The 121,896-nt window shown below is 42.7% G+C and overlaps 4 protein-coding genes, 1 long non-coding RNA gene and 1 other non-coding gene across 12 annotated transcripts; 5 read left to right on the top strand and 1 right to left on the bottom strand.

The window, feature by feature from the left end:
- Positions 1–2,680: 2,680 nt before the first annotated feature.
- LOC146560266 (pannexin-1-like) lies at positions 2,681–17,758 on the top strand. Of its 3 annotated transcripts, none has more exons than XM_085244231.1 (8): positions 2,681–2,836; positions 9,745–9,944; positions 11,066–11,181; positions 12,774–12,961; positions 13,147–13,425; positions 13,800–14,022; positions 15,010–15,208; positions 15,672–17,758. In XM_085244231.1, exons 2-8 carry the CDS (start codon positions 9,764–9,766, stop codon positions 15,749–15,751), a joined length of 1,266 nt encoding a protein of 421 aa, XP_085100357.1. In that variant the 5' UTR covers positions 2,681–2,836; positions 9,745–9,763; the 3' UTR covers positions 15,752–17,758. The 3 variants fall into 3 exon arrangements, with proteins under 3 accessions (XP_085100357.1, XP_085100359.1, XP_085100358.1); XM_085244233.1 differs by lacking the exon at positions 2,681–2,836 and adding an exon at positions 6,285–6,445; XM_085244232.1 differs by lacking the exon at positions 2,681–2,836 and adding an exon at positions 6,582–6,903.
- Positions 17,759–20,732: 2,974 nt separating this feature from the next.
- On the top strand, positions 20,733–20,897 carry LOC146560265 (U1 spliceosomal RNA). Its single transcript, XR_014888389.1, has one exon. It is a non-coding gene; the product is annotated as a U1 spliceosomal RNA (small nuclear RNA).
- A 1,897-nt stretch (positions 20,898–22,794) lies between these two features.
- Positions 22,795–74,318, top strand: map4k1 (mitogen-activated protein kinase kinase kinase kinase 1). Of its 4 annotated transcripts, XM_085244226.1 has the most exons (33): positions 22,795–22,903; positions 25,341–25,459; positions 47,062–47,119; positions 50,025–50,115; positions 50,201–50,265; positions 51,958–52,013; positions 53,276–53,323; positions 53,818–53,860; positions 54,190–54,262; positions 57,041–57,172; positions 60,835–60,897; positions 61,073–61,154; positions 61,477–61,593; positions 61,679–61,760; positions 62,374–62,426; positions 62,722–62,768; positions 62,857–62,901; positions 63,341–63,361; positions 63,450–63,495; positions 64,385–64,538; positions 64,739–64,839; positions 65,161–65,202; positions 66,432–66,510; positions 66,603–66,679; positions 67,454–67,514; positions 69,136–69,238; positions 69,339–69,397; positions 70,586–70,689; positions 71,551–71,728; positions 71,834–71,902; positions 72,794–72,886; positions 72,970–73,096; positions 73,672–74,318. In XM_085244226.1, the coding sequence occupies exons 1-33, from the start codon at positions 22,822–22,824 to the stop codon at positions 73,766–73,768; spliced, it is 2,667 nt and encodes an 888-aa protein (XP_085100352.1). In that variant the 5' UTR covers positions 22,795–22,821; the 3' UTR covers positions 73,769–74,318. The 4 variants fall into 4 exon arrangements, with proteins under 4 accessions (XP_085100352.1, XP_085100353.1, XP_085100356.1 ...); XM_085244227.1 differs by lacking the exons at positions 22,795–22,903; positions 25,341–25,459 and adding an exon at positions 31,597–31,895; XM_085244230.1 differs by lacking the exons at positions 22,795–22,903; positions 25,341–25,459 and adding an exon at positions 45,940–46,000.
- Positions 74,319–76,965: 2,647 nt separating this feature from the next.
- LOC146560263 (WD repeat-containing protein 20) lies at positions 76,966–92,584 on the top strand. The gene is made up of 4 exons (XM_085244223.1): positions 76,966–77,750; positions 81,481–81,663; positions 82,998–84,407; positions 87,661–92,584. The coding sequence occupies exons 1-4, from the start codon at positions 77,349–77,351 to the stop codon at positions 87,706–87,708; spliced, it is 2,043 nt and encodes a 680-aa protein (XP_085100349.1). The 5' UTR covers positions 76,966–77,348; the 3' UTR covers positions 87,709–92,584.
- A 6,793-nt stretch (positions 92,585–99,377) lies between these two features.
- Positions 99,378–121,135, top strand: hif1al (hypoxia inducible factor 1 subunit alpha, like). 2 transcript variants are annotated; one of them, XM_085244225.1, is made up of 15 exons: positions 99,378–99,524; positions 108,916–109,106; positions 110,677–110,867; positions 113,803–113,887; positions 114,193–114,308; positions 115,785–115,969; positions 116,117–116,223; positions 116,895–117,042; positions 117,149–117,411; positions 117,556–117,740; positions 117,823–117,912; positions 118,019–118,149; positions 118,451–118,559; positions 118,813–118,936; positions 119,496–121,135. In XM_085244225.1, exons 1-15 carry the CDS (start codon positions 99,490–99,492, stop codon positions 119,561–119,563), a joined length of 2,028 nt encoding a protein of 675 aa, XP_085100351.1. In that variant the 5' UTR covers positions 99,378–99,489; the 3' UTR covers positions 119,564–121,135. The 2 variants fall into 2 exon arrangements, with proteins under 2 accessions (XP_085100351.1, XP_085100350.1); XM_085244224.1 differs by having other exon boundaries at positions 118,016–118,149.
- LOC146560262 (uncharacterized) lies at positions 116,295–118,896 on the bottom strand. Its single transcript, XR_014888226.1, has 3 exons — positions 118,785–118,896; positions 118,002–118,675; positions 116,295–116,422 (listed from the first exon to the last, which is right to left on the bottom strand). It is a non-coding gene; the product is annotated as an uncharacterized LOC146560262 (long non-coding RNA).
- Positions 121,136–121,896: the final 761 nt, after the last annotated feature.

Below are 121,896 nucleotides of genomic sequence, written 5' to 3'. Positions count from 1 at the left end.
ATATCGTGACCAAAATAATTAACTTTGCTGACGTTACTGGATACCTAATATAGAAAATTTGTCGAGGAAAAGAAAAAGAAAGGACGACAGGTGGCGGTATAGGTGATACTCAGTCACCTGTGTGTCTCTTTTGTTGGCAAATTAATCGCTCTGAAAGCTGAAGAGAGAGTTTGTGGCCACAGCGCTACAACAGATAGACAAAAAGAGCAATTACACGATTTTTAACACGATATTATAATTTTAACTAGTAAAATAGCAACAAGCCAGCATTTAAACTGTGCCACAGCCTTCATCCGAAGGCTCCCTGAGTGCAAACATTAGGGACCAGTCACCCTGTTTGAACACTAATTTTTAAAGTTATGTTCAAGCTACACATGAACCCATCACAAACACACTGAATACCTCCATTCAAAGCACAGACACAGATGAAGGCAATCATGCCAGACTTTTTAAATAGAAAATGGGAAACAAGAGGGAAGTCGAACTCTTTTATTAATATCTTTATATTCAAGAATCAAAGGGATTAAAATAAAACACCAAATTTACTAAATCAAAACACAAGCTGCAAAGATTCAAGCAGAGAAAGTGTGTTTTAATTAAATTCTATTCAATTTTATTTATACAGCTCCAAATCACAACAGCAGTCACCTTAAAGTGCTTTATATTGAAAGGTAGACCCTACAATAATACATACAGAGAAAAACCCAACAATCATATGACCCTCTATGAGCAAGCACTTTGGCGACAGTGGGAAGGAAAAACTCCCTTTTAACAGGAAGAAACCTCCAGCAGAACCAGGCTCAGGGAGGGGCGGGGCCATCTGCTGCGACCGGTTGGGTGAGAAAAGGAAGACGGGATAAAGACATGCTGTGTTTTAATGACCGGCTGCTCTGTGGTTAGCTCCTGTGAGGGACCCAAGCAGTGAGGCTCAAGGACAAAGTGTGGAAGCTAATTAGATTTTAATCAGATAGAAGAGTTATGAGAAAAATTCCCCAAACTATGAAGAAAAGTAGTTGTTAAGTGAACAGGTTTAAAAATGAGGTCAACCAAACACAAAGGAGGGGAAGCTTACACAGCAACTGTATATAAACCTGAACAAATGGACATATTAAATTAACAGATAATAAAACATGTGTTCCTTTATATCATATTTATTACAACCAGAACATTTTTATTACAACTCGTTAACTGCAGATCCTCTGCAGTTAACGAGTTCTTTGGAGCTCGGAGAAAACATACAAAGTAAATATGATTGTTTTAATTAAATGTGTGCACTCCTCCTAGAAAACTGAATATATTATATAAAAACCAACAAATGCCTTTAGTTATATCAGTGTTCAAATAAAAAGTCATAATGGATTCTAAACTGTGTGCAGCAGTAAGTATAGTTTCCTAACATCACGTGCATATAAAGATGTGTGTATATGATTGTGTGTAACAGCAGCAGGAATAAGTTTGGTGCTGAAGTGTCTTCACTGTGCCGAGACTCTGCGCTGCCGTCCTGATGTCAGAGGAGAGGTGTTAGTCGCTGTTCTGAGAGCAGCATCGTCTCCCAGGTTTCCAGCGGTTTGTGAATGTCTCCTGTAAAGCTTTGTTTCTGGTTTATGCGCAGAGATGGTTGTGAGCATTCACACTTATGGAAAAAAGCTTAATTTTCCATCTGATATCAGCTACTTTAAAGCTTTTACTGAAGATATTTTTGTGCCCTAAATTTTTGTAGCTGAGGTGCTCTGATTTATGTACTCATACATTCTACGTGTAATTATTGATGACGGGGTGGGAAAAAATGAATAAACTCGGTGAGGGCTCATCAAACTTTGTACATTTGTGTCATGTACATCAGTCCTGCTGGGTGTCCGTGTCTTAATCAGCAGCAGCAGGCCTGCAATTTAAAATGTAGTCTTTCACACTTCTTACTGAAGCAAACTGAAGCTCATTCTGCTCTCTTTTTATTAAAAACAACTTGACCTCTGACCTGGACCTTTGTAACAGCACTGGTCTGTATGCCTGCTGAGCATGCAGGGACTGTCTACAAAGTCCAGCACTGAAATACATCACAGATGGCTGCCCCAGCCTACTTCTTGCTCAGTGCTTGCTCATAAGGGGTCATTTGATTGTAGCGTGTTCTCTGTATTATTGTAGGGTCTTTACCTTCATTATAAAGCACCTTGAGGCGACTGTTGAATGAATATCTTAAGAATCAACCAATAAACACAGTTTTAGTCATTTGCATGACTTCTGGAAACAGAAGTTTCACGATCCCTCGGAGAGTGTATAAAAGTTAGTGCTGCATCCTCTGGATGAGCACCTAACTCTGATGTGTGTAGCCTGCAATAAATTTAAGATCAGTGACTATTTATATATCAGATAAAATACTTCTACTACTATATATCAGATAAAATACTACTAAGAGAAAGAAAGAAAGAAAGAAAGAAAGAAAGAAAGAAAGAAAGAAAGAAAGAAAGAAAGAAAGAAAGAAAGAAAGAAAGAAAGAAAGAAAGAAAGAAAGAAAGAAAGAAAGAAAGATTTTTCAGCAGAGTTTGCTCGCCGATTGACTCCCGAGCTACAAGTTACAAAATCCCGCGCTGCACTTGAAGGCAGCAAGAGATCGGAAAATTCTGAGCCAATGTGAAGGCATCACGAAGATGAACGGAAGGAGTTTTGAGTCTTACAGGAAGAGGATTGATTTCGAAAGTTGTTTTGTTCTATCTGTTGAATGCCTGGCGGCCACACCGCCGAGCAGCTGCGCTGGAAAGCACCTGAAGTGATTCCCGCTGCACACAGCCTCCACCGCGGCCATGACGCTTTGATACACACCTGACGGAAGCAGCAGCAGGTAAGCGCGGGTTTATGATGTGTGCCAGCTTTGAGTAAATCACAGCTTCGTTAAAAGTCACTCTACCGTCTGTTTATGCCGCTTCATCGCTGTTAGCCACCCCAGCCGTCGGGGGTGTCAAACTTGCGACCCGCCGGCCAGAACCGGTCGTTTTCGGTCCACCGGCGGTTTTTAAAGTGTGAAAGTGAAAGTACAATTATTAATAAGTCCATATTTTTCATTATGGTGATGCATTACAGAGGAGGGAACGTGTCTGGAAGGTTGGAATTATTGTTAGATGGAGACAAACAGGTCAAAAATCATTAAGAGATTTAAAAAAACAACAGCAACCTTGTTTAGATACAAAAACTCTACATTTAAAGGTTTTCTGTCCTTCCTCTGTGACATTAAATTCTATCTATAGCTTTATAAGGTACACTTTTCCATTTGTTTATTAATAGAAATGTCAGCCAATCACATGGCAGCAGCTCAGTGCATTTAGACATGTAGGACCAGCTGATTTTCAAACAGCATCAGAATGGGGACTTAAAAGTGACTTAAGTGACTTTGAACGTGGCATGGTTGTTGCTACCAGACAGGTGGGTCAGAGTGTTTCAGAGAGTGGTCAGAAAATGAGAAAATATCCAGTGAGCGGCAGTTTTTGGAGTAAAGTGGTGTCGCTGATGGCAGAGGAGAATGGTTGGATTGCTTTGAGCTGATATGGAGGTAACAGTAACTCAAACAACAGACACGTGCTACAGCCAAGATAACACAGAAGCACATCTCTGAATCCACAGCGCGTCGGAGCGCGCGGCAGATGGGCTGCAGGGCCAGACCACAACCTCTCGGTATTTTTGGTGCATCGCTGTTGCTTCAGTTTCCTGTTCTCAGCTAAGACGACAGTTCACACGGGGCACCGACGTTAAACAACAGAAGGTTGGAAGGAGTGAGTGTCAGTTTCTGCTGTGGGTTTCAGATGGTCGGGTCAGAATTTGGCATAAAGAACAGTATGGATCCTGCCTTGTGTCAGCTGTTCAGGCTGCTGCTGGTGTGATGGTGTGGGGGATATTTTCTTGGCACCAACTGATCATCACCTAAACACTACAGCATACCTGAGTGTTGCTGCTGACCACACCCACCCCTTCATAACCACAGTGTTACCTTCTTTTTTCAAGCTCTTAAGACACGCGGCAGGAAACAAACTCCAACCCTGATTTGTATTTTTTAAAAAGTGCCATGGAGATTGACATGAGGTTTTGTAACACTGTCATTAGCATCAGGTATATTTAGCCTGATAAAACTTACTTCCCAAGTACAACAATTCATGACAAATTGAAGTACTCTTCTTGTATTTTCTAATTCTGCTTCTTTAAGCTTTAAAACCTTTGGAGGGACGTGTGTTGTTATGCAGTCGTCTTTCCCACTTCAGATCAGGTCGGGTCTCCTGAACTAAAACATGTTTGACGCTCCGGAGTTACGTAGTCAGCCCATCTTTGAGAATAATGAAGACTTTGCATTAAAAATGAAGAAAACAAACAAGTAAAGCAAACAAAGCAGGCCGATGATGTCGTGGGAAGATGATCACGAGGGGTTTTGAAATCCTTCTTTATTAAAATCAGGCTTCGCTTTACTCCACGAGTCTGAGGTTGCACAGCTGAGGAGCAGCGGCGCTGGTGGCTGAAGTGGCCTGTACCTCATGACTCATAGTGACTAATCTTAATCTTTGTTCATGGCATGACGCTGTGGATAATAACCGTGAGGCTCCAGGCTTTAACAGAAGGTGATTTTAAAGAGCTCTGTGCTGTTATGTTAATGACTACAGTTCTCAGCTTAACCAGACTTCCAAGAAATGCTCATGATAAATATTTAGATCAGGAGGGAAACTGTGGATGTAAGAAGGACTGGCACACACGGTGAAGACAAAGAGGCTGTGTTGCTTTACTTAACAGAGGTCTGTGTGTTTTCCTGCTATTTTTGACCCTTTGACAAGTGAAACTGTGTGCGAGCTTCAGTTTATTAAGAGGAAATTGTTGGAATATTTGTTCAGTAGAGCAAAATGAAACCAATATCCCTGTAGAGCAGTTTGCTTTGCAGACAGAACCCGTACCAAACACACTACAAGATCCAGAAAACGTCTGCTGTCACCGTGAATCATGGAGGAAAACATCGACATGACTGTCGGTGTCTCTGAGTGCCGGCTTTAAGAGCTGAGCATGAAAACACTGCTGAGGGTCTGAAGTGATGCTCACAGCTGAGCCTCGTTCCATAAACATGTTGAATTTACGCCGAAGGTCACTCGGAGTGGCACAGCCTGACTGTTCCAGCCTGTTTAATGCTTTTCTACAGTTGATAAAATAAAAAATAAAGGTGCCCAAAGATGGAAGATTGAGTTCAGAGGGTCGGCCTCAATAAAACCCTGTCCAGCAGTTTCTCGCCCTGCACTGGATCCCCTCAGGGATCGATCGTCAGAGCTGTCGTGGACCAAGAGTTGTCTTAAAGTATGTTGACAGCTCGCTGATTATGAGTTTTCTGCTGGAAGTGGAGCAGGAACGTGGCCTGACCTTCACTAAGTGGTGTGAGCGGTTTTTCCTCCAAAGACCAAAGAAATGTCCAGTGAGCAATGGCGTGTCCAGCGGGGTGGCCTGGGGGGGCACAGGCCACCCCCCCCAACCAGACTGGCCACCCCAGGTGCCACCCCAAAGGCAAAACAATAAAATTCAATCAAATATCAAATGTACGATTATGTTTTCACGGTGAAGCTCAGATATCCGAGTGTAAGTGAATGCAGCATCGGCTTCTGCGCTATGTGCATCACGTTAGCAAAGGTAGGAGAGCCAAGCGCGAAAGACGCACTGCAGGAAACAATTTTTCGGTGAAAGAAAATGAGGACAGAATAAATGTCCCGGTAAGTAATATTAAGTTTGTTGAGTTTAGTAAACTTCGGTGAAATTAGAATACCAAGGAAAAAAATAACACTTAAAGAATTATTGCAGCCGTGGAATATTTCAGACAGTATGCTACTGAGGGCAGCTAACATAAGAGTTATGAGTTATAAGATATCATCTAAGTCGTAACATTGCTGTATGGAGCTGCAGATTTGGTTGCAGGTTAACATAGCTGGACTGGCCATCGGGCATACCGGGCGTATCCCCAGTGACTTATTTTTTATTTTTATTTTGTAATGGCATGAACAATGAGAGGTGGTGGATTGGCCAGATGCAGGTCGATGTGTAAAAATGACTCAGTTGTTTGGTGGTGGCTATGGCGGGGCTTCCACAGAGGCCAGCAGGTGGATGAGGGAAGGGGAGGCAGGAGGAGAGCCCCGAAGCAGCCACCAGTCCGACAATGGCGTGTCCAGCGGGGTGGCCTGGGGGGGCACAGGCCACCCCCCCCAACCAGACTGGCCACCCCAGGTGCCACCCCAAAGGCAAAACAATAAAATTCAATCAAATATCAAATGTACGATTATGTTTTCACGGTGAAGCTCAGATATCCGAGTGTAAGTGAATGCAGCATCGGCTTCTGCGCTATGTGCATCACGTTAGCAAAGGTAGGAGAGCCAAGCGCGAAAGACGCACTGCAGGAAACAATTTTTCGGTGAAAGAAAATGAGGACAGAATAAATGTCCCGGTAAGTAATATTAAGTTTGAGTTTAGTAAACTTCGGTGAAATTAGAATACCAAGGAAAAAAATAACACTTAAAGAATTATTGCAGCCGTGGAATATTTCAGACAGTATGCTACTGAGGGCAGCTAACATAAGAGTTATGAGTTATAAGATATAATCTAAGTCGTAACATTGCTGTATGGCGCTGCAGATTTGGTTGCAGGTTAACATAGCTGGACTGGCCATCGGGCATACCGGGCATATCCCCAGTGACTTATTTTTTATTTTTATTTTGTAATGGCATGAACAATGAGAGGTGGTGGATTGGCCAGATGCAGGTCGATGTGTAAAAATGACTCATTTGTTTGGTGGTGGCTATGGCGGGGCTTCCACAGAGGCCAGCAGGTGGATGAGGGAAGGGGAGGCAGGAGGAGAGACCCGAGGCAGCCGCCAGTCCGAGTGTCAGGTGAACTGAACTTCAGGTAAGAAGTTATGACCTGCAGTCTATCTGGGTCAGATATAAACCAAGTTTAGGTGGAGTTTATTTTTGTTGTGCTGACTTTTTACCCTCAGTTGCAATAACTCGTACTGCGTTCTAGCCAGCTTGATGGAGTTTTTAGGTGGGTGGGTGCTATGATGTTACTGATAGTGAACTTTATTTTATTCATAAGGTTAGTTAGTAGAGTTGCCAACGGCTCCTTAAAAAAATGGAATGGTCCCTCATTCAGAGAAAATATTATGCGTTTCGTATTGAGCTGAGAAGAGACGCAGTTTGTCCCGAACTTTAGCTAGAATGGAAAAAGACACAATGCTGGAGTTATTCTGTGTGTTTATGCTGCACAGCTGCCTCTTCTCTCATTCTCTCCCCCTCTCTCTCCTGTTGCTACTTCAATCATGAAACTGATCAATGATCAGCTGATCGTCTCTCTTGTTTATTTATCGCCCACTTTGTGCCAGAAAGAGGAAACCAGCGGATGTTGCGCTAAACAACAGCAGCACGTTTAAGCTTGATCAGCTGTTGTTAGAATTTATTTAATATTAATTTCTAGTATCAGCTGATGTTTGCTGGAGCCACAGCTGTAAAGCTGCTGGTCATGATATCGGTTTGGATATGTGGTGAGAGGGAAACATGAAGATGAAACCAGGAGATGTCCTTACTGAACCATCAGAGCTGTGATGGAGAAACAGGTTTACCTTTTAGGTGACATGAATGAGTTGAAGTTATCAACTGTTTCTGAGAGACAAATAACACCAGGATCCTTTTCTAAGCAGCTGACAGCTGGTAACTGTGCAGGGGCGGGTCTAGCAAAGTGTTGCCAGGGGGCCAGGTAGGGCATTAACAGGGAAAGGTGGGGCACAAAGAAATACTTTTCTTTCTTATTCTCATTTAAAATATCTAGCTTTTATTAAATAATTATCTAAATCTTACAACCCAAGTTTTTATCTGACGTAAAATGTATAGAAATCATACATATACCAACAAGACTGTACATCACTGTCACAACAGCATTTGTTTTCAGTCAAAGGCTTTATGGCTTTAATACCTGGGGGGCCGGTCTGTAGTCAAAATGCCCGATTTTCTGTCCCAGTCCAGCCCTGCAGGTTAATACTGGCAGTGTCACCATGCCAGCTGACTGTATTTTATCATCAGCCAGTGTTGTTCTTTATCAATATTACCAAAGTTTACCATAAGGCAGCATAGAAAGTATTTACTTGCTTTCAGGTTTTATTCAAATGTTAGTCTTTTCAGTTGTTTCCCCACTTTTTTCCTGTTTCAAAATCAAACACCAGTTTGTGAGAAGATTATCTTCTTTTTTTAACAGGCAGATAAAGTTTTGCATTGGCTAATTTGTCAATTGTTTGCTACAAATGTTCGTATTTTAATATTCAAAAATGTTTTTGCCCAAAACATATGTGTACTATATGTCAGTAAAAATACTATGCAAATATTGATGTCCTTGAATGCTGAGTAAACACTGACAAAGCACTGATTGTATCTCTTGTCCTTTAGCAACGCAGTATCTAAAAACTTTGCACAGTAGTGGTTAAAATCTCATTCTAATAAGAGTTAAAAGCGCATTCGGTTATTAGGTTTACAGGGTTATTGAATTATGGTTAATAGAATTGTTTTTAACATTATCTGCCAATTACATCTGCCACCCTTCTCCAAATCTGTGCCCCTACCTGGCCCCCCCAACAAAAATTTTCTAGACACGCCACTGCCAGTGAGGAGGCTCCTTCATCCTCCCCCTGCGCCCATTTCGGTTCATGTGAACCAGCAGCTCTAAATAATCGAGACAAGAAGTCAAAGTTTGATTTAAATACAGACACTTTAGATAAAACGGTAGATCGGCTGTGGTTTGCCTTTCATTTTTAGCAGATATTCTCAGTACTGCAGATGGAGCGTGTCCTTTCTGTCTGTGATGATTTTCTTTTCCCGTAGATTATCCCAACTTTAATCTCTGTGACTCTGAGTAATAATAGAGTTTACACAAATTATCTGAATCTGCCACATGACTGGCTAATTTGCACGAATGCACATGGAGCCGTGATCCTAATAAAGTGCTCACGGAGTGAACACTGACAAACAGGAGAAAGTGGAGTTAAATAAAGCTGCTGTTGGCGAACAAAATGAGCAAAACCTCATTATGGAATCTGGAATGTCTAATTAAAGACTAATACAGGTTATTATGTTAGTGCATTATTTAATTATGGCTGCGTTAAAGCGATATTAGGCAGCGAGCTGGGAAATTAAGTAGCTGCTGTAACAGGACACGTTCACCTCGTGTGCTGCTTTGCATCGCTCACATTAAATTTGCCTGGCAAAAAGGCGACGGGAACTCGGGGAACATGTCAGAGCCGTGCAAACTCAATTTAATATAATATATAAAGGCCGTTTTCACAGTTACAGGCCCTCGAGGTGCACGGGTGTGGGTCGAAATTTGACAGTTTTTAATTCGTAGTTTCGAAGCATGTTTCACACCCTCGTAACTTCAGAAGTACAACAGATAGCCAGATGAAAACAAGCCCACACTCAGCGTCTCAGTGTAAAGCCAAAAATATTTTGTTTCGAGCTAATTTTTCTGTAACCAACTTTGATCATTAATATCACAGGATATGTCAAAGTTTCTGAATATCTGCTATTTCTAAAGACATCAGTACCCAAAAATACTGCAAAACATTTGTGAAAATGCATCAGATTTAAGCCAAACGTTTTCATAGTATGAAGGTAAAACAACCAAAGTCATGGCACAGAGCGAGCTGATTCCGCATTACCTCTGTGAGACGTGCTAACGGAGATGCTTGTTGATTTGTGTCAACAGGTAAGAGCAGAGCATAGACATGGCCATTGCACACGTGGCTACGGAGTACGTGTTCAGCGACTTTCTGCTGAAGGACCCGAACCAGGCTCGATACCGCAACGTTCGAACGGAGCTCGCCGTGGACAAGATCGTGACCTGCGTGGCCGTGGGCCTTCCCCTCCTCCTCATCTCTCTGGCCTTCGCTCAGGAGGTCTCAGTCGGTGAGTGAAGCCGGGGGAACGAGCAAAGTTGGCTCCATGACGCAGGTGACTGTGTGATAGTTAAATGTTAGGTGGTAATCTCATGAAGAAGAGTTCATCAGAAGTCACAGAATCCAGCCTGAATAGCCTTTAAGAGACTCCAGCTGCACATCTGTACGCGCCACTGTCATATTTCTAATCATAGAAACGTTTTTGTCAGTTTTCTTCTCCTAAAGCTTTTCATTTATTCATTTTCTGTAGTTTTCCGCTTCTAATCACTGCCCCGTGATGTTTTTCAGTGCGTGTCGGCTAACAGACGGTTCTACCCTTTTCATAAATATCTTCTCCTTAAAACACTTCCATTTCCTCTGACGCTGCTTCTGCTTACATGTGGCCGTTTTTCTGTCCTCGCTTCTTGTTTTTACCTGCAGTTTTTCTTCCATGCTGCTCTTAAATTGTGTCCGTACTTTGGTGGCAGATGCAGAAATTATGTTCATAGATAAAGGAAACGGCACAGGTGTGATAAACACATACACATTGGTTTATAAAAAGATTTCCTGTATAAAATATGAGGTCAGTTGGGCTTTTTAGCCTCTCGGGTAGCTTAGTTCCTCGGATCTTGTCTGTGTGGGTCTAAAGTGGTCTAAAGATCTGAACTTGGAACCAGTCCACATGTCTAGGTGTCCATCGGGAAGATGCTAAACTCCAGGTGTGTTTGAATTTGTCTTACAGCAGCATGAAAACACAAGTTTCAGACAAACAACAAATGAATGTTTAAAAGAGATGAAAGAACCTACAGAAGGCCTTTTATTCATCGCCTGGCATTTCTGACAGAACGTCTCCTGAACCAACCAGCTGGCGTCTCTAACGCCGTGTGACTGATGTTTTCTTCAATTTTATTCACAGTCATGTTTAAAAAGCCTTACAGTCTTAACTCGAACCTGTACGAGTCCTGTCTGGGTCACTTCATTCATGTGAGAAATCTTTCTAAGAAATCCACTCAACCACAGACAGATCTGGTCTTGCAAGAATCCTGATCTGTTTCCAGGAAGTAGACTGTGGACTTAAGGTTATGCCGTGTCACTCGTGTTGATTCTGACCCTGCTGCTGGGGCTTATTTCATGTCTCCATGTTTCTCTCAGGTACTCAGATCAGCTGCTTTGCTCCGACTAACTTCTCATGGAGGCAGGCAGCTTATGTGGACTCCTTCTGCTGGGCGGCCGTGCACACACAGACTCTACCTCTGTGGCTGCACAAGGTACACACACAGTGCTACAGTTACTGAAAAGGTGTAAGCCATCTTAATCTCACTGTGTTTGATTCAGAGTGAAAGGAAAGCTTTCTGACGTTCACAGGCAGCCTCGGGTTTGAGATTTCAGGGTGTGGTTCGGATATTTTTAGTAGGGTGCATTCTGAGGACTGTAATGGGCGTGCATGTTTCCTTACATACCTACAACGATCTTTCTATAATGACACCGGATAAACCTGCACAAGAAACTGACGATCAAACAGCTGATCGTGCACAAAAGCACAGTTAACCCTCAGAGCTTTGCTTTCTGCCTTTCAGCTAATTCTGTCGGGTTTGAAACGTGAGTCTGCTCTACCAGTCCTCTTCATGGTTCAGGTTTTTGTCGTTAATGAGAAAGGGCATACCCATATCTTTCTTTTGTTATGATTCACCACTTTTTTGGGGGGGGTTTGTGGTTCTTATGTCACTCAGTCTGTAGTTGGTTTCATTTCTAAGTAAAATCCACTGGAGTCTGGAGCCTAATCACAGAGAGAAGCTTAGATTCAAATCAAACTATCGGTTCGCCTTCACACTTTCACTCTTGGCTCATTCCCTCTCTAAATCTGCTGATTTCTTTTTGTTTTTCATTTAAAAATGTTTGTTTGTTTGTTAAAATAAAGAGTTGATATTAAGTGAGTGTGATCGCCATGGGAAACTTTGTTTCCACCCTTTTTAATTCACTTTATTTTTGGAGACTACGTGGAGGCATCCACATAAAACTGTCACTTCTTAAAAAGGCCACATTTTACACCCAGTCCAAGTGATCTGTCTGTGATCTGTCTGTCATAGTTTCAATAGCAAAATGGAACCGTATTAATATCTGTCACCTAAAGAACAGAAACAAGCTGACACTCAATATAAGAGCATCAATAAACAAAAAGGCGAGTTTTGAGAAGTCTCTTAAATGTTTCATAAAAAGGTCGATGTGAAGCTCAGAGCCTTCAGCCCACAGTGAAGGCTCTGAGCCCAGAGGCGTGGAGGTTGGGCGAGGGATAGAAAGCAGACGCGTGGTTGGGTGCAGCAGGTCAGAGGGGTGCTGAGGGGTCAGTGGAGATTTATGAGGGTGGGGGTGATATGTGCCCAGAGCTAAGAGCCTGTTAGAAGGTGAAGGTTTGGACAGAGTGGAGATCTTTCAGGGCTTTGCTGGAAATCCCACTGCAGTAATCGGGCCGGCTGGCTGAGGGTCTCTGCTACAGAGCCAGAGAGAAGATTAAACATTTAGTGAATAAACATTTCAGTTTATTCACATCTGTTTAATTTCTTAAAGCACTTGTAAACTTTATGGTTTATGATGTGAGATACTACTCCACAGTAAGACCAGAGAACTGAACACACACTCTCTCTCATTTCTCTATGAAAGTGAAACTGTTATCTCTGTCTGTTTCATCAGGCATTAGTTTATCAACGCAAACACCAGCATAACAGCAGCCTCGGTGTCAGTGTGTCAGCTGTCCACACCTTTCTTTTATCAGCAGTCGTATTTGTGGAAACGTCACCGCTAATGTGATTGTTTATGTCTTATTTAAAGCTCTGCTGCCTCCTCTCCTGTGTCCTCTCTCCAGTTCTTTCCTTACATCCTGCTGCTGGTGGCCGTGCTCATGTACGCCCCGGCGTTGTTCTGGAGATTTTGCGCTGCGCCGCTCCTGCAGTCTGACCTCGCCTTCATCATGGAGGAGCTGGACCGCTGTTATAACCGCGCCGTCACTCTGGCCAAACGGATGGCGACAGCGGAGCAGCCGTCCGCTGACAGGTACAGCACTTTACAGCCAACAGGGTGGGAAGGATGCACTTCATTGTTTGGGAGCATGGCAAAAAGCTTCCAATCAGTGGAATAACTGTTGCATCCACTGGTCTGACTGTGTGTTTACCAGCAAATCCATAAAGAACCAGCACGACCTCACTTTAATCTGCTCTTTCTACCCTTTCTTCCCACAGCGATCCCACCGAGGGCTGCTTCAATTACCCAATGGTGGAGAAGTTCTTGATGACCAAGCGCTGCTCGCGGAAGCTGATCATTTACTACTTCCTGTGCCGCGTTCTGACTCTGCTCACCCTGCTCTGCGCCTGCGTCTGCCTGGGCTACTACCTCCGCCTGGCCTCCACTACAGACGACTTCGGCTGCAAGCTGCGTGTCGGCCTGCTCGAGTCAGACACCGGCGTCCCCGACAGGGTGCAGTGTAAGCTCATCGCCGTGGGAGTCTTCTCCTTGCTGAGGTATTTTCCTGAGCTTTGCATTGAAGAGTTTATGCATCAAAAATCAGAATAAGCTTTGATTTGTGCTTTACAAACAAGTTTACCTGTGGTGCAATGATTAGATCTGAACTCTTGCTTTCAAGAATAGTAAAAACTGAAATTCATTAAACTGGGAATGGCAGACTGCAGGTACCAGGCAGGGGGTTAAAAAAAGTGGCATAAATTGCAGTTCCTCTAACGCCCACTAGAGGCTGGCTCCAAAAGGGGAGTCAGTCTCCAAAAGACACATTTTTGACACATTTCATTGGATAAAAAGAGTTTTTTGTTGCCATTATGCCAGTAGGTTGGTCTTTTGGGATACTTAAGGCCTCCATCTCTCTGATTACTCTTCTCAGCTTCGTAAACTTGATCGTCTTCGCCACGTTGATTCCAGTTGTGATCTACGCCAGTCTGCGTCCCCTCTACTGCTATGACCACGCCCACTTCCTTGAAACCTACCAATCACTGCCCACTGTGAGCGTCCTGCCCAAACCCGGTGGCCAATGTGACGATCTCTCGCTCTACCTGCTCCTACTGGAGGAGAACATCAGTGAACTGAAATCCTACAAATATATGAAGGTGTGTATTTTAAAGCATCAGAAATGACAAACGGCCGAACTTTGTCTGTGTTTAAGTGAAGTTGTTTGACCATAAAATCAAATCATTCGTACATGAGAAACCAGATCCTTCTGTTGTGTTTGGAATAGTTACGTTGACCCGATTTCCCTCTTTATGTCCCATTCTCCCATTTCATGTGTTGTGATAAAATCCCACATTCTGATTGGCTTAAATAGATGTTGCACAAGAAACTCGGGGCTAAAAAAAAAGGCATCGTGGCTCTCTGACTATGTGAGCATATGAATGAGAGCATGAAACCAAACATCATCCTTTTATGCCTGTTAGAAGAAAACAAAGTGCATATGACTCCTTCACATGTTAAATGCCAAACCTCTCCCAGTTTACCCTTCATTGTCAGAAACTGTCCCACATAAGCATGCTCTTTGTCCTACATGTGGTTTGGTAACTCTAATACTGGGAAAAAATATCTCAGAAAGTTGTTTCAGTTCATCTGGATGGAACATTTTCATTGTGAGAAGCGTTTTGATCACTAAGTCTCAGCAGACCTTATAAACAGTATTATAAGAGTGTGACTTTTATCATCCACAGTGCCGTGATCCATTCCCTGTGAATAGCCCACATGACCACTGACCATTTATGATGACGCTCTCGTGGTTCATTGTTATGTAATCGCACTGGTTTCTATGGTTACGCAACGTTAGCGTTTATAAGGTTGTGGAAACGTGCGGCCAGTTGAGGCGCGGATGAGTGAGGACACATTTCTCCCACTGAAAGCGTTGTGCAGGTCCAGAGAATCAACTTTGTGGTTATTGGACATGCATGAACACATAAAAAGTACTGCAAACTGAATTGGAGGCACATTTTTAGCTTTCTTCATATATGCACTTGTGTTTTGTTGTGGTGTTCCTGCAGCCCTGCCGGGTTTAAATAAAGCATGTTTTAGTATCCTACATGGTGCGTTTCTTCCCTGACGATTTCTGGCCGTAGGTGTTGGAGATGTTGAGGAGACGAGGCGAGCACGCCGGAGAAAGCTTCGACCCCATGGGCCTGCTGCAGAATCTCTGCCTGGTGAAGATGGACAACGTAGACGGGTTGAAACCCACCAGTGCTTCAGCGATGCCTGATAACGACGAGGGTCCAAACTCGTCCAAAGAAAACGGCAGCAAGACGGAAACGGAGATGAAAGGTGAGAAAAGAAACAGCTTTGAAATCTCACTGGAAGGAGTGGGTGCTCTCGTAAGGATGTGGATGAAAAAGTATAATCTGACATCACAGTGGTGTTTATTTACGGGAGGGACAGAGAAGCGACAGACTGCAGGTTTCTGAGGAGATGATGGTTCAACCAGCAGAACCAGTTCCCTGCTATTCCAGAATATGAATAACAGCTGCAGTTTCAAGGCTTCAGCCTCAGGTTTAATATTAAAGTTGTTACAAATCTGGAAGAATAAGTTCCCACTCGAGCTCTTTGGAATCTGGCAGAGAAATCTGATATTCTTCAATGACCCAGTCGGTACTTGATCTTTTATTAAATACTAAATTGTAAGTTGTGAACAGTTGACGCAGCACTGTGAACTCTGTTTTTACAAACCTCTACAGACAGGTTTTCAGGTCCATTTCAGTAACAGACGGGCTTATTTGTGTGTTTTTAGAGCTCAGACCTCTGCTGCAAGAGAACAGCGATGCAGCAGGAAGCGGCGACGGAGGCGTTCTCCGACAGAGACCGATGTGATGATTCAGCGTGGGATTAACAAACTCAGACTTTAAATCGTTTTCTTCAGAGGAGAGAGGATGGAGAGTGTGTTTTTTGTCTGTCCGGTAGATCGTGGAAAAATGGCAGGACGCTGGAGGATGATTGGCTAAAACTCCCGATGGTACTGATTTCGACTTCCTCTGAATTTTTTTTTTAAGGACAATTTCAAACACTACAATCCTGAAAGCTTAACTTGGATTTTTACATTTTCTGACACACAATCACTGAATATGGAGCTCCTGAAAGGTCGCACTGGGAACATCTTTCCTCCTGACGATGCTTTTATGTTCCCGCTGACGTGTTTTGGTCCAGCCTTCGTGTATTATGTAATGTATGCATTGCTCATTTACACAGCCACTTCGCGAATGCAGAACTTTATAAAAACATCTGTTTATAAAAACACTGTGACCCGGTTCCACCTCTGCTGCCTCGGTCGCCCTTATCTGCTCCCTGTGAGAATCTAGCTTCCTGCAGGGTCGTTCGTTAGGATTTTTATGCATAAACAAAGCAGGGAATCAGAGCAATGCAAGGTTGTTTTCTTTCTGTTGTACATTCACGGTTCTCGCTCTATCTGCTGAAAAATCTCCCAGGACTTCATCAATAAGCCAAAAAATAAGCCTGAACAACCTCAATGACAGATTCAGACTTAAAAAAATATATGTGTGTGTGTGTGTTCTTTTTTTTTTTGGCCTTTGCTGTGTCTCAGGGTGTTTAACAGGCTTAATGCATGGGACATCTTCATGGACATAGTGTCAGAGTCTGATAAACCTGCGCTTTGGGCCACAAAAACACTTCTAGTTGTCTGTGTGAAAACAGCCTTCAGTGACCTCGGTAAACACTCTCCCGATGGCCTTGTGAGCTCAGCTGCAAGGTTCAGGCTATATTTAATAAAACGTGAAATTCTTTTTGTAAATTATGATCGTTTATCCTGTTGACTTGTCAGTCTCAAGTCGTGACACAGTCAGTTCTGGTCCTAACTGATCACGTCGTGTTTCAAAAACAGTCATTTCAGGAGCTCCGTATGGTTCCATGATTATCAGACAAAAGTTTACCTTCCAGTCAGGGTCTCGTTCACGAGTGAGAGAAGAAGGGAGCGTCTGTGGAGACCTGAGCGTGGAATCTTTTCCACCCTCATCGTGACCGAAGTGATGAGCTTTCTCTTCCTTTAGAGACCAGACGAGGCGCTCAGAGGAGAGCCGCTCCTCCTCCTGCCACTAAAACTGCTTTTAAAGTCAATATTGTCAGACTGATTGTTCCTGCGAGCTGCCTTAGTGGGAGAACGAGTTTTTCATGCGATTGTCAATCACATTTCAAGTCAACGTTAGCGCTTTAAAGGAAAATGAAAATGAAACTGGAATCATTAAAAGGTAGCTAACTCATGAACATGCAGTCCCAGTATTTGTTCAGGGTTTGGCTCCCCAGACTGATTTCCTGCTTAAGAACTGAACGTTTTTCTCATGTGTGGATGTGATTAAACTGTCCTTTGCATGTCAAGCTACAAGAAAAAGAGGTACAACTGCATGAAGCTTGGTTTTGTGTACATATTTTTTAGGTTACGAGGTTTTCTTTGTTTAACATAGACGTAAATAATCCAAAGTCAGGTTTTAGGTTTTATCGCTGTGAGAGAACTCGTGTAAATCTCTCAGATGTTCAAAAGTCTTGATCTGGAAATCAACTCGTCGTGTCTGCTGGGGGATCTCAGGGATAAAATCCTCTCACTGGACTCTGTGTGATCGTCGGTTTTTGTGTTTTTAAAGTGCCTGTGGAACTTTTTTGCATGCATTGATGAAACTTGTTCTCTTCACTCCACACCAGTGACTGTTTTCTGAACTTGTTTGTGTTTTGAATGTCATGGCTGAGTATTATTGGGATTCAGATTTGTGCAATGTGTAAAGAGAGACTTGATGTTGTTAACGTTTCCTGTGTTTCTGGATTTGAAGTGAAAGTTTGTTCATTCGTAAACACGACTGCAGTGGTTAAAACTGACCTCACCATAAACTGTGTGTGTGTTGTGTGGGTGGGTCGGGGGCTTGAGCAGATCTATACAATGCTCAAACACATGGTGCTATTTACATCCTTAAACTCGTGCTGTTTGGTGGCCCAATCTGACCTCAGGGGCCAGACCAGTTGTTTTTTTGTTTTTTTTTTTCTTCTTCTTCTTCTTCAATCTGAGCTGCAGGCAAGATTGTTAAAAAGCTGCGCAGAAAAAGGGAATATTTACTGAGAGAAAGCACGCATAAACAAATAATTTGTAATTATACAAAGACTCCTGACAAAAAAGAAAACTGAGGGGAAAGAAGACAAAAAGGAGCTCAGAGCAGGAGAAAAGACAAAGTACAGGGGAGAGCATCATAGAAGCCGTCAGCATCTTAGACCTGTTGCAGCATAACTATGGGAGGTTTCAGGGTCACCTGATCCGAACTGGGAAGTGGTTCCACAGAAAGCTGAAGGTTCTGCCTCCTGAAACCACGAGTAAGGCCTGCAATCTGAGAGCAAAGTGCTCCGTTGGTTAATATAATACTACAAAGTCTTTAACATATGTCTGTCATGGCTGTGTGCAGGGAGAGAGGATCCAAAATGCAGGACTCACAAACGCAGAGACAAAAAGTTGAACTTAAACAGCTTTATTTCTGTGCACAAACTGAACTGGGAATACAAAAAAACTAGCAAACAGAACAAACGGGGGTGGTATGAAGGTACGATGCAGACACTAAATACAAGAGGTTTACAGAGCTAAGCGGAAACAGCTGTAACAAGAAATATTGCTAAGCTGAGTCCTATTGCGTCACGTTCTGAACTTGAAATGATTATACATGCTTTTTCATGTTTCGTGTTGTTTAGACCATTGTAACTCGTTGTGTATCTGTCTAAGTAATGCTTACTTGGAACGTCTGCAGGGTGTTTAAAATGCTGCTGCAAGGCTTTTGACCAAGGCTTCCAGGTACACCCATGTCACTCCCCTGCTGATCCAGCTGCATTGGCTCCCCATTAAATTCAGGGTCCATTTTGAGATTATAATTCTGACCTTCAGGGCTCAGCACGGACTACCTCCAATTTACATCAGTGATCTTCTTCATCCTTAAATTCCCAGCAGGTCCCTGAGGTCTTGTGACCAGGGCTTGCTGGTTGTCCAGCACACCACATTAAAAGAAAAGGTGACAGAGCTTACTTTACTTTAACCATTTTATAGATTTTTGTACATAAATAATTTCCAGCCTAAATGATGCAGAAAAAAAGTACATATTCACATCTGAGCTTAATTTCAGATTGATCTGCTGAAATGTTCATTTTACATTTCTTTTAAAAAAAATGTTCACACTATGAAATTATATTTATAACAGGAAAAATTCTAAAATAATAGTTTTGATTCAAATAAAATTGCAAACTTTTATTCAACGAATTCAAACCATTTTTTTCATTAATTGAGTTGCTTTTACTCAAATGGTACTGCGCTCTCTGATTGGCTTACTGGTGACCGCGTGTGGCGCTTCGAAGAATGGCACTTTTCCTCCGGAGTTTTGCAGAGGTTTTCTTTGGGAATATGTAGCACGTTTTAACCTTGAAGTGCCCCACCCCTTCCGTCCCTTGTGTATCTTATCTTATCTGTGCTGTTTGCCACGTTTATTACCTGCCTATAAAGCTGACCTGCTTTGACTTTTACATTTTAAGGTAAGTGGTTTAGAAGCTCATTTACACAACTCACATGTTTTTCTTCCGAGCGTGACGGGAAAATGCGCAGTGACATAAATTATTCAACAGGGGGCGCTGATATTTGGTTACATTAGAATGACCATTATGTATATATTTTTTAATGCGTTTGGAGTTTATGTGTTGAGGAATTGAGGAAAAATATGTATATTGATAAAATAATAACTTTTAAAAAACTACAAAAAGTTCTTGTGTCCAGATTAATGAGTAATTTTGGTTCATTTGCATTTTCCTCTTGTGGTCATTAGATGAGGGGGGTGATTGTAATTTTCAAATGGTGTGTATTTGTGTAGCGCTTTACTAGTCCCTAAGGACCCCAAAGCGCTTTACACATCCAGTCATCCACACATTCACACACTGTTGGTGGCAAGCTACATTGTAGCCACAGCCGCCCTGGGGCGCTCTGACAGAGGCGAGGCTGCCGGACTCTGACCACCACCAGTAGGGTGAAGTGTCTTGCCCAAGGACACAACGACCGAGACTGTCTGAGCCGGAGCTCGAACTGGCAACCTTCCGATTACAAGACGACCTGCCAACTCTTATATAAAAATATTCTGGTTTATTAAACTAAGCTATAATTTATAGTATATTTATACTCTATAGCACGTGTACTAACACGTGCATGTGCGCCGGACCCGCGTGATTTTGCTGTCTTTAGCAGGTAATAAACTCCCGCCAAAGCAAAAATTCGCTCTGAGTGAATTCAGTCGTTGTTAATGAGTAAACTTTTAGAGTGTTTTTATTTGGATTGTTTTCTGGTTGTTTGTTGCACTCGGACATGTTCACAGACGTGTTTTCGTGAGCAGCGCTGTTCATACTCCGAGACCGTAGCGGGAAACTTGGTTGCCTAGCAGCAGTTAACGAAAAGACCGGAAGTCACTGTGCTTCAACTCGAAAACTTTTGCATTTATCCTCTTTTCCCCGAGTATCAGATAAACTCGTTTAGCAGCGTGCTTGACCTTTGAGTTAGCTGAACTGGTGGATTTAAGGAGGTTAAATGGATGAAAAAAGTTATCTTTCAGCTAGCTCTTGTTGCGCAGATGCAGCAATGCATGATGGGAAATTCTCCCGGTATTTGTAAAGCTAAATAACCTTATGGGGCTCTGTTGGAAACTGCTTCATGTGTATATATAAATAGTGTGTAGTCCCAGCTTCCTACAGACTGTGTTTGTGTTGATTGTGAGATTGTGAGCACCGTGAGTGTGCACGGTTTGTGTGTGAAACACTTCCCTATGCGTGAGCTGGAGAACTCATACTTACCTGGTAGAAGAGATACCATGATCAAGAAGGTGGTTCTCTCAGGTCGAGGCTCAGCCATTGCACTCTGGCTTTGCTGAAAGCTTGCGAATTCCCCAAATGTGGGAATCTCGACTGCATAATTTCTGGTAGTGGGGGACTGCGTTCGCGCTCTCCCCTAATCATATGTTGAAAGGAAATTGTGGCGACATTTACGCTTATTATGAAGAACCAGGTCATTTAACATGTGTATATGAAGATGATATGACTGATGTGGAGTAGCATGCAGTTTCCTCGTTTCTCCGCTAGAGGCCGGTAGAGCTCTGTAAATGTTCAGAGACGTCACAGATAAGATAAGAAGAACTTTATCCCGAGGGAAATTACTTTGTCATACACATGCTCAACGCAGCAAGAGAGACAGAGGAACAATATATACAATAAGAATACTAGTATACAGTAATCTAAGGAGCTTGGAAAGAAAAGCGTCTGGACTTCTTTGAGTTGCTTGAAGATGTTTCACCTCTCATCCGAGAAGCTTCTTCAATTCTAAGGGCCAAATGGTGGAGAGTCCCAGATTTAAACCCAGTGGGAGTTTTCCCCCCCAAAGAGGGACAAAGGACCCCTGATCCTCTACCTAAATATGATTAGGTAGAGGATTATGATTAGGACTCTCCACCATTTGACCCTTAGAACTGAAGAAGCTTCTCGGATGAGAGGTGAAACATCTTCAAGCAACTCAAAGAAGTCCAGACGCTTTTCTTTCCAAGCTCCTTAGACTACGATGACCTGGATGACTGAGAACCTTCACAGACAGTATACAGTAATATACAGTAGGAAGAATTGGATTAACTAACTGTTAGTAACATATAACTAAATGGTAAGGATTTACAGCTTCATCATCTAGACGAGTGTCACTTTTAACTTTGCAGATATTGTTCTCAGATATTGGACTCCAGGTGGCCTGTCTGGTGGATTTAAATCAGGGTCGCGTGTGTTTGTTATCTTTTAAATGCAGTGCCTGGCCACATTCAGTATTTAAAGTTAGTATTTCTGTAGGAGTGCTCACTGGATTCAGATTCTTATTGTTCAAAGTGCTCTTTGGAAGTGAAACGTGTATATAAGTTTAAAAACAAAGAGCTCTGAGGCAGTCACCTCAAAGTTGAGGTGGATGTGACAAAGCTGCAGATTTCCTGTTTCGTAGCTATGCTGTTATTTGCTGCTCTGTGTTGTTTTTTACTGTTAAAAATAAATGTTATCTATTGAGGTTTTGCTGTCATGTGACTCATCATGACACGTCACTTTGGGTGTGTGAAGTTGTAGGGTCAAAAATTAAGACCTTAGTCACACAGGTCTGGAGACGACCCTCCAGTCTGAGTGGTCGCTGAAAGACCTACGATTGGGTAAATGTGTATTCCCTGGTTGGCAGGGAATCCTTGTGTTAGCTTTGGTTGCACATTGTTGCGGTTCTGAGTAGTTTGCATGCAGGACGCCAACTTGTCTGCAAACACTCGCCAACTTCTCCGTGAGCAGTAGTGAAACTGAAAAGTGAGTGTTTGCCTTCACAGTAAAACCTTTTTAACGTGCAAGTGTTTGCAGACAAGTTGTTCGGGTCGAGAAAATGTTGCATACCTTTGTTTAGCGTCCTTACATGATTTGCTGATTGCTAAAATCAGTATTTTTTGACATGTCAGGGTGATGATATGACGACACTCCCTCCTGCAGCCAGCTGAAACGTAGCCACGCCACCTTTATCTGGAGCGCTGATGATGTATCCGATGATGTCATTTGCAAATGGCTGTCTATGTTAGCAGATGAGCTACAGGTGTTTGTTATTTGGTACATGCAGTTCACCCATGTTAGCAGGGACCATAGAAATGTAGCAGGCATGCTGTATAAAGCGTATAAAGAACCAGCCCATGTACCATAATAGTTATTTGTTGTGTTGTTAAAGAAGTTCAGACATTCAGTGGTGTGTTGTGCTGTCAGCCTTCTTTATCTAATCATTGGATCTCTGGCATATGCCTTTCACGCCACCTCTGTCACCCTAAGCTGTTAAAAACTCAAATGTCCCCTGTGCACTTTACGCTGCCTGACATTTGACCACAATGAAAAACAGTCGATTTGTCCTCTGTATATCTCAGCATGGAGGTCAGAAGCCAGAACCTGCTGGAGGAGGCAAAGCTCCAGGTGGGTGAATCGCAGCTGGGGAAAAGTGGCTAAAATGCATGTGAATACAGTAGGGCTGCCACAAACGATTATTTTGATAGTCGACTAGTCACCGATTATTTTTGCGATTAGTCGACTAATCACATCATCATCCATTGGACATACAGCGTACAGCTTATTGCACCAGCAGCATCTGCTCTTATATAACTATCATTAGCTTACAGCTTTAAGTGTTTAAGTTAAGTGCTAATTAAAAATAAAGACAAGATGATAGTTTATTAAAGTTTAATGAAGTTTGCAGATTGTTTCGGTGAAGTTTAATAAACTCCTTGCTATCTAAAATATAACAGGACACCGGAGTATATTCTCCAGCATCTCACACTTCTGATAATCAGCTGTCTGCTTGATGTTTATTCAGCTGTGTAAAAACTATAACTTTAATCTCAGCCAAACCGATTTACTCAGGAACAAATAAAATACTAAAAAAAAGCCAAACAATAACATTTTAAGCTAAGTGACGGCAGTGGGTTTGAAAACGATTTGCCGGGAGTCCGGTGTTCTCACGGCTCTAGTTAGCCTAGCCCCCGGCTAGCTATCGAGCTAGTGGGTAACAGACGTCTCCGAAAACGTCGGAGCGCTTTTGAAAATATGTGGTGTCCTGATAAACTGAGCAGATATTTGAGGTTTACACAGCTACATTCTCGCCTGAAAATATGTTAAACGTTTATTTTGTGACCCGGAAAGAATAATAAGAGTAATATAAAAACTAACTAGCTGCCGCCATTGTTGACAACAGAGCTGGGCTGTGCTGGGACGGAGCTACTTCTTCTTCTTCGGGGTTTAACGGCAGCTGGCATCCTTGTACATGCAGTGCTGCCATCTTCTGTTTCAGTCCGTTATTACACTCTTAAATCCTGCTACTTATTCCTGCGTCTTTTGTGATCTTACAAAGCTTCAAACGACACGTCGACTATTAAATCAGTCGTCGACGATTTTGATAGTCGACGTAATCGTGACTAGTCGACTAATCGTGGCAGCCCTAGAATACAGTACGGAGTGGGATTTCTGTAGCACATGTAAACATGAATACAACAGAACAGCCAGTTAATCACACATCAACGTTTTTGGACTGTGGGAGGAAACCAGAGGGCACAGGAGGAAACAGACCTCAGACAACCAACGTGTTAAAAGTCAGAAATGTTCTTGCTGTGAGGCGATCGTGGTAACCGCTGCAAAGATGGCCTGTCTAAAGCTGAAAGATGGCATAGATAAAATATAAATATAAGCCAGAGTGAGACTGCAAAGACAAAAACACGAGTGCATATCTGTGTCAGCCTCAACCTCACAAATGAAGCCGACACAGAAGTGCCAAAAACTGCAGTTCCTCTAACAGCCACCAGAGGATGTCTCCAAAGTGAGCCGGACGCCGCAGACTCACAGACGCAGATTCCACCCAGACAGCAGAAATAAACACGCTGGTGTAAGAGTATTTTTGGCCCGTGGTTCACCGAGTTTCAATCTTCCCATTTTTAGAAGGTTTCCGATCTGCATTCAATTTTTATGGTCCAAAGGGACACTTGAGCTCCATAAATACATTATTTTAAAGTTCTGTCCACCCACTTTTAGTTGATTCCTTCCAACAGTGATATTATAGAAATTTGATGTATGGAGCTATTAGGACAAATCAGCTGATATGTGCATCTAACAAAGCTTGCTATCATTAGTTGATAGGTTGGAGCTCCACTCTCTCATATAAATATATTCACTGGTGGGTCTAAAAAAACCCAGCAAACAGCAGCTCAGACACTAATGTCGACGCTTTACAATGTGGACACCACAGACCCTCAGATATATATTTATATAGTCTATGGTTTATAAAAAATAAATGCAGAAATGGAATTTTTTAAAAAGTTGAAACTTGTAAAAGCCCACAGAGAGACAGACATGCTAATTAACCATAGAGCGAGAAGAACAGCAAGGTTCAAAGTTTGCTTTTGAATCGCCGCTCCTCCCACAGCGGCGGCCAGGTTCTCGTGTAAGATGCACACTAACCTGCTCAAGGCCACCGCATCCTTTATCTGTTTAACTCTTTGCACAAAGCAACCCAGTGTCACTTTCTTTCTGCACTTCCCACGTTACGCTAACCTGTGAGCTGTGATGAAGCATGAGCCGGATGAGCTGCTGACGTTCATTATTAAACTTGTGTCCGATCATTAGGAACATTTTTGACTCAGTCATGCAATGAGACTTTGCAAGATTCAAACCTTCTTGAGATGAAGCTATAAACTAGCTTTTTAGCATCAGTATGAGAGTGAGCTGTGCACAAACATTTAATTGTTGAGCGTTATTGGATGTTTTGGTTTGGTTTTTTAATGCATAAAGATAAACCAGTTTGTGATGCTTCAATTTTGCGCTTTCATTGCTACGCCCAACCACTTCTTGTATTCTTTTTATACAGAAAAACATCTGCAGACAGAGTTCCTGCTGCTTCAGATGACATCTGTGTCTCTCTGTGTTCCCTGGGTGAGGCAGCAGCAAGTATTCAGAGAACAATGCTGCACAACATGCGAGGAAAACGTAAGGAAAAGTCTTTTGCTTCCAGCTTTCTCTCCGAGCAGAGAAATTTAAGTTGAATCACGGCTTAGCCACGCTCTTTAACTCTTGCACGGTGATTTTTCATGCACGTTGTCGTCCTCCCCCACCATCTTCTGTCTCTGCTGTGTTCACTGCATGAGTGAGCAGCTCCCCAAACCTCCCACCCACCCACATGCTCACTGTTTCAGAGAAGACGAGGCTCAACTTAAGTAGATGTTCCGCCTTTTGGTTTTTGGACCGTCAAAAATAATCCGTCTGGTCCCTTTTTATGCCGTGATGTCAGGTCCTGTTTAGAATTTGAGGGTTTTTTTTTCATGTTTGGGTGCTTTGTGTCTGTGTTACTCACTTCCTGTTTATTTTGGTTAGTTAAGTTGTCCTGTGTTTTCCCTCCTTTGTGATTGATGGACCCGCCCTCATTAGCTGCACCTTGTGCTTCACCGTATTTTTGTTTTCTTTAACTTCTCATTGGTTGTCATTCAAGCTTATTTTCATATTCAAAGATCAAACTGGTTTGTTGGTCATTATACTGGTCAAACAGCCTCCACAGTCACCACAGTCTGCACTGAGTGATCTCAGTCCAGTAGGGCACTGCTGGCATGTTTTAACAGGAGGTTTGCATCATTGTGCAGCTCATGAATAAGTTTCCAGCACTTTGTCAAATTAAGGAAAGAATCAAGGGACAAAAAAGGGCCCAACGTGGTATTACCCAGGCATCCCTAATATAGTGGCAGGTGAGTGTATATACTGAGAGTCTAATTGGAAACAGGAGTGACAAAAAAACAAGTGAACCTGAATAGTTTTAAGTACTAAAGGAAAAATACAACGAAAGACAGGAAATAAACCTGAGATTAAAGTGACTAATAATACAAAATAAAACAGGAAATGATTCAATAGAAACTCAGAAATGTGACAAAAGAAACTTTCAGGTTATTTTCATCCCCAACACCTAAGCTGTTAATCGTTCATTTACAGAAACTTTGGAAATACAGAAACAGATCATTGTTACTCTTTAGTGTGCTCAACTTTCAGCAACATTTGAAATAACAGCCGCGCAGCTCTGCAAGCTGAGGAATGATTCTTTTTTAGCACCTCCATACCGTTTGGTTGAGCAGCACCACGAGTCCATCCAGGAGTAGGATAAACAAGTAGTGCGAACAGCTGAGAAGATCATTGGAGCCTCTCGTGCCTCCATCACAGACACTTATCGCACCGGCTGCATCCACAAAGCCACCGGCGTTGGCGAGGACCCCACACACCCCACACACACTCCTCAACCTGCTGCCTTCTGGCAGTGAGGTACCGGAGCATCAGGGCCCTTCCTGAACACTCAGTGACTGGACTGAAACACACACACATCGATTCATACACATCACTAGCAAGCATTTATCTGCAGAATCTCACACACTCACACACACACACACACACACACACACACACACACACACACACACACACACACCGAGTTAGTTTTTGCACAGTCTTTTGCACATTTCTGTTGCACTGTATCGTTCTGTTCTGTCGGCTGTTGCACTGTCTTTGGTTTTTCTTGTTGCAATTCTTGCACACTTGCACTTTATGTAGCCCTGTGTTGATCGTCTGTCACATGTAGCACCATGATCTTGGAGGAAGGTTGTTTTGTTTCACTGTGTGCTGGACCACTGCGCATGGTTGAAATGGCAGTAAAGCTGCTTGACTTGACTTGAGATCTCAACAAACCGTGTGTTAGTCTGAGGAATCGCTGGCTCGTCACTAATTCTGAAATTTTCAGATGGTTTCAGCACTGATCGCATGAAGGACGAATGTTCGCTGGGATGACCTTACGTGGGCGTTTCCTTAACTTATTTACGCCGTTCGCCGTCTCAGTAACTGCAGAAACATGGCTGTTATTTCAGCTGCTCTTTGACTTTCGACAGCGACGTATTAACACGTCTGGTTCTGAGCAACATGTTTCATGTCAGACTCGCGCCTGTTGACTTCTCTAAACACGAGCTGATCTCTACATGGGACAAGCGATGAAAACGTTGTACAGTCACACGTAAAGCGTAGCAGCTGCTCACCCTCTGAAACAAACGTTCTGCCTCTGCTGCTACACAAGTACCTAAGAAACATACGTGCATGGTGCAAAGACGCTTCACAGTGATTTCAGACTCTTCAGGTTCACAACTGCTCGCTCAGACGTGTGGGATTTGACATTAAGATTCACCAAACGTTACGATCACGTGCAATACTGTGCAAAAGTCATGAGCCACCCCTCATTTCCTTTTTCTCAACGCCACACTTTAAACTGGTTCTACAAGGCTTCCCGAAGGTCTTTCAAAATGTTAGTTTTACACACATAAAATAGTAAATTTGCATAATAAGGGGATTCCCAATGAGCTAAGAGCCCAAAATATTTGCACAGTGTGGGGTCGGTCCAAAAAAATGAGGAAAGTGGAAAAGTGGAAGGCAAAAGAAGAAGTGCTAGGTCTAAAAAACTATCTAGAGCAGATGAACAGTATCTCAAAGTCATGTTCTTAAGAAATAGGAAAAAAAGTCCAACAAAGACCTGAGAGATGCATCTGGACCTCCAGCTGATCCACATAATCCACATTGGAAACTTTTATTTCAAATCAAAATCAGTATGTACGCTCAGTAGTTTATATCTTAAAAATTACGTGCCAGAGTCAGACTGGGTCTTGAATTGTCAAATGGCTAATGAGATTTATCTAAAGTGTAATAATAAGTTAATGTGTTCCAGGTTTGGCTTCTCATAGCCACCTGGGAAAGTTTTTCCTTGGATTTGAAGATATCTGCTGAACTAATCAGAGAAAATCAAAGTGTGGAGCTGAGCGTAATCAGCAGGTAAATGTCAGGATATGTTGATGCGTCTTTGTGATGAAGCCCAGTGATAGTCTGTGTTTATGCTAGTACACCTGGAACTTTGTTGAAATGACATAACATTTTGAAACATAGCTTATTAAATTGATTTTCTAATTAATAAGCATGAGGCAGCACATTCAACAAATCTAAGAATATCTAAAAATAATTTGAAGAACGGTCAGAGGACGTGAAGAACATGCGGGGTTTGATGAAGACGTCCTAACAGGAGCAAACCAGATGATGCAGCAATGACAAAGAGGAGAGAGGAGCCATAAATACACACATACTGACTCAAAACAACAACAACCAGAAGTCACAAGTTCTGGGGTTTATTGCACATGTTTGGATTTTGGACCTTATTATTAAACCGTTCAGACATTTGAAGTAAAACTGAGAATGTGACATTTTTGATCACTTGAGCACCTGAGCTCTTAAAGGAGTCTAATATTCTTATTTTGATCAGTAACCTCAGCTTTATCAGTAACCCCGTCAGTCCTGCTCCTAAGGCTCAGTTGAGGTTGAGGCAGTTAGTTGAGGTTAACTGGCCTCTGCTGAGTCTGTCACATGTGGGTGCTGAAACGAGAGTGTGGGCAGGCCGCTGGGTCGTCTGCTGAGCTGAGGAAGGAGGGGGAATAAATGTCAAAAGATGAAGATGGTATCGTTATACGATGGCAAGACAGATGTTGTCTGTCTTTCAGATTTGCTGGTTTGATTAACCTTTTAACGACTAACACGTGCTGAGCTGCTTTGTTTTCTTTTAAATCTAAATAGTAGCTTCTGATGATGGCGGCTCGCTTTAGATCGGTGCTTCTCCAAGCAGGGTCCTGCATGAGGGGTGTCGCATCTGTGCGCAGGTCTCTTGATTTAAAAGAAGGTGACGAAACTTTAAATATCCTGCAACAACAACCGTTTGCAGCAAATGCAGAAAAAAATAGTGTGAAATAGGAAGCAATGGATAAAATCTAATTAGCATGTTTCCTGTTTTCATGACTGCAAGATATTTTTGTGTGTTTACCGTGTAACGAGTCAGTACAGAGAGGAGGACACAAATGCAAGAAGCTGTGGTGAAATCCAAAAACCCCCCCACAGCTTTATGTGCTCATGCACATAAAAACTAAAGGGAAGGCACACAGGGGACAAGGAGCGGGTACAATCAGGCTAAAAAATCTGGTAAGATTACACACGCGTGCACGCGTGCACACAGATAACCCCTGAACTATCCAAAAACTCAGAGGTCAAGTTGGGCTAGAAATTGAGCTGACTGAGAACTAAACTGAGGGTAACTGGGAAGTATGAGGGTAAGGGCACAATAAAAAAAATATGTGATATCATTAGGAAGACGGAGCTAACAAGTTCCAGGAAACGAAAACGATAGCAGAGAACGTGAAGCTCTGGCTCTGTGGACTTCCAGATCCTTAGGGGGCGCTCATGAGGCAGTCCAGGGATGAATGAGGCCCCAAAGAGCCCCAGATAGTAAATTTCGTGGGGTAGACTTACGTTTGGCAACTTCAGTTATCTTCTTCTTGACAAAATGGGTTGAAACATTAAATAAAGCTCAATTTGAAGAGTAAGAGGAATTAGCAGAAGGCTGAAGTTTTATGAGCAAAATGTAAGGCTAACCACTTTTTCACCCAATGGCTGCATTAAAAACACTCAGCTCGAAGCTTGAAAAGCAGCACTTCACAAACCAGTGGGTGACATCGTGATGCTACATCCATCTCTTACATACAGCCTGCCGGTCCTGGGTTTGAATCCAGTTTGTGGCCTTTCTATGGCGTTTGCTTCAGGTATCTCCGATCACTCCAGCTTCCTCCCACAAACAAGCATGAGGTTAGGTTAACTGGTGACCTTAGATGTTAATGTGAGTGTTACTAGGTATTTGTCTCTATGTCTCAGCCCTCCAACAGCAAGTCAATAGGGGTTGACTTCGGGTTCCCCCCACTTGTGACCCTGAACTGGATAAGTGGATGGGTGGATGTGGTGGATGTGATGGAGGTAAATGGGTTAAGACCTTCATGGTACCAAATAGATGACTCGTCCCCGTTTCCTCCAATTCTTGACTTTTTAATTGGCAGCTGTTTAAAAAAAAAGGTGCAGTTGTTTAACAAGGCATGTGTGGCTAAGTCGACTGGATGATTAACCGGCGCTGCTCTCACTAGTCTTCACCAGGTCTGCTGTTTCGGAGAGGTTAGCGCTCTCTGTCACTCCATGGCAGGAAGATGTAAACAGGTAAAGTAAAGCCTCAGCTCTGGAGGACTGTGACCTACAAAAAAGACCATGGTGGTTAAACATTTAACCGCTCATCCACGCAAAGCTACACTGTGCTGCTCGTGATTGTCAATGCTAACATGCTGCTAGCACCGCTAAAGTTAGCCACACTCAGTGTCAGCCACATTTAAAATAAGGCCTGCCCATGGAAGCATGCGATTACTGGTTTCCATTAGACTGTGCCCAGTTTTTACTGTTTCTTAATTTTTGAATACTGGATTAATTAGTTATTTTTTTCACTAGTCAGACATTTAAACAAACAGCAAAGTAGTTGTTTAATGCCTTCCTTCTCTCTCAGGTTCATTTTGTGCCATTGCTGCGGTGCGTTAAGGTGCTGCAGATAAGCACCAGCAACCATGATGAAACCACATCATTCATTCCAATTATATCTCTTACACCTCTCACTAAAAATGCTCTAATGGTTAAAAAAAAGACGAATTTGAATCCCGTGGATTCTGGTGATTGTAAAAAATTAAGAATTAAAATGATTTTTTTAGTTGTTAACAGGATGTTGTACCCCTTTATTTGAACAGGATATGAACAGGAAGCTGACAGGGAGCTCCTAGCAAGAGTGACTTTTCTTGCAGAGCAACACACACACACACACACACACACACACACACACACACACACACACACACACACACACACACACACTTCAGTAGGCGTGAACCTGAGACTGAAACTCGCTCTGAAAACCCCAACCAACTCAACTGCAATTAATCAGCTACAAGCCACACACATGCAGAAGCAGGTTCTCATGTGCGCGCGCACACACACACACACACACACAAACGCACACACTCACACAGATCTTTGTAAAGCTGTCTCTGAAAGTCTCTCTCTCTCACACATGCACGATACAAGTAACAGGAAATAAATTGGATTATGCAAATGAGCTGAGAAAAAAAATAGTCTGAGAGAGATGAGAGGAAGGAGGGAGTGACAGAGGCAGGGAGGACCGACAGCAGGCTAAGAAAGAGAAACAGGAAGGTGTGTGAGTGTGTGTGGCAGCAGCTGAGTGACAAGTCAGACAAAGAGAGAGTCCGAGCGCCTTTCCTCAGCAGCTCGCGTCTTCTTCGCTTCTCAGGTTTCTATGTAGATGCTGCTGTGTGTGTGTGAGTGTGTGAGACAGACTGTGTGACATGTCTGAGGAGGATTTTTAGTGACATCGAACAGCAAAATGGATTTCCATCAGAGGGCAGCTCTGGATATCTCCACCAAGAACCCTCAGGACGATTTTGAGATCCTGCTGAGAGTCGGAGGAGGAACCTACGGGGAGGTTTACAAGGTCAGCTGCTTTGTACTGCCGCTACATGTACATGTTCGCTTAAATCAGGTTTATTCAATTCTTACTTGTATTTTAAGAAACCTTTCACCTTTCAAGAGATCATGAGTATCTTTAAACTGTTTGAAGAAAGAAGTGGAAAATGTAAAGCTGAGTCTAAAGGAGGTTTTTGCTCCACTGGCTTCTCGCATCTCAAGTCAAGCATGTCTTACTTCTGCCTGTTTTACAAGTCGCTCACTTCTCCGCTTCCCGTCCCTGCACTTTAATGTACAGCAGCAAAAAAGGGGGGGGGGGGGGGGATCTCAGGCTGAGCACGCGGTGCTTTGCTCGCTGTGAACGTCTTCTCTGTGAGTTTAGAAGAACATAGGTGTGATGGAATTTAGTTTCAATGGTTTACTGCAATCACAACTTAAGTGCATCTTCTATTGTGCTGGAGGAAGTGGTTTTACAAGAAGTGAAAGTATTCTTGTCGATAACTATTTTTTTGGCAGTTTTACTCCATCTAATAGAGAAGTTAGTGTAAACTCTGAATTGTAGTACAAGTACCACGAATTCCAGAGTTAAAGATCCTCTGATGTCATCAAACGCCAACAAACGGGGCTCAAGCTTTCAGAGCTACTAAAAGGTGTTTCAGGTGCTTCAGGTGCTTCAAGTGCACTCTAACATCATCCTCGACTCTGACGGGGCGTCTACACAATCACACCTCTGAGTTGTAGTTGAAGTTTCTCCCTATGTTTAAAAGTCTGTCCTTAAAAAGTCTCATTTTAAGTCATTTAAGTCAGACTTTAACCTGAAGCAGGAGCAGGAAGGTGAGGTCTGAACTTAATATGGTACATTGTATATTCCTGCACACACACACCACACATTTTCAGTTTGTGGCTTGATATTTAAGGTAAACAATATCACGGTTTCTCCAACCACAAAGCCAAGCTTCAATAATACATCATCTGAAATATTTGGTTTTATGTTGATTCTTCTTCGCCTGCGGCAGAGTTCATTCCCATTTCTGAGCAGCAGTGAAGGTTTCGCAGGGTTAAACCCATATTTTCACACAGTGGGGAGAAGTTGGTTAACAGGCTTTGGCCTTGAATGTTGCTGTAAAGGTTCAGTTTAAAGAAATGTTCAGGTTAAACATCTCATCCTCTTTCTCTCAGTGGAACTTGTGTTGTTACCCCGTCACTTGCAATTTCATGTAGTTTTGCATGTGATGTCACCTGGCGTTCCAAAAGCAATCCTTCCTGTTTTTCGAAGGAATCCACAGATCATTTGAGCTGTTTTTATTTGCAGTGTAAGGTTACAGAAAGAGGAGTGGTTCCTGCCACAGCTGCACTCCAGAAATAAAAACAACAGCGAGACTTGTATTTGAGAAACCAGCTGCAGCATTCAGAGTTGTTGTGGTTGAGGCCCAGGACTCTGATTCTAGAGCACAAATGGTCCACAAGTAGTTGTTAATTTGATCTCAGCAGCCAGGGTTTAAACCAGCGGATTACAAGCCCGACGGCCCAGCAAGTATCACAAAATATTCAGTTTCATTTGTTTAGATTAGGCTTAAAAAATCAACCTGATTAAAAGTGGCAGGAAATGAGAGCCAAACGCGTTGCCAGTGTAGTACGTCTGCTTCTGATCGCTAATTATGTCTGAGTCGTTTGTCGCTGTATGTTAACGAGTTGGGCGGTATTTAGAGTTGGCATTATATCAGCTTTCACCACAGGATTATTGTGGCAAAAGAAATTTCCCGATAACGACACCAAAGCTGCAGAAAATTTGAATGACAGTAAAAATAATTGTGCTATCAGTAAATATCATCTTTTAACTTTGATACATGTGTTTTATCTCTCTGTGGCAAAAAATACACTCAGAATACGAGTGTAGGAAGGTGAAGAAGGAGTCTGTAATCAGGGAATCATGCAAAAACGTACATACTCATCTAATTGCTCTTTTGTATGCTATCATAGGTGTGTTATAAACATTGTCAAATGTCACAGCGGATGGAGCCGCGTTCACAGAGCAAGCCTTTCATACATTTCTTGCAACTGTGTCGACTTCACAGGCGTCCGTCTACACATATATGGATGTGATTAAGTGCGGGTTTTTAAAAAATGGATACATTTTGAGTGAATTTTGACTTCCTTCGGTGTAATTCCGTGCTTTGAATGAACACGCGGGCTCCTGTGTAGGTGCATGTGTTACCAAGGATTGTCTGGGACTTTCCTCAGGTCACACCTGAGATGGAAAAGTTACCTAAGTCTCTCCAGTGACGGCTCACATGAGTGATAGAGTGATCTGAGTGGACTATGCGCCTTCTTTTGTACTGCTCAGTGTAAGTCACAGAACAGCAAAGCTCCATTCAGCGCTCGGAACAACAAGCGACTCATTTATGAGAATTTGAAGCCAGACAGAGCTTCTTAAAGGCTGATTTGAGTTAATCTGTTAGCAACAAGTTATGTTTGTCTGAACCCACAGATTGTGTTTACACAGCTCTGATTTGCAGAACGTTTACCACCAACACTTAGTGCCAGTGCAGACAGCTTACTGTGACATTTAAATCTGTCGAGATCGGGACTCTGGGGTTTTCAGCTTTTGGACTTTTTAATCCATCCCCCAACTCCAACCAAGAAACTTTCTTCACTGTCTTTGATTATCGTGTGCTGTGGTTTGCTGAGGTGCACAAAAAGAGAAAAATAAGCATTTAGCTATCTCATCCGTCTATCTCATTGGAGATATTTAGCTCTGCAAATGCTGAGTTATAAAATCATCTGAGGTTGTCACGGTGATGGACCATTGCGAGCTCGTCGGTGATTAGAGTGAAGAGGATGCAGATCATTTTGGTCACTGTGCATCGTGTTGCTTTTGTAAGCGATATAAAAAAAAGACTTTAATGACTTTGTGGGTCCTTGGAGTTCAAATGTTATTGTGAGTTTTTAGTTTTATTTCTTTAGATAATGATCTCTTGCTCCACCTACACTGGCTTGTATTTATCTGTGCCTCCATGAGTATGAGCTCTTTGAAGTATTTAAGCTGTGATGCATGTTTTTTTTTGTTTTTTAAACAAAATCTATATTAAAATATGGCACATTAGCAACATCCTGCACGGATACGCTTTACAGAAGGTAAGTTGAGGCTTCAGAGTTTCTCAGAGTCGCTCTCGGCCACCTGCTTCAGCCCATGTGTGGACTGTTTTTTTTCATGTGCCAGTTTTGGTGGATATGGAGCATTTCAGAGTCGAGCTGTTCAGCAGTTCATGCCATGCGCTGTAAAACTGTAACCTATGCAAAGCAGTTTATCTGTAGAGTGAGCACACTTCCTCTAAACAGGTCAGTTCTGTGACCTTGTTCTGTTTTACAGGGAGGGAGATATTTGCATAATTGCCCTTCCTTCACATGTGGACACACGCTCACACAAAAACACCCATGCACAGATATGATCACACCCACACACATGCTCGATCACATGGTTTCAGCTACGCGTTGTTGCACAGCCTAATGGAGGTCATACTGCAAGCAGCGACTGTTTTTGCACCATCAGCAGTGGTGAAAAAGTAGGACTTTAAGTTATGCCTGTTTGTCCATGTGTGTGTGAGAGAGAGAGATGACCATTATGGGAACTGTACAGCGTCTTAGCCTCATGTTGTACAGGGAGGGACATTCACAGGAAGAAACATATACCTGCTTTCATATCAGACAGTTCCTCATCCTCAGGAGTAAGAGTAGGTGCATCTGATGTAGAGATAGAGAAGAAAGGCCGTGTCGACCGCAGCTGATAAGGCCAAGTTGTGTTGTAGATCATTTCCTATTAGTTCATGTGTCTTATATTGATTTCGGCACGTAAGCTGCACGACTTTCTGTGGGCATTAAACACTTTTTACCCCATAAAATCTCTTTAGGGGGTAAGTATCTGATTTTTCAAACGCTTTGTACCCCAGGCGTTCAAAGACTGAGCCTGATTTGAAAAGCACATAATCTGCATTCAGTTCTTCCTCAAATAGCTTCTTCATTGTCTCACATGCCAGCAGTCGGCTTTGTGTGTTCTCATCAGGCGGAGGCACTTTTGACAGCTCATTTGCAACACGAGCACCTGTGACACCTGCACAGGGTCACCTCTGTACTGGCACATACCTCGTCTTCATCGGATGTGTAGAGATGTTCACGCAGTCCTGCGTGCAGCCTCTGCTGCCTGTGGTTCAGATGCAGCGCCAAGTTCCTCTCAAACACCGTGTTAGCATCAGCCAGCGTCGTCTAAGATAAGTCAGCTGGGCCCAGAGTACTCATACGGTAAATTCATAAATGATCATTTTTCATTTCGATGATGGTTGTCACATCATCCTGTGGCCTATATAAACTGGTGTAGATCACAGACTGTATATAAAAGATGGCTGCAGCCAGCGTGACATTGTCCGCTGGTTCTGGACTCCTTTTTTTGGAAGTTCCAGAGTTATCTGGCTTTGTTGTTTGGGTAGCAAGCTTTGTTGGCAGCCAGTCGGAAACTCCATTTTATGTTTGATAGATAGCGTGAATGATGCTGATCCGGTGGCATGCTCCCGGTCCACATTTTTTCCTGCTGAGACATTTCTTAAACCTTCTTTCTGTGTTTGTCAAACCTGTAGGACAACACTGCACAGCCGATATTCCCGTCAGAGCATTTTCTGTAGCAAAGTTTATCCGAGTGTTTTATGTTATGAGCAGATTTCATTGAATGAAGAACTCATTTTCGTTTTGAGATGAGGAAGTGCCTAGCTTCTAAATTGGCTGCATGCCCACGTGTGTATAAATAACTTCCTTACAGGCAACAAGAAAGAGAAGATATTTACTAAGAAGCTACTGTCGCTGCCGCTGTTGTTATATTTGCATGTTAAGTCATTCACAGACGCTAGATTGTGAGACTTTGTGCTGTAAGATGATCACTTAAGAAGCTGAACAGAGGGAGTGTTGAGGGGTTAATTCAATGAAATCGCTGAAAGCAAAATCATCGTACACACGTGTTACAATTACACGTAAAACCTTAAAAGCACAGCAGAACTCTTTTATATTCCTGCCGAATCTCCACATGTAATGCTGAGCGTGTGCACATATATTACACGTGTGATATGTTGCTTCAGCCTGAAGATGCTATTTTCACATGTTTGCGTGTCTGCAGTTACAGGTTTACGATGCGGCTGCTTTGAAGCTCAGAGTCGCAGCTTGTTGTGGGCATCGTGCTGTCGTTGGGATGTCCCGGCTTTTCAATTAAGAACAGGAACTGTATACGAAGGATAGACGCAGCTGATGGTTTTTAGAGTCCACATGTTGAAGCCTCAGTGGGAGCATTTTGGCTGCTGAGGTTTTCATGTTGACTCAAAGTCTTTAGCTAAAGGTAGCATATTTTGGTTAGCATCACTGTATGGCTGCATAGGTGGAGACACGTCCCGTATAATCAGCACTAAGTAACATGTTCCATGCTAAAAACTAAAGAAGAAATTTCTTGGAGTTTTGTTAGTAATGATCTAATTTCATAATTAACCCTTGTGTGGTGTTCGTATTTTTGTTACTCAGCCAGTGTTCATGGGTCTGGTGGACCCGCTAGAGTTTTGGCTTTCCAAATTAACACTATCAAACAATTTTATGTTAAATTACTCAACAGATGTTTACTTCATCCCAATTACAAGACATATGAACAGCAAACATGGTTAATTTTTTCCCTTTACCTTTGTTAGATCACATTTATGAATTAATGTGCTTCTCGTTTTTCTTTTATATAAAATGTTATAAATAAATCAGTTATAATCAAGTGGAGTGAGTGGAAAGACACAACACATTTACACGTGAAAAAATAATTAATTGTTTAATTTTTCTTTTGAAAAAAACTGAACACGGGTCTCACAGACCCGAACACCATACAAGGGTTAAAATGTTCTAAAAGGCACTTAAAACACAGTTAAAGGACTCCAGTTAGCAGGCACAGACCATTCCCCAAACTCCAGTATCCAGATGGATGTTATAAATACATAAATATGCTCTTTAATGCTGTAAATTTGGCTTTCTAAGATGGGAGCATGTGGGGGGGGACACTCTTGTGCCACCATCACCAGTTTGTTGGAGACACAGACTGGTCCATACCTGAGCTTACAGTAGCTGCTTTAGCCAGGTCCTGTTATAAGCAGACATGAAAGCATACTTCATGTCCTCAAAACTCTTTAAAGGATCTGATTTAAGGCGAACTAAATTTCAGCTCCAGCTGTTAAAGCCAGTCTACTTAAGCTAATCCAAAAGTTACTTAAATTGCAAACTCATTGTCATCGCTGCTAACGCTTAGGACCAAGAAACCCAAATGAAGCTGAAGCTGATGTTGATGCAGTTAGCTTTATAAGTATTTAGTCTTAAACATCCTCTCATAAATAAAGATGATGATGATAAACCAACATGCTGATGGCCTGATGGAAAGATGGGATCATCACGTGGTTTAAATAAAACCTGGCAGTTACCTGGAAGAGCATGAAAATCAGCAGCAGTCATCATCTGGAGATCTGCACAGTGCAAGAGTTTGTGGTAATGTAGCAGATGTTTTTTGTTTTTAGTAATGTGAGTGTCTATGAAGTTCTGTTATATATATATATATATATATATATATATATATATATATATATATATATATATATATATATATACACACACACACACATTTTTTTAATATATATATGTGACTTGTTTAGTGGAAAAATCCTTTGAAGTGTGATACCGCTCACTGTGGTCACGTGACTGTGACTTTTTCAGGTTTCATTCAACACTTTTAGTTTCAGAAATAGACTGCTGTCAGTCGCAAACAGCGAATTTTCTCTTATTAAAGCTCTCGTTGGAGACATTTTCTATAATTTTACTCACTCCTTCACTTTCCACCAGCCTCTCTTTGTCTTTTACTGTCCTGTTTGTAGTATGAGCCTAAAGGTTGAGTGAAACCTAACATTTCTGAAAGTCTCTTATTTTTCAAAATGTGAGTGACTGTTGACATTTAAGTTTATCACCTCTAATGGCATAACCTTTATTTTATCACCTTTGTTGACTCATCCACATTTAGGGCATGAATATGATGATAGGAGTGTGGATTAAATGTTGAATGACGCAGTGATTCAGCTTTTTCCTTCAGAAGTTGACAAAAGTGTAATCACTGTCACCAAGTGACATTTTGGTGAAATAAGTGTCAGCACTGTGTTATGAGCAAACTCCTATTTGTTTAATTTTCCTGCAAAAAGCACCTCATATTTCCCCCCTGGTCATTCACACCCCTCTGCAGTGACTCTGTGACCCACCGGTGGGCCCTGCCCCTCAGTTTGAGATACCTTGACATAGCCCTGGATGGATGTGACGTGCCTTTACTGACCACTCTCGGTGCTGAGGTGTTCTGAGCATTGTTAAGTATAAAAACAAACCCTCTTTGTGTGCAGATATGATCTGATGTGTTGGTTTTACTCTTAGGTGGTCACCTCCTTTCAGCGTTTGTACTCTCACTCCATCGTAGGGACTTTAAAGCTGCTCTTGAAATTCAAATCATTTCCCTCTGTAGCTGGTGACTAAAAACTATTTCCTTCCCATGCATTTAAGTTAAAAATCAGTCTTCTGTTGCAGTGATGTTTCCTGCACAGCGGAGGAGAAACTTTGCTGAGACTTGGTTTTGCTTGGTTTTCTCTGGCTTGGGAAGTGACTCAAAGTTAACTGAGCTGGCTGCAGGTTTGCACCTCATCATGTCAGGATCTTCCTCCTCTTACAGTAAAAACCCCGAGTCTCCTTATCTGATGTGGCTTGTGCTACTAAGCTGCACTTTAGGGTTGCTATTCAACATCTTGCAACTCTAGTTTCATGCTCATAGCCTCACAGAAGCTGCGGGAAGCTGCGGGCTGCACCTGGTGTGTGTGCAACCTCAGGCACAAAAAGAAGAAGTGAGACAAACGAGCAGCAGACTACATACAAAATCTGCCTGCAGAGCCAAGTTAACTGTGTCAGAAACAGTGTGGTTTTGTCTGTGTGTGTGTGTGTGTCGGTGTGTGCTTTACAATGAAATGTGCTTGAATTTTTGGTTGGCTTGGATTTATCTTTAACCCCAAAAAGAGGAAGAGAGATCATTTTTATGACGCTGAGAAATTCAGACAAATTATGCCAAATACCTGCACGTGTGTGTGTGTGGGTGTGTGTGTTTGGCTTATTTGATAACTGACCTACATCAAAATAAGATGATAAATGATCAGCTTCAGGCTTTCTTGTGTTTCTCGTGTCTGAACGTTGAGCTTGCTGCCATACTGGAAGAAAAAGAGGATATTTTCAGGAGACTGAAGTATTGCAAAAGTCCTTTCTGACCTAATCTGGAGGCATCATTGTATTCTGAAAAAGACTTAGAAATGCATATTCCCCCACAATGACTCATCTGCAGTGAGTGACGGAACAAAGTTCAAAATGCTGCTGCTTGTCTAGAAGAACCAAAATACACTTTAAGTGCTTCTCGTCTTTTTACACTCATGAGCTGATGGATGCATCAGGGACGGTGTGTTGGCCGACATGCAGGCTGGAGGATCAGGGGATTGAACCATAGACCGTCTGAGGAGTAGAGAACATGATCTACCTTAAGTTAGACCAAATCTCCACATTCCGTATATTTCAAACACACCTTTATGCCGTACCTGGACACATTATACAAAAGCTGTGAAAACCCCTATGCAGATGATTTGTTTCCCTGAAGTTCTTCTACTGTTGATTTTATAGTCTGTGTCCATAAATCTACAAAAGAACAATTATTTAAGATATTGTCTGCATCATGCACATGTCACCAGTAATCCTTTTTAAAACATCACAGTATATCCCAGTGGTATATCCCAGTCTGGGATTAAATTTATTCAGATTACAGATGACCTCTGAGTTTTTAAGAGCTTCACCAATCAGACTGTATCAAAATGTTTAGGTCGAGGCATAAATAACCACGAGGTTACGCTAAATTTAAAAAAATCATCAAAAGGAACTAAAGTAGCTCAAATATTCAAGTCTCAAGACTGAGCTTGAGCTCCGACCGTACACACAGGTGTGAGTTTTAGCTCGTGTGCTTTTTGACTGACCTCGTTTCTGGCTGGTGTTTGCTTTTCAGCTCCGTCCCTCCTCCACCCTTCCTTTTTCCATCCCTCGCAATGATCTGTGTGACGTTTTGCGTCGAGGAGCCAGTAGTCGTTGTATGCCCTGCTGAGAGAAAGTGAGAGGGAGGAGGCCGCCTACGCTCAAAGCGCGTTGGCATGTGCGCCAACGCACTACGGACGCTGCGGCGTTGGTCCTGCCTCGTGTGGAATAAGAGAGCTCCGCCATCAGCCATGTTTGCTCTATTATCGCTGCTCAAAATCGACCATTAGCTCAACACAGCGGGTCAAAATGATTCGCACGCCGTTGTGCAAAAATCCCGAGTTTAGCTTTAGCATCTTCTCTGACCGCTTCTCAGAACTGCCAGGTGTGTTTTTTAGTTTTAAGAATGAGATGCGGACACATCCATCCGGTCTGTGTGCACTAAACACACCAGAGAGGAAGCACGGAGAGATGAGACTGACAGAGATTTCTTATCTTTAGCCGTAAGACAGAGTATGACTAATAATATGTTTAAAACCAGTGCAGGTGTTTATATATTTATGTCTGTGCTGGGTGTTATGGGGCTGCTCAAAGTTAGATATGTTTAAGTAAGATATGGTTAAGATTACAGCTGGGTTTATATCCGGCTGCTTTCAGGGACAACAGACTCATGTGAGGTGTAATCGGAGTTCTTGTTTCCCTTCACCTCGTTCCTTGTCTCGAGACTGTAGGAAAGCAGAGTATGATGATGCTTAGAGTGTCATCATCACAGAGGTCAGCGAGAGGAAACACCCCTCTGCGGCACACACTTCAAAGTGGAAATGTTTCTGTGGAAGGTCCACAGCTTCCTCTGTGTGTTTGTTTGTTTACTGCACAGGGTGTCTTTCCTCTCAGTGACCTCTGCTGTGTGTCTCTCTCACACAGTGATTGAATGGAGTTTCCATTGTCGCTGTTGTTTTTCTTGCCTCAGCTTTCAGGCTCTGATTGCTTTTGTTTGACTGTACTGCTCGTGTAAGCTCAGCCATTGTGCGACCAGACCTTTGCTTTTCTCAGTAGCGAGTTAGAAACTCTCTACTGTGAAGTGAAAGCTTTGTATTGCTCAGTTTTACCCAGAAATGCTGTGTAAGATAGTCCAAAAAGGTACCGCACAGGTACGTTTTTATCTCGTCCCTAACGATAAGAGTGACTAAACTTTCCGAGAAGCAACTCACAAATCATCATCAGACAGATACCGAAGCTCTGCACGGCCTCTTTAGGTACACAAGCGATGCAGTTTCAGTGCTGCCGTTTTGGACATCGGCCCTGTGATGCACAGTGGAGGGATTTTTATGACAGTTTCATGTTAGAGACCACATCCAAAACAAAACATGACCAATATTGTGAAATGATCACAGAGAAGCCCAGCAGAGTGAGCGTCCGGCAAAAACAGCTATCCAGCTGGAGGATGGGCCAAATTTAAGCCTATTCAAATTAAACTAGTCCATTTTATTTTTTTGAAAGTAACTCTCAAACTGGACTTCCTCTGATGGCAGCTTGAGGCTTGTTCCAAACCAGTCAATCCCACGTTCAAATATAAATCTCTACAGTAGAAATAAATGTGTCCAGGACCTGTCTGTGGTTAGTTTCCACCTTTATAGCAACTGAAGTTTTTTGTTAACCGTCCTGGAGTTAATCTGATAAGGCTTAGAGTGAGGAGCATGCAGATCTGCCAACATTACTAGCCTCCCATTGTCTGGTAGCTTCACCTGCACTAACTGGAGTCTCTTGACTGTGTTTGCGCTCTTTTTGTCTTTTTAATTCAATTTTAATTCGGTTTTCTGGGTGCTGGAGCGTTTCCCAGCTCTCATAGGTCTGGAAGGTGGAAACACCTTGGGCAGGTCTCCAGTCTTAGTGCACAATATGCTAACTTCTCTCAGCAGTACTGTTTTTGTTTTCTTCTACATACTGGTCTGCTGTATCTGATCAGAGGCAAATGTGAACAGACCACAGGGTAACTCGTTACTCAGCTAAAGATCAGCTCAGCTGCCTGCTTTGAACCTGATGCAGGGTTTCCCAAATGTTTAGATTCATTTCGTGGCACATGTTCAATGAAGAAAGAAGCCAGCTTGCACACTTTCTCCTCCACCTTGTAAGACAGCAGCTCATCATGCTTTGTTTTCAGAACAGGTGGTTGGTCATCCACCTCAAAGCTTAACTCAGGACCACCAGGCTTGCGTCACAAGCCTGTTGTTGTTGCATATCGCTGAATTTCATTGACATTCTGTGGTCTCTGGTTGCTGGTGTCTTCCTGTGTGTACGCCACCTTAGATTGCAGCTGGCGAAGAAGGTAGTGTTCTGCTCTGCAGCCGCAGCTAGCTCAGCCCAGGTCCACATGACTCCCCGGGGTCAGGCTGGACCTCTGCCTCTGATGGAACCACCAGGAGAGCAAAAGGCCTAACCTCGCCAGCTGCAGTGAAGGCGGTGGAGCTTGATGATATCGAGGACCGCCACTGCACCAACCCGACAGAAACTCAACAGTCAGGGCTGAGGCTGGCTGGTTATCAGAGATCGAGGAGATTAACTGTTCAGAGAAACATTCTCAAGATAGTCAAGTGACCAGAAAAAAAACTGCAGCTGTCATCACATGTGGCTGTGCAGCAGAAAAATGAGGTGCTGAGAGGGAGTGCAGTAAAGAAAAAACTGGAGCATGAGCCAAGGTTAGCAGAGCTGCACGAGCATCTCACATTATCACAGTCTCTTAGAATAAATGCATGAGCTTGCTGTCTTAGACAAAGCTGTGCCCGTGAAAATAAAAGAGTCTTTATTTATTTTTTATGCCATGAGGATGTAGGTGCTGCTCCTCGGAGCTTCACAGTTCTCCAACCGCCACTCTGAGGAAAGATTTCCCAAGCGCCTGAAAACTACCTGTGCTCTAGTTTAACTCCAGTTTGAGATTTAAACTTTAGTTTGTGCTTCAGTGATCTCCTAAACCGTTGCCAGTGTTTGGCCGTTGGAGGCGCGGGGGTGGGACAACAATGTCTCCGCTGTGATGCGGTGTGTTAAATTCGCTGTACACAGTTTAATCTCAGCAGGTAAACTCGACACAGCGATCGTTCTTTTACCTTTTTGAGTTTGTGAAAGGATGGATTTATAGGTCGGTCATGGCTAAAAAAAGGAAACCCCTTAATGCAAATGAAGTCGTCAGTTGTTTGTGACCACCCTCCCACTGCAACTACAACACCCAGACTTTCCACTGTGCCATTTCAGTATCAATCTCAGAGGCGCAGACCGCCTACCGCCAACGTTAAATTTACCTCCAGCTGCAAAGTGTCGACTTCCATCGTTGTTTTTGCCGATGGCGTTAATTTTCCGACAAATTGAATTTTGCGCCTAGCAAGGCGGAGGTGGCCGCCGTTTTGGCTTCTTGCGTTCTTCTCATTTGATTAGCATCTTAAACATGCCTGCTGTTAAAATGCTAATGATGTTGTTCTAATGCCACAAACTGCTTTGTAAACAGTGGTTTTGTTATAATGACTCAGTAGCAAGATGAGTGTGAAGGACACGGATGACATAACGTGGCAGTTAGTGTGCTGCTAGTGTAGCTCTGTGCTCGCGGGCTGACGGAGGATGGTTGGAGGGGGTTAAACTGCCGTCATTTTGACATCACTTTGTGAACACTTTGTACCTCGGACAGAGGAGTGGTTGAAAAACCCATGTGTCACCGTGTCGTTGCTTTTTGAACCTCCCTCTCTGAGGCAGTGGAGTTTTCCGTGTCACACGTGTGCAGGCTGTCATGCCCTCGCTGACCGACTACACTTATGACTGTTTCTCTTCCTCTGAGTGCAGTGAGAGTGTGGGCAGCTGTCACATCTCAACTTTGATGTTCAATATGTGTAAAATCATCTCTGCGCCTGTAACCACTGAAAAAAGGAAGTTACTCCTGAGTTATCTACCTGATCACCGTGTTTTTCTCCATCTTTGCTCGCCGCCGCTCGTCCAGGTGAGCGTGCGCTGTGGGCTTGTTTCCTTTGTTTGCTGAATAATTAAGTCTAATTAAGAAGACAACATTTGACACTCTGTACCCGTAATGATGAGTCTCCACACCTCAGCATAGATCAATAAAGACGTGGTTTGATAGTCTCCAGGTTTTCCGAAGGTGCGCAGACAGAGAGCACCCTCGCTAACCTCTGATGCAAACCCGGTCATTTTGTTCTATAAGTGGGCCTTAAATGTGACGGTCTTCATCGGTTACTCCTCGCCAGGTTTCAGATGTCTTTTCTGTCACAGTTAGTGTTCCCCGCGGTTTTTCTATCACACCTGTTCCAGTCAGTTAATCACGCTCCTGTGATACACACTCACCTGTTTCCCTCATTTCCCTCCCACATCGCCTTGTCTCTGCACATTTCCTACTTCCTTTGCGTTACCCCTCATGGGTTTTTTGTTTCCTTGTGTATTACAGCATCTGTTTGTGGATTTTTGCCTCTTGCTAAGCTCCCCCTTTGTAACTGATCTGCTGTAGGTGACCATTTTTGTGGTCCCTTTTCCTTTATTGAAACCTTTACGGGAAAATATGTCACAGACAGGGTTAAAGGTTGTTTCTGTGTTCTGTATGATATATAAGAACCATCCAGCCAAAGTAGCACCTACAGGAACTGCAGTTTTCGGTGCCTCGCTTATGTACAACTTCCCTTCACACATATCGGGCTTGCAGCTCTGACTAGTGATTAGTCTCAACAGTTAATGCAGTATAAATAACTCGGTGATGTTTCTAGTGCAGTTAATGCTAAAGCTTAACTGTTAACTAGTTGTGTAAGTCCGTACTAAATACAAGGATTTATTTAAGCCAAAAATGTTTCATAAGTCTTAAAGTCTCTGTTAAAATGAAGAAGATGATAAACATGATATCTATCTAAAATTTGGTTACCATGGAGATGACCAACATGAACACCTAGTGTTGCTTTTGGTTAAATTCTCTAAAAATAACAAAAACCTTTAAAACGTGAGACAGCTGTGAAACATTAATTCGTTGATGATTGACGTCCTCGATGCCTCGTGTTCGAGACGGTTTGTTGGCCTTCGTCTTTCCTCACCGTGTTTTTGCGTTTAGCGTGTAACAGTGTTCGACCTGCTTTTGCGAGTTTATTTTTATCAGTAAGTTATTGTTAGAATGGCGTGCCCGTCTTTGCCCATTTATTTTAACCTCATACTCCCACATGATCACTGAGGTCTGCTGATACTGTGTGTACCGAGGTCCTGACACTGGTCTTTGCTATCAGGTCCTCATCAGCACTGAAGACCTTTGAGACCTTTGCTTTTACTGCTTTCGTACAAATCTGTTGTGTTCCTTTTTGGTGATTTTATTTTAGTCACCAAACTACACATTCTTCACCAGTTTGTTGGTTTTAAATGTGCTTGTGAGTAAATTTCACTTGACTTTACTTGACCGTGTGAAGTCTGTGTGCGTGTGTGACTGTGACGCACAACTCAAGCTGTGAAGCGATTAAACCTCACTCAGTTTCTTTTTAGACTTCATCGGACTCACAAGGCTAGACTTTCTGGGTGGTGCTGTTTGTCTCATGTCACATGATGTGTGCGATCACCCTCATGTAAGAGAGCTTTAATCGTCTCTGCCAGCCAAAGGAACAATGCGCCTAGCGATCGCAGCGGTTGGACAAAAATAATTGTGCCGTTTTTATTTCTCGGTACGACTTTTACCGTGTGTAAGAATGTAGCGCATGAGCTTCAACTCGGAGGAAATGTTTGTGTGCGTGAGAGCATTTTTTTATAGTTCTTTTATAAATAAGTGCGCAAAGAGAAGTGACACCTTCTGGGATCACACTTTTAAAGGTCATCGTATGTCTGTGTGTCTGTGTGAGTGAGTGTGTGTGTGAGTGTGTGTGTGAGTGTGTGTGTGAGTGTGAGTGAGTGTTTAATGCCACAGCTTTGTGCAGTGGGCTGTATCTTGCACTCCACTGATCTGGACAGCAAAAATGCAAATTACGCTTCTACTGGCACACAAGAAAACAACAAAAGCAAAAGAAACCCACCAAAGTGCTGAGATCTAATAACTGACTGATGCACTACATTATAAAAAATAAAATCATCTGTCTTTTTTATGTTTTCAGGCACGGAACAAGCAGAATGGAGAGCTGACAGCTATCAAAGTTATCAAGATGGAGCCAGGTGAGAGATTTACCTCAATCTTCAAACTTTTGCTTGATTTTTATCATCTTTTAATTCTTGTGAATCTTCGTGTTCATGTCGAAGTGTGAAAGTTGAGACGACATCGAGATGTTACCTCAGTGTTGGCTCGAGGTCCAGTGATCTGCACGGGGACTTAAACTTATAAACCTTCCTTCGGCACGCTCTCCTCCTGAGCTGCCCAAGTCAAACTCACACATCTGCATCACAAGGTTTTTAATACTGGCATCAGGTGCCGACACACACAGAGGCTCTAACAGTACAAATAGGTTGAGTTTGTCATGCAACAAATAAGACAGAATTGGGATGTTTCAGCAGTCATATGAAAAACTGAGTAGACTTGCTTCATGACATTGAAGTTTGCAGACATTCATTTATGCACGGCTCTCTGAAGGCCCCACCGCAGCATTTCAGTCGCTGAGGTCTGGACTTCGACCGGAGCATTGCAGCTAGGTCTGCCACAAACTATTATTTTGATAGTCGACTAGTCACCGATTATTTTTGCGATTAGTCGACTAATCAGATCATCATCCATTGGACGTAAAACGTACAGCTTATTGCACCAGCAGCATCTGCTCGTATATAACTATCATTAGCTTACAGCTTTAAGTGTTTAAGGTATGTGCTAACTAAAAATAAAGACAAGATGGTAGTTTATTAAATTTTAATGAAATTTGCAGATTGTTTCGGTGGAGTTTAATAAACTCAGCCTTCTGCTCCTTGCTATCTAAAATATAACAGGACACCGGAGTATATTCTCGAGCCTTGAACCCCGGCTAGCTATCGAGCTAGTGGGTAACAGACGTCTCCGAAAACGTCGGAGCGCTTTTGAAAATATGTGGCGTCTAAATCTGGGACTCTCCGCCATATGACCTTAGAACTGAAGAAGCTTCTCGGATGAGAGGTGAAACGTCTTCTAGCAACAACGATGACCTGGATGACTGAGAACCTTCACAGACATGTGGTGTCTTGATAAACTGAGCAGATATTTGAGGTTTACACAGCTACATTCTCGCTTGAAAATCTGTTAAACGTTTATTTTGTGACCCAGAAAGAATAATAAGAGTAATATTAAAACTAACTAGCTGCCGCCATTGTTGGAAACTGAGCAGGGCTGCGCTATGAATTCTGGGATAGGTTGGGCCACGAAGGATACACCCGACCCATCCCTCAAATCTGGGGAAATGAAGGGCGCATTTGTCGGAGTCTTCGAATTTGGACAGTCTTCGTCGTGTCGCTGTAACATAATCGGCCTACAAATGAAGGCACAGGAAGATGCGGTTCCTGAATTTGGACACAGCTATGACACCGGACACAGCTTCTTCTTCTTCGGGGTTTAACGACAGCTGGCATCCTCGTACATGCAGTGCTGCCATCTTCTGTTTCAGTCCGTGATTACACTCTTAAATCCTGCTACTTATTCCTGCATCTTTTGGGATCTTACAAAGCTTCAAACAACACGTCGACTATTAAATCAGTCGTCGACGATTTTGATAGTCGACGTAATCGTGACTAGTCGACTAATCGTGGCAGCTCTAACTCCAGCACTTTCATTCTTTTGATTTTCAGCCATTCTGTTGTAGATTGAGGTCGCTCTCTTGTTGCATGACCCAATTTTGGCTGGGCTTTAGCTGTCAGACAGCTACCGATACTTTACAATAGAAAGGAGTTCACGGTTCAATGCAAGGTGACCAAGTCAAGTGAGTGTAAACAAGCCCAAATCATCAGCCCTCCACCCCCGTGTTGACAGCATGAGGTGTTTGTGCTGATGTGCTGTGGTTGGTGTTCCAAACGAAATTGTTCCACAATTGTTTTGTGGTTTGTTCAGATGCCTTTTTTAAGGCTTTCTCTTGCATTTCATATAAACAAGCTGTAATTGTTGTACGGTTGTACTGTTACACGCTAACAGAGGTCTGTAGAGTGCGAGATGAAGATGGTCTTGCTGTTTTTTTGAGGTTCTCTGAACATTGCATGACTGACTTTGGGGTGAATTTGCTGGGACGTTCTCTCCTAGAGAGGCCATGGTGTGGCTGTCTGTTCACAACCGTTTAATAACCAAAAAATTTCATTTAATTCCTGATTTTTATTATCTGATCACTTTGTGTAAGACCTTCTGTCTAGACCTGGTACGTTTCAGTTTTTGCAGTTGCACTATGACCAGTTTGGACCACAGAGATGACATCAGCGTTTTAGCCATCTTTGCTGGGCTGTAGATGTTTTATCTCGGCTATGGACAAAGATAATAAATATTATTTCAGCTTTGTTGCAGCAAAGATCTTGAATTTGTTTTTAATGCAGTGCAATTACTGCGTCCAGTCATCATTGTATTTTGATTAGGGAGGTTTAATTTTACAAAATCGTTGGCGCAGCAGTTGGAGCGAACACATAAATCACACATACAGAGGCAGGAAACTGTTAGATTCTACCGGCGACCAAAGAAGGCAGCAGTATGATCATCCTCATTATTTTCCATCAAACGGATGGAAATCATGTCTGATTAGTCTGACCTCCAAAAATGAGACTGATTATTTAAGTGTATCATCTTAAACATTTAAATTTAAATGAAAAATATTGAAAGAAAAACAGAGGGAAATGATTTGCAGTTTAAAACACACAGGCAAATGAAAACAGTACAAAAAGCAACATAACACATGCAGAAAACAAGTCCCTTTATTTTTTATGTTGTATTTTGGTCAAAACATGATCCACCTGCAGCCAGTTTTGCACAATATAAAGGCAGATCCAGTCCAATAGCATGACTTATAAACCAAAATGTGCTATTAGGGCTGTGAAAATACATGAAAGGTGCCCTCCGACTGCACCTGTGTTTGCATCTAATGCGGTGTTGATGATAATAAAGACGTGTCTTCTGTGTCTCACCCCACAGAGGACGATTTTTCTATCATCCAGCAGGAAATCATCATCGTAAAGAGCTGCAAGCACCGCAACATCGTGGCATATTATGGCAGCTACATTCGGTGAGATCCCTGTTTCTCGTTCCTTCCTCCCTCCTGTTTTCTTAACCTCGGAGTTAACGCACAGGTCTTCCTTTTCTGTCTGCAGAGCTAACAAACTGTGGATCTGTATGGAGTTCTGCGGCGGAGGCTCCCTCCAGGATATCTACCATGGTGAGTCATGTGACACAAGGTCGGTCTAAAGATGGAAACCAGAGCGTGATAAGATGCAAAAGTGTCTCCGACTGTCAGATAACTGATATAATCGCTGCCTGTGCGAGTGGATTGATACGGACCCAATAATCCTTTCTGTGTGGAAAAAGAGAGAGAAGAGGATCTTTTTTCCCACACCCACACTTTCATGCTTTACAAAAAAATAATAAAAACTGCCAGCGTGAGAGTCTCGTTCACATGTGTCAGTGATTTTCCCTTTCAGTAAATGGACAGATAGCAGCCGAACAGTGAAAACTGTAAAACGTCTGAGTCTTTAACCAGCAAACACAGCCACATGAACCTTTAGTTTAAAATGAAAACAGCGTGCAGAGACTCTGTCCTTCTGGGGGTTTTCTCAGCTGATGATGGAAAATTGACTGGTGCTTAGAGAACCCAGCTTTACTGGCACGTTGGACCAGCAGTAGCTGGGTTTGACATAAAAAAAAAGATATTGAAATTAACTGACTACACCTGTATTTAGTAATATTTTGCAATTCACTCTTAATGCTAAGAAGTGCCTTTCAACGCACCTTTTAGAAAACAACTAAAGGGTCCAGTGTCTGACCCAAAGAGCAGCATGTGGACTAGATAAGCTCCGCCTCCTAAGCCACAGCCATGGCTCATTCATCACAGAGGGCAGAGCAGAGCTGCGAGCACGAACATGATGATTGTCTTTGTATTCTGATTACATTTATTATAAATCTGAAATACTGATAATATTTATTTGTAATGAGCAGTTGTGGCTCAGGAGCTAGAGGGCATTTCATGCTACGTTAAAAGTCACAGGTTCAATTTCTTTGAACGACACCCAATTTTGTGTGTGTGCAGTGAGTACAAAGCTTTTTATGGCAGAGAATAAAGAGCAGTGTGAATGGGGAAAGGTGGCTTGGCTTAAAGTGAGAGTAGAAAAGTGTTAAATATTAAGTATTAGATGGATGGAAAGCTATTCACAATCAGTCTGACCATCATCAATGTCAGAGACACACAGACATGTACAATACTTTACATAGCATGTGAATATTTAACCAGTTATACCCAAAATATTCAACCGAAGAATACACGAAGGTTTAGGAAACCTGCAGACATCTTGAAAGTCGCCTTAATAGCACTTTTAAAAAGATTAAGGAGGGCAGTTTTTTATAAATATGAGTGTGAGGCCGCCTTAACAATACCACAATTTATAACGGGGTTATAGCTGATTTACAACAAAAGAGCCACGAGCGTGAAAGCTTGAGGCTTTCAGACATCCTGCACAGGCAGCTGGGTTTATTCTGCTTCTTAACGAGGACAAATTTCTGCACGAGAGGCCAAAACAGTCCTGAATACAGAAGCACTGTGACAGCTACAGATCCACAGTGGTTAACAGCGCACTGAAGTCTTTGTGCAAGCATTAAAAATCTTAAAAGGAAATGACAGTTCAGATCGTTTCCCTACACTGAGCATCGTGATATCTTTTTTTAAGATGTGTCTTTGTGCTTGTTTGTAGTGAAGCTGGTCAGAAATGTTCTGAAAACCAGAAATATCTTTTTTAAATCTGCAGCCTGAATTTAATCATTTGAATAAAAAATGATCGCTAAATTAACCCTTTTCAGCTCTGCGTTGTTCTGTGACTGTTTTGAATCTGTATGTTAAAAACTGCATCATGTTCCACAGTGACGGGTCCTCTGTCCGAGCCACAGATAGCCTACATCTGCAGGGAGATGCTACAGGTAATCACATTCTTTTAAATTTACTGTTTCCTGTTTGTTCCTCTTTAGTGCTGACGTGCATTTACTAAATAAAAATATTAAGTAGTCATACCTGTAAATACTTGTGTTTACTGGGTTTTCTGACCATCTCCCAGCAGCCTTGTATTTTCTGTTTCTCTGAGGAAAATATATGCATTGTCTGGTACGGGAGTCAGCTTAGCTTGTATATGCCTGAAGCTGGCAAACCTGACAACCCACAACATGCATAGAGAGCTTCTCCTGTTTTAATGACAGGAGAAGCTGGAGCTCCAGGAGAAAGCTGAAAAAGTCCAGGCTGAGTTTGAACTGCTGTGAGGCAACGTGTTATTGTGTGAAGGTCAGCGGCCAGCGGCAGTTATGTTTATTAAAGAATTAAAGAGTTGTTTGGAAAGGAAAAAAGGGTAGTTCCAGTACTTGGATGCTCATCTAACTATTGCAGCTAAGACGACAAGCTGAATGAAGCCTTGTGTAAAAAAAAAAACCCAGAACAAATTAAAATAAATGATGGGAAGTCGAGCGATGTCCCAGCCGACGTGGATTACGCATTGACGTCATTTGTTCAGTCAGACTCGGTCGCGGTATGACTGCAAAAACTGCATCTTAAACGTAGAGATGCTGATGGAGCCTTTCAGTCACACCAAATACAGGAAGCAAATAACTGTCAACTAATCGGGTTGTGGAATGACTGTGAGTCGACCACCACATGACATCCAACCCACATACACAGAGCAGTATGACCTCTGTTTTCACTGAGACATCAGCTGTTCAGGCCTCCCTCACAGCAACTTTTATTTTCATCAGTTTCTTTTTGTTCTAAATGTTGAGAAGAGACATCAAAATGTTTGCTGGCATCAGGAAAATTATACAGATATCCACAGTTTTCACCCTTGTGGGGCCTTTGAATCATATGTTATGCCTCTTTGCAACCGTTGCGAGGTAAACAGCGAGCTACAAAATAATTGATATAAAACAAATCGTCCCCTAAACCAGACAAACGTCACAGGTGTGTGAAATGAGTGCACAGGCTGTCTCCAAAATGCAACACTGAAAAAGGAAACTACACTTCAGTAACTTCAGTCCTACTGTACACAGTGTGTCACCAGTCTCATTTTACACAGCAGTGGTTTCCTGATGGTTAAACTAGAGCATTTAGAGGAATTTTTAATTCCGTCAGAGTCTATCAAGTGTAAATGTTATCAGGTTAAATTAAAGGCTTTTATTTTGTTGTGCGTGTGTGTGCGCAGGGCCTGGAGTACCTGCATGCAGAGAGGAAAATCCACAGAGATATTAAGGTGAGCGAAATGTGATGTGAGATTTTTATTCTTTGTTTTTTGTTCCCCCCGTGTTGCTTATTTTGTGGGAGAGCACATTAGACCTCAGCAGATGAAGCTTGCAGACTGGAAAAACTGGGTCAGTGCGGTGACAGAGAAGAAGATGTAAACAAGGCCAACGTTGTCCTTAAGATTTGGGTTCATGGTAGTCCTAAAAAATATTATTATTATTTTAATCGTAGCAGCTCAGTGATGTAATTTGAAAGAAAGCGAAAGTTCTTCATGTTAAAAAACAAACAGACAAAAGTTAGGAACTATAAACTATATTAGTCAGAACAGACGCTATAAAAATACATTCTTAAATGAAGCTGAATGAATCTTGTGCGTGTTTTTTTTTATTTCCATCCTGTGTGGGTTCAGTTAAAGATCACTGAGTGGGTAAAGAAGACTTTTTTAAATATATAGAAGAAGATGTTTTTGTGTTGATGTTTTATCTCGCCTTCTTTTCCTCTCAGGGTGCCAACATCCTCCTCAACGATCAGGGCGAGGTCAAGTTGGGTAGGTGGAAGTTTGCACTGTCTGCTTTGCACTGTACCGGCATGGTTAGCATGACTCATTCACCGCAAAAAGAGACGTTCTCACAGCGACATCTCCCCTGTCGTGTTTACTGAAGAATCAAATCATGAATTAGATCTCTGAATTTTCACCTGATTTGCTGAAAGCACAAACATGTCAGAGATTGCGCTCTTAGTTTTTGAAGCGTTTCGCAGCAACTCTGAAATAAATAAACTTGGTGAGTCTCATTTTAGTCACTGAAATTCATGAACACGTGTTTAATTTGTGGTTATTTTGGCGTTTATTGATGTTTTCTTTCCTTTGTTGTGCAGCTGATTTTGGGATCTCAGCTCAGATCACGGCCACGCTCGCTCGCAGGATGTCCTTCATCGGGACGCCGTATTGGTAAGATCTCAGACGTCGTTCAGCTTTTATCCCTTTCCACTACAAAACTGATCATTTAGACCACCCACCACTTTATTAGGTACACTTTTCTAGACCTGGGTCAGAGCTGCCTTAGTTCTTCATGTCATAGATTCAACAAAGTGCTGCAAACATTCCTGAGAGTTTAATCCACGTTGACGTCACGTGACGTCACGTGACCTCACATAGTATCGTAGCATCGCACAGTTGCAGGTTGGTTGGCTGCACGTCAGTGATGATCTGGTGACTCATGAGATCAGGTGAGTGTGGTCACCTTATCTGAGTACAGTGACCTAATTGTCATGTTCGAAAAACCAGTTTACCATCAGAAGTTGGTACACTGTTATCGTTAAGAGAAATACTCAGGTAGACTGTGGTGTTTAGACGATGCTTAGATGCTACTAAGAGGTCCACAGCATGACCAGCAGCACCCTGGCAGGATGGGTCCCTGCGTTCCCGTCGCTTATGCTAAACCCTGACCCGACCATCTGAAGTTTACAACAGAAACTGAGACTCATCAGTTCAGGCGACGTTTTTCTGATCTTCTGATGTTCAGTTTTGGTGAGCCAGTGTGAACTGTAGCTAACAACAGGATATTCACACCTGGTGGTTGTGGTCTTCTGCTGCAGCCTATCTGCTTTTGCGTATCTTAGTTATACTTTTGTCTTCCTTCATCTCGAAGCAGCCTGCCCATTCTCTTCTGACTCTTTTTTACCCAGAGAGCTGATGCCACTGGAAATGCTCTCATTTTTAGACCCTTCCTCTGTAAGCTCTGCAGATAGTTGTGCAGGAAAATCCCTGAAAATCACTCAGATCAGCCCGTGTGGTACAAACAGCTGTGGCACATCCAGAGTCACTTAAATCAGCGGTCCCCATCCTTTTTTGCACCACGGACCGGTATATGCCCAACAATATTTTCACGGTGTCACATGAAAATATATAAGGTGTCGCGGATAAATACAACAAAATAAAACCAGTACCGGTACCAAAAAAAAGAAGATTCATTCATAACACATGGGAACAGACCCAGGGAAACCGAGTTAACGATAAAAAATAACGATAAAAACCCTGAAAACCATACATTTCACACCCGAGCCTCAACTCTCGCAGCCCGGTACCAAACGACTCCGTCCGTGGCCCAAAGGTTCGGGACCACTGACTGAAATCACCTTGAACTTCAACAGGTCGTGTTAATCGTGTCTACGTGCCTCAGTGCACTGAGTTGGCAAGCTGGACAGCGTGGAGTGCTACGACTTTAACTAGAGCTATTAAGCTGCATTTATAACCTGTATGAGTACAACAGCACAGCTATTTGTTATTACATGATATACAAACATCATCAAGGACAGCTTCCATCCTGGTGCATCAGCACAAAGACCCACAGACTCAAGCATAGTTTCTTCACAAAAGCCCGAAACACCCTGAACTCACACATGCACTGACAACACAGCTCCACCCCCAACCCAAGGTCTTCCCTCTATACACAGACTCACAACTACCACCACCACTGTGCAATACTTAATTTACATGCAATAACCCAGACTGTAAATATTTAACACAATTTTTTTCTTCACAATTTGCATATTTGTACATTTTCTATTTTTTGAATAGTGTTCATATGTGTATAGTGCTGCAGAACTTTGCACCTCACCCCCCTTTCTTTTCCCACATGTCTGCACTGAGTAGGAGATGCTCTGTATCTCATTGTGCATGTGTATAATGACAATAAAAGGCATTCTATTCTGTTCTATTCTATTCTAATTAGTGCTGAGTAACAGGCTAATAAAGTACCACAGCTTCATTTGCTAAAAATAAAGCACAAACCTCTTGGATGGTCTGTACAACACAGCAAGTTATATTATTATTCAGGTCACTGCATTAGAAAAGCAACAGCACAAACACGGCGACGAGATCCAGTTCAGTGACCAATTAGGTGAGGTGAAGCCTGGCCAACAGTGACTGGCTACAGGTGACTCATTTGGGACACCTGCCAAGCAGCCAAGGAGCCACACTGATCACACCGCTGCCTGTAAAGCAAAATGCAGATGTGTTTCTGTCTGCAGAGGCACAGCTTTTTGCACCAGGTTGTGAACATGTTCGTCTATGAGGACCGGCTCATGGAACCAGCCTTCAGTGGCCGTTAGAGGAACTGCACGGCCGTGCACATGCTTCATTTCTCAGTCCAATCGAGAATGTAAACCGGTGACGATTAATTGTTAATTGATTTACTGATTTTCGAGCTAGTCTCGCTTCGGCGTTTCCGCTCCTCTCTGCTTTCCGACCGCTCTGAGCTCTCGGTCTAACGTTCCATTAAAAGGCGCTACAGCTTGTGGCTGGCCACACTGAGTCACTGCACAGCATACGGCATATATCGCTGACATTTCTTCATGCTGCTTTAGCCAAGAATCTTTTATACCGTTTGCCCTTTATAACACTGCAGTGTTCTTGGATGATTTAATGTTGTTTTTATGCCGTGTGGGTGTTCTGACCTCGTGGTAATGGCAGTTACTAATTACATAGGCAACTTCTAACAACCGCAAACACCCACCTGTGTACCCATGTGGTTCACTCAACCCCCACGTCAAACGTCTGGAGCCGCAAGACACTTCACTAATTATTTTGGTAGATATTCTCATTAAGCGTGCAGTGTAAGCCTGACACAGTGACAGTCTGTATCACCGTAACCGTCTGGCCTTCTTCCCCCTCTTTGTTTTGTATTTGTGTTAAAAACACTTGCTGCTGTATCCCTCCTGTCCTCAGGATGGCCCCAGAGGTCGCAGCTGTGGAGATTAAAGGCGGGTACAATGAACTTTGTGACATCTGGTCTGTGGGCATCACAGCCATCGAGCTGGCAGAGCTGCAGCCTCCAATGTTTGATGTCCACCCACTGAGGTAAACGCACACCGAAAGACACAACTCACATGCCCGAGCACGTGTACACTGCTGTACCCACACACAGACACACTATGAGGCCTTGCAGCCTCCATCTTTAATTTATTTAACCACATCAAGGATGTTTCCTGTTGCTACCATAACAATATTTCAGGTCAGTGCTGGAGACGTTTATATTTCACACAGGAAGTCCCTTTCCTGACTCCCTGATCTGTGAGCAGAATAGGAAGTTGAGACGTTATTCCGATTATTCCATCACGGGTCCGACTGATTCTGCTGACTCCGTCCCTCTCCTTTATTTAATTTAAGGGCAATGCAATTTCCATCACATTATTACTTCTTTAATACTCTTTATTTTATTTTCCTATAACTAACCTCGGTTTTCACCTGATGCACAGGTTTGTATGTAAAGGTCAGTTCATGCAAATTATGCTCTTCTGCACTTACAGGGAGTGCAGAATTATTAGGCAAATGAGTATTTTGTCCACATCATCCTCTTCATGCATGTTGTCTTACTCCAAGCTCTATAGGCTCGAAAGCCTACTACCAATTAAGCATATTAGGTGATGTGCATCTCTGTAATGAGAAGGGGTGTGGTCTAATGACATCAACACCCTATATCAGGTGTGCATAATTATTAGGCAACGTCCTTTCCTTTGGCAAAATGGGTCAAAAGAAGGACTTGACAGGCTCAGAAAAGTCAAAAATAGTGAGATATCTTGCAGAGGGATGCAGCAGTCTCAAAATTGCAAAGCTTCTGAAGCGTGATCATCGAACAATCAAGCGTTTCATTCAAAATAGTCAACAGGGTCGCAAGAAGCGTGTGGAAAAACCAAGGCGCAAAATAACTGCCCATGAACTGAGAAAAGTCAAGCGTGCAGCTGCCAAGATGCCACTTGCCACCAGTTTGGCCATATTTCAGAGCTGCAACATCACTGGAGTGCCCAAAAGCACAAGGTGTGCAATACTCAGAGACATGGCCAAGGTAAGAAAGGCTGAAAGACGACCACCACTGAACAAGACACACAAGCTGAAACGTCAAGACTGGGCCAAGAAATATCTCAAGACTGGTTTTTCTAAGGTTTTATGGACTGATGAAATGAGAGTGAGTCTTGATGGGCCAGATGGATGGGCCCGTGGCTGGATTGGTAAAGGGCAGAGAGCTCCAGTCCGACTCAGACGCCAGCAAGGTGGAGGTGGAGTACTGGTTTGGGCTGGTATCATCAAAGATGAGCTTGTGGGGCCTTTTCGGGTTGAGGATGGAGTCAAGCTCAACTCCCAGTCCTACTGCCAGTTTCTGGAAGACACCTTCTTCAAGCAGTGGTACAGGAAGAAGTCTGCATCCTTCAAGAAAAACATGATTTTCATGCAGGACAATGCTCCATCACACGCGTCCAAGTACTCCACAGCGTGGCTGGCAAGAAAGGGTATAAAAGAAGAAAAACTAATGACATGGCCTCCTTGTTCACCTGATCTGAACCCCATTGAGAACCTGTGGTCCATCATCAAATGTGAGATTTACAAGGAGGGAAAACAGTACACCTCTCTGAACAGTGTCTGGGAGGCTGTGGTTGCTGCTGCACGCAATGTTGATGGTGAACAGATCAAAACACTGACAGAATCCATGGATGGCAGGCTTTTGAGTGTCCTTGCAAAGAAAGGTGGCTATATTGGTCGCTGATTTGTTTTTGTTTTGTTTTTGAATGTCAGAAACGTATATTTGTGAATGTGGAGATGTTATATTGGTGTCACTGGTAAAAATAAATAATTGAAATGGGTATATATTTGTTTTTTGTTAAGTTGCCTAATAATTATGCACAGTAATAGTCACCTGCACACACAGATATCCCCCTAAAATAGCTAAAACTAAAAACAAACTAAAAACTACTTCCAAAAACATTCAGCTTTGATATTAATGAGTTTTTTGGGTTCATTGAGAACATGGTTGTTGTTCAATAATAAAATTATTCCTCAAAAATACAACTTGCCTAATAATTCTGCACTCCCTGTACAGCTGAGGCCTTAAAACGTTGCAGTCATCTTGCCTGCTTAACCTGATCTTTGAAGAGACGCTTCTGCAGAGGCAATATTTGTTTTGCATTTGCTATCAACAGCGTTAGATATCTGATCTTATTTCATCCTGGAGGCTGAACCCTCGTTCTGCTGGCAAACTCGAGTTACCAGCATCGTTTCAGCCTGACTTTGAGAGAATATTTCTAACAGGGAAAAGTTGTGAAGTCACCAGAAGTCTCTGAATTTCAAACCTTCTGATCCTGCAAGCACCGAGGTTATCGTAGTGTACTAAAGCCACGTGTAAAAGACCTTTAGCAGATGTCCACATCAATAACTCAAATTAAAACAAAAGCTAGAGTTTAAAAAAAAAATCAAACCACAATATTACTGAAAATAAACTCGAATTAAATTAAAATATAGAAATAATGTCCTCAGTTTTGGTCACATTTAACAGCCCGGCCTGACGAGGCTTCGGTGTTTGCTGAGACTTAAATGTCACCGAGAGTCTGCTGCCGTGTTTCTGCTGTGATGCTTCTTCTGAACTTCTCAGATTTCACCTTTGTGTTATTATAATGTGTGTTGTGCATTTTACAAATACACAACACACATTATAATAAGAAAAGGATTGAAACTAGCAACAAAAACTAACACAACAAAGTGAAACTAACTGAAACTATATTCATTTAAAAAATTCAAAACTAAATGGAAATAAATATTAATCACGCTCATTGACGGAGAGGAAATCCTTCACTATGAGCTGCTTCTGAACCTCAAACTCAGTAGAGCTCACACAAACAGTCCAACACCGCAGTAAAAGACTCAGCGTATGTTTAATGTCACGTTTTGAAACAGACGGATCACAGGCGCCTTCGCATGTTTCTCATTGTTCCTAAAAATTAAGGCCAAATATCTCTTGCCATTGTGGGTAAGAAACAGTTTTCAGAGAACAATTTAATCGGTGAGAACTTCACCAGAAGCAATATTGTTGCAGGCTTAAAAAAAAAAGAAGAAGAGGAGGCTGTCTGCATCTCTGCTGCAGGTTCCTGCAAAGCAGAGGAAGCTGAAAAAGTCCAAGTTGAAAGGAAGTCGCTGGTGTTAAAGATAAAGGCATGGTGCTTTTTTTTTTTTGTTAAGGCGAGTGAGAGATGTGAAGTCATCGAGTCGAATCACTAGACCGGTTCACATCTCATCATCGTGGGTTTGTAGTCGTATCATCACGCAGTCGTATCAGTCACATCTTACAGGTTTCTCACAGAGCTCACCGCTTACCTGCAGTCAGAGCGTATCGACTGACTGCAGGAGGAAAAATATTCCATAAAAGACGCACCGAGGATTTCACGCATTGAGCTGTTATCTTGTTGCAATCACACGCGTGCGTGTGCAATAAAAATGCTCTGCAGGTCTTTCTCAAGATGTCTGGAAACATGTGTGCACGTGACACTCACCTCAAATGTTTCCCCTCGGTACATCGGCGTGCATGTGGACACACAGCCGAGCGTGCTGCATGCGCATGCTGACATTCATAGAAAACATCGAGTGTTTCCACCACCCACATGTACCTGGTTACTCACACACCCTCAGCTGACTCAAACAAACACACCATAAGTCATTCTGTGTGTTTTAATGCTGTGCTCTGTTTCCTCCTGTAGAGTGCTGTTTCTCATGTCCAAGAGCGGCTACCAGCCTCCTAAACTGAAGGACAAGTCAAAATGGTAACTAAAAGCCTGCAGCACTACTGAAACATGTATTATATGTAATCAGTTCGTCATCATCAGGTGCAGCCTTGAATCGTTGTATGCTTAAACAATATATTAACATAACGGAGGCTCTGCCCGTCAGATAACAGTGTTGTATTTTCTTGACCTTGCACATGTCTCCCGTCTTCAGGTCATCCAATTTTTATAACTTTGTGAAGGCCATGCTGGTGAGGAACCCCAAGAAGAGACCGAGCGCCACCAAGATGCTCACAGTCAGTAGCGCTCACTCTCGCGTGATTGTCTTTGGGTTCGTTTTGTGTTATTTCTGCATCAGGCTGATCACACGATGTCTACGGCGCCTTAAAAAGTCTCAAAACATACAATGTGTTGTGGAAGATGCCACAACACACTAGCTTTACACCCTTTACACATGCAAATGAGCCCCTCCCTCTTGATTTTTCCATCACACAACCATGATTACTTCCTGTGTCATACGCGGTTAGACCTGGTGCAGGTTTCAAACCATGAGGAATCGCCTGCTTTCTCACTTTTTCTGCTAGCTTGTCCTGATGTCTGTCTCTCTGCTCTCTGCAGCACACCTTTCTGACCCATCAGTGCCTGAACCAGGAGCTGACCCTGGACCTGCTGGAGAAGTACCGACACCCTGAGAAACTGAAGAGCTGCCTGGTCACAGACGATGAAGAGATGGAGGTCAGACTGATGAAGCTCTCTGTCTGTGTGGCGGTCCCAGCCTCGGATGTTTTGGGGTTAATCGTATGTTTTGCTGTGATTTAAGGTGATTGTTCCTGGATCGTTAAGGAGAATCCAGTCCATCAACAAACACAACAGAGCGGGAAGAACCAACTCTGACATAAGCTGTAAGAAAACAAATATATTTCACTTTGAAATATTTTATGTTCCCAAGTATTCCCTTCCAGGTATCATTTCCTCTTTGGTAAACAAAGAAACACATGTGCACATTTACAACTCACAAGAAGTGCATTGCTGGGTACGTTATACTGTGCATAGAAAAGCAAGAGCAGTCCAAGACTCAGCACCTCCACCAAGGCTGAAAATTCCCCCCACACTGCATTTACTGTGTCTCTGGATCCAGATTAAGTTTAAATTTCCCTGAGAATATCAACATGAGATGCCTGGATTCTTCCTGTTCTTATCATTCTGTGTCTTTATGAAGATATGACACCACATGTCCATTTTCCACAAATCTCAAAAGAGTCAAGAATCCTTCCAAAAATGTCATCATGCAGATTTGGATCAAAACTTAACCTCCTCTAAGTTGGACCTCTGATAAAAAGTTCCCACAGACCCTGAAACACATCTTTGGCCGACGTGTGAATGTTTGTGCTTCTCATAGTTTAATTTTCTTGGCCTTTGCCTTGTTAGCTGTGGCCACAGAGTGTTTCACTGATCCTCAGTCTCAGTCCTGTTGCTTCATGATGTTTAAGTTTCTTGTTTTTTGTTTTTTCCCAGTGAATCAGATCTACACTCAGAGGCCCACGAAGACCGACTCACCGACTGTAACTGTGAGTTTATATTAGAGGGCACACGTGCATTATATGTGCTGAATATGCATGCATACAAGTTCTACATCCATATGTACATTGTTAAAAACATACTTTATATGTATTTATATAAAGATCTTTCAGTTACAAGGAGAACTGATCATTTACACCTGGAGAAGAGGCAGAATGTTGATCATATAATCTGTACTCATCCCAGTGAACTGAACATGTTTCCCATTTTAGCTCCTGGTTTTTGTACATCTGGACATTTGCACACTTTCTAATCTGGTTTTGGGTCTGCTTTTTGTTTTCACAGTTAAGGCCATCGATGGGATCGAGTGACAGCAGCAAGAGCCCACCAGGGTATGCAGATCGCACATCAGTCCCACAGTCACATTAAAGCCAGTATGTTATTCAAATGTTGCACCTGTCTGCCCTTTTCCTGTTGCAGGGACCAGGACTCAGAATCAGACGACGACTATGATGATGTGGACATGTAAGAGACATCACACAGTTTCCTAAGTGAGAAAGAACAGACTGTTGTTTGTCTGCGTTTCCACTGCAGAGAAGACTGCAAAGAGCTTTTTACATTAGTCCTCTGAGGTAGAGACAGATGGACTTCAGTGGACAGATTATTGTCTGTGTGACGGCCGGTACAAACAGTCGTATCTTCCTCCAGGTCATGTGGGAAAAATTTGACTTTCGGCCGTTCGTCACCCAGTGTAGGTTGCAGGACTTTCACAAGTTTGCTGTGGTTGTCTTCTCTCACTTTAACCAATTAGCACCAATAATCTCAGTACGTACTTCTGTATATCTCAAAAACAAAACAACCATATTTCAGCGGAGGTGGACCAAAAAGCCGTGTTTGTCTCTGTATGCAGTAATCAGTGATTTCAGTGAATTTGCATTGACACTGTCTGTTTGTCTGTCCTCAGCCCGACGATACAGCCTCCTGGGTAAGCCCAGTAAACACACGCATATTAATGTGAAGTTTATTCCCATCATTAACGCAGCAGACTGAACCGACACTCTCTCTGCCGACAGGTTCATAATGCCGCCTGATGAAACGCCGCCTCCTCTTCCTCCAAAGGTGATTATTAAGGCTTGCTGTTCGTTGTTTATTTAACATGCGATTTCTGCTAAAGAGTTATTTTGTTTATTTATTCTTACATGTTAGAATAAATCAGTCGAAATGCTGATTATTAATATCAGCCTTTTATCTTTTCAAAATTAAACCCATTACATAGTTTTTATTTTGTAAATTTTATCTTAGGAGGAAATTTAAAAGCCTGACAGATAGACAGCGCTGTGTGGAGATGTATGCAGTCAGAGTTTTGTTTCACGACTCAGTTCTCGGTTCTCTTTGGATCTCTAGCACAGTTGTAAGTTATTTAACGGCCTGTTGAACTTGCTCTGAGGCGCTCTCTGGCTTTTCTGTGTCTTTGTCTAAACGCAGAGTGATATCTTGAAGTGGATCTATTATACTTGTCCTTTTTCTGTCTAAACACATTGTTACAGGCATGGATGTTCATATTAAACATGGCCAGAGTTTCTTTTACAAATAACAGGCTGCTTTAAACATTCTGTTTCAGACAGTTTTTTCTATTCTTGGCTCTGTTTGATGTCACAGAATGTCCTTGACATGATCATATTGGGCACAGACTCCAACCACCTACCCTTCAAATCATCTGTTTGCGAGCGGCAGCCAATCAAAAGAAAGTTATCTTAAAGGGGGGAGGGCCTAAAGCAGCTTGTTTCTGACAGAGGCTGAACTGATGCTGCACCAAGTGTCAGATAAATAAGGATTATTTTGATCATGCAAAGCTACTTTTATATAGCCAAAGAATATAGACATGGAAGCTGACATAAGAGATCTCCCTTTAAAATATTATGATTCAAAGATGAAAACTGCAGAAAACGCTCATCAGTCATTTTACCAAAAGTCTTTTGTGCCTGATTTTTTTTTTTCTTTTGTGCAGCCCAAACAACGAACCAGCTCAGAGGAAAGCATGGCGGCAGAAGACGATCGAACAAGAAAGCTGACCTCTCTGTGCGCCCCCACCCCGCTCATAAGGACGTCCAGCGGGACGCACGTCCGGCCCACACCACAACCACGAACTACACGACACTCAGGTGAGCGTCAAATGTGCTGCAGTGTTTCTGCACAAGTCACCTGCTCAGCCAACTGAGCTGTGGCAGCAAGATGTTAATATCGAAGCATATTTTATATGACGTGCAAATTATCAGTCCATTTTCTTATTATTCTGTGTGTGTGTGTGTGTGTGTGTGTGTGTGTGTGTGTGTGTGTGTGTGTGTGTGTGTGTGTGTTCCAGACCCTGCATCCTTACCTCTCCAGTTTAATGAGCCCCCACCTGACCTCCTTCCTCCTGAACTTCCCCCTAAAGGCATACGCAGACGGCAGCCAACAACAAAGGTAAGGCGAGGGGAAGATGACATTTCTTTTGCGCTTTCAAACAGTGTAACATTGTCCCCGTCCACTTCTTAGAATAACTGTGTCCAGAACACAGAAATAATGTCCAGATCAGAACAAACGACCCTTTCTGAGGAAGCAGAGATAAAGTTCAGTGACAGCCTGGCAGAAGATGATTTTTCTGACAGTCGTGGAGGAAACTGAGCCGCACATCTTCCCATTTCCCTATTTCCAGTTATCCACATCTTCTCTGCTGCCTCACAGTGCGACTGCATCCTGCCACAGTTATCGTCATCATCATCATATTTTTCTTTCTGTTTGCAGGATCATCCTGAGTGTGCCAGCCCCGTCCTGAAGAAACCTCCTGTGAGTTTCTCCTCCCTGCACATCAGCTCTTTGCTGAGCGTCTCAGATTTTTGATGTTTTAAGTTTATGTTTCAAGCGAAGCGATGAACGGCATAAATTCAACGGTGGAATTTTAATCTTGCAATTTTATAGACGAGTGTTAAAAATCAAAGGGGACCTTTTATGTTTGTCCTTAGTTCCTGTCATATATACATACGTGTTACTTTGGCAGATGCTTCTATTAAATATGGCCAAAGTTGTGAAAAATGAGTTTGGCTTACTTGCAAGTATGTCCCTGTGAGGCAAACGCTCAGGTTTCAGATAGTTCTCGCTGGTCCTGCTCTGTATGACATCAGAGACACACAAAAGGTATTCGAGTCTTCTGTTTAACTAAATGCAGCCAATCAGAAATCCGAATAAAGACACAGGAACTCTTCAGCTGAAGGGGATGCCACCTCCTTGTGGCTTGAATGGTTAGGCACACTTGGGACACCATAATGTGAGAATGCAGTGATGTGTGCAGCGCCCCACCCAGCCCTTTCGGTTCTTTGCCTTTTATTGTTTATTCCTCACAGTTTAAGGCAAAGTGAGAAAAGGAGAGGCAGAAAGCAGGAGGTCACTCAGCAAGCCTGAATATTTTTTTGAAATCAGCATCGATTTTCATTTCAAAACGGTGCAGAACTCCTGGGCCTAAAAGGCTGCATCAAAACCACCAGGATATGCTAAATAAGGGTTATTTTGAGCTGTGAATCATGCAAAGCGACTCTAGAGAAAGCCCAAGAATAAAATACAAATAAGCAAAATATGCCCTGTTAAAAGAATTTAATAAAAAATAATACATGAAACAAATAGCAAGCATGGAAAATAAAACTGTTCAAAATGTGTGCAAGTAACACGTCATCACATCCATGTAAAGTCCACATAAACTATAGTTTACTTTAGAGATGAAATGTTTAAGGCTTCTACATAGAGTAATAACATTTAAAGGTGAAGTAAAACTCAGACTTCGTGGTACGTTTGGGTCTTATTCCACAGCTGCTTTTGCTTTCCTTCTCTAAATGTCACTCCTCTGTGATCCTGTGGTCTTAAAACCTCTTCGACCTTTAACGCTGAAGGAGTAACCATTCAGTGGGCGTGTTGTAGGTGTTTGTTTTGTAAGATTCTTTCAGTGGTTTGAAATCATGTCTACTGCAGAGAGGACAGCGTGAATAATTGAATGCCTTTCCCTCCCTCTCTCTCTCTTTCTGCAGGTCTACTTTAAAAAGATCTTTCACGGCTGTCCTCTTAAAATAAACTGCTCCACGACCTGGGAGAACCCCACCTCTAAAGGTTGTATGACAGAAAGACGAGCTCAGAAAATTCTCCACTTTGCCACCTTAAACTTCTGTCTGACCTGCCTGTGCTTGCTGTCCCTCCCTCAGACCAGCATCTGATCCTGGGGGCAGAGGAAGGGATCTACACCCTGAACCTCAACGGCTCTGAGGCCACGATGGAGCTGGTAAGCCATTTATCTACTTTAACAAAGTTTTCAAAAAAGGCAAAAAGACTCAAGTGACCCTAAAAGAGACTGTTGGGTTTGGTTTAGTTGCTATTGTCGTTTCAGCCTGACTGTCCTCCTTGAGTAGTCATGCAGAGGCCTGCGCTACAGGGCAGGCTTTGGGGCTCAGCAGGTTAACCTCAGGGCTTTATGAGGTTTTTATGAGGTTTTATCTATAGTGGTTCCCTTCTTACTCGGGTAATTCCCCACCGTAACTTGTGCTGCATACCTGACCAGTGCAGGAGATTAACAGGTATAAAATGTACCAGCCAGTTCCCTGGTAATCAGTGTGTGGTGAATCAGTGCAAAGATAGTAAAAGGTTTTAAAAGCTTTCCTTCCCAAACAAGCTCCATATAGATTCTTAATAACTTTATTCTTTGCGCTTTTGCTTTCTGGCTTTGAATTTTCAGTTTAAGTTCTCTTGTTGTGAACATTAATTATAAACTCCCAGCCTTCAAAGTATTCAGATACAGTGTCTGTGACTAAAGAAGGACAAATATTGCTGAATGGGCAAAAAGTAGAACCTTGTTTAAATCACTGCATCCTGTGTGTGCGCGTGTTACCATTATTATCCTCATTAATGTGGTATTTCAGTTAGTTCCTTCCTTCTGCATTGAGTTAAATGAATCACACTTTATGAAAAAGGCTTTTCCGTAAGTGGCCTGAATATAAAAAAGCTGACAAGCTATTACATAAATAAATGAATGAATGAATGGTTCTTCTTTCTCTTCCAGTTGTATCCTGGGAAGTGTACCTGGGTGTACACCAGTAACAACGTCCTCATGTCTGTATCAGGTAAAGCAGATCCTCATTTAGCTGGTTGTCTGTAGTAAGACTCACACTTGTTGCTGTGGACCTCATTGCTCATTTCTAAGATTTTCAGGGCCGAGTACAATAACCTCAGTTTGATCTGAATTAAGAAGCAGAAAGTTAGCGGCCATCCAGGTCTTTATGTCTTTAAGACATTCCTGCAGTTTAACTAATTGGTGTGTGTTATCTGGCTTCATGGATAGTTAAAGCAGGGTGTCATCTGCATAGCAGTGAAAATGTATGCTATGCCTTCTAATGATGCTGCCTAAAGGAAGCATGTATAATGTAAAAAGAACTGGTCCTAGCACTGAACCCTGTGGAACTCCATAATTTAGTCTATTAGATAGAGATGATACAAACCACTGCAGCACAGTAACTGTAATGCCTACAGCGTGCTCTAATCACTGTGAACTCTTAAAATAAACCAATTCAATCTGTTAGCAGTTTTACAACTACTCTTTCAATAATTTTGAGATAAAAGGAAGGTTTGTGATTGGCCTGTGATTACCTAAGAGAGCTGGGTCTAGAGATGCTTTTTAAGTAACGTTTTAACTACCACCAGCTTGAAGGCCTGCGTACATAGCTGATTAATAGATTAAGTTATCATATTTAAGATTGAAGCATTAATTAATGGCAGGACTTCTTTGAGGAGTCTTGTAGGAATGGGATCTAAAAGATGAGGATGAATGACTCCTCAGCTGTGGGTCTCCAGCTGTATGTGTGCACAACAGAGTACAGTCAAGGCTTTATGCTTCAGTCACACAGGCCTAGAGACCAGTTTGTAACGACTCTGGGGATTACCAGTCACTAGGAAAAAATGCATATTCCTCCACTGCTTGGCCAGTGGTGGCTGGAGCGTGCTGGCAGTTGCTACACCCAAACATCCTTAGTTGGTAACAGCTTGCTGCTGTCACCTGCAGTTTGCATGGAAGATGCCAACCTGTCTGCAAACACTTGCTAACTGTTCACCCAGTGGTTGTTAAACTTGAGAAAAACAAAGCAAACATTTGTTTTCAATACATTTTGAAAAGTATTTGAGATGTCAGCCATGTTTAACATGAATATCTGATATTGTAACAGCATACGTGTCAGAAAATAAGGAAAAGGTGTAATGGGTCCACTTTAAAGAACACATTAGGAAGCTGCTGGTAGACCCGCGGACACGCTTTAATTAAATGGGTCAAAGGACCTTTGATTACATTAAAACCTCTGAATGTTTTCATTAATTGTTTTTACCTTCTCTCTTTGCCTCTTTGTTCAGTGTTATTAGAACTGCTTTGGTCTGTTTACTTAAACATGTCCAGTCTAAAACTGTTAAAATCTGAATTAAAATAAGATTTTTTATTCTTTTTTCTTCACCGACTGTCTTGTCAGACTCAATTTTATCTCTTTATTTTTTTAATTTGACACTTTTACCTGATGCTTTGTCCCTTTGATGTCTCATGTAAACATTTAATGTGATTGTTGGTAAAAGTTACCAGACAAATAAGTGAGCATTGCTGTGACTTTGTGCATTTAGTGGATTTGATCTCAGGTCTGGTGATGTCGGAGTCTGTAAACAGTTTGCAGATCAGTTCGTGAACTGTGTCTGATTTTGCGTTTGCAGGTAAATCGTCGCAGCTTCACTCCCACATGCTGAAGGAGCTGCACGAACAGGCGCGCAAAGACCAGAGGATGAGCGCCTTACCGACTCACAGACTGTTGCCTAGGTAACAACCACACTAAGTTTCTCTGCAGTTCATTTTCAGTCGTGATTGAAAGATCCGCTCGTCCCATTTAAACGCTGATTTTCTGCATTTTTGTGTTTAGAAAATGTGCGGTGACGTCTAAAATACCCGACACCAAAGGCTGCAGGACCTGCTCAGTCGGTGAGAACAGATTCTGTTCAGGCGTAGTTCGATACTTGGCTTTGTGTCAGAGTTTCTATTTCACTTCTCTACATCCCCTAAAGGGGAAACACCACAGGGGAAGAGTGTAAAACATGAAACTACAGCAGCTAAATTATTAAATTAGAGAAATCGTGATAGGTTTTCTTAAAGTCTGTCTAAATGTAAAACTGGAAAATGCTGCTGATGTGAAGATTTTAGTCTTAAAACTTCTTTTAAAGCTCTTTTCAGTAGAATTCTTTACATCAAACCTCTGCAGGTGATTACTTTAGTTTAGTTTTACTAAGTTTTTTAACATTTTCAGTTTGGAAATGAGCTGTTATCTCATTAGAAATGCTAATCTGAACTCTTCGGTCACTGTGTTAGGTAGGCCTGTTCAGCTTCTGATTCATAAAACTATCTATTCAGTCACAATTCATTGCATTGAGGCATGTAGACATGGTCAAGAAAACCAGCTGAAGTTCAAACTGAGCGTCACAAGGGGGAAGAAAGGTGGTTTAAGTGACTTTAAAGGCAGTGTGGTTGCTGGTGACAGACAGATTGGTCTGAGTGTTTCAGAAACTGCCGATCTGCTGGGATTTTCCCACGCAGCCATCTCTAAAGTTCACAGAGTGCAGTCCAAAACAACAGAAGATATGTTGGCAGCAGTTCAATGGGAGAAAATGCCACATGATGCCAGAGATCAGAGGAGAATGATCATACTTGTGACAGTCAGGGCATGCAGGAGAGCATCTCTGAAGCAGCAGAAGACCACACCGTTGCTAATCCTGTCAGCTAAGAACAGGAAACTGAGGCTAAAATTCACACAGGACATGTTGCGTGACCTGATAAGTTTTGTTTTTTGCTAAAATAATCAGACTTGGTGTTACAGACGTGAAAGCGTGGATCCATCTTGTCTTGTATAAACATTTCAGGGTGGAAGTGTAACGGTGTGGGTATCGTCTTGGTGTACTTTGGGCGTCTACATGAGTGTTGTTGTTGACCATAATCCTAAAACTGACCAGTGCATGAGATTAAAACGTGTTTTCCCTGTAATGTGTCATCTTAACTGTTTGACGAGGTTTAAAATATTAATAATAAAAATAAAGGATGCAGATTCCTGTGCATGTTTATGGTGATCAGTTCTGAGTGAAAACCGGCTGATCTGTTGCTTGTTTCTGCCTCTCGCAGCAGGGAACATGCAGCGAGGCTGTGCCTTCCTGTGCTGTGCTTTGGAGTCCAGTGTGGTGCTGCTGCAGTGGTACGAGCCCATGCACAAGTTCATGCTGATTAAGGTACGTGTGTCAAATGTGAATTACTAAGGAAAGCATCCTGTCCTTTCTGTTTTCACTTCTCAGAAGAGCAAAATCAGTGACAGAAACTTGACTTTTACAGCGTTGGCATCCAGCACAAAGTTAAACAAGCCTGCTACTGCATTATACTTTTTTCCCCATCATGCATAGATGCTATTGGTGCTGAAATTTTAATGCTTGATGCACAAATTGTAAGCATTAGGACCCTTAAACACCTCCTGATGTAGCTTCTAGTTGGTTTTATTTGATTTATTTATTGTCTCCAGTTATGTTCAGTTAGTGTAACATGCACAGGATGTAAAGAAGCATTTTAGTATGAAATAATTCAAGCAGTGCCACAGAAAAGTAGGTTTCAGCCACATAAATTCCCCGAACCTGCAGTGAATAAACTGTAAACCTGCTGAGATGGGAAAACCCGTTAACGCCGAAATCTATTGACACGACAAAAACACAAGAAAGATTATGTGATGATCTGAGATGTACCTGAAAGGGTGCCACAGTCATGCTGCTTTTATTAAACGTGTTTCTGTTTTGATTTTATTTTTTTAGTGGGCTGTTAACATTGACAGCAGCTTATAAAATGACTGCCGGCGGTCACACAAAGCTTTTTTATTGTCTCCATTAAATTTATGAGTTAGAGCTGAGGCCTCTAACCATAAAATTGTTATGGTTTGGAGAACAGACTCAGGTGTCCTCGGTTACTCCTTCTGTGTGGCTGAAAGCCTGCAGGTTATAAGTCCTCGAACAAAACACCGTAACGATCTGCTTTGTTAGCCGCTCCTTCAGCCGAGAAGCGAACAGACGTTAAACTCCTGATTTTTTTTTCCTCTTTCATGCTTGTAGCATTTCGACTTCCCTCTGCCCAGCCCTCTGCGGGTGTTTGAGATGGTGGTGGTGCCCCAGCAGGAGTACCCGATGGTGTGTATCGGTGTTTCTCGAGGCTCCAGCCCCAGCCATCCGGTCTATGTAGAATACATTAACCTCAACTCCAACACGTCCTGGTTCACCAACACGGGTCTGGGTAAGCTGACGGCTCGTTATCAGAAACACATCAGTGTTTATCATGAAGTCGTGCTGTTGTTGTTGTTGTTGTTGTTGTTAATGGTGGCGGTGTTTGCTCTTACAGAGAGACCATGTCCAGAAGTAGTCCAAGTAAACCAGCTGGACAATAACTCGCTGCTCGTCCTCTTGGAAAGTAAGTATCACACTAAACTTTGTTGTCTTCAGAAAGAGGCCTGCGTTTGTTGAATTTGAACTCCACACTTTAAAACTTCATTCTTACAGTTCTGACTGCTGCCATGTGGGTGTTTATTAAACCAGCACGATCAAAGTTACTGTCCCTGTGTGTAGTGCACGTGTAATCTTGTCGGGTTTGAAATGTTTACTTGGGTCGGGTGCCATCACTGTGACTACTCCCTGTATTCAAAGTGACTTCGGTGCATCAAGATGCCAATGAAAGGGCAAATAACCAGCAAACAGTCTGTGATTGGTTTGTGATTGAATGGGATCAGGTTGGCATTTAAATCACATCTGTAATATGGAATATATAACTGTAATAAAGCAGCATCAATCAAATCAAACAAAATCACAAATCTGTTGTAAATCAGATACAGAATGACGAAGGCTCTCTGCAACCTTCATTTCAAATGGGATTATAACCAGATACAGCACGTTGAATAAAGATGCTCCCATCTGTGCAAACTGACACAGCTGGATTGCAACTTGTTCATTTTGTTAAAGCGACCAACATGGCAGATAATTCGCCTTTGGAGCCAGTTTTGAGTGGTTGTCTTTCATATTAACCTGTCCGCTCTCTTAAGGAGAGCACTGCTATAATGATGTTATGGTGCCGTGTTGATTCTGACATACTGATAATTTATTTGTCTTAAAAGCTCAGATACAAAGAAATTTTGAGCCTTTCTGAGTTACTTTCAGTCTGACTAACCTGAAAACAGCTCCAGATATTTATTATGTTGCCTAAGGACTATTTTAACTCCTCGTTATGATTTGAGCACCATAATGCTGTCTACCTTCATATTTCCACAGAGATATTCTAACACAAACACTGCCCCTCTCTCCTCCACAGGGTCGGTACAAATAGTTGGTCTTGATGGGGAGTTTAAGAGCGGCAGAACGCAGCACTCTGAGACCATCTTCTCTCAAGATGTTGAATCTATAGGTGAGAGGAAGGAGTGAGACCCTGGTTATGGTGAATTTCGGAGACGCTGAAGGCTCAGCACTGACTCTTGTTTGTCTGTACAGTGTATTTTGATGACACGCTGTTGGCAGTGTGGCGTCACGGCTGGTTGAGGAGAGGAAAAGGTTTCACGGAAATGCTGGAGGAAATCACGGACCACAGGAAGACCCACAGACTCGTGCAGTCCGACAGGTACAGCACGTCCTCGCTTTGAATTTTCTGTGGATAAAAAAAGCACCTGCAGTCTAGACTGTACATAAAGGATGGATGCACCCTAAAGGCACAGCTCAGGGCAGACTGGATTCTACACTGACTCACAGGCGCCACCATGTGGTACAAATGAGCATAACAAGAAAGTACTGCCTGGACCTATTTTAACTGAACTTCAGTTGACGTGTGCGTATCAGAATCAGAATCAGAATCAGAATACTTTATTGATCCCTGGGGGAAATTATTTCATGGATGTTTTGGAGTTCAAGTCCCATCCTGTTGATTTAACTTGCTTTCATTCAGTTTGAAAGGTTTTAAAGTATTATAAACGCAGTTACCTACAATAAGTACTTTATAAATTAAAGCATGCATTCTGCTTATTGGCCAGCAGGTGGTGAGTCTGAGTGTGTTGAAGCTGCTGCTAATTTAATTTGTAATTAATCAGTAAACACTTTCCTGATGTTTATCTTCTCAAATGGTAGTTTCAGGTCTTATTTAATAGAACTTGTGTTTTTTTTGTGCTGATCAGTGTTTGACACGTGACCTTTTCGCCGCAGGATGGTCCTTTTAGAAACTCATCAGAGCGAGGACCCGTCGGGGCTTTCCAACCTCTACGTCCTGGAGATCGCCGAGAACTACGTCATGCTGGCCTGACTCTCCCACACCCTGCTTCTACTGGGACTTAATACAAGAGAGAAAAGACACATTGGGCTTCAACATTTGGATCTGTCATCGTTAAGTTCGATGCGTATAGACGCCTCACTGCCCCAGTATTTTAATTTCTAACCAAAGGAGAGGTAATCTGTCAGAAACAGGTGATGCCATGATGCTGAAAGTTCATTCTGACCTAAGAAGATTTCTGTGTTGTAGCCTTTATCCCTCAACCTCGGGGAGTTTGCTCTTATTTATGCCATTTTCAACTTTGGTTTGTGCGATCCAGAACAAACCAGAGCATCCAGACAGCTGAGAAAACCCTGAAGGAAGGAAGGACCTCCTCTAACACTAAAGAGGAGGGGGGCATCCTTTGTTCTGCCACCGTATTGTTGATCAGAGCAGCAGCAGCTGCCTGAGGGGACTGACACACGGGGCCTCCTGAAGACGCCACAAACAAGCTGAAAGCACTGCTGCTGCTCGCGCTGTGTGTTTAGTGACTTGAGCCTGTATGTCACACTTTTTACTGCCGTTACAGTGTAATAAAATGAGTTAACACAACATGGAAAGCTTTGTTGATTTTGGAGGCGGGTGTTGGGGCGGATGTGTTGACGGAGGGCCACGGCATCTTTAACTGCAGTGATTTCTGTTCTGTGTATCACCGTCATTTGTGCCTGTGATTCTAAGGCAGAATCGTGGGTTTGTTTCAGCACTGACGGGACGCTTTTGCTTTATTTGCAGCATCTATCGCTACCTTTTCTCTCAGTTTATGGTAGAAACGTCTGGAAAGTAATGCAGTTAGGCTCCCAGGCATTCGATATTGCTTTCAAATAATTATCCCTCCTTCCACTTCCTTAACCTCTTATCTATTGAGGTGCGTTAGGGGGCCGAAGCCTATCCCAGCTATCATAGGGTGAGAGGTGAGCGTACAATCTGAACATTTCTCATCCTGTTCCTGCTGAGTCGGCACACACATATGCACATCTACATGTTTCTTCTGGAGAACATTTATCTGGGCTTACTGACTGCAGCAGGAGTCTTCACATAAACACGGGGAAGCTGTGGATGCATCAGCGTAATTTATCCTCTTTAAGAAAATTCCCTTTTATCACCCTCTTAAGTCTCTTAAGCCACGTTGTATTTCTGCAAGGACACAATATCCCCGGATGCCCCCAAACTTTTAAAACACGATCTTATATGAACATATGGCATAAAACACTCAAAGCATATGAGTAAATATAGGCTGTTAATGAAGAAGTACTCGACTACACTGCTCATGGCTTCAGATCGTTTAAGAAGCCTTCTCCTGTGTGCACACAGAGCCAGAGGAGGAGGTGCTGACTGAGAGCACAAATCCATGGTGCTCAGGCACGATAACGTTTTAGTTTGAATTCATAATTCTGATTCGGAATTTAGGAGTTATAAACAGACGCCAAGTGATGTTACAGCAGTTTTCCTTCATAATTCCTCCCATTCTTTCGTGTTTTTATTGGAGGGAACAAATACATCCTCTACATGCTGTCTCCGGTGTCCCTGCTTCATGTGGAATATTTCAAAGCCCTACAGCCGTAAATTATTTCAATTTGTTCCTCGCTGCCTTATGAAGAAGCTCAAGCCATTAGTGCCGGCACAGATTATATTTATTTTTCAGAAATCTATCAAACTGAGTCCAGTTAAGCGTGGATAGAGAACACAGTGATGGTGGTAATGAATGTATATTTATAGATTTACAGCAAACACACTGTCACTTCTATTAGCATCTTCATTTCAGGCCACTGGATTTGTGCATAACAAATCCTTCATTTTAATTAATTTATTCTGATCTGTAATTTTCTTTGTAATTTCAGCAGCTCAGTGTGAGCAGCGACAGCGTCAGGTTTCGGCACTTCTAATGAAGCCTCTCTGCTGGCACTAATCTTTTCCTAAAAAGACGCCGGAGTTATTCTCTGCTGAATTTAAAGGTGCTTCAGAAAAACTCTTGAGGTCCTTTATTCACTGAGGAGGGAGCGTCACACGTCACCGTCAAACATTTGGCTCATTCCAGGAAAACACTTAAGATACTTGATCACAGCCAAACATGGAATTTTGAATTTCATGGCATAAACTTGTTCAGTCTGCAGTGAAATATGAGTTACAAGATCATGTGCTAATTATATGTTATGATGTGAATTTCTTAGATATCTGGGCAGGCTTGTCCCACCCTGTGTCTGTGTGTAGTCAAAGCTAAACAACACAAAAGCATCGTTATTTTATACAAAAATTGCAGTTAAAGTTTTAGGAGTGACAGGGTAGGAATGGGCTTAACAGGCATGGTTTTGAAAAAACAAAAAACAAAACCGTTATCTGAAGCCACCAAAGAGTTTCTAACAGTAAAAACATTAGAATAAAGGAATTATTCAGAGTAAATGCTGGAATTATACTATGCAATGAATGCCTTTCTTTCTTCATTACTAGCAACAAGCAATATTTTGTGGTGAAACCAATCATCTCCACCTCACACAGCCATGATTCTGCATAATGGGTACTTTTATTTATTTATTGCTCTCAGTATGCTTGTGCTGAAACCTTTGTACGGTTACTTCAGCAGGATTATGATTTTCATATGAAAGTGCTGATACATCTTTCACCCATTCTTACAAACGTCTGGCCACAAACGGTTGATGGGCCCAAGCCAACTTGATTTGACGGTCAGGCTCTTTTGGAATAACTAAAGGAAGCATACGGGACATACTTTATTTGCTAAACCATCTTGTGCTTGTTTCATTCACGTTGGAAATACTGAGCTGAGTTTGGTGGACACCTTCAGCAGCATATCGGAGAAACGGCAGGTGTAACACAGAAAAGTTTACTGTATTGTATGTGTGGTTTAAAGGGCAAGAATTTAAAATATGTAATTAAATTCAATGATTTTCCCTCTTTTGCTTGTGTCTTGGATGGGCACTCAGCCGTGCACTGGCCCCCTACCCAGAAGACCCAGTGGATAATCTGATGTTTCACCACTTTTAAATATAATTTTAAGTAGCAGTGCTACTTTTCATGTAACACACCTGTCAGCACATCATAAGTCTGAATTTATTTCTGATCAAATACTCAGATTTCCAGTGCGCCCCCTTATTCTCGCCCCCTCTGCCCACAAAAATCTTGGAAACGCCCGTGGTCCTGGCCGGTCCACTGGTTGTTAAGTGTTGGGGGTGGGGTGGTTGACTGAGGCTGACGGGGGCTGGATGTCCTCTCTTTGCCCCCCGACCACAGTGGGAGTGCGCAGTGCCAGGCCGGGCCAGCAGCAGCAGCTGACGCACCGTCACACGTACTTTACGCACGCTGGATGAAGGCAGGCAGAGACCCGGCGGAGGAGGATGCTAACACCGGCTCGGTGGGGCTGTCTCCGGGGGTTTATTTAGCAGGCAGTGGGGGTGCCGGTGTAAAATGCAGCGGGGCGGACGGGCTGTGCGGGTCGGCCTTGCTGAGCTCGGCTGCTGCGCCTCATGTTCGCCTCTCACGCATCTCTCCTAGGACTTGTGATTAGCGCGTTTTTGTTTCCAGGTCAGAATCTCCGTTTCCTGTGCGGCGTGTTTGTACTAAAATGGCCGGAGATGGCGGCGCTCTGAAGGATATCAATGAGATTAAGTCCCAGTTCCGGACCAGAGAGGGCTTCTACAAGCTGCTCACCCTCTCAGACTCGCTGCAGCGGGGCGGGCTGCCGCGGGGGCCGTCCGCCGGAGCCACGCTGGGGCCCGGGGCCGGACCGGGTCCGATACCCGGCGGAGGGGTCGGGCTGCTGCAGGGGCCCGGGGCTGCAGCCGCCGCCGCTGCCGCCTCTTCCTCCTCCAATGCCGCAGCCAACTCCTCCCCGGCTGGCTTCCTGCCGCCGGTCCGGGTCTCCATGGTGAAGCTGCAGCCCGAAGACCCGAGCGAGGAGTCGGAGCGGGTGTGCTTCAACATCGGCAGGGAGCTGTATTTCTACACGTACACCAACATCAAGAAGGTGAGGCTGGGGGCGAGTTTAGCCTGGCGTGCTAAGCTGCTAGTGTGATGCTGCTGCTTCGCATTTCGTCATCTTTTCAGGCTCTCCGAGCGGCGGCTGCTGCTGCTGCACCACCACCACAGCTTTCTGCTTGTTATGCAATGCAAAATGGAGCTGCTGCTCATTTGGCTGAATAGGTGGTGAGTGGCGCATCGTGCAAACGGATGCACAGTGTCAGAAGGAGCTGAAGGAGCAGGAAACGGCGAGAAGAAAGGCTCTGACGGCTCTCCATTCACTGCAGCCTTGCTGGGAGCTGAAGCCTGGTCCTTGGCTGGGGCTGCCTGCCAGCGCTCACAGCTGAAGGCTTGTAATTTGGAGGCACACTGCGAGATCATTTACTTTCTGCAAAATGTTGCTTTTTAACAACAGAACAATCCAGATGAACCATCACAGGCTCTGCAGCCTCCCTGTCCCCTCATTTACAAGGCCATGTGTCAAAAATAGACTCCATCCAGAGTGGGCTGAATTTGACTATTTTAATCATATTATCTAAAGGGACCCTGCTGTGCTTCATATTTTTGTTACTAGAGCAGCTTTGCATGAATCATTGTTATTCATGTTATCCTAGGCCTTACTGCAGCCCCTCCTCTCTTCCTTTAAACCAGCTTTCTCATGATTGGCTGCCCCTCACAAACAGAAGGTTTGTGACTGCAGGTGGGCGGGGCTTCTGTGCATATAGGGAGCATGTTTAAAGTAGACCTTTTAGTTTTTCTTGTTTAGCATCATATTTTTATTCTTCAGCACTGCTAGGAGAGCTTTGCATGATTCCTATAATCCTTAGTTGTCTTATTCCTGGTATTGGTGCAGCTCCTCTGTTTGTCCTCTGTTGGAAACAAGACACCATCAAAGCCTGCTAGGAGTGACCCTTGACACTCTTGTCCAAACTGAGTGGTTTCTGCCATAGAACAGAATGACTGGGTTTGCATCAAGAGGTCAGTGAGGGTGTTCTGCCTGTGCAGCCACCTGGAAATCGTTCTAGTGGTGATCAGACACGTCTTTATAGATGTGTATGCTAAGGTGTCAAAGCTTGTCATCAAGGGGACAGGAGAGGTTGGTCAGATGTCGTCTTTATTGGGAAAAGTGTTAAAACGGCTTTCTTCTGATTGGCTGCACCTCTCAAACAGAAGATTTAAACAGCAGGTGGGTGGAGCTGCTGTGTGCCTGATATGACCTTATAGAAACGAGACCTGCCACTCAGCAGCCGCCTCCCTCACAGCACCTGCTCGGGCAGGTATTTTGAAGGTTCGATATCAGTAGTTCGATATCATGTTTTGATCAAATAGGTTTTAAAAACAGGACAGTTTCAGCTTTTGGGATTTATTTTCTGCAACATTTAAGTTTTTAAGTAAAGAAATGCAAACATCTGGCATCAGTAATTAAAAGTATGAAGTAATATAATGCAGTGAGGCCCTCGGACACTCGCTATTGATTCCAAATAATTATTCTCGACTTTTCCCATTTTCTGCCGAATCAAAACAATTACAGAGCTGATTTTGTCCTCTGTCCTCTTTTGTGTTTGCCTTCCACACACGAGAGGCTGAGGGCACCGAGGTGGTGGTTCTGGTTCACATCAGGACGAGGTTATGTCTTGTGTTTGAGGATGTAATCTCATTAGATGCTCATGCAGCAGCTGTTCACCACTGAAACTTAATCATTTTGACCCTCAAGTGACTAAAATGTCCACGTGCGGTCATTTATAACCCTGTTATTCTTTTTTTAATGTGTATTTATGATGATCACAGCTACAGTTTCCTGTATCTAAGATGCATGCTTTTAGCTGTTATGTCTGTAAGTTTGGTTTTATGCAAACAAACATTGCCAACAAAATTACTTTTATTTCCATAAAACATATTGTTCTTAGTTTTAATAATGCATGTACTGCAGTATGCTCATATCATTTTAATATCAACATTTAAATAACACTAGCAGTGACTCCATAATACTTTGAGGAACAACAAATTCCAATGAAGTCGTCATAGTCGGGCGGATTTTAATCACTTGTTACTCCCGTTTTGTACTCGGACTGAACAAACATCTGGTTTGCACGTGTAGAATATTTCAAATATTTTGTACAGAAAGATCAAAATTTCTGCTGAAGGCAAAGTTGCTACTCTGAGCCTGTTATGTGTGGGTCACCGCAGAACGTCACAATGTAGCGATTCATGTTAGAAAACACACATTTGTACAAAGCTTTCTGTGATCTTTGACACACAAATGGACCAGTTCCTGAAAAAAGTTGTAGAAGTAGATGAATGGTAGGAAACATTTATACAAATAAAAATATCACAACACACATAAATGTATAAATGCCTCCTCAGGCTTAACTTTGACCACTGACAGGTGATTTTTCTCTTCATCATGACACTAAGGGTTTTAGTGACAAAAGACCACATTGTGATGGCTAAACAGCCGGGTCAGAGCATCTCCAAAGCCGCAGCCCTTGTGAGATGTTCCTGGTCCGCAGTGGGGAACCAGCGACAGAGTCACGGGCGGCCAAGGCTCACTGGAGCACAAGGGGAATGAAGGCTGGCCCGTGTGGACGACATATCCACAGACCACTCAGGGGCCCATGCTGACCCCCGTCCAGTGCCGAAAGCACAGAGAAGAGGCACGCAAGAACTAGACAGAAGCTCTGGAACAAGGTGGGACAATCTAATGGATCATGTTTTCTTTTACATCACGTGGACGGATGTGTTTTGCTTACCTGGGGAGCACCTGGCAGCAGGATGCACTGTGAGAAGAAGGCGAGCCAGCAGAGGCTTGTCGTGTGGATGTTACTTTGACACATACCACCTACCTTAGCATTGTTATAGATCTGGGGTGGGGAGCTCAAAGTCTCAGGGCCGTTGTCCTGCAAGTTTTACATATCACCCTGAGTCAACACACCTAACTCGAATGATTAGTTCATTACCAGCCTCTGAAGAACTTCAAGACATGTTGAGGAGGTAATTTAGCCATTTAAATCAGCTGTGCGGATCAAGGACACATCTAAATCCTGTGTGGCACCGTGAATGCATAAGTTATATTTCAGAACCCATTGAAGGAAAAGAGTGTTTTTGGCATGACAGAAAAAAAGAAAAGTATCATCGCTGAGGGTTTTCCCTGGAGCTGGATCTGCTTCCAGCCTGCAGCACCTCGTGCTTCTTAATGAGAAACGCTAATAACCTGTTTAAAGAAACTACAGGACGCATGTAAACAGCTTCCCCTTCCCCAAAGCGACTCGAGTAGCTTAAGCCCGCTGATCTCCATTGGAGCAGCAGTTTAGTGCATGATGATGATGATCTCTCAAACACAACCTCCTCCAGAGCATTTTAGGTCTGCAGCGTAAGTTTTCACAGAAAGGGAGTCACCTCCATAACCCTGAAAACATTTAGTTACCTCTCTAAGCTGTAGATCTTTGCAGCCCTGCCCTGTTTAACGGGTTCTCTCTGTGGTTGGTGATTGTCGGTGAACACTGCGGCCCTGCACAGAAACTTTGCTCCTTCGCTGAGATGGCAAACCCTGATGTGAAAAACGTTCAAATCAAGCTCCACTGCAGCTGCCATGGAAACACTTCAACGTGTGATGATTGGATTGTCAAAAAAAAAGAAAGAAAGAAGGACAGAAACATAAGAATGGGCACAGAAGTGTGATGTTTGTTGTTTTGGTTCTCTGAATGTCGCTGAAACTTTCTCCTCGCTGTTGTCTGCAGGCTGTGGACCTCAGTAAGCCCATAGACAAGAGGATCTACAAGGGGACGCAGCCCACGTGTCACGACTTCAACCAGTACTCGGCCACAGCAGAGAGCGTAGCTCTCATCGTGGGTTTCTCAGCCGGGCAGGTCCAGTATCTCGACCCCATCAAGAAGGAAACCAGTAAACTCTTTAACGAGGAGGTAATAAATCTGTGTCTCGGCTTTAATCTGGGTTTGTTGCAGAGAGCCGACCTGGCAAACAGGCTTGTGGTGTGTGCAGATTATGTGGCAAATTAAAACAAAACAATATGTTCATCAGATCTCAGGGATATAATGAAGGGTGGAGGGCTGAGGCTGGTGTAGCTCTTAATTTTGCAGGACAAAATTATTTTTTTTGAATCAAGTTCAGTTTTTTTTAATTCACATGCAAAGAAACAAATCTGACCAGTCAGACCACTGCATTTGAGCCAAATCTCAGACATGCAGCTAAACGTTCTCTGGGTCAATTGGCTCTCTGAAGTGATTTCTCTGCATTCACAGATGTGGCCCCAACTCAGCTCACAACAGCTCAAACTGAGATCTTGAAATATGTAGGAAAAGCTGTCGTAATGTAGCTTCAGCTCCGGGATGAAACCACGAAACTGTCCCTGCTGCTGTGTTCTGATGAGAACTGGATGAGCCCAGCGTCTGTCTCTTCCTTTTCCTGTTTAGAAACATCAGAATCAGCTCATCATCGCTTGATCTCGACTTCATTTTTTTTCCTAACGTGCATATTTTTGAGGACACTTTCAGGGTGTATATACTTTACACGACAAATTTGCATCTGAAAAGTTCATAATTTCATGTCTGGTTTGTTTGTTTGTTTTTGCAATGTGCTTGGTATGTAAAGGCTTTTATGCTGAAAGAATGGCTGGGTGTATTTCCACCTTAGCCCATTTCCTGTATGTTTTCCTGCCTCTACTGTCAAAAAAATAAAAACTGGGGCGCACTGGCAACTGTGGCTACATGTAGCTTGCCGTCACCAGTGTGTGAATGTGTGTGTGAATGGGTGGATGACTGAATGTGGTGTAAAGCGCTTTGGGGTCCTTAGGGACTAAGTAAAGCGCTGTACAAATACGGACCATTTACCATTGAGTTATAAACCTTACAGCAGCGTTTTGATCAATAGATGCTTTAGATAGACAAGAAAACCATGTGTTCCAGTAATGCAACTGAGTTTTAAATGAGAGGCACAGCTGAATGTCATCGGTACACAGATGATAAAAAATGGCTTTAAAACTACGGAAGGCCAGGACTGCCATAATGAATTCATTAAATACACCATTAAATAATTAATTAAAATTGTAAATAATTAATTAAATAAATATTTGACACATTTAATTAGTTATTTATTTATTTCACATTTTAATTAATTATTATTATTATTAATTAATAAACTCAACAAAACCTAAAACTCATACTTTTCTAATGTCTTTCTCCACCCTTCCTTCCCTCTCACCTTCTCCGTCTGTCCCCACCTCCTTCCTCTTTCACAGAGGTTGATAGACAAATCCAAGGTAACGTGTCTAAAATGGCTTCCCAAGTCGGAGAACCTGTTCCTGGCCTCCCATGCCAGCGGTCACCTCTACCTCTACAACGTGGACCACCCGTGCGGCACCACGGCACCACAGTACTCTCTGTTGCGGCAGGGCGAAGGCTTCGCCGTTTATGCCTGCAAAACCAAGACGCCGCGCAACCCTCTGCTGCGGTGGGCCGTCGGGGAGGGAGGCCTCAACGAGTTTGCGTTCTCCCCAGATGGCGTGCACGTGGCGTGCGTGGGCCAGGACGGATGCCTGCGTGTCTTCCACTTTGATTCGATGGAGCTTCAGGGCGTGATGAAGAGCTACTTTGGTGGGCTGCTCTGTGTGTCGTGGAGCCCAGATGGGAAATATCTCGCCACGGGAGGGGAGGATGATCTGGTTACTGTGTGGTCATTTGCAGAAAGCCGAGTGGTAGCGAGGGGGCACGGCCACAAGTCTTGGGTCAACGTGGTGGCATTCGATCCCTTCACGACTTCCCTGGAAGATGAGGAGCCTATGGAGCTCAGTGGCAGCGAGGAGGACCTCCACCAGGGGGCACAAAATAACTCCATGCACTTTGGGCGGGTTCGAACGAGCAGCACGTTATCCCGCCTTTCTCGGCACAGCTCGAAAGGCGGCGGCTCGCCATCGGTCACTTACCGATTTGGCTCGGTGGGGCAGGACACCCAGTTCTGTTTGTGGGACCTGACGGATGACGTGCTGTACCCGCGCCTGCCGCTGTCCCGCGCCTTTACTAACACTTTTGGGCCTTCGCTGTCCAACTCTGGCAGCGGGGGGATCAACAGCACCTCAGGTGGGGGAGGAAGTGGAGGTGTGGAGGGACATCATCACCCCCCGAACACTAACACCGGCACCTCCAACCCACCCACACTCCCTTTACCGCTTCCTCGCTCCCTTTCGCGCTCCAACTCTTTGCCCCACCCCGCTGTGGCGAACGCCTCCAAAGGCCAGGGCGCCTCAGAGGGCAGTGGGGGAGGAGGAGGAGGGGGAGGGAGCAGCGGTGGAGGAAACAGCACCCCCTTCAGCATCGGCCGCTTCGCCACTCTTTCCCTACAGGAGCGCAAGTCAGATAAGTCCGGCAGCAGCGGGGGCGTGGAGAAGGAGCACAAGCGGTACCACAGCCTGGGCAACATCAGCAAAAGCAACGACAAGATCAATGTGGCGCCGAGGAGCAACCGGCTGGACGCCGCCAAGGTGCTGGGCACTACGCTGTGCCCACGCATGCACGAAGTGCCGCTGCTGGAGCCGCTGGTCTGTAAGAAGATTGCACACGAGAGGCTGACGGTCCTGGTGTTCATGGATGACTGCATCATCACGGCCTGCCAAGAGGGCCTCATCTGTACCTGGGCACGGCCGGGGAAGGCGGTACGTCTCCTGTTAACATTTTTAAGTCATAGTTTTTCTCTCTAGTTGTTTAGTCTCGCAGTCGGTCTTAGATGTTAGAGAATAACTCGCTTCACATGTCTTCATAACTCCAGTCCAACATGGTTTTAATTTACAGTGCAGGGCAAAAACAGAGACTGTTCACAAAGATGGACTAAGCCATCATCACATCATCTTTTATTTTACAGGGTATCATCTAAGCCTTTAATCTGGTGTTTTAAAGCCAGATGGGACCATGTTTGGGTGAGACATCGAAGCTGCTGCAAAGAGTGAACAGCCCAGTTCATGCAGGCATTTCAGCCTCACTCTCGTCCTCATGAATTATGGCACATGCCACCAGGGACATGAAAAACTCAGAACAACCGAAGGCTCAATCAAGGACAGTGCACGCATTGATTTCCCAGTTGCAGATTTTCTACACCTGAAAGCAAACCCTACTTTATCATCTAATTTATTCTAAACAGGATTTAACCTCTTCAGAAGGTTGGAGCAAAGTGTCTTGAACCAATTTGTTAGTCTTAAAAGAGGACAGAGAAACACTGAGTGCTCGTGTATATTTCAAGAAAAGTTGTGATGTATTTCTGAGTAGCCCAAGTCTTGATGCACGCTCAATCTTTCAGGGAAGAAAATCCCAAAGGTTGATTCTGTTCGTCTGGACGTAGCGTTTTTGTGGGAGAAACGATTCGTCACTCATCCAGGTGACTTCTTCAGTCTCAGCTGACTGCAGGTTTCCTCAAATCTTATAAACAGTACATTTGCACAATAACTGAAGCTAGCACCACTGAATGACCAATGGGCTGGAAGGTCAGTTCCTTGATCATTAATATGCAAATTGTCATGATCATTGATCAACAACCACTGATCAATGGCCATGAGTACCATTCACAGAGAGTTGGGGAATGGCTGCAATCACAGCATTGTAAGATGGTGACAGATGTACCCTTAGGCCCCCTCCTTGATTCAGAGATGGTCTTTCCCTTTTCACGTAAATGGCCTCCTTGACTCCGCCCTCAAACCAGCGTTCCTCCCTGTCCAGGATGTTACATCCTCATCATTGAAAGAGTGTCCACTGGCCTGTAGGTGTAAATAGACTGCAGAGTCCTGACGAGGTGGCTCTTCTGTGTTGTGCCATCTGCTTCGCCAGAGGTTGTTTGGTTTCCCCGATGTATAAATCCTGGCAATCCTCCTGCACTTAACAGTGTACACTATGTTACTCTGTTTATGCCAGGGGACCTGATCCTTGGGGTGGACCAATTATTTATTTTTATTTTTTGTTCTGAAAAAATGAAGACGTCACCTGGATGAGCGCCACTCCCACTGAAACTGCTGCGTCCAGACGAACAGAATCAAGTTTTTGGGTAGCCCAAGTAGTGCTAAACACTTAAACAGTAGTATTTATGTGAAACACATTTGTCGTTTCGCCTTCAGCACCAACCATTTTCTTGCATATTTTTCAGAGTTCAGTGGTTTGTTGGAGGTTGTTGAGGTAGCTCATCATCATTGGAGGCTGACTCCCGCCTCTCAGACATGCTTGTCTCATTATTATGTATAGAAGGAAACCTAGCATGGTGTTGCTATAGCAGTGGTGCCCAAAAATGTTCCAGAAGACACTAGCCCCGAGGAGCCTTATGAATTAGTGGAGGTTAGGCCGAACAGACACCTGGAGTCTAAATCTGTCTGTTCTCTGAACTTTAAGGAGCAGGTGTGTTATTAAAAAAGTTGAATGCTAAGAAGTGTGTACATTTGCTGCTGAGATCAAAGATTTGGCAAAGGCAAAAATTAAAAGTACAGTTTGAAAGCGCATCAGCTCTCATTGGAAAAAATTAACCATGCTGGATAGGTGCTCTGATATGGGCTGGGTATGTGGTAGAATAGAATAGCCCTTCATTGTCATTGTAAATACATCAGGAATAGTAAAGACATCAGGAATAAATGGCCAACAGAACAGATATATACTATAATATATTCAAAGCAAGAGAAAGGGAAGCAGTGCAAAAGGACTCTGTCTGAGTATTGAGTCCATGTGTGAGAGGCCTGAATGAAGAGGGTTACTCAGACCATGGCTCAGATTGGTGAGTTGGGTGGGCAGGTGTGGGGCGGGGGGTGTTTGTTAACAGTCCGAATGGCTCAGGGGAGGAAGCTGTTAGTGAGTCTGGAGGTGTGTACCTGATTGACCTGACCCCGCAGCAGGTCAAACAGGTGGTGGGGTTTTCTGAGATAGGTTTCGGCTTCACTTCCAGATCCTCCTAAGTCAGGGTCCTGCTGCCTGTCCTGTAGAGGTCTTTGCAGGTCTCCATGGATACGTCTCCCCAGACCGTCACTGACCGACCACCAAACTGGTCGTGCTGAGCGAACCTGCTCTCATCTGTATAAAGCACAACCTCCCATTTCTGGTATTCTATGGCAAATGCCAGTTTGGGCTACAAGGTGCTGGGCAGTGAGCACAGGGCCCACTAGAGGGCGTCGTGTCCTCAGGTCACCCTCATGAAGTCTGTTTCTGATTGCTTGGTCAGAGACATTTACAGCTCTGGCACTGCTCATGCTGTTCCTCCTTTCACTGAGGAGCAGATACTGGTCGTGCTGATGGCTTAAAGACCTTCGTCATATCATATCATATTTCATCATATCAACGTGTCTGAGCGTCCCTCGACGTCATTAAAATGTGACACGAATGCTAAAAAGCAGTTGAACAAGAATATACTTGCTGTTGGGTCTGTGGCTTCGTCAAATTCGTGGGAACACGGTGTTGTTTTTTTGTAGCCATTTTAAAAATGGCGGTTTTAATTTTCATGAACAACAGACTCTCGAGTGATGCTACTGACCAGCCAATTGGTGGCATGCAGTCTGACGATGTCGCAGTTTAGTACCTGCTTGGATCGCGTGGAAACCCGGCGAGCAGGTACCAGGTACTATGACCTAAACCCTGAAAACCGTGGTGAACCGTGCCGAGTTGATCCAAGTATTCTAATGGAAAAGGAGTTATAGAGTAGTTCATATAAGAAACTGGGACTGATGTGGAGGACCACATCAATAATCTAATAAAGAGATAAAATTAATATTGAACAGAATCGAGTTTAGCGTATTGATAAAACCCTTTAAACAGACACTGGGTCTGGTTTGCCCACTTATTTAATTATCAGTATAATTATGAACCAGGGTAAAGTTCGGTTTGAGTGCAGACAGGAGAGGATTTTCAGTGCGTCTAACTTTGTGTTTTTCTTCTTCTCCCATTCAGAACCTGACAGCACAGAACGGGAACTCTCCGAGCGGCACGGTGGTATAGCTGGAGGGGAAGCTTTGCACTCATCCCTCCATCCTTTCCCTCGTCGTCGTCGTCCTAATATGTCAGAATTTGGGGCCAACTACCAGAGACTATACCTGACCTACCACTGCAGTATTAACCCTCAGTATAACTCTCTGTACACGCCTTCACTCAGAGGTGGGAAACTCTTCCTGAAACACTCATTTAGGAAAACTTGGGAACAAATGACACATTGAATATAGCACTAAGCCACAGTAGACCATATCAGTATATGACAGAAGTATGTGGACACCCCTTTAGTTGTTTTGTTTGTTTGTTTTCTTTTACTGCTGCTTTTGTTTATTTTCTGAGGAATGTTTTAAAGCAGCGTGGAAACCAGCCAGACCTCGTTTAGGATCAACTGGAACTATGAAATCAGTGTTAGACGCCACTAATGTGTTGGAAAAGCTGTTGCAGCAGCAGAGTATGAGTCACATACGGGTGAAGTGTTCGGGTGTCCATGTATTTTTGACCATATGATGGACCTAAAAAGCCAGCCTTATTGTTGAAACATTCAAATTTCACAACCTGTTCTGCTGATCTGGACTATTCGAGCACGTCAGCTCTACCTGGTCCCATTTTCCACATGAATTTCTTCCACTGTAGCGAAGTGGAAGTTTTTTAAAATGGGCCATTTTAAAAAACATTTATCAATTGGTTTAAATTTGCCATCACTGATAAAGTATAAACTGGATGTGTCTCTTTGGGCAGCTTTATTTTTAGATTTCTCTGTGGAAGTCTCCTTCAGAGAGTCTAAAGGGTGACCGTTCAGGGAGCGAGCACAGATGATGTTTCTGTGGGTGAAATGCTCCTCCTTCAGAGTCCTCGGGATGTTACGGGGGCCTCTAAACCTGGTTCACACATTTCATGCTGCTCAGCTTCCTGGAAAAAAAATGAAGATCATCATCCGTGGTCGTACTCCTCACTTGATGTGCTCCCATCTAGCCTGGACTCTGCAGACTCTTCCACTGAAAACTGCTCGTTTGTAGCCGGATTGATAGCTCTCATCAGATGTGTACGTTTGTAATCATTATTAGAAAACTTCCACTGAGTGATCTAAAACACGCAGCAAGCCTGGAGGCGATACAGAGGTGCACAAGGAGACAGTCTTGAAGTGCAGATTAGCCAAAATTAAGTCCAGAAAGTTGGGAAGTTTTATTATTTAATGAGCTTTTTGTCCATGATGGAAGTGAGAAAAGTGTTTCTCAGGAAGAGTTCCCCCCCCCCTAAGTGGGACTGCGGTTTATTCCCACTGTTTCCGCCCTCCCTCCTCCGTGTCTCTCTGCAGAAAGACTGCTTTAACCGCGTTCTTCATCCTTCGGTCTGTAACCCCGAAGCAACAAAGGAGCTAACGGCAGGCCCTCCTCCATCGGACCCCTCCCTTTTTCCCCTTCATGCTAAAGACACTGCAAAAGCCACGGCCATTGTATGTATGTTATTTATTTTATCACAAGACTGTGTAGTAATTTATACTGTAAATAATGAAAATACTCTATAAATACACAGCGGACAAACGTGTAGGGACTCGGCAGCGATGATGAGGTGAAGACGAAGCAGGAAAGATTATTAATATATGAAGATCCTTCTATTGTACATACAAACGAGACGGTTATAAATCGAATGTCTGCTGTTTTAGGGAACATGAAGATGTCGATGTGTTTTTATTTTGTGTTATAGAGTTTCTCCCTGAAAGCAGTCTGGGTTTAATCTGATGTTTTTGGTGTCGGGGTGACCGACCCGACTCGAGCACAGAGAGCAATCATTTCAGCTGACTGTCCAAGCTAATCAGTCGAATCGTCACTAATCCTCATGCATCCTAATGAGTAACGTTGGCACCAACAAACGCACACTGTTGCACATTCCAAGCACACACACGCACACACAGTCCCCCTCTTGGTGTAGCATCATGTATTCTGTGTTATGGACTCTCCTGTCGCACCTGAATTGCCTCTTGCAAGAATTTGCACATAAAATAAATCCACAGTTCATTGTTAGCTGCCACATTCAGGGGTGTACTTTCTGTTTATCGATCTGACTGAAGCGGCAAAACGGCTCCCATAACGCCCCCGACACTCACTGCACACGTTTAGTTGGAAGGAATTTAATAATTGCACATCTCCGTGATGAAGTTTGTTCCCTTTGCGTGACTGAATTTACTCTCGACTTGACTTTTCCGCCTTCCTATTCCTGACGATAGAAAAGAAAGCAAAAATCTGTCTGATTTTTCACTGTCGGCCATAAACCTGCCAAAAGCTGCGCCTGAAAGTTTAAACCACGTCTAAGACGGAAAGTTTCCCTCACATTTAGCATTCACTGAGTCCCGGGATCCAAAAGGACATCTGCATCTGGATTAAGGAGCTATACTTTCACAAAACCATCTAGACAATGTTTTTCTTTTGGTTCAGCTTGATTTGTATCTGTGAAAATGGAAAGCCAACGGGCAAATTTACCCCTCCGGGAATTTCAAAAATTCCTAGATCCCAGAAAATTCCAAATTGCTTGGGGATCAATTGAGCCAATCTTAAAACTTCCAATTATTAACATTTTTGCGAGTTTGAGTTTTTACTAAGTTTAACTGTCAGGCATGTTATTAGTATTAAAATAATTCCTGGTTGAATCCTTGCACTTCCCTGTATGATACTCACATAACTTTCAAAAGTAGATTTTTATTGATATTTCCGATAAAGTACAGAGATGTGATTGTACGTCACTTTAGTTCTTCAGTTTTGCTGATCCAGATGGTGTGTAGTGAGGATACGTTTGAGCCCAGATTGTAATCCAGACATTTCTGGTAGTAACAATTTATAATCAGCTGATTTAGAGGCTACAGGACTGCACCTTAACCATCCTCCCCTCATAATCAGACTGTATTTCTGTTCACTCTGATGCTGTGTGCATGACTACTTAAAAATTTGCTAATTTTAGTATCTCGGAGTATTTAAAGCGACACAGTAGTAGTAGTTTCTGATTGGCTACGTCATAAAGACGCAATTTGAAGAGTGAATCCCTGGGTGGGTGGGGCTTCTCTGTCTGAGATGACCATATAAGGAATAGCCTCACTTGGTGACCTCATACAGAGCCAAGGGTAGAAAAAAAATAAACTGTTACTGAGTTTTTAGTTTACAGGGATTCCTACACATACACTGACCTCATAAATTGAACCTTTGTCCAGGTTTAATAAAAGCACCCAGCATTCTAACATTAGGTATATCACAGAAAAGAAGGAAAAGGAGAATAGCATTAATAGTTAACACTGAAACTTTGACTGATGCTTCTGTGTTGTAAACATGATACGTTTTTGCGATATCAGGGCCAGATGTTGCCAAGAATCAAATTAAACTGAAACGGCGTATTCATTAACAGGTTATTGGCCTGATTTATTCAAAACCAGGTGTCAGTATTCAGCGCCTTCCTGTGTTTGATCTTAAACTTGTTCTTACCTGTCTGCCTATAAATAGCTGAGCAAACGTCCCGCGCTGCAGGAGCCAAGGTTGCGCCCTTGGAGCCCCAGACAAACCGTCGGTTTCTTGGCTTTGCGTCTGAGTCGCCGTTGTCGCAGCATGTGAATTCATTCTTGTCGTCATAGCAACAGCACGCCCGAGGAGGGTATCTTCGAATGAGCATCGTGAGCTTGTGGAGTCGGTCTCGGCTTTAGGGCCAAATTAATGTCGCATCGCGACGTGCGAGGGGAAAATCTGGACCTTCACCTGAAACACTGATGAGAGCACAGATTATTTAAGAGGTTTAACTTCTCCAAAAACATCTTCAAACTAAGTATTTCACAGCCAGGTGTTTGTTTAGAGGTGAACTAAGCCTGCTTCACAATGCAGCATCAAAAACCTGCCAAACTCCCTGGATACTCGAATATAGTCGGAGATTTGCCTTTGTCTCTATGGTTTGTAAAGGTTTTGGTTCTTTAAACTTGATGATTTTAGAGATCACAGTCTCTCTGTGTGTTTGTCCTCTCTGTTGCGCAGAATTAGTGTCAAATTTTATTGGAGAAGTACAATAAAGTCACAAGTTAAAACTCGTTTTAATGCAGCTTCAAGATTTCCTGTAACAACGCAGTGCCTCTGACGTCTCCTCGCAGTGTTTCCATCCATGACAAAGAGGCAAAAATGAATCCTGCACTGCAAGAGCTTATTTAGAAATCAGCACATTCTTGACTTGAACACTCACTGGGATAAAAGATAAAACATTCAGCAATAAGAGAGTCTTCAGTTCGTTTGAGAGCTGTCTTTTTAAAAGGCAGGATTTGGTTGCGTTTTTGTGCCGCATTAAGTGGAAGAAACGGTTTAAGCAGTGAGTGCTGACAGAGGTGACATTGGAGAGCAGCGTGAAAAATTTGAAATTTTTTGTTTTAGATTTGCAGCAACTGGTGTTTGTTTGAGGCGCTGAAATCAGAAAATTGAGTGTTTTTCACTGACCTCTGTTCATTTCTGTGTTCAGACTGTCTGCAGGCAGCAAAAGGAAAACAAACAGCCCTGAGTAAACAACATGTAACCCCCCACACACACTCGCACACACTCACACGCTAAAATCCAGACTTGCAGACGTTCAGCACTGAGGGAACAAACGGCGTTCCACAAATCTTTTCATCAGGATGAAGAAAAGCAAGTCAAACCACTTTAATATGTCCGTGTTTTTCTCCTGTGTGCTTGTTAATGTTGAAATATGCATTCTTCATTAATCACCATACACACACACACACACACACACACACACACACACACACACACACACACACACACACACACACACACACACACACACACTCTATGCCTGCTCTGATGGAAGTTAAAGCAGCTGAATGACGTCACTGTTTGTAAATGGAGATCTGTTATTAAAACGTGAAACCTGAACCTTCTGTTATCTGTTCTTCTCACTATAACGAGTCATATTAACATACTGAAAACAAGCCTGTGCTTTTTCATGTGGATTCATGAAGAGAGGGTTTAAATGTTTCTGTGCTTGAACTAAATATAGGCTCGAAGCATGAAGTGTAGCTGAGCTTTAGTAGCTCCAAGGACAGCTGGAGGGACCAAGATGGTAATTTTGCATCTTTAAGGCCTTTAAAGTCTTTTTTTTCTTTCCTTTTTTTTTTTAGCGTTTGGAAGATTTTTAAAAAAAAAAGAAAGCTCCCAGATTAAAATCTTCTGCCCCCCATGTCCTAGAATAACAGGATTTAACAGCCTGCTTTTTGCACACAGACACTGGGAGTCTATGGAAACATCTGCAGAACACAACAGCTTACATATGAGGACAATATTGTGTTCGTGACGTTTAAAAGAACTCCTTATATCCTTGGATATAAGGAGTTCTTTTAAACGTCACGAACACTTTGTTTAACATTCCCAGAATCACCGCAGATCGAAGATACCCTGAACTATCTGTCTGGGGAAGTCTAGCCATCTTGTCTTTCTAACAAGGACATTGATATTCCCGGAGCTCCTCACACTCCTACGCATTAGCAGTAGAGAACTAAACCAGAGGTAAAGGACTCATTCATCGATGTTCACAGGAGTAAACTGGATCAATGTTAAATGTCTGAGCCTAATTGTATGCGTCATACTGCTATCAAGGGGTCAAAGGGTAATCCTTCGGTCTGCAAACCACTGAGTGGTTGCATTAGTCATCAGACCACTGCAGTGACATGTCACATACATGTCACTGCAATTGTCTTTTGTTTGTTCTTGTTTTATGTGTAAAAAGAAGCGCTGCTGAAGTTTCTATGTTATAAATTAGACATAGAGTCAAGGCTGACATGCTGTAGTAAAACAACTATTTCTTAGATGGAACGACAGATAAAATAGAAAAATATTGAAATCTAATGACTCCAGAGAGACAAACACCTGATTTTTGCAGTTGTATCGACTTTGAAAGATTGTTTCAATTATCTGCAACGCTAAAAGGTAAATCCACAAAAATAGGGCAAACACAGCAGAGTTCCCAGAGTTGTTCGCAGTAGCTTGTCATGCGTTCCAGCAGAAGTTAAACGCAACTGTGCTCAGATTTCACTTAAACACTAAATCGTTCACTCTTGTTGCTCAAGCCAGTGAGGAGGAAGCTGAAAGTTGATGCCAGCAACGGAAGGAAAAAATCTGAGACGCACAGGAGGAAGATGAGGACGAGTTAGATTAGGAGTCCTTTCAGATGAAATGTGAGCAACTGTGCTAGACTTTGCTTTCAGTGGCAGTGCTAGTCTCTTAGATTTATTCTCATTTCACTTTGTTCTGAGTTAACATAATGTTTAAAGAAATAACAGGAACTCTCATGGAAAGGAACAAAGGTGTTTTTCTAATGTCTTCAGCCCAGTAACATAAAAGCTTTTTGTTATTTATCCAAACCTCTTGTGAGTGCCTGAAATTTGCCTGAGTGAAAATTTTTTCCCAGTTTTTGTTCATAATTTTTCCATTTTTCTTTTTTTCAACATACTATTTATACTTGATTCTTATAATGTTGGATGAGAAAATGTGAAACAGGCCACTTTTAAGTAAGGTATGAAGTCTTATGACATATACAAAATAAATAAAACTCAAATCTTTACCAGATGCTTTATTCTGTTTTTTTTTTTCTTATGTAAGTGAGGGCATAAGTTCATCACACTGTAATAACGGAAGCTGAGGTCCTACTTCTGATTTTATCTCATACTTTTGTAATTTCTGTGGAACTGCCACAGAAAAATTCAAGTTGCATTTTCTGAGCACTGTTTTTGTTTTTCTGTTGAAGTGTGGGTGATATGGTTGCTGGGTGACACTGTGCAGATCTGAGCAAAGGTAAAACTTTGGTTTTTGTGAGTTTTACCAGAAGAGTCAGATGTTTGGTTCATGTAGTTTGTAGATTGAGTTTTGGGACATAAAGTTTGGAGATAGTTTAAAAAACTGTAAAATGTGTTTAGCCAGCAAACCCAACCTGTGAGAGGATCCAGGGAGAACACAAGCATGGGGCAAACCCCACACTGACTAGAGAAATCAAATCAGGAACCTTTGTGCTGTGAGGCAACAGCGCTAACCACTACACCATCGTGCTTGATATGAATATGAGACACACACATAAACAGATGTGTCTTCTAATCTGCTCCTGTAATGAGGAATGGCTATTTATAGTTACCCTGAAACGAAGACGTGACTGTAAGAATGAGGCAGCACTTTTTTGATACCGAGCCTATCAGTTACAAATCCAAATGTCTGAGGCTTAGCGCCTGCCCTGCAGAGCCATCAGCACAAGATGTGCATGGCAACTGGAGTACTTTATTTTGTAGAGGACTGTTACAGATTTGTATGCGCTAATGAGTAGCCATTTTTATCAAGCGTGTTTTCGTCTCTGACGATCAGTGGAGTGGCGACGCAAACGAACACCATCAGCTGTAATTCCGCTGTGAGCCTGCAGAGGAAGAAAATACCCCGTTAAACACTCGGGCTGATGGTGGTAGAATGGATCGGCCGGAGGGACGCCTTGTTCTACTGTGATTGGCTGTTCCGTCGTATAACTGATGACGTTCCACTGAAGGCCGCAACAGTTTTTTGTTTTTTTTGTTTTTAATTTTTTTTTCTTTTATTAGTAATATAAACATACAAACAAAATGCACCATATATTACAGATTCAGAGAATAAACATTTCTTACATATTAGCAACTTTCATATATAGTGAAAATAAAATATAAAGATGGGGTCACATAAATTAACAGATTATTAACTCACTAAATCAAAATCTTCTACAAAGGAAACAAAAAAAGCAGCCTTTTTCTTTTTAACTAAAGTCAAAGATTTAACCAACAGGTTTAGGTCGTTTTTCCAGTGAGCCAGTGTTGGTTTAATCTTAAAAAAGCGACATTTATGTATAAAATACTTACACAAGATTAATAACACATTAACACCATAATTAGCTTTCTTTTCTTTCAAAAACACTCCAAACATTATCATATTTAAGGTAAATGGGGTAATTTGAATCCCACTGGAATAAAGCCAGGTATGAAAATCCAACCAAAATATTTGTATAAAATTGCACAAAAAGAATAGATGGTCCAAATCCTCCTCTTCTGTTTCACAAAATACACAATTACCCGTTTCTATTTTGAATCTATCACTAAGGAGTCTATTTGTCGGGTAAATTTTATTCAAGATTTTAAATTGGACTTCTTTCCCTTTAGGAGGGATAGGGAAGGTGATATAATCAGTTCTTATTTTTTCAATTTCTTCCCTTTGGAAATCTTTTAATATGTAATTACGTCTAAGTAAATTTGGAGGATAAAGACTCCTTAATGAAGATCTAAGAAACTTATTGTTGCATTTAACATCACAAAATCGAATACCATCTATATATAATTGCCTTAACTTGGGGGAGATGTCAGAATATATTATATCATTTACAACTATGTTTTTAAGTGACAATGGAATGGATTTTATAACCCGATTAAATTTACTTTTAGAACATTGGATATTAAACTTTTGGCAAAAATCTTGATGTCCTAGAACATGTCCTTCCTCATCTACAAAATGGGCAATTGCCCAAACACCTTTTGATAACCAATCTTGAATAAAAATAGATTTTCTGTTCATCAGTATATATCTATTGTTCCAAATTGGGCTATTATGTGGAGTGAAATTATGTTTAAATAACATTTTCCAATAAAGAAGGAAAGGCCGCAACAGTGTTGATGTTCACTGTAACATTGTAGCTTCAGGCGGTGTGCTGATGTAACCAATCAAACATTCGTGTGTGTGTGTGTGTGTGTGTGTGTGTGTGTGTGTGTGTGTGTGTGTGTGTGTGTGTGTGTGTGTGTGTGTGTGTGTGTGTGTGTGTGTGTTAATGTAACAAAGCATTGTTCTGGTCGGGTGGTGCGCTCAGGCTGTAATGCAGAAACCGTCTGTTGGAAAGAGGCAACAGTCACAGCTGGTTAGACACCCTGATCCAGGCTGTTTAATCTGAACAAAGGTTCAAAGTGTTTTTATTACTTTTTACTGTTTTATTTTCTAGTATAGTTAAACTATTCATTTAAATGACGCTTTAACTCCCTCCCCCAAAAAAGTGCTCACGTCAGAGGTGCTTCAGATGGCTGCTGAGAGGCGTAGAAACATCTGGAAAGAGTTTGAATGTACAGGTGAGCTCACGGTGTCAGACTGTGTATCCACTGAAACTGTGAACCTAGAAGAGTCACGGTTTTTGAGGCTCTTCTTTAGTCTTTCTAATAAACAATATGCGTATAAAGAAGCCTGTTTTGTTAGTGTACTGAGCATGCGCAGGCTGAAACAGTGCAGCTGTCTGTGTTTGACAAAAAAGAGTCACAGTCACATCACGTCTCCATAAACAAGATTCAAAAATAATCGTTAAACACCTCTGCATCATGTTCCAGTACTGTCCGACGGCCTCCAGTATCACTTCTTCATGTTCCAATTATCAAAGACTTTCTTGTAATTTTTGAAGTGGTCTTGTTCCTCCAGGCTTTCTGATGGACCTTCTTTGGATGTTGGCTGCTTGTTCATTAATTTTCAGTCCAGTCCTTTTGCCTGACAATTTCAGAAAAATGTTTTTGTTTGTTAAAGTTTTCACTCCATTCCCTTCGGGATTCTTGAATGCTGAGCTATCATAAAAAAGACACTTAAGGGATGAACCAGTGCTGAGCCTATACATAACATACATGTTTTCTTTTAACACATTTGTTCCCATTAATTTTGCAAAACTAAAAAGTTGAACTATTAGAAATGGTCAGAGTGTAAGTGTGCCTGTGAAGAAGTTCTTCTTAAGTAAGGGAAACAGAGAAAAGGCTGAGGTATGCCAAATCAAAGTTGGCATGTAGGAGGTCAGGAGAGGTCACGAGTTTCCTGGAAAACATTTAAAAAACTTAATTAATTTCAGCTTTGAATTGTGGGTATTAAATGTAAATTGATTCCAGAGGTTTACTTCACGAAACCCCTCAGCTGCTTCAGTTAAGTTGCCCCCTCCTCTTCTTACCACCTGGTGTTAAGGGGCAGGTGGCGGAGAAGCTCCATCTAAGCAAAGCGGCTGACTGGCTGTGCTTCGTAGAATAAAATGTAGTAGAATGCCTTCATTGTCACTATACAGTTGTACAATGAGATACAGAGCATCTCCTACTCAGTGCAAACATGTGGGGGGGAACAGTTCTTCAGCACTATATACATAAGAACAGTATTAACAGAGATAAAATATATAAAATGTACAAATATGCAAAAAGGTGTAAGAAAGTAAATATGTAATAAATAGTGTTATGTATATACAGTTGGGTTATTGCACATAGAATAGGGTATTCATGACTGCGTATTTACGATCAACACTCAAACCCCAAGATTTTGCCAACTTTGTCCTAAAACTAAGTTTTAAAAATATTTCCTCTCCTGGAAATCAAAATTCCGGCCTCCGTTTTCACTCCATTCCCTTCAGGATTCTTGAATGTTGTTTCTCTCTCAGGTTTCGCTTCTTACATGATCACCGTATTCGTTATGACGACACGCCATGTCACAGCGGACACGCCCCGCTCAGCGTCCCTCCAGCTGATGCAACCTAGCCGAGAGTGAAACGCAGTAAGGAGCCTCAGAGCGCCTGCGTCGAAGGGTGAAGGCAGAGACGCCAGTAATACCGGAAACAAGAACGTCTACAAAATAAAGGCACCATTCGACCGAGTGACCCACTTTCCCAATCTGCATCAAATTTCAGCTGCTAAATGATCCGTCATCGACCACTGGTGATATTTTATCAGGCATATGTATGTACTGTGTGGGATGTAAAACTATAATAAACACCCATCAAACCATTGCAAATCAAAATACCTGTAATTACAAACGAAGGTTTATTTCGAAAACAAATTATCAAGAAGACACCCATTCAGACAGATGAACAACATTAAAAACGATTTATTTATTTATTTGTTTGTTTTTTCTATTATTGATAAACCTAACGCGGATTAGACAGAAAGGCAAAACAACACGTCATGTAACCGAGTCATTAGTTAAAGCCAATTAGCAGTCTCTATCCCCGGTTAATCTTTTAAAACTGTGTCCAAACAATCAAACTGATTCGTTAGCTTCTCCTGATTACTGCTCAGAGACTAATCACTTGTTTACATCACCTTTAACTTGATCCGATCTGCTGTTTCCTTGTAAAGATAAACGGTAATGTGCTTAAGTAAAACGCAATGAAACACTAAAACTAGACTTTTGAAAAAAGATCTAAAGGAAAGTACTGTTAGACACAAAAATCACTCTAAAACGAGAATAAACAGGAAATGTTTCCAGTTTTAGTCTTTGCCGGTGTTAAAAACAGACTGGCCTAACATGATACGCAATGCTGTGTTTGTGTTGTAAACCGATTCTGGGCGTTTTAAAGTTTGCCTCAAATACCTGCTTCCTACTGTTAGAATAAAATATAATAATAACTGATAGTCAGATTCATCAAAACCAAACTGAAAACTCTACACCTGAACAGAATGAAATAAAACACAATAATAAAATAAAAAATATAAAAAATAACTTTGCCTGTTTAGGTAAATTTTGCACAATATCCTGTGGTCGAAAAGTAAAGGCCTCCGAAGACATTTAACTATAGATTAAAATCCTCCTTGTTAATAAGAAATTGAGAGAAACCGTAAGCGGAAGCGAGGGACTCTTACTTTGAAGTCTCGGACGGAAGTAGCCCGTGTTTACAGTGAGTAACCTGACGCCTTTGAGGGGTTTAGGATTTTACTGTGTCGTCGAGTCAGATGAACAACAATAAAAAGCCGAATCGTTTCGCTTAGCACTTAGATTGAAGATGGAGAAGAAGGAGGGGGTCGTTGCGGTCAAACGGTAAGACTTATCGATTTACGGTTACTCGGGTGAAGGCTTCGGTATGTTTATCTGTATTTTTTCGCTTTTAACTTTGAGTGTCCGGGAGCCATTAAAGCAGCAGCGGGCGGTGGAAACGACGGCGGCTTAGCTCGCACGGCTACAGGCTGTGTGGCTAGCTCTCTGTCGGCCTGTTTATATTCAAGGAACATTATTTTTAAATTATTATTTAAATAAAAAAAAATCTTCTGTTTTCCCCCCCCTCCACAGCTCAGTGCTGCCTTTTCCATGCGTTCAACACAGCCTTTTAATTTGAAATCCTATTTGAATTGCGCGTGCTGAGCAGGCTTATGTCCTTAAAAAAATAGACATAATTAATATTACAGCATGTTTACAAGCCTGTGAATTAGATAAATATGCATGAAATGTGATATCTGCCGTACACCTGTATTACTCAGTCTGGTCTTGTGTTGTTGTTGCAGAGCACAGCCGCCGCCTTTGTTCACGCCATGTTGCTCTGCTTCATGGATGTCCCGCATCCCAGTTATGGATTTTTCTTTTCTTTTTTATTGCAGGCAGACATAACAGACAGAGATGGCTGCGGAGAGATAATATTAACGTGTTCGCGGGGTTTCTCGGGACTTTGCGTCTTATTGTAGTAGATTGTTTAAAAAAGAAAAAGAGGAAGCTTTGGTGGAAAGTGGAAGACAGTCTGGGGACATTTAGTGACACCTCAAAGAAAGGAACGGTGTGTTCTCCGAAGGCTTTAGAGCAGAGCCTGAGTACACCTTTGGTTCACATTGTTTTATATGAGATATTTGTATTTATCAGAGAGCATGGCTGCCATAGAGGGCATATTTTCATGTTATAAGAGACACACTTATGTGTTCTGGAGTAAGTGGCAGATAATTTATGGAGGATTTCTAGTCATGTCTCTTTTTTGTGTTTGTTTTTTTGTAATGCTTTGAGGTTCTTTTCAAATCCCGCTGGTGTCAGGGCAAGGCTTTAGGGTTTAATATTAACACTAAAACTGGAAGTATAGTCTTTCCTGTCAGAGCATGGGGGGGTGGTAACATAAGATAAGATAAGATAGAACTTTATTAATCCCTCGGGTGGGTTCCTCTGGGAAATTCGACTTCCAAAAAAAGCACAGCAACAACCGAAGTTACAGTTACATGTGGGACAGAGTGGACAGCCACAGCAGGAGCTGTGACCTCCGCCTAGGAGGAAACCTGAAGCCCACCAGAACAGTGTGCTCAACCAAAAGGTGTCATGTGTTAGTACATTTATTCATATTTGTAGGTGACTCACAAGGATGAACTCTCGGTCACATTATTGATTAGTCTGTTAAAATTAGTTTGATAAAGCCCATAAAGTTGCTGGTGTCAGCTTTGATGTGTCTCATAAAAATGTGGATTGGAAAATTAGGAATATGAAGAAATGGTCTTGGACTTTAACCGCCGTTATGTGTTTGGTCCAGTCTGTGTATTTGTTCAGAAAGTTGAAGCTAGATTGTTGGGAAATTTGTTCGCGCACACTCGGCTTGTTTCCATAAATTTCTGCATCCAAGTCCAAGAAGTTTTTGGAAGGACTCTTTACTAATGTCTGATGTAGATGTTTCACATGCTATAAATTGTTTTGATGTTCTAAAGATAATCTCACAAATTAATCTGAATCTGCACACTCAGATTGTGGAGGGTGTGTGTTTGTTGGCCTTGGAGGAAGTATGTGTTCTTGGATTGCTCCTGGTACTTAATGTGTCCTAGTTCTGTTTGTGAGTTTTGTGGTCACCTGAAAAGAAGTGTCTCTGATTGGGACTAACTGATTTAAAAAGACTTGACATAAGCACATAATGTTGAAATTACATTATTCTTGAGATAAATCAGGATTTTCATCGTCTGTACTAACAGATCGGCAAGTTATTCTGAGACTGTTTTATTGGCGCGTTAGCTGAGTTTGACAGTTCTGCTTTAAAGAAAAGTTGGTTTAATGCCAAAGCAACCTGTGAGAGTAGGAAAAAGAACAGTTGTTCAAATGTGACCACAGTAGGCCAAAGGTGTGCGTCTGCCATGACAGTCTCCAGGCTGCCAAAAACAACCCTTCCCTGTTTCAGCAGTCTTGGACATTGTGTACTGAGCCAAACAAAGCTGAGCTCACTTTGTTGTTTATAGTTTAGTGCGCATGTCAGTAAGGATATGAGATGTCTGGTGTTTGTATGTGTGTACCAAGTTTACATATCCTTGTGGGGACCAACAATAATGCCCGTCCCCATGAGTTTGAAGGCATTTTTAAGACTCTAAATGTGGTTTTAGTGTCAGGGTTACTATTAGGCATTCAGTTTTGATGGTTAGGGTTAGCAGCTAGGGGAAGCATTATGTCAATTAGATGTCCCCACTAAGATGTAAAAACACGACTGTGTGTGGAGTGGGCTGGCAGGATATGTGTGATTATTTACGAAGGGGGTCCCGGAGTCTTTGTCCTGGACTTCCTCATGTTTTCCTTCACTCTCTCCCGTCCTCATCGCTGCATTTGTTCCTTTTGCTTTAAAGTCTCGTGACCTGCTGCTGAGTGTTCGTGTGTGTGTGTGTCTGTGTGTGTGTCTGTGTGTGTGTGTGTCTGTGTGTCTGTGTGTGTGTGCGCGCGCGCTCCCTCCCCCGTCTACACATGCCACGAGAGGACATTGTGTTCTAAGCGTAAGTGGCGGTCCAACTGGTTATTGCTTACCTCATGTTTCATAGACGCTCCATCTGTGTAGAGTGTGTGTGTGTGTGTGTGTGTGTGTGTGTGTGTGTGTGTCGGCTCAGTAACCGCAGTTTGTACTCCAGAACACACACAGAAGACAGTGTTTGGTGCAGAGCTCTATTCAGGGCTTTGTACACCTCGTCCCAACACATGCACGCACACACATGCACACTTGTATTGAGCAATAAGTCGACAAAGAGCAGCGCTGCTCTCTGACCAAGGACACGGAGCTTGCTGAGGCTCCTCCCGCTGGCAGGCTGCTGGGTGCTGTGTGTTGACAGCCTGTGATAAACAGCTGTAACGCGGCTGCAGTACCTGACTGACTCGTCCAGGTGTAATTACATCGGCTCCTTTTAATGTGTCAAAATCCATCAACATAGTGTTAGTACTTTGTGTGTGGCTCTGTGGTGTAGTGGTTTACACATTCGCCTAACAAGTGAAAGGTTCCTGGTTTGATTCCAGAAGCTCCATGAAGACTTTAATTGTTCTGTTATAAAACAATGAAGAATGACAGACAAACTTTTATTGTGTTTTTTATTATAAGGACATATTTTAAAACCTTTAATATTAATGTTAGGCTGGTGGAGGGGTGATGGAGTAATCAGCCAGGAGGGTTATTCGCGTCCACCTCTTGTGTTTTACAGGTTTGTCTTTAGACTCTAAAAAGTTCCTGGTTTGGTTTAGAAAACGCGGTTTCATCAAGACCTCTCAGCAGTAGCCATGCATGCTTAACACTGACAGGTTTGGCGTGACGGACGTGTTTTGCTTTTCCCATATCCTCATGTATCACCCACCGCCATCGAAGGACGTTCTTTGTGTGAATGTGACACCTTATCAAAGCAGCATTATTTTAGGGAAATGGCCTTGAAATTGAGCCTAATCATGTCAGCGCTGTTTTTCATGGGATTTCCTCTTATTTGCACGATTGTTTAATTTGTGCACCAGAAAGCCGTTTTCACTCACAAACTTTGGAGAGTTTCAGGATAAGTAGGTCAGGATGTTTTCTGTAGTTGGCTTTGTTTATATTGCATGAAGCACACAGGAGGAAGCCGTCTGCTTCAGACATGTTAAAACCGCTGGAAGTGCTCCAGAGGGAGTTGTCTGGATCGAGCTTCCAGGACGCTCTTTCACTACCGGTAAATGCACCGGTAGAGCTATTACTCGAACTGCTCTCACAGTCTGACAGTCTGAGTTTTTTATGAGGGAGCTGGCAGGTTCAAAACATTTTAAAGTGACTACGTCAGACATTTTTCTCACACACCTCTGTCAGGTGATGTCTAGAAGAATTCAAGGATGCTGCGCATGTGTGGAAATGTCTTTCCACCTCCGTCTAACGGCAAAACGTGAAACGCTGTCATGTGTGAGGACACGAATTTGGCAGTTTTCCAGTACAGGGAGGAGGAATTTGACATTTAAGGAGGAAGCTTTGAGGGAACTAGGAATGCCATCATACCTGAAATTGAGTAGATGATATCAGAGCCAGTAGATTTACACAATCTGCAATACCAAAACAAAATTATGTAATGCACTTAAACATAAACATGTAGGTGTTCCCCGTCACTTCCTGAAAAGCTGCAGGTTCAGTACCTACACCACCTACAGCAGCTGAGGTCATGAAAAAACCAACTACTGGGGCGTTTTTGGAGTTTTGGTATCAAAAGGTATCCTGAGTTTCGGTTCTGGCAACTTCCTGGCGGAAACCAAGAGAACTGAACTTCTGTTTTCCAAATCTTAACCAAGTCATTCTGGCTGTTGGAAGGTCAGGGTGTGTGAAAGTAAAATGAAAGAAAATGTAAAAGTGTTCAGTCACGTGTGCAGCTCGAGCGGTGGTGTTCATCCAAAAAATGTGGACTTTCTACCCTTTAAACCTGGAAAAGTTTCCACCTGTGCTTGTGGACATGAGTCAATAAATCTGATGAAAATTTGTGTTTGTGTAAACAGCAAAGGAGGGGAAATCTGTACCCGAGAACACGGATCGATAGATTAAATATTGGGAGTATTTAACAAACAGCTGTAATCTGTGTTATAGAGGTGAAAAATTTAAGCGTGTTTAGCTGAAGTTGTTTCCCTTCTGTTGTCTTCGGGGGAGGGAAATTAGGCTTAAACCCTAAAGCAAGTCAGCTGAGGGGAAGCACTGAAGTTGTTGGAGACTCATGAAGCTGTAGTAAATTACATGGGGTGTTTGTCTTGTTTGTGTAAGATAAAAAAAACCTGAGAGGAAATAAGTATCCAGTCCACAAGATAAAATCCCTTAAAGGTGCTTCGGGGCTCTGCGAGCAACAGCAGTGATGCTAACGCAAGTATCAAGCTAATATTGGCGACAACAACAGTTGTCTGTAGTTCTGTAAGTGGCGGAAGGACTGCAAGCAGCAGTTTTAACAACACAAAAAGGAGCTAAAACTTGAGTTTTAATCAAAACAGTTGAATGTAACAGCACAACAGAAGGACACGTTGTGTCCTCACCCGTGTGCAGCTCTGTTTTTAGTTTGTGATAAAACTGTGACACGGTTTCATGTGTCCACATGCTTACCAAGGTCATTGGTAAGCATGACAAATATTTTAAGATATTAAAGAAAACCAGGGCAGAAGAAGCTCTCACAAACACACCCCACATTAATCCCATGACCCCTTGAAGGGTCTGTGACCTCCCTGCTGGGAAGGGCTGCCTTTCAAAGGCAAAAAGAGGAATGCATTCCTCGCAAACCCCCTGAAGGGGTTTGTCTGCCCCTGGCGTCACTGAGCTGCGCTTTGGGAATTCACGTCTTGCTATTTTGTTGCTGCGAGTTTGAGTGTGAGTCGTCTAATTGTCAGCTTCCAGCGCAGCGGTTTGAAGTGGGTTTGTCAGCTTGTTTTTCTTGCACAGACGCAGCACAAAGAGACAAAACGAGCTGCGCCATTATCTCTACTGAACGGTTGCTGAGTGTTTGAGGGTGACGTAGGCTGGTGTGAAACTTTGACCATATCTGTGGCTGTCCAGCTGCACTTCACCTCCTCAAACACAGAAATGCGTTTGACTTGGGATGGCGTGCCAGAGGCTGCATGAAATATATCTGCAGTGTTGTGACCCTCGCAGTGTTTATGTACCCAAAAGATGTTGAGTGACGTTAAGCTGACATGCTAAACCGAGAGGTTTTTTTTGTCTTTCTGCAAGCAGCATACCAGAGTTTCCTGTCTTTGGTAAAGTCAGTTCCTTACACACCAAAAAAAAAAGTTCATGACCCTGAGCTGTGGAAAATTACAAGTTTTTTTTTTTTTGTTTCTTTTTTGGCCACCTTGTAGACAAAACGATTGAATAAAAATGATAAGTAAAAGTGTTGCAGACACCTCTGCAGGAAGAGAGCTGCAGCAAAGATGTTGCTGAATTGGAGGAAAACGTCTTGTTTATTTAACTTTTGGGTGTGCTTTTGAGCAAAATTGAGCTGAACCCCAGAGGTAAACAAACCAAATCCCTGTGCAGTGTACGGTACACTCAGTATTTCAGGCTGTGCTTTCGTTCATGCTGTGAACGTGACTCTGTTTCACTTCTTTGCACGAAGATTCAGCAAAGAAACAAAGGGCTGTTCTTTCAGAGGGGGGTGAGGGGGGAGACTCTGAAAGTGTGTGTGGCTGTGTTTGTTTGCTGTCTGTTGAATAAAAGCCATCACGTGGATGCGGATGGTGTAATAAATTTGTACTCTTGTTCTATTGCCCCGTAATAAAGAGATTTGTGGTATTATGTGCTGATGCAACAGCAGCAAAAACAAAGATGTTCTTTAATCTGAGCTCAGATATTCACACGGGTTCCAGGTGGATTAGGTCCTGATACAAACAGTGTGGGTGTGCCCGAGTGTCCCACTGGAACATTATGTGCTACTGTCTGAATAAAGGACAGACAGGTTTGTGTTCACTTTCAAATCAAAGCAGGGAGGAGGTTTTCAGGTCAGGCAGTGAATGTAGAAGATGTCCTTGCACTCACAGACCCACTTTATTTCATTTCTTTTGACTCGGTGTTGTTGTTGTTATTGTTATTATTCATTGATCACCTTCATTTGATTTTGTTTCACTCCATATTCCTCCAGTGGATGTTAAGCAGCAGTATTAGGTGAGGTCTGATCTGTTGTCTCGGCAGGTTTTCTTTGTTTTGTTTTGTTTTTGCTGCTGAAAACAGAAAAAATAAACACAAAGACTAAAACAATACTGGCAAAGTCGTAATTTTAAACAGCAGCATCGGCCCAGAATTTCACATTCGAAGTCTGCTTGTTTTAGAGGATGTGGAGGCCCCTGTAAGGAATAACCCACAATGTGAAGAGTTGTGCAACATTTCTGTCAGCGTGATTAAACACGTATTACCATAGTGTGTGTGATGATGCTGACCGTGTGTGTGCGCGCGCTGTGTAAAGGCGTCTGTCAGCTGCAGAAGTTATTTTTGAAGCCGTGCTCAGCTGGTGTCCTGTGTTGTGTTCTTTTTGTTCTGCGGTTTGATCATTCATTGGCCTGAGTCGGCACACTGAAAGAGGTCACTTTGTTTTAGGTAGTTATTAAAGCCTGTAGCTTTTATTATGGAGGACCCAATGTGCCAAAATAAGTAAATAAATAAAGAAACAACTTTATTAGTTTTTAATTTATGTGTCAACAGTGCACGTGTAATGGAATGTTGACATATGTGTTTAAATAATTAGGCCTTGTATTGAATGCCATTCTTTGTTCATTCATGATTAAAAAGCACCACCAAATAAATACGTAAAGCGCGCAGTCCCGCTGTGTGTTCTCGTCAGCTAAATTCTTTATCATTATGTTTTTTTTCTTCTGCGACGTCCGTGTGATCCCACACAGACAAAGACACCCTTCAGATGCCTGCTCGCTGTTTGCTTTTTCCAAAAGTGTTTTACTGTTTTTCAATAATTTAATATTTGTTGTACAAGAAAACCACCTGTAAATCTCTCCCTATTAAAGTGAACTGCAGAGCCAGACAGGACTAATACACCCACAACTTGAAAACTAGAAAAATCCTGTTTTTCCTAATGGAAGATCAATACACTGTGTGCAGTATTTCAAAATAAAAGCCCTTAGCTAGGCTAGCTATAGGAATTTTCCAGCATGCTTTACAGTGCAAGTTTTTCAAAATAACTTTTTATAGTATAAACATTAACTGCTGACTCCATTCAGCTTTTTCAGGCAACCTGTTTACCTGCAACTTCTTACACATTGAGAAGCAACCATCACACAGCAGTCGCCCCACAAATTGCATTTTCTAATCTATTTCTAATTTACTTTTATATTGTTTTATATTTATTCAGAACTAAATGTATCAATAAGTGAACATTTAGAAATCCATCATTTTCTTAACAACTTATCCAAATCATGATCATGAGGGGCCGCCACTATAAATATTCTCTTTAATTTTTCTTAGTTAGGGTCCTCCACAGCAATGAAAGAGTGTGTTAGGTGACACTGTGTGGCCTCAACATGATTGCATATCCACCCACAGCTGCAAAACGCAGTGAATGGAAGAGAAGTGAAACCTGGCTTTTGTCCTGTCAGCACATGTTTTTTGATCTCGGCCTGAGCGGTGCAGAGCGAGCTGACGGATGGATGAAGACAGAGCGAAGAAAAGACGAGCGGGGGAGGGAGCCCTGTAGATCTGGACGTTTTCCTGGCTGCTGAGATAAAAAAAACATTTTGTTCCCTTCAGTTTTTGGGTGCTTCTCCCTATCTTTGCTCTCTTCTGTTCCCACTTTGGAGTGTTTATAGAGCTGAAACTTGTGGGCACGATCACAAAGTAAAGACATGAAGGCGTTTATGTCTCGTTGCCTTTAAAGTGGGATTAACCCTCTAATTAAACGCCTTCTCTTTACAGAATCTGTACATGCATCTGTGATTAGTGCGTTATATATTTGATGGTTGGGTTGTTTTGCATTAAAAGCATCTGGTCCCGAACTGCTCCTCAAGTGTGTTTCAAAATCCAGAAGACTGGAAGTTGCAGTTTGAGTTTATTAGGGCACCGAGTGTTGCTCATAAAATTCCCAGCCTGACTCGCAGGTCACTGCTGGAGGCTTTAAAACTGCACAGCTGCAGCACTGAAGGGCTTTTAGGGCTTTATTGGGGCCGTTCAGAGTTTTCTAGATGCATGCCTCTTTTAAAAATAATCTTGAACTGGCTCAGTGCAGGTATTTGACGATGTATTTTAAATTAAAAATTAACAGCCAAGAGGATTTTATATAAAGCTATCTGCAACTGAGTGTATAGAGCTTTGGCGCTCACAGAGATTCCTCGTACAAACTCTGAGGTCATCATTTGAAGCTTTAGCCATGTTTGTTACGACCTTCTTCCTTGTAGTTCTGTGTTAACAATAAGAAGCGTTGTCAGTAGAGGAAAGGAGGAACACATGGTGGGGCTGGAGTGGGGAAGGAAAGTTGGTTACAAGTGAATTGTTGATTCTGGGCTCCACACAGAGGTCTTATTTTTTTTCTTTTAGTCCCACTTCAGCTCCCCCGTTCCTCCCCCACTGCCCCACATTCCTTCTCTGCTCTAATCATCTTTTCCCTCTCCTCGTCCATTCTTCTTTATTTATTTCTGTCACATAATGATTATCCTCCCTTCCTCCTTCACAGCTTCTTCTTTCCACATTAGTCTTCTGCTCCTTTTTTAAAATTTTCACCTCCTGATCATCTTCCTCTTCTCCTTCCTCCAGGACCAGCACAGAACAGAGAAAACTGCGCTCTCGTGATGCGGCCAGATGCAGGCGGAGTCAGGAGACCGAGGTCTTTTATGAACTTGCCCACACTCTGCCGCTCCCACGCCGAGTGTCCACCCACCTGGACAAAGCCGCCATCATGAGAGTGACCCTCAGCTTCCTGCGAATGCACCACCTGCTTCGATCAGGTAAGAAGCACAGAGTCATGTGACAGTATGTCCCAACAGGGCCTGAAAATCCTTTCTGGATCAATAAGCATTGCCTGATTAAAAATTATTAAACGTTTTGTGTTAAATTCAGGCTAAGACGCTATAACCAAAGCTCATGCATGGCAGGATTTGCGTTGGTGCAAATGTGCTGCTGTGCACAACAGTGACAAAGCAGGTGTTTTCACACATTCTCTGCAGCCCCGAGCCCTGAAAACAGCTTAGGATGCAGTGCACTTAAATGTCACCTGGTCTGAATCGCGCGCCCCAGAGGATAAATAGTCATTTCACCATCAGCAGATCCGGTTTTTGGTTCGACGATATAAACTACAAAACAGTTAAGCTCCATCTATACTGCTTTTTTAGTGCTAATAAGCAAACATTGCTGAAGCAGTGCGGTCAAATTTGTAAATATTTGACCTGCTTAACAGCAGGATGTTAGCATACTGAGCACAGCTGCAGACTCGGTTTGGTTCTTTTGGTTTTGTTTTTCTGCACATGCTTTAATTTCATGACCTGCATGCTTCTTTTTTCTGTTTTCTAATGGCAGAAAGCATAAAGACTGGTTTAACTCAGGTAAATAATGCAACTTCTGAGTTCCACGGGACGAGTTAAGAATGAGGAAAGACGTGAAGGTTATGCTTTTATGACTACAGTCAAATATGAGGCTTGATTGTGGCTCAAGTGGTTGTTGTTGCAGGTGAGTCAGGTTTGGATAAAATGTTCCAAGTGGTGAAGTCCTTTAAAAACAGCAGTGTGAGTTCTAATCCTTTAAACGGCTTCTCGAGTGACAGTTTGAATGATGAACTCAGTCAGGCATGAACGCTGCGTGAATGTGAATACAGCTCTGGCATGTTGCGTGTTCAGTGTTACTACTTAACAAGATGAGTCGGCTCATTGCCTCAGGTGTGAGAGCAGAGTCATGAACTCCTCCTGACTGGTTTATTGATTGAGGTCAGAGGTGAGACATTCTCATAGCTGGATCGGATTTTTGAGGGGATTCAAATATGACGCGTACGTCAGGGTTTGAAAGTGTGTTCCTGGATTTACTGGAGGAAAAATCCTGCAGGAGTTGATGATGATCATTTCCAAAGAGGTCTGCATATCAAGGACCTTTAATTTGCGCTGTTGGTGTGAATGCCCACACCAGCAGAGCCATGGGGAGGAGATGCAGGCAGAAAGTTGGTGAACTGATAAGAGGCTTGCAGCTACAGCAGAGTACGTTTCTTTGAGCCAAATCTCAGAGAGCAGCTCACATCGCAGCAGAGGAAACTCCAAAGCAGGATTTGAAAATGTGGCTATGCTGACAGCTGTAATTACACATAAGAACGGGTTGGCTCCAGGAGTGACACAAATCACCATAAACACGGCAGAGTTTACAGGAAGAGATTACAACATGGTCTGCTTGGTGAAAATCCAGGAGGAGACTTTCAGGCAGTTAAAGACGTGCGAAGTCGAAAAGAGGTTTAACCTTAAAGACTTTGGGTTTAAGTAATCCTGCCTGATCGGCCTCTGGTAATAATAATAACCTTGTTGTTTTCTTCTGCAACAGATAAGAATCTGAAAGAAGAGCCTAAAGAGGTGGCGGAGGAGGTGAAGGTGGAGGAGGAGGAGGAGAAGGATGAAGATCCGATGGATGCTTTCTATCCTCAGGCGCTGGCTGGCTTCATCATGGTGATGACTGAGGAGGGAGATATGATCTACCTGACAGAGAATGTCAACAAGCACATTGGCATCACACAGGTACACACACACACACACACGCACACACTGTCTTGATGTTTTTAAATGGTAATCTTCTGCTTTGTGGGTGGCACAGAAATCTTAAGGCATTTGTTTTTGTGCCGTGCAGGCGTGTCCAGGACATTTAATCCTGACATCTGTTGATTGATTTTTGTGTAACAAGCCAAGTACTGATTGTAGGTAGAGGCAAGGACGGATAACGTCGCCGTATGAGTCGTAGTTTGTGATAAAGAAACCAAAGTATTCGCTGCCAAAGCTTCACCACACTGACTCGTCCTTTGATAAATGGAGAAAGGATCCATGGCTGTAAAACCTCCTCTGTAACCATGGTGATATTATGATTTCTGTCGCTACGAGTTCTTGCTCGTAGGGGGCTTTCTCTGTGTTATTGTAGGGTTTTTAACTCGCAATATAAAGCGGCTCGAGGAGGCCGTTGTTGGGATTTTGCGGCGTATAAATAAAGTTGAAATGAAAAATTGATGCTGTAACTGTGGCTTTCAAAGCTTGTTGGCAACCTGTGTTCCTGCCTGCCCCGTCGGTTCTTCGGATCGTGTTGTCTAACGAAAACTCTGCCCATTTGCCGCGTATCCCCGGCCTCCTTCAGATACTTTTACACAATCTGTGCTGCATCTGGTTCGGTTCCAGCACTATTGAGAACGAGCCAAGCTCCTCTCCGGAGAGGTGTTTGGTTTCCAAGTCCCCTTTCAGCTCACTTGGCATCGTGTTAGCATTTGCCAAACTTCTCCTGACAGATGTCATGGCGGGGGCGGGGGACTCGTGATGTCCTCGGTCCAGCTGAAGCCAGTAGAGGGCTGGCTTTTCCACTTTTTTTTTTTTTTCTTTTTTTAAAAATTTGAACAGTGGGTCACACGGCTGCTTAATTGTGCTTTGCTTCACATAAAAAAAGATTAATTTCCTTGTTATCCTTAAGAGTCATGCTCACATAATTGAGATCATCCATCAACTGCTCCAACACACCAGGCTCTTTATAGCAGAAGGATTTTATTTCAGGATGGATGCATGAATCTAATGACTGGAAACTTTTTATGTAGTTCGAGTATTGCTGTAATAACCTATAGTTTGCACACAAACAGTTTGGTTTGTTTATATCAAGGGTGTGAAGGTCACTTTAGTTAATGGACCAATAAAACAATTAGGTGATAACCCACCTTTCTTTTAACATAGAAGTAAACAATCACGTATATTGAGAAACTGCTTAAAATATCCTGCATGAATTTTAAACAGACCGTCTTTATTACAGGTGCATCCAGGATCAGTGTAGCCGTGCAAAAGCACAAAGCAGAGCTTAACGCCTGTATCATATATCCAGATAAATATCTTTTAACTCTGATTAAAAGTGTTTTTAACATTTTGATACCTGTGCTGTTGACGCAATAAAAGTGCATCGTATGTAAAATTATTCGCTCCCCGATTTAAATTTCACATTTTGCAAAGTGAATTATTTACTCAGTTTGTTCTAATCAGCGAGGCTTCTTTTTCGAGAGGCCGGAGAGCTCTCGTAAACACATCGAGTAACAGGAGACCGCATAGCTTCTCCGAGGCTAAAAACATTCCCTCCACACCCTCCATGAGCGAGTCTCCGTTGGCTTAGGATCAGTTTGCCTTTTGATTTTTTTCCTCCTTGACGAAATTGAAATAATGTTTATCTGTAAATGTGACATAAAATCAGAGCAGGGTAACAGGCTGCACCTCTGGTAAAAATTCATGCAAATCCATCCGTGTCTCTGCGAGTAATCCTGCTGACAAACAGGACAAAACAAGCACTCGCTCCGCAATCACTTTATTTTACCATTTATGATTCCAACAATTGATTAAAAATGTATGAATATTTCTAAGTTTCCAGAAATGTGCCCTCCTGTGTGGTGATGCTTACTTTATGAAGACTCTTTGCTGGTTTAATGGCTGATTGGGCGCTGGAGAGACGTAACTGTGACGTTTAATTTTCCAGACTTTAGTCTTAAATCTTTTCCTTTCATTTCAACCGTGCCGGCTTCAGTTTCCCACTCAGCTGCCACTTCGTGTGACGGTCTTGTGATCCGTCAGCTTGGCATTCCGGTTATTTTCCAAGTCAGTTCTGGTTTTCCGTGCAGTGTGTAACATTAGGAAACCTTCTACACCAGAAAATAGATGTTGGTCTCCAAACATCCATTTTTGGCGGTGTTGGTCATTTGAAACACTTGACACATCACCCCAATCCCCATAAATACATATATAAACTTACTGGGTTTAGAAACTGGACTAAACTGAAGGCATTTCCTGTGTTGCATTTATTGTAGTTTATTTCTGTAGTTGCGCAGCAGCGTATTTGCTAAAGTGTCATTTTTATTTTGGTTAATTACAGCGTCTTGGTTTACTTTCAGTGAACTGTAATAATGTTGTTTCAGGGTGTGTAATTAAACCCCAGAGGTACTCGTTGGACGTGAGAACGCCATCATTATTGCTTATATTGTAGATGTGTTGTTTGTCATTCCTGACCTACATCAGTTTTTAGTACACTCAGCCCTTACGAGCTTTTCTTAGATAAGAGTTGTTTTCTTTTTTATTTCCTGTGAGCTGCCAGGATAGTGTGTCTATGAAAGCTGAGCAGGAAAAAGAATCTGTTCCTTGGATCTATTCTTAGCCCCGTTTGAGGAGGTTATAGCGAGTATTCACCGAGGTCCTGAGTGAAGCATGCTGTAACAGCGGTGGCGATTTAACCCGACCTCGTCAACTGTAATTACAGTCGCTGCTAAACACAAAGAAAAATTGATTCACCAGAGAAAATAAAGTACAGACAGACTTTTAACCAACACTTCAGGTTCAAAAACTACATGTTTGTGCTTTAACAAAAAAAAAAAAAAATCAGGGTAGCAGTTGATACTTGTGTTTGTCGGTGTGTGACTCAGCGGTTTTGTTGGTTTCTTATCGTCCACAGCTGGAGCTGCTGGGTCAGAGCATCTATGACTTTGTTCATCCCTGCGATCAAGAGGAGCTCAGAGACCTGCTGACTCCACGTCCAGGTAAACACGCAGAGCCGGGGATCAGGAGCCCACTGACACCTTTATTTTGGAGTTCGGTCATGTGACAAGAAGACAAGCATCTTCTTAATTTGATCTCCAGAATTTAATTACAGGTCAGATTGATTGTAACGAGTTAATTTAGTGCGTGTTGTCGTATTAGTTCTGTTTGTTTGTGGTCACAAAGACTCAGCAAAGCCCGTCTGTGTGCTTTCTGAGCTCAGCCGTTCTTTGAATTTTTAAAATGTTTTTGGTACCTGACAAACTTCTGTGAATTACCCACGTTAACAGTGTCGTGTTGCTTTCAGGTCTGAGTAAGAAGGCACGGACAGAACAGACGAGCGAGAGGAACTTCTTTATGCGAATGAAGAGCACACTGACCACCAGGGGGCGCACCGTCAACATCAAATCTGCCACCTGGAAGGTTTGTATTACACACAGCTGTTCATAGATAGATATAGAGATAGATATGCTCACTCACCTCTGACTAACCTCGGACTAGCCTTAACATTAAAACTATAGCCTGTATATAAAAGATGGACACAGCTACCATGCTATCATCTATTAGTTTTTATTTAGAAGCCTCAATATTAAAGTTTTGGCTGGATCCATGTTGCATTTTGATCCAGAAGTAGTTGTAAACAGTGCAAATGCTTAGAATAGTAGGCTGCATTCATAAACTGTAGGACTGCAGCTACTAGCTAACTACTGCTCAGCAACAGAGTAATAATATACTAGAATACACCAACTTGCTGAACATGCAAGAGTGTCAAAGTGCAGTTTGCAGTGCTGTAAAGAAATGTTCTCTGTTTTATTCATACCGCCAGGTCCAGCTGGAGCATGTCTTTAACCCTTAAAGTGGACGTATTCACCGCTTCCTTATTTATTCCTATGTAAATATATACTTTCACAAGTGAAAGCTGAACTTTTGGCTCATGCACTTGATTGGCTGCAGGCCTCTTCTAAATGACAAGTGTTCCTGCTCAGGAAAAACAAATAAATCACAGCCTTGGGGCTCGAGCAGGAACAGAAGATTGCTTGTACTCTCCCCAACACATTCTTACTGTTTGCAAAAAAAAAAATTGGGAGGTGCACGACGAGCCCAAACGACAGCAGTGCACATTTACTTTTGGCTGGTGTATAAACTACCTTCAATAAGGACGTCTCGAGCTCACACCTCTGGCTTTGAGCACATAAGCTTCACCCACCTTTACCCAGGTCTTCGGTTTATGATGGGCAGCCAACCACAAGAAAGGAAGAGGAGTTAAAATAATAAATTGTCAGCTGGAACGAGCAGAATACGTCCCCTTTAAACAGGCCTTAGAAGGTGTGTCACAAAGTGAGGGACGGCTAGTTCTGAAGCTATAATTGGTCCTCATAAAAATAGGCACAACAGACACACATGCAGCTAAAGTCCAGTCTGAAAGAGATATGGTCAAATTAACGCTGGCAGCCGGCCTTCACGCTGTAAACGGTACACCTACTAGTTCAAACACACACACACTACTTTCAATTCATGCGCTCACGTGTACTTGCTACACAGTGGCACGTGATCTGATGTTACCATTCCTGTCTAAAGTGCTGCACTTACATTTTAAAACCTCTGGAAGAGTCAGAGGGTTTCCAGCACTGACGTGTCTTGGCTCCAGCGCCACAGAGCAGGGACTCTTTTAAAACCTCTTCTGAGCATTTAAGGGATTACAGCTCAAATTTGAGGTTTTATTCTTTCTGAATTTAACATTGGCAAAAGCAGAGCAACACAAACTGAATACTTTTCATTAAAAGGAGCTCACTACAGCTAAGCAGCATGAAATTGAGCAAAAATAAAAGTTTATTTCGGTTGTTTGAAGCGTGCTTGGTTGATGAACTCTGCTTTAAATTCCTCGCCCTCTTTCTCCAGGTCCTCCACTGCACAGGCCACATTCGTCCCTTTGGCAGCGGCTCTGCGTCGCCCCCTGCAGGCAGAGTCATGACCCTGCTGTGTGAGCCCATCCCACACCCATCCAGCGTGGAGTTCCCTCTGGATACTTGCACCTTCCTCACCCGTCACAGCATGGACCTGTGCTTCACCCACTGCGAGGGCAGGTGAGACGGAAAAATGTAACCGATCTCGACCTTTGACCTTCCCCCCCGTGGATGGGAAGCAGGAGGAATACCATTCCACTGTAGCGCGAAAGAAAGGGGGAAAGAAACCTCTGAACTCCTGGTTTTCTTTTCTCACGCTGTTTCCAGGGTTGCAGAGCTGGTGGGATACAAACCTGATGATTTGATTGGACGCTCAGGCTTCGAGTTTCTTCACGCACTCGACTCAGATCACATCAACAAGAGCCTGCACACATGTGAGTGTCAGTGTGTGTCTGCGTGTTACAACAGTGTAATATTTTCAATCATTTTCACTGCTTACCTGGGTCTAAACGGCTTTCATATACGGACGGGTGACGAATTAAAGAAAAATCCAGCATAAAACTCTCAGCAGGGTATTTGGCTCTCAGCTGTCGTCAGAACACCTTCAGTGCATTTTGGCCTTTAAAACAAAGTCTGAAAATTTGAGAGAGCACACGGGGACAAAAGAAATTCTCTCATTTGGCGTCTAGATGATGAAGGCAGAGAAAGAGAGGGGTGTCCAACATGAATGTCCAAAACTGGTTTTTCCTTCTAATTTTGAACATATTTATGCCTAAATATTTGCTCCTCATTTCTGATTACTACTAATATACTAAGGAACCAATGTCTGAATTAAGTTCCATTAAACGTATTTCACCCTCAAAGTGCCTGCTTGAGAAGAAAAGTTGGCTTTGATCCACCTGAGCTCATAAAACTAGTTTAAGGGTGTTTCTTCGATATGTCATCAATCCATCGCTTGTATTTGAGGCACAGGTTTTACTACATTGCAGCTGTTATTAAAAGCTGTGTTTCAACCAGGAGCTCCCAGAATTTGTGTTTTAATGAAGTGAAAATGTGCTCTGGCACTTCATCATCATCCTCTTTCTCTTCTGTCCACACTGCGCAGTGCTCTCCAAAGGTCAGGTTAGCACCAGCCAGTACCGTTTCCTGGCAAACAACGGTGGCTACGTGTGGGCGGAGACTCAGGCCACGGTGTTGTACAACAGTAAAACGTCCCAGCCGGATGCCATCGTCTGCCTCAACTTCATCCTCAGGTACTTTAAAAAGCAGCAAAGTTGTCTCGCAAACTGCAACATGAGCGAGGATGGTGCGCCCATTTACTGTTCCCAATTTTAACGTCATCGTGTTCTTCGTCTTTAGCTCTGTGGAGCAGCCAGATGTGATTTTCTCCATGGAACAGACCCGCTGTAGTAGCATCCCTAAAGTTGAACTGGCAGATGAAGACTCCGGGACTGCCGACATGTGTGAGTCTAAAACTGACAGCACTGTTTCCACTGAGGCTGAAGATGTGGATTCAGATTCCAGCAGCAGCGCGAAGCTCTTCATGGAGCTGCGGGAGAAGCCGGAGGAGCTGCTGCAGTTGGCTCCTGATGCCGGAGACACCATCGTACCTCTGAGTCCAGGTGAGGCCAACAGAGGAACCCCCCCCTCTTTTTTTTTTTTTTTCTTTTTTTTTAAGTATATAAACCTAAAAGCCTCGTTTATGTTACAGTTGAGGAAATGTCGTCGGTGGTTATTCAGAGTAGATCTTTCCCCCCCTCTTTCAGGTTCTGTCGAGCTCTCATTTGCCAGTCCACCCAGTCCAAACTTGGTGCCCGAGCACCCTCAGGATCTGTGCACCCCGCAGCTGAGAAAACTCCTCGCACCCATCTTTGACCCCATCACTCCTCCTCCATCTGCATCCTCATCCTCTTCTTCATCATCGCCAAGCTCCTCACCTAAACCCGAGCAGGTAAATGTCAGCCTTAAGTCTTTGTGCATCAGTCGAAGTGTCTGCGCCTCCCTTTAACCATTAATCGATGTTTGTGTCTCAGAGCCGCAGTGAAGAGGTGATGGACACCAGCGAGGTGGAAAAGTTCTTCGCCTTTTGGCCAGAAGATGCCCAGAAGAAAGATACCCCGGTGGTAAGAGCATGAACCGATGAGGCATCAACAAAAGACATCCTGATAACAACTATTCAGTCAACCGCTTTCTGCAAAATATTCAGTCCTACCTGCATTTTCTCAGAAGATTGAGGGGATGGACCTGGACATGTTGGCTCCGTACATCTCCATGGACGATGACTTCCAGCTGACCTTCCTCAGCAGTATGACCGAGGAAGCTGAGAAACCTTCCGAAACTTCAGCAACAAGCAGGAAACGGTAAGCTAGACCAGCGTTATCTATAAAACTATTGGTGCAAAGGTGTGCTTAGAGCAAACAGGAAGCCAAGTTTCACCTTGCATTATTGTAACTGAGCACAACGGCCCTATGCCAAGATGGGAAATTTGTCCTGAGGGAGGCGCCAGTAAGAAGGCCGTGTTCTTGTCCTCTGTACAGTGGCCCATTCAGGACATTGTAGAGTTCCAGCTTTTTATTGTAGGTGAAGACACAGCTAAAAATTTATATCTGAACATCAAAACAAAGATTTACGTGTTTTACAATCAGTCTGTCTCTCGTTCAGGACTCATGACTCTGCTGAAGAGATGCTGTCACCAGTGATGCTCCAGGACAAGAGACAGAAAAAGGATCCTTCCATGGAGGAGGAGCTTCTTCTCACCCACAAACTACTTGTGAGTGGAAGAGGAGGAAGAGCCGAGAGGGATGATTTTAAGACGTTTAATCCAAAATGTTCTGTCTTGATGACTTTTCACTGCCTTGATTGGAGGTTGCAGTGTTCAGTTTTTACCTTTAATAAAAAACAACAAATTAGAAAATCTGAAAAATCAGTATTTAGTTGGTTTCTACTAATAGATGCTATGTAATGATAATTATGTTTTCAGAACAAACTTTTTCACCTGACCACACGTTAACCTCCAATTTCAGGACAGTCTGGACGAAACCGACCAACCAGATCTGATCATGGACCCGGGACCGGAGAGTCGCAGCCATCTGCTCACAGACAGAGATCCAGTCTTAGGAGGCATGCAAGGACTGTGTGACACTGCAGGTAAGATCTCTAACCTCAGCTCACATTATCAGACTTGCTTCAAATTAACGTCAGAGGATAACGGGCACTGAGTGACTTCCATCCCAAATTCAGGTGATTTGGCACCATCTAGTGGTCATACTGAGATAATGTTTGGGAATTAGGCAAAATATTCCACACAGTTCAATAACTGATCATGTTGTTGCATAGGCTACTTACAGATTTCCTGTTATGATAATGTTGGATTGTAAAGGGAGTGATCTTTTTCACTCAGGTATTAAACGTGATGGGTCTGGAGCATAAACTGTACATCACAGATGGCAGTTTTTGCTCTATTCTGGCTCCTTTCAGGTTAGATCTTATTTATCAGTGGTTAGCTCACAGCGAAAGAGTGCTTAGTTCAAACCCCTGCAGGGACCTTTTGTGACTCTGTGGGGTGCTTTTTACCTCCTGCTGTTAAAAACAAGCCAGAAATCACTGCCTGTGTAGGTCTGAGACACACAAGAGATTCTTAAGCTTAAGAGTTTCAGCTGTGAAGTGTCCTCTGACCTAACAGTGTCTCTCTCTTTGTGTCTCGCAGCTCTGATGAAGGACATATTTGTATCCCGCCCGACTCTCCTCTCGCCACCTCTCTCACCTATGACCTAAAGGAATTCCTGCCAGTCACGAGTTGGCCCGACTTCACCGCTTAAAACGAGCAAGTCGACTTTGGATCTGCCTGCAAACACTGCATCCTGAGCACACACCTACAGACATGCACGCAAAAGATCCGAGACTCACACACGCTGCATCACTTCGTCATCGGATCGTTGATTGTAGCCGAAGCCAAACGGTCTCTTGATGTTGGCTTTTCCCGTCCGTCTCTCACTGTGAAACAAGCCGGCGACCCGCTCTGGAGCCTAGAAAAGTCAAAGCGAAGATGCTCCAAATTGGCTTCCCGCAACCCGGCGCAGCTCAAGCGCTCGCTTTCCTCCATCATCACTTACTTTTCGTCAGGGATTTAATCTGAGAAGTCATCACTGAGGTCTGTCCGTTCTGACGGAAACGGCAGGTGGTGCTAATTTTCCTCATGCGAACGATTAATCATCCCGAATGGGTTTAACGGTGAGACAAAAAGAGACGTGTTTCTCTGCAGCTAAATTTCTCACAGTTTGATCCAATTTGTGTACAGAACAACCATGTCAGCAAAAATCACCGTCGTCCTTCTTCAGTCAGTGTCTCAACTAACAAAAAATAAATCACTCGCTCTTCCACTTTACTCAGAAATAAACAAAAAGAAACAAACTTGCGAAATCAGTGGCATGTCATTTCAGTGGCATATTTTTATGTGTTTTTTATACACTTGTAAACATTTTTTTCTTTCTATTAAATGATGCAATTACTAGAAAGTTCTGATAGTTTTACTTCAGCGTTCTCTTCAGATCCTGAGTCGCTCTTCGTCGCAGATTGTTCTTGATGTCTAATCTTTAATCCCGAGGTGCCCGGTCTGTGCGCTTCATCTTCTCTTACACTCTATAAGCTAATGTGAGGTGATCAATTGGCTTTCAGACGCATAGCCGTGGATAACCTGCTGAGGGTGTGGTCAAAGGCCAAAAAAAAAAAAAAAAAAAAAAAGCAAATTTAATGGGTATTGCTTTTTCCTTTTATCGTGGTTTTGAATATATATAAACGTATATATATTTCTATAATCGATTTATCTTTCCATTATTGTTAGTTAAAGCATCAGTAGAGTAAGCTTGTTTATATGCTGGTAGAAATGTGATGAAACACTAGAATTTAGTTTTAGTTTGTTTTTTTGTCCTTAAGATCAAATTTTATGACTTCTAACAAATTTTACCTCAAATTAAATGAGTTGAAAGTAGGCTTGCATCCTTCAGTTGCAGTGTTTGATGAAATATTGTGATTTTGATGTTGAGGATTGTTTTCATTTGGCCACAATCATTTTTACTTTTCCACACGTTATCTGCAAACTACGAACTGTCTGTGTGTCCCCTGTAAAACTGCCATTTTATCTCAAACGTGTTACCTCTTCTAGAGCTGTCTGTGCCTTTTTCTCACCCGCTGAAAAACATTGTTTGGCCTGTTACCGTCACGCAGGATCTGTTCATTATGTCCCCCTGATGATTTACACAGAGGGAGAGGGGTTGCATACTGTTTTCTTTTCTTTTTACTCTTTATCCTGTATGTATTCTTGAGCTAAATAAAGCTGATGAAGCAAAAGCAGAAGCTGTAGTGTGATCTGTGTGGTAAATCCTGATTACCTGAGCTTCTTATGATCATTACCCACAGAAGGACCTCGAGCTTCTGTCCACGACCATGGAGGTCACGTCATACCAATGAAAACAGAAAAATGTTCTTTGTGTCAGAGCGCACATATCTTTTAATCCTGAACGTGAAGTTTTTAACCAAAACTGGTGTTTCATCACTAGTGGTGCAACGGATCAAAAAATCTCACGGTTTGGATCGGATAAATTTTCGGATCAGCAAAAAAAGAAGACAAAACTCATTCCATGCAATTATAAAAAGAAAAAAGGTACAATATAGGGCAGTATAGGTCTTTGTATCTACCACTCAATTCAATTTTACTTATAAAGCGCCAAATCACAACAACAGTCGCCTCAATGCGCTTTATATTGTAAGGTAGACCCTACAATAATACATACCGCTCATTATATCGCAGTCCGCTGTGATATAATGAGCGGTCACGGTCACGTAGCCCTGGAGATCCACCCGTTTGTAGTAGTTAGGCCAACAGAAGATGCCTGGGACAGTTCAGCCATAACTTAAATCCTGCTCATACATGCTTGGAACGATCTTGCCACTAAAGTGGACACGAACGGGATATCACAGCGTTGCTCAAGCACGTTCATCATAGTTTAAACCCCTTGTTTTGCACAACGGAGTACGGCCTCCCGTTCCACAGAGCTGCTCAGAACGATTAAAGGAGCACATCACCTAATGAGATGCTCTCCCTGACCTCA

Source organism: Mchenga conophoros, linkage group LG14 (genome assembly GCF_057382185.1).
Source record: "Mchenga conophoros isolate Kocher_MC1m ecotype Shallow Benthic linkage group LG14, M_conophoros_male_GT1.1, whole genome shotgun sequence".
Taxonomy (NCBI): domain Eukaryota; kingdom Metazoa; phylum Chordata; class Actinopteri; order Cichliformes; family Cichlidae; genus Mchenga; species Mchenga conophoros.
Note: the sequence above shows the minus strand (reverse complement) of the source record. Positions and strands in the feature narration are given on the sequence as shown.

Bases quoted from the DNA above. Each gene is read 5' to 3' on its own strand.
- LOC146560266 (XM_085244231.1), top strand. From the start codon at position 9,764: ATGGCCATTGCACACGTGGCTACGGAGTACGTGTTCAGCGACTTTCTG. The intron at 9,945-11,065 runs GTGAGTGAAGCC...TGTTTCTCTCAG, and splicing joins CGCTCAGGAGGTCTCAGTCG to GTACTCAGATCAGCTGCTTT. The intron at 11,182-12,773 runs GTACACACACAG...TCCTCTCTCCAG, and splicing joins TACCTCTGTGGCTGCACAAG to TTCTTTCCTTACATCCTGCT.
- map4k1 (XM_085244226.1), top strand. From the start codon at position 22,822: ATGAAAAACAGTCGATTTGTCCTCTGTATATCTCAGCATGGAGGTCAG. The intron at 53,861-54,189 runs GTAGGTGGAAGT...TTTGTTGTGCAG, and splicing joins TCAGGGCGAGGTCAAGTTGG to CTGATTTTGGGATCTCAGCT. The intron at 61,594-61,678 runs GTCAGACTGATG...CTGTGATTTAAG, and splicing joins CAGACGATGAAGAGATGGAG to GTGATTGTTCCTGGATCGTT.
- LOC146560263 (XM_085244223.1), top strand. From the start codon at position 77,349: ATGGCCGGAGATGGCGGCGCTCTGAAGGATATCAATGAGATTAAGTCC. The intron at 77,751-81,480 runs GTGAGGCTGGGG...TGTTGTCTGCAG, and splicing joins CGTACACCAACATCAAGAAG to GCTGTGGACCTCAGTAAGCC. The intron at 81,664-82,997 runs GTAATAAATCTG...CCTCTTTCACAG, and splicing joins GTAAACTCTTTAACGAGGAG to AGGTTGATAGACAAATCCAA.
- hif1al (XM_085244224.1), top strand. From the start codon at position 99,490: ATGGAGAAGAAGGAGGGGGTCGTTGCGGTCAAACG. The intron at 110,868-113,802 runs GTACACACACAC...TATCGTCCACAG, and splicing joins AGCACATTGGCATCACACAG to CTGGAGCTGCTGGGTCAGAG. The intron at 118,937-119,495 runs GTAAGATCTCTA...TGTGTCTCGCAG, and splicing joins AGGACTGTGTGACACTGCAG to CTCTGATGAAGGACATATTT.